Source organism: Anas acuta, chromosome 1 (assembly GCF_963932015.1).
Source record: "Anas acuta chromosome 1, bAnaAcu1.1, whole genome shotgun sequence".
Taxonomy (NCBI): domain Eukaryota; kingdom Metazoa; phylum Chordata; class Aves; order Anseriformes; family Anatidae; genus Anas; species Anas acuta.
Window position 1 is genome coordinate 124,056,539 of NC_088979.1, and position 144,179 is coordinate 124,200,717.

A 144,179-nucleotide genomic window follows, 5' to 3' on the forward strand; every position below is an offset into this window, starting at 1 on the left:
CAAGGTAGATGACATCCACTGCTCTCTCCCATCTACCCCACTGGTGATGCCATCATAGAAGGCAATGAGGTTGGTCTAGAATGACTTCCCCTTGGTGAATCCATGCTGACTACTCCTCATAACCTTCTTCTCTTCCAATTGCTTAGAGATGGCATCCAGAACAAGCTGTTCCAACACCTTTTCAGGGACAGAGGTGAGACTGACTGTCCTGTACTTTCCCGGATCCTCCTTCTTGCCCTTCTTGAAGACCGGAGTGACATTGGCTATCCTCCAGTCTTCATGCACCTCTCCTGTCCTCCAGGACCTTTCCAACATGATAGAGAGCGGTTCAGCGATCACATCTGCCAGCTCCCTTAGCACATGCGGATGCATCCCATCAGGAGCCATGGGTTTTGTGTGTTGAGCCCACTCAGACGCTCCCAAACCACTCTCACATCCACCAGTGGGGAGCCCTCCATTTCCCAGACCCTTTGTCCTATTGCCAGGGGCGAGGAGTCCCAGGGGAGTGTCCTTGAAGCAAAGAAAGCATTCAGTATCTCTACCTTCTCAGCATCCCCTGTGACCAGGACACCCCCCTCATTCAGCAAGGGACCCACATTATCCCTAGTCTTCCTCTTGCTGTTTACATACTTGAAAAAACCCTTCTTATTATCCATTATCTCTTTTGCAAGCCTCATCTCTAGGTGGGCTTTAGCCTTCCTTGTTGCGTCCCTGCAGGCCCTGACAACACATGTATACTCCTCCCAAGAGGACAGGCCCTTTTTCTACATTTCATTGACCTTCGTCTTCCTTTTGATCTTATTGATGAGCTCCTTGCTCATCCACGTGGGTTTCCTGCCCAATGAGATGAGGATCAATGTGGCTAAGTCCTGCATTTTGGCCACAAGAATCCCATGCAATGCTACAGGCTTGGGGCAGAGTGGCTCGACAGCTGTGCACAGGAAAGGGATCTGGGGTTGTTGGTCAACACTCGCCTGAACACAAGCCGGCAGTGTGCCCACTAAACCATATCACTAAGCTCTACATTTAAATGTGTTTTAAAGACCTCCAGGGATGGTGATCTCATTTGGTCTGGATCTTATTTGTGTCTGCTTACTTGCACTGTAAAAATCTCTCAATAGACAATGCTCTATACTCAAAAAAAAATATTCTGAATTTACCACACAGCATACACGTACATGTTCTTCAGGAACTATTAGTATCATTACAGAAAAGTTTAAGCAGAATTCAGTAGTCAAAATAAAGTAACCATCCAAATGAGAAATTTGACAAAGCAGCTCCAATTTTATGCCTGCATGGTGACTCTTATCCTAGAATCATCAATATGTCAATAAAAGAAATGTCATAGCATAAGATAGCACCATATGGGTTGGAAAAGTCTCCTTCAAGATCATCAAGTCCAACCATCAGCCTATCTACCAAGTCCCATCGTTAAACCATGTCACTCAGTGCCACATCCACATATCTCTTAAATACCTCCAGGGATGGGGACTCCACCACTTTCCTGGGTAGCCCATTCCAATGCTTGACCACATAACAGCATTCATTTGTCTTATATCTGAAACAGTCTAGACAATATTATAGAGAAGAAAAAAAAAAAATGGAATCACAGAAATCAGTGATGACTAGGATTACAGAATTATTATTATTTTTTTTAATGACAGATGTGATTTCTAAAATATTTTTCTTTCAACCTTCAAAGACATAAGTATCATCTCAGATTTTTAAAGTTTTATATATATATAAAATATACAAATTCATTTCTAAAAATTATTTATGCAACTATTCAGAAGATTATCGTTCACTCATGATTTTATGGTGTAAGAAAAGGGAAAAACAGGCAGCTTTTTAGACATTTGCATGTCTTTATATCTGAAGCTTTTCATGTGATCATCCAGGATACATTATATGAAGTATTTCCAGTGATAACTTGGATTTTGTATGAGGATCTCCATAACAAATGTGGTACTAATTATCCTTCCTTTCACTCAAATCCAGTCACATGCTGATCACTTACACTTGTCCCATTTTTTTCCTTTATTACATTATTTTCCACAGTAGTGAGAAAACTCAGTGATATAGAGTATAGCTTTAACAAGTTAAGCTACCACTTCCTTGGTAAGGAATAAACTGAAATAAGGCAACTGAAATAAGGCCTGGAATAATGAGGCCAACAGCATACTCACATGAAGAAGGGAGAGGCCTGAAAGTTTGTTTTTGTAATGAAAAACTCTTCTTGTATAACTTTACCAGTTTACCAGCTCTTCTTGCCCTTCCATATTGACAAGCAGCGTAATATTTTACAGAAACTATTACAGCTATTCCATGTTACTACTTCAACACCTAGCATGCTTTGTAACTTTGTATTTTATAAGATGACTAAATTTGTAAGACAAAAAACAATATTGTTTGCCTCTTAGTACCCAGTCAAAATTTGTAAAGTTAATGGTTTATGTGGAACCAGATACTTTTAATTTTCAAATAAGAAAGTTGTACCAGAGAGTGTACTGTGAAAGAACTGATGATAAGTATGGAGTTTTGGCTTGGTTCCACACTTAAGGTTCACTTCTCAAAGATGAATTACACTTCAAAATGGCTAAATAAGAAAATTAATCACTGTCCCTAAATATCATGTTTTTGCTCTTGGCTGTGTTTTTATGGAGGAAAGGGAGGGAATGAGGAAGAGGCAAAGAGTTCTCACCTAAAGTCAGCTATCTCGTGATAAAATCCTAATTGAGAGATAATTCTTGCTAGTGTTAGTGTTAAGAGGTAGTACCATATCCCACTTAGGCTTAAATTTTCCTTGTTAACTCCAGTGCAGACTGTAACATCCACAAGACTACATACTTTCTTCCCCCTACACACTGCAATAGTTCTTAACTTCAGAACAGCGAATTCATTATGTAGTTATTGATATTCTTTCTGTGCCTTACACAATAACTCTTAGCCTTTCCTAGTATCACTTGCCTACAGAGAAATTACAGATGTCAGGGTCTTAAAAGCTGTTTCCCGTAAAGGTATTTGAAATTATCATTGAAGATTGGGATCTAATTTGTCACACTAAGATGAATTCAATTTTTGTTCCTGTTTTGCATATGATGAAGTTGAGATACAGAGGTGAAGTGCCCAGGGGAATAGTATCAAATAGTTGATAGCACAGCTGTAATGTTAAACTTTATTAGTGTTAAACTTTAGTATAGTATCTGAACTGCTATAATAAATATAGTACATCGTGTAGTAAGTAAAAAAGTGATCTTTGCCTCAATACCACTCCCCCTCCCCCCCATATACACAATACATATTGTGTGGGACCAAATCAATTTTTTTTTTTCAGTTGCACTTGTTGGATTAGTGCTAAAGACACAATAAAAATTTGAGCACTTAAATCCAAACTCTGATATTAACTGGAAGTTTAGCATAATTATCTTACAGTTCTGAGATGCCCAGCTGTGAGGGGAAATGTATTTTAGATGACCAAGAATAGTACTGTATAGAGATCACAGAATCACAGAATGATAGGTCATTTCATTTCACCAGTATTTTTCAGCTTGATTTTATTTCCATCATGACTTCCCTCTCACTCCAAACACTGAAATTCTCATTAAAAAGTATGCCTCCTCACTCAGTCAAATCGATTCATTAGGCTGCTGCAAAACAGAATTTTCTAGGATGAGAAATAGATGTCAGAAAAATGCTCTACAATATGGAGGAAAAGAGCTAACTAACACACTGTAAGGACAAAAGCCTGTCTGAATTCAAATAATTAGAACATTTTTTGAAAACACTAGAAAGATATTTTAATATTCTTTATTTTTTTTCCCGCCAACTTTAGGAAAATCAGTCAAACAAATAGTCACCTAAGCATTTGCTACATAAAATTCCTGTTTGGATAAAAAATGCTTCAGCACCATCACACTCTGTGGGAGTTCAACTTTAGTATATGCACCAATGTGCTGTTTACACTATGACATCCAAACCTGTTCATATCCTTTAAGTTTGTTGTTTGTTTTGTTGGCTGTTGAACTGTGTGGAAAACAAATTTTATCTATCTGTTGTCTGATTTGACTATTCTGAGTAAAGATAATAGGCCAGCTCTTTCTAAGTACCCAAATGTCTGATAGGGAGTGAGAGAGAATTTGTCCTAAGAGGACAGTATAGAATTTTACCCCTTCTAAGCCTTTGTCCTGTCAAAAATCAAGTCCTTTATATTTAACCTCTTTTTAAAAGACTACATCTTGAAAAATTGCTGTTTGCCTGGTATCTTTAATATGTGTTCCTGAGAACAAAAGTATTACTGCTGTCCATAAGGGGAAAGCTGGTCACAGTGATCAACAGAAGTTATATGTAAAGTAAGTTTGATGGTGTTCTCATCTAGCCTGTACCCACTTGTGAGACCCTCATGTGAGAAAGATGATAGCCAACTATATAAAGTGAGTTACTTTTGTTCTCCACACCTTTAAAGCCATTCATCTGTTTGCATGAAGACAGATCACTCATCCTGAGTGTCCTTCATGCTAGGATGAAACAAAGGTTTATGTTCTCAGTCACTAAGGTTCTCACACTTGTGCATGTAGCCCCCCAACTCCTTGTAATTCCTTTTAGAGGAAAGCAGCAGTTTTAAAGCCAGCAGGGTGATGAGAATCTCTCAGTTCACTAGGGTCTATCTTCACACAACTCAGCAGACAGGCTGTACCCAGACCTAGCTCAAGCCAGCCTGACAAACCTGCAACAGATAACAATCATTCCAACCCATGCTTCATTGATCCTAACAAACTTTCTTTGATTTTGGGTGATGATTAGAGAATGAAGCTGCCTTCTATGGTTTATGGTGATGGCTAGATGACACTGTGGCTTATTTATGTCTATTTAACAAGAGACCTGTTACCTAACTCATCCTTACACTTCAGTTTTCATGCTCTTTTGGTTAAATAACATAAGGGAGAAGAAATAATTGTCTGATTCCTGGGCCTTCACTTTTTTTTTTTTTTTTTTTTTTCTCTAATATCATGAAATTTTCATTCAGGGATGGCAAATACCTGTTAAGATATATATTTTTTTTTGCTGATATACTTTTGGTTTAATGACTCACTTAGGAGAAAAGACTAGCTTAGGATAACCAAAAGGCATGGATAGCTGTTCTCTAGGGACTGGGTTTCAAGCATACGCCTGTGAGGTTGCCTGTCATGAAAAGAAATACATAAAGTTTGCCTGAAAAATAAAGCTGAAGACCTTCAAGCAAACCTTAACCATTCAGGATGCTGTCACAATCATTCTTCCTTTTACTGTAATGAGAAACAAAACATACCTGAAAGAAAAAAAAAAAAAAAAAAAAGAAAAAAAAAAAGCAAGCAATCTTCTCACAATCTTTGATATTCTCTTAAAATTCTCTACTGTTTCTCTTAAAATCTGTCCTTCAAAATACTGAAAGTCCCAAGTGGAATATAAGCAGAATACATCAGCCTTCACATATCTTTTGAACAAAGCCCTTTCTTTTTAAATGAGGAAGCACTTCAGAAGAGAAGTTGGTGGTGTCTGTCACTCAGCAACTCTGCTGCAGGTTGTCTCTGGAGTGCAGCCAAGTCACCTTCTTTAGCCAAATGTTGCAACTCTCTGCCACTCCCATATTGACCTTTTCCACAGAAGCATCAGCTTCCCTCTCAGATTGTGTATTCCAGGTGGAACAAGGAAAGTGCCATTTAGAGACATACATCAGAAGGAGAAAGATGGAAGTGGCACAGAACCATGGAGATGGTCCTGCCTGAGGATCATGGGTTGCTTCTCTGGCTCTGGAGTTCTCTTTTGCACAACTTGCAGGGTGAAAGAACCCAGGCCAGGTTCCTGGATGAAATTAACCTATTGCAGGGAAAAAAAAAATAAAAATAAAAATAAAAAATTATGGCCAGTATTTCAGTATTTCCATACTTTCCTGTCCTTTATTTCAGGTGGTTTTTTTTTTTTGTTTGTTTGTTTGTTTGTTTTTTTCCTTCTTGTCTGTTGTCCTCACCTGGTGTTTAGCTGTTTTCTGCTGTAGGTTTGGATGCAGAGAATAATTGCTGTCTCCAGCCAGCCTGGAAACATTTCTTCATTTCATATATCATTGGTTGTTAAAAAATGGGCATTCCAAAGAAGGTAAGGACAAACAAAAGGGCACTACAACAAAATAACACATATGATTTGACTTCAGCAGCTTGAAATTGTCAGGGAAAGCACAACAGACAGTAGTCGTCTTCTGACGTCATTAATAGTCTGTGGTCTTGAGGTAGGCATCCTCTAACCTTTGGCCCAATTGCAACCAAAACTTTCATGTGTCACACCCATGATTATTTCATATCCTCTCTGCTATGTCTCTTCTCTGCTGAAACATTTGTGGAGAGGGACATATTTTTAAAATGCTTGTACTTTGTTCCGACTATGGATAAGAAGATTACAGGTTAGCATTAATCTTCTACCATGAACATATAAGGTCCAAGGGAAAAAAAAAATAAATAAATCAGCCATTGTGAAATTATATAATCTCTTCAGTTAGGCTGAATTTACGTGGTCACAGTAAACTGACATTATGTGCTTTGGCTACCGCTGAAAGTAGAAATGTTCCTCTCCCTCTTTTTTCAAAACTTTGCTAACACCTTGCTTGTGTCAGCACTAATGCTAATGTGACTCTGCTGTGAGTCGGAGGACAAAAATAATGATCTTGCTGAAGACTAGAAACCTGAAGAAAAGGTCTGTTTCCAGCTGGATGGGTTCTTGATGTGTTTGCTGTGTACTGAACAAGCATTAACACATGCAAAAGAAAGTAGGAGCAGGGAGAAGGGTGGTTCAAAATGGTTATGGAGCTGCAGCCCAAGACACTGCATGCTAGTGTCTCCCTCCTCAGACACTGATGAGGTGGAGGTTAGTCAGCTAGTCACTAAAAGGGTTCCACAGGGCTCCATTTTGGGACCAGCTATCTTTATTGTTTTCATAAATAACTTGGATGCAGGACTTGAAAGAATACTAAGTAGGCTTGCAGATGAAACTAAATTGTGAGAAGCTGTTGACTCTTTTGACGGCAGAGAGGCCTTGCAGAAAGCTCTTGACAGATTAGAAGGCTGGGCAATCATAAACAATATGAAGTTTAACAAAAGCAAGTGCCAGATTCTGCATCTGGGACAGGGCAACCCAAATATATGTTAAGACTATGGGACAAGAGGCTGGAAAGCAGCCCCACAGGAAGGCATCTGGGGATTTTGGTCAACATCAATTTGAACATGAGTCAACAGCATGATCTAGCAGCCAAAATGGTTCCTGGGATACTTCAAACACAGTATTGCAAGCTGGTCGAGGGACATTAGAAATGGTCCAAAGGAGTGCTATGAAGATGGGGTCGGGTCTGGGGGGCAAGATGTATGAGGAGTGACTGCAGTCACTTGGTTTGTTCAGACTGGAGAGGAGAAAATGGAGGGTAGGCCTCATCATTGTCTACAGCTTTCTAATGAGGGGGAGCAGAGGGACAGGTGTTGATCTCTTTTTTCTGGTGACAGCGATAAGACCCGAGGAAATGGCTTGAAACTGCAACAGGAGTGGTTCAGGCTGGGTATCAGGAAAAGGTTCTTCACAAAGAGGGTGGTCAGGCATTGGAACAGGCACCCCCAGGGAACTGGTCACAACAACAAACCTGTTGGAGATCAAGAAGAATTTGGACAGTGCACTTAGACATATGGTCTAATTATTGATGGACCTGTGTGGAGCTAGGGTTTGAACTCAGTGATCCTTGGATGCCCCAACCCTGGAGGTATTCAAACCCAGGTTGAATGAGGCCTTCGGCAACCTGCTCTAGTGTCACGAGGGTTGGAACTAGATGCTTCTCAAGGTCCCTTCCAACCCAAGCTATTCTATGATTTTATGGCTCTATGATCCTTGTGGGTCCCTTGCAACTCAAGATATTCTGTGATTCTATGATTCCACAGTAGGCTGGCAAAGGTACTACCACTTCAAACCCTGGTATGTTTGCTGAATGGATAGCATTTTTTGAATTTTAACTGAGAAATACCTCAGTATTTCTTGCAGGGAGCTATAAATGACAACAAACATTGTTACAAATTTTAAGGGGCCACAGCATCAATGCTACTTAAATAATATTTAGAAGAACAGGTCATATTCAGCATGACCTGTTGCTCTGTAGGTCAAAATACAGTGAGAGAGAAAAACAAAAAACAAAAAACCTTTTGTCAGGGAAGAAATCTTTCACAATGCAAGCATAGTAGCCATGGTGGACTCTTATGAGGTATGTGACTGAAACAGAGCATTGCACTGTGGATGATAATTTCCTGTGGTTGGCCAAATAGGTAAGTCATAGGACTGGCTTGATCAGTTATTTATGGTACTAAGTCTTAGAGTACACACACTGAAATTTGGTTTGCCTTAACCATGATGGCTCGCACCTAAAGAAATTCATGATCATGAAGTCAATGGAACTCAACCTGAGAACTGAAGTATAAAGGAACAGTAATTATACAGTAACTAGAAGTAACTGCAAACCCATCCTATTCTATTACCTAACAATGTTAATCATCACCTATTTGATGAACGGTTCAAAGAAAAAAAAAAAAGTAAAAATTAATGGAACGTGTTTTAAAACAGGCAAAATATTAGATATTAGACTATTTTAATTATTATTAACTTCCCTTTAAAATTTTAGACTATGTAAAAGTAGGAATAGCATAGCAATATTCTAAAGTTTAAGGCCAGAGGCAGCAGCAGGCTGAATGAGAGGAGTGAACAGTCACAGAATAGGTGGATAGGTAGGCAGGTGTGTGCAGTGTACGTAGAGGGAAGATGTCCTAAAATAATGAAATGAATAGAGAATAATGACCCAGTCCTTCATATAATGGAAGAAATATGAGATGTTGCCAACTGAAAAGAAGTGATTTTACATAGTGTAATTCACTTCTGGAACAGGATATAGTGAATTAAAAAGTGCAGCATGATCCCCCCTTGCCCCTCCCCCCCCCCCCACAAAAAGAAAAAAGAGTAGAGAATGTAGATAGGTAGATTGAATTCATAGTTAATATCATAAACCTATTGTTTATCTGTATACAGTCAGAGATGCAGGAGACTTGTTTAATGGCATTCTTAATGTGAAACAGTACCAGGAAAGGGACAATTAAATTTGCTGCACATTCTCCCATCCTCAATACTGTTGCACTAGTTTACATGATGCCCCCCTCAACATGTACACTTAACTGCCTCATATATTTCATCGCTGGATCTGATCCTGATACTGGCCTTCAAAAAGCCTTTGGCATCTTTCTCCATCATACATATCGTTGTCAATGTTCTCTAACAGAACAATGAATTAGTCAGCTGCAATTGTGTCACAATATGGTGTTATCCTAGTTTAACACAATAAAGAAGGAAATCACTGTTAATTGTAAAGAAGTTTATGTTGCACAAGTGTCATGTAACTCTGATTTTTAATCATGATTCATGAACTTGAATAAGTTGAAATAAGAACTTTCTTCTAGTAATTCATGTCTTCCAGTAGGTCAGTGTTGATTAAAAACTGACTATAGCATAGGGAATAACATATTATAAATCTTAGTTAAATTAAAAATTGGAATGAGTTGATCTTCTAAACATCTTAATTTCTTTATAAGCCGATATACCAATTGATTATGCATTTTTAAATGATTATATATCATTAGATTATGCATATATTTTTGGAAAATACATAGCATTTTTTGACAATATGTGCATTCCTGTTATAGGTAAGGCCACGGGCTATCAGTGGTGTGTTCATGTTTCACGTTAAATCAGCTTTGTTTGGTCAGATAGTTAAAAGTGCCCAACTACCTAGCAGGAACTGGAATTTCATGTAGAACTGTCTGGGACATTCTTTTAGATGATTACATAGATAACATGCTGAGGAATGCAGTACTGCTAGCAGAGTATTAGCAACGTAGTCATTACTGTAAAAGAATGACTTTTTCTAACAGGTTTATCTAAAGGTTTATTATGTAACACAAACAGCCCAGAGCCATTGCATTTTTATGAGCTAATTCCTACTGTCAGTGACGCTGTCCAACCCCATTGACCTCAGCCAGCCTGTCCAAGTGGGCCCAAGAATGTATGACCTTTTGACCAATATTAATCTCCCTTCCATTGCCTCAGAGAACTACATAAATTGTTGAGTTTTTGTGTTTAAATTCCAGTTTGATTTTCTTATTAAATTGTATAAGGTAAATAGAAATATATAGTAAATACAGTGAATTGAAATAAATAGTGGGGGGAGGGGGGAAATCTGTTTTGTCCTCTGCTGTGTGTAAGTGGTGTCTTTAGCAGGTCTACTTTCCTAACAAAAGTTGAGGGAGAGCTTTATGAGCACCACGTAGATAGTCTGCCACAGTGATATGGAAAACATCTAATATTGTAATTCTAATATTCATTATTCTTGATTTAAAGTAGAGGTGTGTCTTTCCTTTCAGAACACTCCTTTCATTACTGAACTCTTGGATTTTTACAGATGCAATGGTTCTTCATCTTTTTACCATTTCCATATAATTAATACTCCCCCCCCCCCAAAAAAAAAAAAAAAAAAACCAAACCAAACCAAAACAAACAAACAAACAAACAAAAAAAAAACAGGAAGATTTTTCCACATGAATATTCTGAGAACAGTTAAAGATGGAATACCTAGGAGTCTGGCACAACCTTTTCCTATGACTGTGATTTAAATCCTGCTTTATGTTATGTATTATATGGATTCAAATTCAGTGTTGCCAGAGTAGGTGAATGAACTGAAAGACATAATTGAGTACTGTTTTCTTTTTCTTTTAATTTTTGCAAATCATAGTTCTGTTTGTTTTTGCCTCAGTCTGAAAAGATAAGTGATTCATACCTTTCGGTTATAAGCTAGCTGTAAAATTAGTTCCTAATTTCATTTTCCTTTAAATAAAATATTTGCCAGAAATGACAAAACCATCACCAACAAATAATACATTTCATTAGCTTAAGTGGAGTAAACCCACATATGAAATTAAGACATGTAGAGCATTTTAGTTCTGATAGATTTCAAGTATTTGATGTACCTCAGTACCATCATAGTCAAAAGTTTCTACGAAAGGATACCATGGTTAACTGCAATGATACTCTCTTAATTTGCAAAGCTGCTCCAGGTTCTTTCAGTGACATTCCACCAAATTTGCTCTAGATTACCTTGTGGCCAAAATTAAGATAAGGTTGAGTCCTGATTTTAAAAGTATTAGGTGCCAATCTTACCCTAAACTAAGGTTTACTCTTAAAAATGAATGAACTCTCCAGGATAACAAATCAAATATCTTAAGGGTGAGACTGTTTTATATGATAGTAATTTGCTCCACAGATTTTTTGTATGTTCATATGTTTTCTTTACTGAAATTAGCCTGATTATAATCTCAAATATTTCCACATCTTTGTTGCATTTGTGCATTAGAAATTCGGTACATGCAAGTACTGAACCAAAAGCTCCATCTTTTGGGGCAAAAGGCAACATTTAAAGTTATAGACACCAGCACTTTATGATGGCATGAAATCCACATTCCTTCTAATAGAACACTCTTTAGCACATTTCTCAAAGCACTCAACCCCTAAAAATTTTAAAACCAAAACATATAAGAGGTGAGATGATCTTCCAGGGGAGAGAAAATCCTTATCTCCTGAGTTACCTATACCTACAACAAAGCAGTATATATGTTTCAAGCCTATCCATACTGTATTTTGGAAAAGAACTCTAGTCTAGCAAAGAAAGAACATGTTTTATTGGAAGCTTTCCAGACTGCCAATTTTGATATCCATCATTAAGTGTTGTTAGTACCATTTGGTATTATTTCTCAAAATAGCTTTCATGAAATAGATCTGACATCATAAATATTTTAGTGGTTTTTAAACTTAGACTGTGTCTGGGGTGTTTGAAGTTAAAGAGGCAAATATTCTCTGGAAAAGAGTGGAAGCAGGTCTTAGTGGTTACATCAGGGTGCTGAATAACAGGATATCACAGAGGTAGGCATTTTTATTTTTATTTTTCACTTTTATTGGTTTTGGGAAACTTGCAGCACATTTTTTGACTCTCAACACCTTTTTTTTTTTTTTTTTTGATTATTATTACATAACAAATAGAAGAAAAAACATAGCTGTGATTTGGAAAAGCCTTGAGATACTCTGATGTAATCAGCAACATGAAAATGAAATATAAAATTTCATACCTAGAGTTGGGCTAGAAATAGAAAAATGATAGCTTTCACTGCAGTCTCACAGATAGCAGGACTTACGCTGAGATGGCATGAGTATAACTTGTTTTCAAAACTGTTTAATTTTTTTTTTGCTACTTTGCGTATGATGACAGCTATAATGGGGATAATGAAGAATGGAAGCAGCTGAGGTAAAAATACAGAAATTGGATTGTTGTAAGTACATCCACACTGACAGTACATTAGGAAAGTAAATGACCTTTCAGCCTATTTGGAAGTGTAGAAGAGTAACTATTTTCAGAATCTCTTTTATTTCCCTAATTTCTTCAAAATTGAGGCTTATTCATTTCACATTTTTTCCTTCAGCATGGATTTCACTATTGTTATCCATATGTTTGTTAGCCTTTTTCTCTCCAAATAATACGAATATTTTGTGCATGTAATTATAGGAGGGCAGATCACTTCCAGATGTACATATATATAGTCTATTGTTATGTTTTTCATTCTTTTCTAATGTCACATGAAAAAGAAAGTGACAGTAGGTCTGCATAGTAAATACATGAGACATGCCATGCTATCAGTCTGTATCCTGCCAAATAATACACAACGGTACAGCTGGACTTTTGAGAAAACTGAGGTAAGGGTTCTGATGAGAGTCTCTGCTGATACTCTGTGGTATATGGTTCTGAAGAAGGTAAAAGAGCACTCATAGTTAATACCTTGGAAAATAATCTATTCACCTCTGACTATTATTTTGAAACACAGGCTGTGCTTTCAAAGTTTACTGAAATGTCCCTAAAGAATTGCCCCAGATTTATTATTTTCAATAGAACATTGAATATAGTGTGCTAGCAATTATAGTTTCTGTAGAGGTGAAGAAGAGGATGGTAAAAATCAAGTAGATACTATCTTGCTTGGTACTTTGTTCCTTAGGAACTGAAAGGATGAAGTAACAGCTTGGTCATGTAGGGAATTTGACTAAAATAAACACTAATGGATAACTGCTCTGCACTTACTCTTGAAAGGCTCCTTTTCTTACCAAACTATGCGTACATTTCCAAAACAGAATATCTATTTACTCAAGAAAAAGACCTGTTTTAAATATAGATGCCAATAACTGAACTGAAAATAAGATTTTTGATGGGATTAGGTTGATTATTGTAGAAGTGTGTTTAAAAACTGAAACCTAATTCAAATGATTTATATTTAGTTGATGTCACGCATATATCTTCTCTAAACATAAATATGCATTTCTACAATTTAACGTGAGATTATGTGCTAGCTTTATCAAGTCAGTGCAAATAGGTATGGATAATATGATGTTCTCCCTGGCAAATGCAAGGTACTTTTCTAGAAACAGCATTAAGCCAATAAAAGAGCACATGTATAAAGGTTTCAGGATATCCAAGGCACTGTTAACATAAGCACCTAAGTGCCACTGTACAAATTAGACTGGATATCACATCGAGTTTATTTACAAATAAAAACCAGCCTACCCTAAGTGTCAGCCTGATATATTTGGACTATATTCTGAATATATCTGAGATCTCTCCCGATTTTCTGTCATTAAAACTTAGCTTTTAGATCCATTTTCCAGGCCAACTGTATGCAGACTGGCAGTTCTTAACAAGCTTATTTAGAGTCATATATGGAGCAAGTCTTCATAACTGAAAAAAAATGACTTCAAGCAGATACGAATTTTCCCAATGCCCTTTCTGTTTTCCGCTTAGATCTCTGCTGCTACCTTGTGATCATTTAGTTTCATTGCAGTAGAATACATAACAGTTTTATATTATATCCTTAACATGAAACCGTTCAGGAATCTTTTAGTAACAATGCAGATTGACAGTTTCAAGTCCAGAGAAGCATCTGAGGTAGTTAAATGAGGTAGATCTTTAGTTCTGAGTGATGCTAGGCTTTTCTTAGCTCAGCAAATTCTTTGTAGATGTTAGTGTTTAAAAATAAAATACATCAGATTAATGTTCCTGTCTCAGACCAAATACCAAATTCATGACATTTACTTCCTAAAACAAACAAACAACAAATAAACAAACAAACAAACAAAAACACACACACCACCACCACCACCACTAACAAATTCTCAAAACCTAAATCTTGTGCTAAATGTAAACTGGCATGCAGGATTTCTTTTTGGAGAGTTAGTAAAATGAGGTAGATTTATTAATATCAGATTTATTCTTATTCATCTTAATTTTTGCTTATATCTTTTAATTCTGTAAGGTGTTTCACATTCAGGCCATGAAGCCATTAAATCAGACCATATATATTTCCCTGGATGTTTTTTCTGCTTCTGTAGCATGGCATCAAATTTATCCATGCAGTCTCCCCAGACCAGTGGGATTCCTTTCTGGGAATACAGGTTTTGTGCAAATTAAGTATACTCCTGTGAAGCTCTCAAGTTAGGTTTTTGCAGTCCTGAGAAGTGCACATCCATCTACCTGCATCTGATATCTATTCCATCTGGTGTCAGATTTGCTACCATTTCAATGTTGAACTTGTTTTCTCAGGGACAATATTACGAAGTGTTTAAAGAAACCAGATTAAAGCACTGCAGTAATATGCTTGTTCATATACATATCCTGCTGCACTTCTTCTGGCAAAATCCATCCTTCTCAGCTCTGTATCCTGGACAAAATTATATGTTTAGCTTTTGCAGGCCACGTAACACACCTGTCAGAACTGTTCTTACCTAAACTGTCAGCTTAGAGTGATGACAGGCCAATCCTTCCTGGATGTCAGGAAGCAGCTGTTTGGGTGAGAGATGGGTGATTGAAGCAGCACTACTTCTGAGACTACCACTGAAGTGCTGTGTAGAAAGATGCAACATCTACCAAGGGGAGTAGATCTCCTCTGAACAAGTCAGACAAAAGCAAGGTTAGTCTGTGCAACTCTGGGGGCCTGACATTCTACCACTGTGACCTTGTGACTCTATTTTTGTCTTACAATTGTTTGTACCTGTGTTTAAAATGCTATTCTTTATTCTCAGCAAGTTTTCATAACACTAAAATGTCTAAAATGAAATTTTAAAGTCTATTATTACAATTTTGTGAAATGCAGTAAATGTAATGTGTTTTAATTAAAATGTTAATGAAACTGCTATAAAGTATATTACATACTATTTGGAAAAATTCCTAAAGCAAATTTTCCTGTTTGGGTAAGTTCATGTGGGGCTGGATAGCCATACAAATCTGTCGCATGTGTCTAACAGGACTCCATCAGAGTAACTGTACTGACCTCATCTGTAAAGAGTCCAGGAATTAAGAAATTACTTTATTTTACTAAGGAAGTAAGCTTATTGTTAGCATGCTAAAGTTTGCTCCAAAGGATTTAATCTATCCACTCAAAAATAGAAGTGAATGATTGGAAAAGGTGAAAACACAGGTTTTATTAGCTACTCTTCCTCAAGTTTTCTATTCCCACCATTATTCTAGAAGCTGCAGAACCATCTGTGAGAATCTTCACTCTTCAGTGAGAGAGAAAAATTACTTGATCAATCTTCTGACATGCAACTGAAAAGAAAATTTGTTCTGTTGATGAGAGGATTTCTTGCTGCTTCTACCTCTGACAAGAAAATGGCTTGGTTATTACTTATATATCAAATAGTCCAATTCCACAATTTTCCTTATGTTTGACATGGTGATCTAACTTTCCAGAAGGGCTAATTGGTCTAACAGCCCTAAAAACCACTGCATTTGTTGAGGTAATTTTCAAATGCAGAGAAAGAAAAACACAAGTGTTAATCAAATTCTCTGTGAGAAGACACCAGAAGTTGCCCTATGTTAGCTAAGAGACAGTTCCAGCCAGCTAAAGAAGGGACCTGCTGCTGGCCATAGCAGAGTCAGGGTGATGCTCATTGCACCTCTGTGACAGCATATTTAAGAAATGGAAAAAAATGCTGCACCATATCATCTGGGAGTGAGAAAATGTAGAGAAAGCAATCCTGCAGACACCAAGATCAGTGAAAAAGTGGGAGGAGTTGCTCCAGGTTCCGTAGCAGAAGTTTTCCTGCAGCTCATGGAGATGCCCATGGTGGAGCAGCCTGTCCCTCTGCTGCCCATGGTGTACCACAGTGGAGCAGATCTCCATGCTGCAGCCCATGGAAAAATCCACAGTGAAAGGAGGTTTCAATAAGGTTTCCAATAACGTTTCCCCCTTTATTCTCTGGCTACTGGGGGACACAAAAACCTTAACAGTCCTGTGTGGGTAAAAAAAAAAAAAATGTTTTAATAGGTCAAAGTAGAAGATCTGTTGCCTTGATAGAGAGAATATTAGCTAGAGAAGAAAGCTTTTTTTAGTATTTTTTTTTTCTTTTCATTGTCCTCTTTGCATTTTCAAAGCAAATTATATTTGATAATGTGACCTGTTTTTGAAGAGTGAGAATTCCCATTTAGGAGATGAATTGTTCTGGGACTGCATTAGTTTTGCAAATACTTTATAATGTGTTCAGAGACTTCTTAGAGTCATGTCTGGAGAGAGCCTAAAAGCAACCTAAGCAGCAAAGACAGTTGGCTCTTGGTCAGCTCTCTGTTATTTCTCACTCTCTACTTTTAGATGTATAGCAACCTAACGTGTTCGCTGAGCCAGCTTCCTTCCATGGATTTCAGCCAACAGCCTTAAGGTGTTTCATGTGCACAGTCTGAATCAGGCATTACATTTCTGGTAAAGCTTGAGTAGCTAACAGTGGTACCTAAAATGTTATGCAGTATCAGTGAATGTTAAACAAGTATTGAATCAAGAATAGCCTAGTCCTCTTCTGTACACTTCCTTTTCTTTCATCTTTGGTTTCTGCATTCCATTTTGCAGATGCTGGTCAGCAGACAGTAGTCTAATCTAGTTCTTCAACCCTGTACAGCTCTGGCGTAATACCTATTGGGAAATTATTCTCTCTTACTCTAATCTTGCCCTTCTAGCATGTTTGCCAGTTTGCCATTTGCTTTAGTACAGCCACTGCACTAAAAGCACATGAAAAGGTTTTCATTCTCTCCTTACAAAAAGCAAGATGCTGCATGTCGTTAGTACATTTCCTTAGGGTATCACTCTATTTTACTTTAAATCAAGAATCTGATGAGGATTCTTTTTTTTTTTTTTTTTTTTTTTGGCAGATTAATCTGGCTGGGTATGTACAGACAGAACCGCTGTGGCTCTTGGCATCAGAGATAATTACAATGGGCATGCAGCCAACCTTTATTTTATGCTTAAAATTATTTATATCTGTTAACAATGATGTCTTTATTTTCTAACTTTCTGGAGGAAACATTATGTATTGTATTCAGCTGAAACTCCCATGTGGAGATGGAACAAGATGAAAGGTTTTAATATTTAATTTGGATTATTTTTCTACCCAAGTTTCCTTGTTAGAACAGAGGGCTGGGAGTCAAAGATACAACGTTGTGTTCTGCTAGTGTATTTCCATCTGTCAGAAAGGCAGTGTTAAATTACTGAATTTTATATTTTGATAGGAATCTGTGAATCTGAAATGGGAACAAAAAGTCCAGAAATAATGTAGGCAATATGTGCAATTCCTGCATGGATCCCAGATGTCACCTGCAGGAAAATGCTGAAGTCTAAGGTAATCTGAAACCTTTTACAAGTTCTAGTCAAGTACAATAAACATGCAATTGCCATAGAATCATAAATTACCACCTGAGTCAGAACTGTATTTCCTTTGTGGCATTTTCATCACCTCTCTAGTAATTTAAAAGTGGAATTGTTGATCTTCTGGTTATGCAAAATAACTGATCATTAAAATGTACCACATTCATTTATGTGTCTTGACAGCTCTCAAAAGTGGCTGTTACCTTAACAAAAAACTCAAACCAGTTTTTTTCCTATGACCACTTTATTTGTTTCAAGACTATGATTGGGCATTTTTTATTGTTCTAATATCTGTGAATTTCCCCTGCTCCAGGCCTTGAATGATGATATTGTGCAAGCTATTCAGAAACTTCTTGCTTGTAAAGCCTGTGATAATCATCGGAGAGGTATCTTTGATAAGAAGAGATAGCCCCTTCATGTGCTATCCTTGGTTGAACTACTTTTGTGAAGAAAACATCTAGTCTGCATGTTTGGATTATGGGCACTGGGCTGTAGCTGTACCAGAGGATAAACTTGTCAGGGTGGAGTGCTGAATTGGGTTTACATGGCAAGGTTTTGGTAGCTGGGGGGCTGCAGAGGTGTCCTCTGTGAAAAGAGTCCAGAAGTTGCCCCATGTTAGATAAGGGCCTGTTTCAGCTGGCTCGAAAGAGACCCACCACTGGCCAGAGCCAAGACAATAAGCAATGTTTGTTGCACTTCTGTGAGAGCATATGTAAGAAAAGGAAAAAACAAACAAACAAACAAACAAAAAAAACCTGCTGCACAACAGCATTTGGGAGAGCAAGGAGTGAGAAACAACCCTGCAGACACCAGAGTCAGTGAAAAAGGAGAAAGTGCTCCAGGCACCGGAGCAGCAGTTCCCCTGAGGCCCATGGAGAGACCCCTGGTGGAGCAGGCTGTCCCTCCGCAGCCCATGGGTCCCACAGTGGAGCAGATCTCCAGAGGTGGAAAGGTCTGGATCACCACCAATATCTACAGTATTCCAACAATATCTCTTGTCTATTCCCTTTGGTGTCTTCAACAGTGATGGTTGCACACACAGCCCCCTCTGAACTGTACTATTTATAAACCAGTCCCTGCCTCCACTATGCTAATTACTTCACATGCGTAGCCTGTGTTCCAGAACCTTCTGGAAAGGGTGTGTGTGTGTGTGTGTGTGTGCGCGTGCACGTGCACGCGCACGCTAAGGTCTTCCCTTCCCCCATGACCAGACCCACAGATGCAAAGATGTCTCAGACGATTACTATGAGGTTGGTCCCACAAAAGTGTTATCCTTCCTTTGCAAGATCCTCCTTTCTGAGCCAACTTGAAATGTGGCAACCACCATTTCTGCTGAGTGTTTGAGACATCACCTTTTTTGGCTTCTCAGTCTCTTACAGTTCTTGTAATGTATCCCCTTACCAACTCTTGCTCTCTGTCTCAGAGTGCCGTTTGATTTGTATAGATTGATAATTGAGCAAGCTCACTTTCAACTTCTAAGAAATGTATCAGTGCTGCAGAAAGCAATATGGATATAGATGATGCTTTTTCAATCTGAAACTCTTTCTCACAGATGTTGCAAAACAGAGACATGGTATACTTGTGTCTCTATTGCTAAACAGAGACATGGTGTATCATTCCGGGGGAGGAGTCTCCTCCCTGACCAAACACAGTGAATGACAAAACACATCTGAAACTCCTGTACATTCAGGAAGCCGTCAGGAGCAGCAGGATTGATTTTGCTGTTTTGCCTAAATTCAGGCCAAAAATTACATTTAACCCTGGATTTTTCTTTGGAGAGGTCACATTTCTAACATTTCTAGAATGCTTTCATAGCAGTTCTGTACATTGTTTGAGAATTGCATCCTTCTATTGCAGAGAAACACTGGGGGAAAAAAAAAAAAAAAAAAGAAAGGAATATAATCTAGTGATTCATGTGGAATACCCAGATATAGTAATTTCCCTGTCCCTGAAAAGTTCATTTCCCTGTGCCTCAGTTTCTCTATCTGTAATATATTACAAATTACTTCAGAGCCACAAACAAGGGCTGATTTGGTGAATTAACAGTTGCAGTGTTTGAAGTGTTTGAGATACTCACATAGAGGCTGTTACAGAAGTGTAAAAATGTGAGTAGGAATATAACTGGAATGATCAAGGATCTGAAACACTTTAACAAGAGGTGCTGAGACTGAATGTTGCTCATTTTGAGTGACAATTCATTTCACAGTTGTAGAAACTGCCTTTAGATCAAAATAAATAAAAGTCTGCAAGGACGAGAAACTAAGATGGATCTTTCCACAGGAAAAAATCTGGAATGCTTTCTACAAAGTCACTGCCAGCATGTGAATTGTATGATAGTCTGAGTTTAGAATTTCAGGAGAATCTAAAAATATATAAATACATTTCGTGTCCTTAGTTACATGTCTATTCATTGTTGATTCCTATGGAAATCTGAAAATCCTGTGTTTTCCCAAGCATCTCTCTCAGTTTTTCACTAATAAAATATCTGTGGCTGTGCTGTGGGTGTTTAATTGTTGAACTGCTTCTGGCACCATTGGTGTGATATGATGGACATCAGGGAAATTGTGTGTGGCAGGGGAGACTGCTTTTCACATTGCTGTGGGGAAGAAAACCACCACTGGTAAAGGCAATAGTGGAAAAGGGAACTGATGTCACAAATCCCCTAGCTACTGAACACATTTTCAGATGCAACACTTAAAATCTAATCTACTTTAGTATTTACATGATGGTTAAACTCATGTGATGACTTTATCTGACATGCTAGCTGAGTGTCTTTGTATCTGTCCTTCTTCCACTTTCCATCAATAGCTCTACACAGTACTAGGTCTATGTGTCATCCATAAACCCTAACTTCAGAACTGCTGGTGGAAACAATTCTTGTCAACGTACTCTGCTCCAGAGATTTCATCATTATTAAAAACAAAGAAACAAATAAACAAACAAAAATGGAAGTAGTATTTAGTCCATTTACTAAAATTTCCTCTCTGGAATGAATTGTTAGCTATGGGAAATGCCTGCAGACAGCCTGAAATGGTACTTATAATAAGTATAATCCTAGGTAATAATTTTAATCTTCTGCAATATAATGATACTGACAAGAACCAGTAATTATTTCACTGTCACCAATTACAGCACTAATACAAATAAGCTGAAACTTCATATGATGTTTTCTCATGTGCCCAAGAGCACCAGCTCTACCCAACTATTTAGTTATCCAACTACAAAAGCTGCAACTTTTGTAGTTATCAACTCCAAAACACTTCAGCAACTTCAACTGTCATAACAAAAAGCAACTTTCATACTTGCATACATGAAATTCTGATGTGTGTGGAAAACAATACCAAACCAAAGCCAGCATAAAAACACTCTGAAGAACAAAAGCACATATTGTATAAATATATCCCTTTTGTAAAATAATATTCTAATCTCATATATAACTATTGTTATGTGTACCCACATAGATTGCATGGAAATATTTGATATCAGCCATAGCTTCACTGTTTGCCCCTTAAGATAATGTAGATGGGGCTGTTCAGCCTACAGAAGAGAAGGCTCCAGGGGGACCTCGTTGCAACCTTTCAGTACTTAAAGGGGGTTTATAAATAAGACGGGGGCAACTCTTTGCTCAGTCAAATAATTACAGGACGAGGGGGAATGGTTTTAAACTAAAAGAGGGGAGAATTAGATTAGAGATTTGCAGGAAGTTCTTCACTCAGAGGGTGGTGAGGCACTGGAACAGGTTGCCCAGAAAGGCTGTAGATTCTCCGTCCCTGGAGGTGTTCAAGGTCAGGTTATAAGATTATATGAGGTCCTGAGCAACCTGATCTAGTGAGTGGTGTCCCTAGGATCTCTGAGGTCCCTTCCAACCCAAGCTATTCTATGATTCAATGATTCAGTGACTCTATGATTCTGTGATGGCTTTGTGTCAATTATATTCATTCAAACTATACCTGTCCAAATGTATATGTATGAAATTTACAAAATTTCTTATGTGCTATTTTGAAACTGAAGATCACTCCCTCAAAGTGCACAGAGACTTACAATTTAGTAATCTGCTTTTTTTATTTCTTTCTCATGTGAATGCATTTCTGTCTCTTGTTCTCTCTCAGTGTTCATCTCATCTCATCTCATCTCATCTCATCTCATCTCATCTCATCTCATCTCATCTCATCTCATCTCATCTCAACTCATCTCATCAAATTCTTCAAAGAAGCATACAGCGGACTGGGAAACCAATTTCTCAAAAAGATCCCAGATTTTTTTGATTTTTATAAAAAACAAAAACAAAAACAAAAACTAAAGGACCAAAATTTAATAAGCAAAAGCATGGGCTGAGCATCAGGAAATATTTCTGATAATCATTAATTTGTGTTATGAAGTATTTCAGAAATTCAAAGGAAAGAAAATTCAAAGCACTAGTCACTTACAACTAGAGCAAAAGAAGTTCCAGTGTGGGTGTGTGTGTCTGTGTGTATGTGTGTGTGTAGAAAAAGAGGAATTATACATTTGGCTGACAGTCATTGAGGTTCTCTTTTGACACAAAATACTGTCTGAAATGATGAAACACCACTTCTGCCAATATCCGGCAAAATAGAGAAGATGTGGTATCAGTGTAATTGCAGGAGAGAATCATTGTACTATTAGCTGAATTACCCCTGAAGAGTGGAAAACCTCTGCAGGACAGGTGGAAAAGAATGCAAAACCAGAACTGTATTTTTTCATCTCCAAGTTCTATCAACTGCTTGACATATTTTTTTCTCTCTGTGAGTTTGGGTTTTTACTTTAAGACATAACTAGATTGGGTTGTCATTTGATAAGGACCATAATAGTGCAGTAAGTGTCATTAGTTGATGTAACACTAGACAATGACCTGTCCACTGTATTTGGAAGTTGTCCATGTTACTATCTATTAGTATAAGCAAATATGTTTATGAGAGAAATTTATTACTACTTTTTATACTGGCTCTTCATTTATTTTTCAGTCAGAGATCTCTGCTGTGTGTATATACTTTTGGTTTATATATAATGTGTGTTTTGTGATTATACATATATACATATATATTAGATATATATGTATTTATTAGGCATACACTTCCATTTCTTTCCTGATAATGTAAAAATGTACTCCTACTGAAGGCAATAGTGGTAAAGGGAGCAGATTTCAAGAATTCTCAAGCCACTGGATGTATGCGTAAAATTAGAAATTAGTACCATAGGTCTTTCCATCCTATTGATGTTTCAGTATTTGTTTGCCTCTAAAACTGCTGCTGGGCCATCATTTAAATAGATTGAGAAAGCATGGAAGCTTTAAAAAGAGGTCATTAATGTCTCCATGTTTTGCTTAATAAAAACAGCTTCTCAGAGAGTTAAATATTTTTTTCAGACAAAATCTGCTAATGAGGTTGGTCTAATCTTTTTCCTGATTTCATCACTATAGCGATATTTCATTGAAGCAAAAACATTTCAAGGGAACTAGTTTTATCGGGAAAAATCACCTTTGGGAACAGAGCCAGTATGAGGCTGATACATTTCTTTACATCATACTCACACTATAAAATAGGACTGAAGTGGGATGTAGGCACTGAATTTTTTCTTTGAGCATGATGAACTTCTCTCACATGAATGCTAAGCAGGTACATCCACTCAGGTTCTATTTTGGCCTGTTGATAGTGATCTTAAGTAGGAAAGAAGAGTATAAACAAGAGTTAAGTTTAAAACAAACCATTCTTCTTCCTTCTCTTTTATTATTCCATACCCTAAAACCCGGGGGGGGGGACGACAAATCGGTGGGAGGAGGGGGGGGGTGGGGGGAGAGGGAGGGGGTGTGGCTTCTTCTGCTTCTACACTGAAATGAAAGCTTGAAAAAACACCTGTCTTTGGCTCTGTGGCTTTGCAGAAAAGGATCCTGGGTTCTTGGTGAATGCTAAATTGGAACATGAGCCCTTATTGCTAAGAAGGCTAGTGGCACCAAGAGCTGCAATAGGCAAAGTATTGCCAGCAGGTCAAGGGAGGTGATCCTTCCCCTCTACTCAGCTCTAGCAAAGCTACAAATGGAGCACTGTCTGGTTCAGGGTTCCCCCCAGTGTAAGAAAGAACCGGAGCTTCTGGAGAGATTCTAGTAAAGGGCCATAAAGATGATCAGGGGACTAGACTTCTCTCATACAAAGAAAGGCTGAGAGAGCTCTGACTGTTCAACATGTACAAAAATACGAAGAAAGGGTGTAAAGAAGACTGAGACAGACTCTTCCCAGTGGTGTCTAGTGATAGGATGACAGGCAAGGGACACAAATTTAAACATAGGAAGTTTCCTTAAACATCAGAAAACAGTTGTGAGGGTGACTGAATCATGACACAGGTTGCTCAGAGAGGTTGCAGTTTGCCTTGTTCTTCACAACTTTGCTTCATTTTCAGTCATTTAGAGTTATGGGTCCAAATCTACTGCTTTGTTCTAAGATTCTTTGTGTATTTTCTCCACAGTGTTTCAAAATGTTTGATTCTTATGTTTTCTTTCCCAACCTAGAAGGTCCACCTTCTCTTCTGAAGAACATCTTCCATTTGTTCTGCTTTTATTCTTTACTCTGTAATCTGACCTGATTCTTATCAAAATTATATTCTCAGTTTCTCACACAAAATCTCAAGATTACTTTCCTGCTTTTACCTTCAGAAAATCCTTTGGGGATGTTGTTACTATGGGAATTTCAAATGAAGTGGTAGTGTGTAGATGTAGCCATGTTTTTGACAGATTTTCTGACTTTCTAATTACTTTTGTTTAGTTTCATGTTATTTCCTGCATTTTTTTAACTGCTCTTCAAGGTAAGATATTTTATCTTTTGCTGCCTGTACTGGGAGTGAGGAAATTGTATATTTACTCATTGAAAATGGAGCTTATACCAGAGCACAAGACTCCTACGAGAAAAACAGTTCAATAACCTCTCTCAGTTTTACTTAAATCATGTACTGTCAGTGTATTGCATTTTCCCAGACTGTCTCTGACTGCAGTCACTTTTCTTTGAGAATGGTAAAATATAAGTTTCCAACAGTCAAACAAAAAGTAGTGAAGAGAGATGAGCCTGAATTCTACACGCTATATGGCTCCTCCATGAGAATATGGTCCATGGCATAATTTATGATGATAACCTATAAGACAGTACAGGAAAGCTGATCTTTCCAGTTTCCAGAAGTCTAAGTTCTGCTGATGAACTTTGTGAACAACTAATTTCATTTCAACAAAGTCTGTCACCTATGACAAGACAAAACACTGTAGGGATGTGCATGTGAAAAATGATGTCAAAGAATGTAATTGCAAAGATATAAACAATACCAACTGAAATCCAGAGGGAGAAAATTATCTGTCCTGGAGAGGTTGTGATCCTAGAGCTACCTAGTCAGAGAAATGCTTTATTGCAGATTGACTACTCCAAAATCTAGGATCTAAGAGGCTCTTGCACAGGTAACCTTTCACACCCACTTCAGAAGCAAATTATCCTTTTTTTTTTTTTTTTTTTTTTTTTTTTTACTGAACAACTTTACCTGGACAGCTGATATCTTAGTTTTTAAAATGGTACATGAATGTGTCTGCAGTGCACTGAGGGACTTCAGGGTGTTAATAACTTGCTTTCTCTTACTGAAGCTGAGTGGGGACTACCTGAGAGCCTCTCCTATCTAGTAGATGAAGTTTATCTAATTGTTTCACAGAAGATCTCATTTTCTGTCTGATCTCTACAGGTAACACTTTTCTCCATATCTTTGTTCTTGAATCCTACAAGACCTTTGACTGTTTTGCCCGCACAATGTCATCTTTTCCTATAAAAAAAATATTATGGTGTGGGACCTAAATTAACATCCTTAGTTTGAGAACCTGATAACATCAGATTCTGATGAATCCACTTTCCCTTTGCCTACTTGCATATAATATGGAGAAGAAACAGAAGCAGGAGAGCATGGCAGCTTGGAAATCTGGGGAGACGAAGAAGACTAGTTTGAGTAAATACTTCTATTGTCTCAGCTGTTTCCATCTCAATAACTACATTCCAGCACCTCATGCAGAAAATAAAACATGTCTAGTGGACTTTTGGTCTTTAACATTCACTTTGTATGACCTCACTGAGATAGACTCAAGGAAAGATGACTATTCAGTCTTGGAATTAATCAATACCACAAGGAATAGAGAAACATATTACTTGATTTCTAACTCCTTCTTTTACTGAGAAATTTGGGATGGATGCCCAAGGATGCTCTGGTCCCAGAGTCATCTTTGCCTCCTAAGTTTCCCCTTATTCTACTGTATTCCTCTGCTGTCATCATGGCAGTGTCTATCTAGTGAATGTGCTGGGTCTTTGTCGTTAGAAAGATGCAGTGGCAGTAATGGAGTGAATAGGTCAGTGAGAAAATTTGTTCCATTTTCCATTAGTCTTTCTTTGCCTGTGGCACTTCAGTCATTTGTTTGTGTTTGATGGGAAGAAGGCAGAGGGTGTGGCAGCAACAGCAGCAGTTGTCAGGTGCTGAGAAAAGGGTAAGGCTGTCGAGGTCCCAGGGGAGTGCCTGAGGGGGCTTCTCGGTCCAGTCAAGCTGTGTGTGCTGTGTGTGTGGAGATGCTAGCCATCAGGCAACTATCTTGCTAGAGGGCTGGGAGAGAGATGGGTGGTGATGGCTATCCCGTAACCACTTTAAATCTCAGGAAGCCACATACAACCCACCGCTAGGGAGGGCCAGAGACCAGAATGTACAAAACAGGGACAGGGCAGTCTATGCAGCAGTTTGTGCGGAAGGTAGGTGAACCTACCTCTGTCAGTAGGTGAAATGCTCTGCTCACCTGCTCTGCTCAATAGCAGGAAAGAGCTGTAGCCCTGATTGCCTCCTCAGACAACATCAACATATTAAACAATATTCTCTAAGTAACAGTAGGTGCAAACATCATGACCACCTGGCAGAAAGCCATGCTGCCTTCTGCTCCTCTTGCACCTAGTAGTATTAAAACAAACACACAGAAAAATACACATTTCTTGTGACCACCCATCTTTCAGGCTGTAGCATGTGCCTGAGGATATTCCCTGAGATGTAGGGTGATAGCAAGCACACTTTTGGAAGGTGTGCCAAAGTGAATGAAATGCTCTGCTTTATGGCCAAGCTTCAGAAAGCAGAACATCTAGGAGTGTGAGAAGGTAATAGATCAATGGAGCCTTCTCTTGGATGCACATGTCAACCTATCATGGCCATTACTAAGGCAGGTCCAGTATCTGATCTGTGTAAAGATAATGGCAGCAACCTGGGTGACACAGAGGAGTGGAAGCAAGTTACTACATGGAGCTATAAGAGCTCCTGTCCTATAAGAGCTCCTGTCTGCCGCCTAGCTTCCATTAAGGAACAGATAGGAGGCTCTGGACATGGTAAACGAGGTATGTGAAAATGTGAAAGAATCACAGAACTATAGGTAATGGAAGGGACCTCAAAAGATCATCGGGTCCAACCCCCCCTGCCAAAGCAGGTTCCTCAGAGCAGGCTGGCCAGATAGGCATCCAGACAGGCCTTGAATATCTCCAAAGAAGGAGACTCCACAACCTCCCTGGGCAGCCTGTTCCAATGCTCTGTCACAATCACCCTGAAAAAGTTCTTTCACATGTCAGTGCAGAACTTCCTGTGCTCTAACTTGCAGCCTATCCCCACAAACCACTGAGAAGAGGTTAACTACATCCTTCTGTCCCCCACCCCTCAGATTTTTATATACATTGAGGAGATCCCCTCTCAGTCTTCTCTTCACAAGGCTGAACAGACCCAGGTCTCTCAGCCTTTCTTCATAGGGAAGATGCTCCAGGCCCCGTATCATCTTTGTGGCCCTCCGCTGGACTCTTTCCAGGAGTTCCCTGTCTTTCTTGTACCGGGGAGCCCAGAACTGGATGCAGTACTCCAGGTGAGGCCTGACCAGGGCAGAGTAGAGGGGGAGGATCACCTCCCTTGACCTGCTGGCCACGCTCCTTTTAATGCACGCCAGGATCCCATTAGCCCTCTTGGCCACCAGGGCACAGTGCTGGCTCATGGTCAACCTGTCGTCCACCAGGACTCCCAGGTCCTTCTCTGCAGAGCTCTTCTCCAGTAGGTCGTCCCCCAGCCTGTACTGATACTTCGGGTTGTTCCTTCCCAGGTGCAGGACTTTACACTTGCTCTTACTTAATCTCATTTGGTTTCCTCCTGCCCACCTCTCCAGCCTGTCCAGGTCTTGCTGAATGGCAGCACAGCCTTCTGGCATGCCAGCCACTCATCCCAGCTTTGTGTCATCAATGTACTTGCAGAGGGCAGATACTATTCTCTCATCAAGGTCATCGATGAAGATGTTGAAAAAGACCAGACCCAGCACCGACCCCTGGGGAACACCACTAGTCACAGGTCTCCAGACAGACTCTACTCTGCCGATCACAAGCCTCTGAGCTCGGCCAGTCAGCCAGTTCTCAACCCACCTTGCCGTCCACTCATCTATCCCACACTTTCTCAGTTTTGCTAGTAGGATGTCATGGGAGACAGTATCGAAAGCCTTGCTAAAGTCAAGGTAGATGACATCCACTGCTCTCCCCCCATCTACCCCACTGGTGATGCCATCATAGAAGGCAATGAGGTTGGTCTAGCACGACTTCCCCTTGGTGAATCCATGCTGACTACTCCTCATAACCTTCTTCTCTTCCAATTGCTTAGAGATGGCATCCAGAACAAGCTGTTCCAACACCTTTTCAGGGACAGAGGTGAGACTGACTGTCCTGTACTTTCCCGGATCCTCCTTCTTGCCCTTCTTGAAGACCGGAGTGACATTGGCTATCCTCCAGTCTTCATGCACCTCTCCTGTCCTCCAGGACCTTTCCAACATGATAGAGAGCGGTTCAGCGATCACATCTGCCAGCTCCCTTAGTACACGTGGATGCATCCCATCAGGACCCATGGTTTTGTGTGCGTTGAGCCCACTCAGATGCTCCCAAACCACTCTCACGTCCACCAGTGGGAAGCCCTCCATTTCCCAGACCCTTTGTCCTATTGCCAGGGGCGAGGAGTCCCAGGGGAGTGTCCTTGAAGCAAAGAAAGAATTCAGTATCTCTGCCTTCTCAGCATTCCCCTCTGACCAGGACACCCCCCTTATTCAGCAAGGGACCCACATTATCCCTAGTCTTCCTCTTGCTGTTTACGTACTTGAAAAAACCCTTCTTATTATCCGTTATCTCTTCTGCAAGCCTCATCTCTAGGTGGGCTTTAGCCTTCCTTGTTGCGTCCCTGCAGGCCCTGAAAACACATGTATACTCCTCCCAAGAGGACAGGCCCTTTTTCTACATTTCATAGACCTTCGTCTTCCTTTTGATCTTATTGATGAGCTCCTTGCTCATCCACGTGGGTTTCCTGCCCCCCTTTGCTGATTTCCTATTCTTTGGGATGCACCGATCCTGAGCATGGAAGAAGTGCTGCTTAAATGTAGCCCAGCTCTCACAAGCACCCTTGCTTTCTAGCAACCTATCCCTTGAGATACTGCCAAGCAGGTCCCGGAAGAGGTCAAAGTTGGCTCTCCAAAAGTCCAGGCTAGCAATCCTGCTTTTAGCCTTACTTCCTTTGCCTAGTCCCATCTGGAACTCCACCATCTCATGGTCGCTGCATCACAAGCTGCCCCCAACCTTCACATCCCTAACAAGCCCATCTCTATTGGTAAGAACAAGGTCCAGGAACACACCCGGCCTCATCGGCTCCTCTACCACCTGCATCAGAAAATTGTCCTCAATGCATTGTAGGAACCATTTGGACTGCTCGTGCCTGGCCGAGTTGCTTACCCAGCAGATGTCTGGGTAATTGAAGTCCCCCATGAGGACCAGCACTCGTGATCGTGGGGCTACTAGCAGCTCCTCATAGAAGGCCTCCTCCTGATCTGGAGAGCTGTAGTAGACCCCCACCACCGTGTCTCCCATAGCAGTCCACCCCTTAATTCTTACCCACAAGCTCTCCACTTGTCCTTCACCCTCCCTCAGCTAGAACTGGGTACACTCTAATTGTTCCCTCACATAAAGGGCAACCCCACCCCTTCGCTTCCCCAACGAGAAGTAATATCTGCTCAAGCTCTCTCACCAAGGTCAGGCCAACCAACTCCTTTTAGCAAGTGCAGCATTGAGAACAGTGCTGTGAAGAAACACTAGCAAGTTGGTGGCTCTCTCCTAAAAGGAACGGAGGCTCCAACCTGCAGATCAGAGCTTCTTTACAGAGAAATTTGCCGCCTCCCTTGGCTAGGATCAGGGGTGTTACGTGTAACCTTACAAACTCTGTACAGCCTTTGGATTATTACTCACTTCTGATCTTTCATGTGAGTACTAAAGATGTCACAACTAGAAGCCTGAGGTCTAGCAAAAGAGATTTCAAGGCCTTGGGAAGATAGCTAAGGCTGTATTTTCCTCAGTCCTCCCAGTAATGGAGAGAGACAGGGACAGAAACAGGTGAGCCCAGGTCATCAATATCTGGCTCCAAAACCAACACCCTCAGAATTTTGAGTTTTATAGTAATAGAAGAGTCTTCAAGTCAAGAGATTTGCAGTGGTCTGACAGGATGCATCTGTCTCAATGTGGGAAATGTTTCTTGGCCTATAACCTGTCCAGACTGAGAGAGCTTTAAACTAGGATCGGTGCAGGAAGGGGATACCATTAGGAATAGTTAGACCAAGGCATGCTACAGCACCATCTGAGAGTGGTAAAGCTAAGTGGCAAAGTATCTGCACTGCTCCAGGGAGCACTGAAGGTTCAGGAGTAAATCTGAAATGCATGTAGAGAAAAGCACACCATATGAGAAAAGAATGGGACAATATGGAAGCTTTGGCACTTTCCTACAGTTATGATGTTATTGATATTAGTGAAACTTGGTGGGATGAGTTCCATGACTGGACTGATGGAATGGAGTGCTCTAGGCTGTTCAGGAGGGATAAGCAGGGCAAATGAGGTGAAGGTGTTGCACTGTATATAAGGGAAAGATTAGATGGTACAGCCCTTTCAGTTAGGGATGTTGTGGTAGAGAGCCTCTGAGTAAGGATTAAGAGAATGGGTAGCAAAGCAGATGTGGATGTCTACTATCAACCACTTGTTGTGTTAAAAGTTGAAGTAACTGGGAATGATGCTCATTTCATCATTAGAAGTCTGATTCCATTCAGGGAAAAGAAATATCACAATTACAGTCTCACAAATAATGTAATGCAGCTTTAATCTAGTCACGTTCCTCATCCTGATCTGGTGGCCTGTAATTGACACCCACAATAGTATCCCCCATGCCAGCCTGCCCCTTAATTCTCACCCAAAGGCTCTCAACTTGCTCCTCATCCGACCCTGGACAGTATTCATTACAGCGTAGTTGCTCTTTCACATAAAAAGCAACTCTGCCACCTCACCTTTCTGGCCTGTATTTCCTGAGAAGGACATACCCAACCATGACCACATTCCAGTCATGTGAGCTGTCCCACTATGTCTCTGTAATTGCCACTAGATGATAGCTTCCTGACTGGACACAGATTTCTAACTCCTCCTGCTTATTCCCCAAACTACATGCATTGGTGTACAGGCACTTCAGGGAGTGAGCTGAGCATGCCGATTTCACCCCAGGGGGGAGGGAGGTCTTCCAGTCTTCATCACTGCTAGAGCACTGCCCCACTAGGGCAAGCCCAGATACAAGCCCATCCCCCTTTGGATCTAGTTTAAAGCTTTCCAAATGAGCCCTGCTAATTCCTGTCCTGGAAGCCTTTTGCCCCTGTGAGATAAACCTTTCTCACATATTAATGTCAGGCCTGCTGTCTTATAAAACCAGCTGTTATCAAAGAACCCAAAGGCCTGCCTGTAGCACCAGTCACATAGCCAACCATTTATGGACTGGATCCTTCTATTCCATCCCACATCATCACCCCAGAATGGAAGGAGGGAAGAGAAAATGACTTGTGCCCCGGACTCTTTCACCAACCATCCCAAGGCCTTTAAGTCTTTCTTCATTACCCTCAGCTACGGGATGTAGCTTCCTCCCCACCTATCTGGAAGATCAGTAGTGGGTAGTAGTCTGGTGAGCGCACCAGGCTGGGGCGCGTCCTGGTGATATCCCTGATCTGGGCTCCAGGTAGACTACAGACTTCCCTTTGACGAGGGTCAACTCTGCAAATCAGGCCCTCTGTTCCTCTTAGAAGGGAGTCTCCTACTACAATTACCCTTCTTTCTTTCTTTTCAGAGGCAGTCTTGAGGCATGGTGTCAACGGCTTCTTCCTAGGTAACCTCATAGGCAGGCCTTCCACCACATCCTCGCCTATCTTTCCTTCAAGATCCAGGGCCTACAGACTTATTGTGGAGGGGCACCTGGGGAAGTGAGGTAGGTAGAGAGGGTGGTTGCCTGCAGTGCTGAACTGGGACTCGCTTCCAACCCTCCTCATCTTTTTGGTCCCCTCCCTCTATCTGACAGCAACAGTGCAGGGGCTCCACTGCCCTCTGGGGGGGCATCCCCCCAACACCCTTCTCTCTGGCACACCAGGGAGTTATTCCACCAGTCAACCTCCTGCTCACATGCCCTGATGATCTTTAGTCTCTTTACCTCCTCCTTGAGCTCAGCCACCATGACAAGCAGACCTTCCACCTGAGAAGAGGCCATCTTCCCACTGCTCTCCTCCCCTGGCAGTGGCAGGCTCAGGCATTCCCTGCAGCCAGAGGCCTGAACAGCCACATCTCTGGGCAGTCCCTCTGTATGCGTTGCCACAGTCTTTATGGAGTGGGCTCTCTGCCTAGTGGACATCATGGTAGGTGGATGATCTCGCAGACTGCTGAGAATCGATGCAGAGGTTCCCTGGCCCTGCCACACCAGCTGCACACTGGTCCACATGTGCTGCTGGGCCCTCTCTCCTCCTGGTGGCTTCTTCTGGGCAGAGGGCGTGGGTGCAGTTGCTGTTGCCCTGGCAATGCCCGCTAGATATGTCAGCCTGGTCTCGCCACTGTCCCGGGCCTCCCCTGGCAAAGCAAGGGCCCAAAATTCCCCTGTAACTCGTGGTCAGGTGCTGTGGCTGTGCCAGCTCCGAGGTGGCCAACCTCATTTACTGAGATACACAGGTTTTTTGGATAGACGGTTATAAATTCACTGTCTACAAAGCACATACAAATACCAAAAGTACGAGTAACGCAGACTGGCTATAAACATGTTAAAAGATATAAAGCAACTCTAGAGATTTCTAAGTTTCCCAAGGCAGGCACTTGTCATAACCAAGTGTTCGAATCTTACTGAAAGGTGTCCCAATGGGGAAGGGAAGAGAGTTTCAGCCCATCCACTGATCCTAGAAGTCAAAAGGTACTTTTCCTTTTTTCCTTACATAATGGTATCTTCCATAACATTCTCTCTCCCTTAAGCTAGTTTATATATACATGTATATACATGTATATACATGTATATTATGTTGCATAGTCACTCAAGTCCATGCATAACTTTGTTACAACTGGTGCCAAATTTTCTCACTTTGCTTTTAAAGGTATGGACTAGAAAAAGTTTAAAGCACATGCTCAGTGAGGCATGGTTACATGTTGGAGGAGGGTAGCCTTTGAGATGGAGGTATGTTTTGGTATTATAATGATATTATAATGGGCAAAGTTCACCAAAAGTACAGCATTTTGTCAAAAACATGGCAAGCCATTGGCTCAGGGGGGTAGTAAACATGCAGCTTATCAGTTCCAGAGTGCACAAAAGCAACCAAGTTCCCATTTATCACAGAGCCTGGCTGTGGTGTTTCCACTCTGCTCCACGCTCTGTACTGTTCATCTTAGAGTCAGCACATGAGGTTCCCCCAGTGTGATTAACATCTAAGGTTAGAGGCCTAGGGAATTTCTTCGTCGTGCAGCTACACTTCACCCTGGAAGCTTCTTCAATGCTGTACCTTTTCTTTAAAATGTGAATATAAGTTTAATTTCAAAGTCACTTTAGACAATTATTTCACACCACCCACCCATGGTGATGGCAGGATTTAGCTATTCTATAGCCAGTTAGGGGGAGTCTCATCATCGGTTGCTCTCATCCCTACAGGAGACTTCAATTTCCAAAACATAACATAGACTTAACATACATGTATTGCCACAACAAGAAAGTCTGGAAAACTCCTAAAGTGTGTTGAAGATAATTTCTTATCACAAGTTCTTAGTGAGCCAGCTAGGAAAGGTACCCTCCTAGATATGTTATTGGAGAATAAGAAGGCCTTGTGGAAGAGGTGATAGTATGTGGCCGTCTAGGCCACAGCAATAATGAAGTAGTTGAGTTCAAAAAATTTGATACAATAAAAATGTCAGCAGAGTTGCCACCCTGGATTTTAAAGGAGCAAACTTTAAGCTACTCAGGAAGATGGTTAATCGTGTCCCTTAGGAATCTCCTGTTTAGGGAGTTTTAGAGGTCCATGAAAGCTAGTTACTTTTCAAGAACTACCTTTTAAAAGCTGCAGAGCAAGCAATCCTATTGTGCTATAAGTCAAGTACGTGTAGCAGGCCAGCTTGGCTGAACAGGGAATTCCTCCGGGAACTAGGGCACAAAAAAGAAAATATTTTCTCTCTGGATGCAAGGTCAGGCTTCACAGAGAGGCTATAGAGCTGCAGTTTGCATCTGCAGGGAGAAAGCAAGAAAAGACAAAGCTCACATTGATCTGACATTGGCCAATGTAGCATCAGACAAACAAAAAGGCTTTTTCAAGTATGTCAACTGCAATAAGAGTTCAAGGAAAACAAGGTTTTCATAGCAGGTGCTTTCTGTGATCAGAGAGATTCATTGTGCTGACTGATGGAGATCTTAACCAAAAACCCATCAATCACAGAATCATAGAATATTCCAAGCTGGAAGGGACCCACAGGGATCATCAAGTCCAACTCCTGGGTCCCAAAGTTTTAAAGAAAAAAAAAAAATAAACAAGGTCAGGGAAAACATTGGACATACATTTGGTGAAGATGGTCACCTGAAAAATAAGGATGAGGAAATGGCAGAGGCTTTTAATTAATTTTTCTTTTGCCTCAATTTTTAGTCTTGATGACAGACCTTGGGCAGCCCAATTGTCAGAGTTGGAAGACCATGGTTAGGGGATCAGTGACTTTCCATTTGTGACCACCAAAATTGGAAAGAACTGGTTTTATCTGCTGAAAGTTCTTAGGTCCATGGGTCCTGTGAGGATTCACTCCAGAATACTAAAGGAATTAGTGGATGTTATAGCTAGACCCCCCCCTCAACAAAGGCTGTGGGAGTCTAAGGAGTCCCCTGCTGACTGGAAGCTAGCCAATATTATACTGATCTACAAGAAGGGCATGAGAGAAAACCCAGGGAATCACAGATGTGCTAATTGAACTTCAGCACATGGAAAAGCTATGCAAATTAGCCTGGGTGCCATTGAAAGGCATTTAAAGAACAAAGATATTATCAGACAGTCAACATGGGTTCTTGAAGGGAAAGTCCTGTCTTAGTAATTTTATCTCCTGCTATGTTAGTCACCTGCTTAGTGGGTGAAGGGAAGGCAATGGGTGTAATCTTTCTGAATTTTAGTAACACCTTTGATAGCATCCCTCACAGCATCCTTCTGGACAAATGGTCCAACTATGAGATGAACAGGTTTTATGTTAGGCTGGGTAGTCAACTGGCTGAACAGAAGAGCTCAGAGGGTTGTAGTGAATGTGGCTGCATCTGGCTGGTGGCCAGTCACCCATGCTGTTCTTCAGGGATCAATTCTAGTGCTAGTTCTAAAACATAATTATCAACAACTTGGATGCAGGAGTTGAATGCATCCTTAGAAAATTCACTGATGATACTAAACTGGGAGATGCCGTTGACTCTCTGGAGGGGTTCTGCACCTGGGACAGTGTAATGCTTAATGCTCAGGAATAGCTTGTTGCCAGATTCTTCTGACAAGGAGGTCCAGAACAATTACAAAAACTTGTGCCTTATGAAGATGTGGCTGACACTGCTAAATTTTATTTAATTCAGGTGATTCTTGTATATGGTTTGAGATGTGGATACCAAAGCTCTCATAAAATGGAGCCTATGTGGTTCAAACATGACTTATTGACTATGGTCTATTATTTTGCAGAATAGATTGATTATACTGATTAAAGACAGACAAGCATTGTAAAATAATCTAATGCTACTCCTTGACAGCTGGAGAAAAAAAAAAAAGTGCATATTCTTTCTACCTAGAATGGATTTTCTGAAAAGCATTGACCTCACAAGGATTTAGGTTTCCTAGTGGCCAAGGAAATCAATTGTAAAAGCCTTACTGTGATCTGTGGATGGATAAAAAGGGAATAGAATCAGTGTGAGAGGCTAATTTTCTTTCCGTGTATGCTATTAGTGAGACCAGACCAATGGTGTCTGGTCTTGATATTCAATTAAAAACGACATTCAAAAAATACATCAAAGAAGTGAACCTTAATGATAGTGTGTGGGCCAAATGATCTGTGTGACAAGGAGCCATCTAAGTATTTCAATTTTTTAGAGTATAGAGAAGGAAGATGGGACCTGATAAGGGCAAGAAACACAGAAATACCATATTACAAGTAGTTCTTTATTCTAATTTGGTAGCACAAAAACAGTGCAAGGCAAATTGCAGTTAAAGATTACCGCAATAATAAAACTAAGTAGCCATGGAGAAATCAAGTCAAGGTATCTGGTAGAATTATCATTCCTGAATTAATCAGGATTAGATGCCTTTCTAGCAAATAATCCTTCAGTCAAGTATAAATTAAACTCAACAGCGGGTAAAAGGGTAAAATGTAATGTCCTGAGGAGTGAAGGAGATCTGACTAAGAGATCTGACAGTGTTCCTTGTTCTGCACAAGGTGCTCAGGGTTCTTTGTGAAATGACTTGTCCTATTGCTAGTACTTTGTCTAACCTGCAGATGATACTTGGAGATACTTCAGTTCTGCTAGCTCATGACAGGCACGATCCTTGCATATGTCAGCTAACAAGGTGCTACAAACAAGCTAGAAGGTATTAAAGGCTAACAAAATTTTCCAAGAGGTAGCATATTTTAAATATCCATCAACAGAATTCTGTGGAATATATGTCTGGAAAGGCAGTATTTTGTTCTCCAAGATATGTGTAAGTCAAGTTCGAACACATAGATGTGACTATACAGCATACATGTGTATGACTGTGCACAAATACTTTGTTCTTTCTCTCTTTTTTTTTTTTTATCACCTTTCTATCCTCCACATTTTTCCTTTTCCTTCCTTCTCATTTTTCTGTCCTTTCCTGCTCACCCAGTCCAAGAATTTATAAGTGACCTAATATAGCTGCCCACAAAGTTATTTTGACTTGGTTCCATAAAAGGAAAGATTATCTAGTGGACCTAAATTCAGGGTATGAATTCAGAGGAAGAGCAGAGGACTGCTGGAATTTGATTCAACTTCTGAAAAAGTACTGTACCCCATAGTAAGAGAGAATCTACATTCTTCTCATTCTTCTTCAGAGACAATATGAATTTACTCTGTTATTGATGTGTTCCCTAGAATTTCATAAAATATGTGAACGAATACAGCAAAGCCAGGCATTTTGATTGTCTTTCAATAAAACCTCTGAATGATGTAGCCATTAAATTTATATTGTTCCAACCAGTTTGGATAGATCAGGAAGTGACAACAGAATATTGGCCCATCAAAAACAAACATAACAGAATTTTGAACTCAGGAGCACCAAAGATCCTAAGAAGGGCTTATTGAGGTAGTTACAAGTAAATAAACTTAAACATATGCATACTGCTGTCATTTGACATGGGAGGCAGCTAATCACCACACAGCCATTCACTCACTACCCCACAGTGGGATGGGGGAGAGAATCAGAAAAAAAATAAATAAAAAAAAGTAAGTAAAACTCATGGGTTGAGACAGGACAGAAAAGGAAGGGAAAAATAACAACAACAATAACAACAACAATAATAAAGAATATACAAAACTAGTGATGCACAATACAATTGCTCACCACTTGCTGACTGATGCCAGCTTGTCCCCAGGCAGTGGCAGTCCCCTGGCCAACTCCTCCATTTTTATTGTTCAACATGATGTCATGTGGTACTGAATATCCCTTTGGCCAGATTGGGTCAACTAAAACATCAGTGTGTTATCAACATTATTCTCACTGTAAATCCAAAACATAGCACCATACCAACTACTCAGAAGAAAATTAACTCTATCCCAGCAAAAAACAGAATATTCACTCTCTTTTCTATGCCATCCACATTATGCTCAGGTCCCAGACTTTCCAATACATCCAAATTAATCACCACCACCTTTCCTGTCTTTTGATGTATAAACACAGACATCATTCCCTTTGTCTATGGGCCAGTGCTCTAAAATGTCCAATGAGTTCATTTAGTCCATGACTTTGGGTTCCATCTGTCATAAAAGTCATTCAGGGCAGGAGAGATAGTGTGTGGTGTTGGATTGTTGCTGCTGAATTCAAGTCTAGTTCCATCACTGTTGCACTTCGCCTAGTTCCATCTAAATTTATTCTTCATTAATCTAGGTGATTCTTACTTTAATATTGTTGATATGGCATATAGCCATTATAGTAGTGATTATATGCAGCATTATACAGCAATTAACATTATAAGAATCAAGTCATTGGCTATTCTCACCCCAAATCAAATCCCCCTGAACTGTACCTCAAGGTAAATCAGAATTCCCCATCCTTCTGCATTAACCCACCAAGTGCACCCAGGTCCTTGAGCAAAAGCAGTCCCAAGGATAAGTTTGCTTTTGCCTGCAGCAGAAACAACCCAAACTGTCTTCCCCATCATGTTTTTTTTGTGTGCAGTCCAGGGACTTCATACCCTTGTACAGTCTGTAAGGGTTTTGAATGAGCAGGGGCAGCTCAATTGGCAGATCCCCTAGCATTGACTAACCAGGTGACTTTTGCTAAATGTGTATCCCAATGCTTAAATGTCCCAGCACCCGTTGCTCTCAGTGTAGTCATATTATTTGATTTTCCAAGAGGCTGGTTTGTGATAAGGGATGTGATATACCCATTCAATGCCATGTCATTAGATCCCAGTGGATGTGATCAAGAAAAAAGAAAGTAAGGTATTACATAACACAGCTCTGAGAACAAGCAAACAACTCCAAAAGGAAAAAAAAAAAAAAAAAAGAAATCTTGATTGTGACCAGTTTTTGCCTGCCATTTTATTCCTAAAAACAGGATCTCCTGTGCAGGTCCTTTGTTACTTTGTTTTATGGCAAGATGTTTTTCAGATGGATTTTGACAATTTCCTTCCCTTTCTCAAAAACTTCTTTTGCTGTGTTGCCCCACACATGTTGTCAAAGTATTACAATTGTTCAGGAGCTTCACCCTGTTCCACTGCAGTCCGTAACAGTCAATCGCAAATTATAGGACTGTGTTTCCAGCCCTGGTGCAGTCAATGGGTGCAGTCAATGTACTGGTGCATCCAGTACCCTCTTGAGCAGAGGAATGTTTGCTCCTAATAGCTGATATAGTGGTTCGTACAGTTGGGAAGGAAAACATGTTCTCTGTGAGTTGCTGAACCTTTTGGAAAAATTTCTCCTCAGTTAGACACAGGCCTGCAGGGAGAGAGAGACTTTCTTCATATTGCTGGAGTTGGCCATCCAACTGCTAATGAATTGGCATACAGCAATGGTGTGCTCTGTACAAACTTCTGCCACATGGGTCACCTGCACTTGACTTCATCTGAATCTTTGGATAACAGGTTGTTGTCCAGGTCACCATAAATCACCTCCAGCATGGCTAATTCCCTCAAGTACTGGATACCTCTCTTTATGGAACTTCAGTTGCCTGAAACATATAACATCTTCCTTGAAGGGATATCTTTCCTTCACACCTGACAGGAGTCACTTCCAGTGACTCAGGGCTTGTGCCCATTTCCCTAGAAAGGGTTCCCAGACACTTGGCTTCTTTGAACTCCAGTTCCAGGCTACTGGCCCCATTATCCCAGCACCAGAACAGCCAGGTGACAAAGTGCTTGTCTGAATGACAGATTAAATCTTTTCACATATCTTTACAGCTCATTGGGATAGGGATCAGGTGGTTACTACCTCATTTATTAGTTCTGCCTCTTTCGTTCTTGTGATGGCCCTGCTTCAGAATAGGCTGCCTTGTCAACTTCTTCCTCCTTTCCATTAGTAGAAGTTTCTTCCCTTTCTAAATAAGTTGACTCGCATCTATTGTTTCTTCCTGAATATAGGGGTCAGTAATATCAGCACAAGTTGGTTCTTTGGTTCAGCTGCAGTACCTGTCACGAGGGTTGGGGTAGGTGCATTGCCTGTTGTTATGTCATAAGATTTAGAGAACTTCTCTTCCCCTTGAGGATGCTGAATACTGTTGAACAGGGCTTTGTAGGGTATGGGCCAGGCCCCAGCATGTTGCAGTGATTTGTGTCTTTCTGGAACTACCAGGGTGACAGCATAGTTTTTTACAAATATTTTACTAGTTTTTCAGGATTCTGCATTGTTCAGGGGTGATGTTTCAAAGCACTGGAAGTGTCCACTGTTCTAGGAGCCTGCCCACAGCTTCCCACACTCCCTGCCACTCCTAACTATCCTGCCTCAGGGCAGATCTCTGGGTGGCATTCTTAAATAGTATTTTAACCTTAAACAAAATCTGAAACATATTCAGGAGACATAACAATAGGACCATGCTGGCTTGAACACCCCAAGGATATTCAATATTCTCAAGAGCTATTGTAATCAGATTAGTCTCAAGACTGGTAATTTTATCATATCATAAGCTGGTGTTACACAGTACAGCAAAATTATAACCTTAAACCAGTCCCCAGAGATGATCAACAGCATGACAGGGAACATAGAGAGAAAATAAGGGATTACATAACACAGCTCTGAGAACAAGCACAACAACTCAAAAAAAAACCAAAAACAACCAACCAACCAAACAAAAAAACTATATTGTGACCAGCAACTATTTAATTTATATAATACAGATGACATTTTTGTTTTAATACACTCTGATCAGATCTGTCATTATCATAACCCTTCTTGCCACAAGTTAGGTGCCAGAAGGACTGTTTAGGTTTAACCCAGCAGGAAGCTAAGCACCTCACAGCCATTCACTCACTCCTCCACAGTCGGATGGGGGAGAGAATTAAAAAAAAAAAAAGTAAAACTCAGGGGTTGAAAGACAGTTTAATAGCAAAGGAAGGTATAATAATAATAATAAAGAATTTACAAAACAAGTGATGCACAATGTAATTGCTCACCGCCTGCTGACTGATGTCCAGCCAGACATTGAGGAGCAGTGGTCTTTCTCCCATTGCCAAGTCCCTCCCTTTTTATTTTTCAGCATGATGTCATATGGTACGCAATAGTCCTTTGGCCAGATTGGGTTAGCTGTCCTGGTTCTGTCCCCTTCCAGCTTCTTGTGCACCCCCAGCCTCCTCGCTGGCAGGGCAGCATGAGAAACTGAGAAGTCCTTGACTGAGTGTAAGCACTGCTCAGCAACAACTAAACATCAGTGTGTGATCAACATTATTCTCATTGTAAATCCAAAACATAGCACCATACCAACTACTAGGAAGAAAGCTGTCCTAGCTGAAAACAGGACACATACATAGGAGACAAGACTGACTGATCTTACTGTTTGGACTAATATCTGATGCTGTAGTTTACAAAGATGGCCAGATTATGCTGGTGAGGCCTTGATAATACTTCTCTTCTCCCTCCGTCCCCACTTTCTTCCCCCAGTTCTTCCTCTTCTCTCTTCTCTGTTAGCTTTTTACATCATCTGCAAGACCCGGGATCCTGATGAGCTGGGCCACTTCTACAACTATCCCATGGCATTTTTCAGTACCTTTGAGCTCTTCCTCAGCAACATTGACGGACCTGCCAGCTATGAAGTGGACCTACCCTTCATTTGTGGCATCAGTTATTTAGCCTTTGCCGTTATTGCCACTCTTCTTATGCTCAACTTGCTCGTTGCTACGATGGGTGGCATCCAATGGAAGATGGTCATAAGCAGGATGAACTTTGGAAAGCACAGGTAAGAAAACTTTTCAGTTACATAATTTTGAAATTTGAAGAGTGTGTTGGAAAAGACAGACTGCTTCAAGTCCTGGCAGGAGTAGAATTGGAGTCCGATTGACATGTGAGGCACATTTGGTTGATAAGAGTTGTGGATTTTCTGGCAGAGGGAAGAACTGAGTATTTATGAGCAATGGTATGAGAAGTACATTTAGATGTTTTTTGACTTCTAAGGTAATTAGAACAGGTGGATTTTATTTTTCCTACACTGGTCTTATAGCAGCTATGGAAATACTCACCTATTTCTTCTGCTTCTGCATCCCTCAATGCCTGTAAACATTTACTCATTTATTTATTTATTTATTATTTATTTATTTAATAGTTTGTTGCCACTGCTGTAATGCTGGAGAGGAAGCCTCCATGATGCTTCTGTCCTCACTCTGGAATCTGTGGTCAGAGCTATTGTCTAGAGAACAGATGTATACCTCAGATATATTCTGTTAGATTAGACAGCTAATCACAGTAAATTCATGTGTTTACACCTATCAGGAAGGACTACCTGGTTCTAAAAAGTGAGACCCAGTGAAAGAAACAACATAATGCAGAATTGGATTATTGGGATCCGGTGTGGAGTTCTGAAATCTTAGGCTGAACAAGAACCAGGAAAAAGATTGCATCAGAACATTAAAAATCAGGTTCCCACTCCCATGCCCTGAGTAGCTTATTTTTATCTACAGGTCATGATGATGCAAGGAACACAGCTTAAAGGGGTCCTAAGTAAATGTCTTTGTATAGTCACAGCTCCATAAACCTTCCTTGTTAGAAAGTGCCTCTTCATGCTTAATCTTGAATATCATCCAGTTTTTTTCCATTCATGCCCACTCCTGAATTATACTCCTTTAAATAATGTGTCCCACGTAAGTGTCAAGATGATAACCAGGTGGTATGGAAATCTCACATTGTTAGACCTTATCAAACAAAGATTAAGGATATTATTACTATCATACAAAAGGCATAGCAAAAGCATATCTGCATACTTTCTGAAGGGAAGGCATCATCTCACAAGCATAAGAAAAGGGACTACACATGAGTCCATGGTACTGAAAGCTGAACTTTCAGTTCAGCTTGCAAATTGTGCTGCACTGCCTGTGTCCAGGTAAGAGCTGTGTCATAAACTTTTCATTGATCTTTAGATAAATATTTGTAGGAAGCTACTCAACCTAATATCCTCAGCCTTATCTTAACAAACTAGTACTATTTTCCAGAGAGATCTAAAGAGCATCCTAAATTTGAAAAAATCAAACAGTCTATCAATTTAACAATAAATATTCCATTCCAACTAAGTTCTGTGTGCATGCAGTTAAACTGATGTTCGCTTGATCCTATGTCCCTACACTGACATTTATTTTGCTAATTGATAGGTTTGATTGACAGATATTTCAGTTTGCGAAAATATTTAATAAGTAAAAAAAATTGTTCTCAGCTGTTCGACTGCTGGTATTTCTACTATAGCTTTCTTCATTGGGAAAACAACACATTTGTTTATCATCATCATCATTATTATTGTTCTTTCTTGTTATGAATCTGCAGAGATGGCAGATTATAGCAGTAACAGTTTTACAACTTAGCTTATAGTAGAGACATTAGGATATATTACAAATGTTGTCCTTTTTTTAACAGGCACTAGCAGATCTATTTTAAAATAGTTTATTTTAGGTAGTGCCTTTTCATTCATATCTGTCAAATTATCTGACTTCTATGCTTTGCTTATTTTTTAATCTTCTGTTCACTTACAGAGCCCCAAATGTATGGCCAGTAATAGGTTTCTTTAAGTTTCCAAAACATAGCGAGGAAGAGTTGCTTGATTATAACTAAAATCTAGTTTTAGCCAACAATAATTTCTAGTGCCACTGCAAACTAGAAAAAAATCCAAGTTTTTGGAAGCAAACAGCTTTATCCTGGTTACGTAAGCACACTTAGTTGTGCATGAGACATAAATAACAGTCCAAACTCAATTAATTACTTGAGACATAAATGTCAAGATGCCACTTCATTGTACTTGTATTTGGGACCTGCTCTTAAAGCAGTTGACCAAAAGACCATGTTGTTCAAAGAACAAGGCCATGGCAGAAACCAGAAAGAAATTTTGATATGTCATCATGAATTTGCATGTTTCAACTGCGGATATTTCAGGAAGAGTTTTCTGTTTTCATCACGCAGAAAAGGGAGATAGGGGACACGGCTGTTTGAGGGCTGCTAAGCCTTCTTCCGTGTTTCAGGAAGCAGAACACCAGGGGGAGTAATTCCTCTCTGAACACACTACAACAGGCTGTAAAGGTGGACACACAGTGATTTCACAGCTCCCTGCAGCAGGAAGGAAAAGCCCGGAAGTGAAACAGCTCCATACAAAGAGTATGAAGATGCTGAATGTCTAAAAAAAAAAAAAAAAAAAAAAAAGTAAATTCTGAGTGAAAATGACACAGGAGTGTCGTTATTTCTTCCATACAGAGTTGAAAAGTGAAGGATTGAAGGATTAGACTGTAGTTCTTTAGTAGGACATGAGGTTTGTTTATCTGTGCTTCATTTTACCATCTAGAGATTCAAATTTGCATGCAATCTAAAATCCTTAGGCTGCTTGATAGTCATGTACAGTTGCAAGCATGACATAGATGTGAACAGCTCATTGCCTTCAATATCAGCTGGTTTCAGTGAAGAGAAAGAACCAGTTTTGTTGCACCTTCTCAGTTGCACCTGTATGCATAAAAGCTGTGTAGTGACTGCTGAGAAAGCATGCCAAAGGCTGGCTGGCTGGAAGCTGGATGCATTCATTTATACTAGCCCCAACTTAGATTAATTGGCTGAAATACCTGACCAAAGAAGATTCATCAGGAGGGATGGCCCCACCTTTGTTTGCTTATTAAAGGCAAATAGGTAAATTCCCTGGTGTTGTTCCACACTTCCCACCATATCCAGAGGTTTCACTGAGCTTAACAACATGTGAATTTTCTGGGACCAAGGAAGCTATAGCACCTTCTTTCTTTCTAGATCATCTCATCTGCTGAACATTTGTACTAAGGGACAGCCTCTTCTCGCTCTCCTTCAGTAGTATTAAGCAGCCTGTGCTCCCTCAGCTAGCCCAAGTATAGTGCTGTCAAAGTAAGCACTACACCCTTGAATTTCAAAAATCAAATAAACAAAACAAAAAGGGAGGGTGCATGCCATATCATAATGCACATACACTGAGGATACTTGGATGCCAAACACTGTCATGGAGCCTTTCCTCAATATCAAGAGGTGAGCAGAGCCCACTTTTGACATAAACAAGCCATGGCTTAGTGAGATAGGAACACACAGATATATAGCTCCTGGCTGAGAATTCCTTTACCAAAGCAGAACAGGTGGGAAATAGCTTACCTGATACCCTCTTTGCCAGGACAATACATGAACTGACATACTGGTGCTGATTGTATCTACTGTAAGACTGTCCAGCAATGGAGAACATGAAGGCAAATGCAAGGAACCTCATCAGGAATAATTATGAAACAGCTTGCACTGAAGTAAAGTTGCTTTCTGTTTCCAGATAGGAAAAAGGTGGTGTTCAAGCAGAAATTCTATTAGGCTTTGCAACATATTATCACTTCTTTTAGGTGTACCTCTCTTGAGTCCTCACAAAAGCCTAATGCCCTCATGAAGGTCTAGGCATTGATACCAGTTACTCAGTCTTCTTACGCACTCCATATTATAGATGTCATATGGAGAAATCTGGGCAATAACTCGTGTGCCTGGGGGAATTCTTAAAACCATACAGGAGTTAGTCCTGCAGAAGTTGTGCTACTCTAACCTTGACAGCTAGAAAAATATACTAAGCTGATGACTAGTTCACAGTGAACCAACAGACACGCACAGATCAGAACAGCTAGGGCAATTCCCTCTCTAGACACAAAGAAGGCATCTTTTTATTCAATGTCTTCATTGGGGTCTTGCTTAACAATGCCATTTCCATTTCCTTTCCTATGCGTTGGTGAAGTGGACAAGTGTTTAGTTTACAAGTTTTACTCTCAAGCTCCACTTTCATACTCCTGTATAGGGACAGACACAGGACAGAGTCCTAAACCCTGATGCTTTGCCCCTGCCTGAAGGCTTTCCTTAGTACCTGCTTTCCTTAAGCAGGTACTAGTCTATCTGAATGGAGAGAACCCATCTCTTCTGATCATTCTCATGCACTACCAATCAGACAGCATGGGTGATCCTGAGAAAATTCAAATTCCTGTTTTAGGGACAGAACTTACTGCTGGGACTAGTACCATGCCATGCTGACTCCTGAAAAGAACTTGTGAAAGAGTTTCATATCCCTTGATCCAATTGTCTATTTGGAGTTGACTACTGCAGGTCCACATTTTCTTCAGAAAAAAAAAAATTCAACTAATATCTGTATCAACTTTTGTAGCTGGTGAGGGTGAGGAAGGGAGCAAGCATTTTTCAACAACAAAGGACTTTGGATTTCTTTCTCTCACTCTTGTCAATATTTGTAAGGAGGTCAAAAAGCACTGAAGCTCAAATTCCAGTGCTCAGGATATCAGAATATTGCAACTTACACCTTTTCTCTCAAGAATGGTTTGGCGAGAATCAGAACCTACTTGTTTCCCTCTCCACTTGCAGATCCAGCAGTATGGATTATAGGAATCCTTATCATCTGATTCCGTTGCAGTGCCATAAATAAAGCTGCATAGCATCGAGGACTCACTGTGGATTAGTAAATTTCCCTCATGGATCATGGAATAGACCCCAGAACTGCACATGAAATGGCATAGAATTTTGAGCCCTTTACTCTCAACCTCTGTAAAAATTACCAGGTCTCATTGCTTACTACATGTTGTGCACTAAGTGGAAATTGATTTTCCCATCACAAGTGATGACCTCTCTCACATTATGATGATATTCTTTTGGAAAAACGGCATTGTTTGTAACCTTTTACTATGTCTTTGCAGCTTTGCTGGACTCCCAGCCACAGATAAAGCCTGCTAATGGCTTTGTAAAGTTATCTCATACCTTTAGTTAGCAGAGAAGAGCTAACAGGTGCTTGTGATCTGTCCAAACTATTATTCCAGCTCCCCACTACGTTATTATAACGTTCCCTCCCCCAATCTACTCCTAACGTATGATGTCAGCCACATTTAAATGCCACCAGTTATTTAGCTCTGCTTTCAAATCATGGCAAGATTCTGTTTTTGTTGATGAAATGGGACACGTAATGTCCACTCTCTGGGTGCATTAAGTCTTCAAGGAGCATCTTGCCAACTCTTTTTCTTACTGTGAAAATTCTTCTGAATTCTCCTAGAACCCTTCCAGAATTTGAGACCCATGGAGTAAGGATGGTTTAAACATCATACTTCAACTCGTTCAAGCTGATTCAAATGGACTCGCATGAGCTGAATGCTGTTCAGTATCTTTTTCTGGTGACCAACCAGGGTGATTCCAATATGCTGGATATCTCTGCAAGAGAATAGAGGGTGAAAAAGGTGTTAAAACTGGCTTCTTACTCTGCACATTCCCAGTCTCTTTCCCTGTAACTCCATATCAATATATGTGGATTTCGCCATTGTCTGAGAAGCACTTAACAAGACTTCTGCTTCTGCTTGGAAAATGTGTGTGGGCAGAAGGGGTGTGAGCTAACTCTGAAGGTTAGGATACAAAAAGAAACCTTTTCCTGGGTCCTGTCTTCTGCATAACACTTCAGCCTAGCAGGGGCATGGCTAGTTCTACAAATCCCCTGTAAGTGCTTATTACCTATGTCAGCTCTCATGAACATTCTGATGTTACAGCGTCTCTGTAACAGTGACAATATATTTTGTAGTCTACATGGGACAAGTTCTAATGCTAATAGAAACAGATTGCACATATACAGTGGTATGGAGGGCATCTAGAGGCCCTAATAAAATGCAAGAAAGAGTAGCTACTTTTCTCTGTAGTCTCTCTCCCTTTGTTACACATATATATTTTCATATAGCCCTTATTCCATACCTCTCACTTTCCACATAGTATCTCCTTCTTTCTGCCTCTATACTTACTCCAGAGTCATGCGTGATATGACATCGAATGTAATCAGACCAGCCTGGTCAAAATTTTCCTTGTAACGACCCATCTTGATGGCATCCAACCATTCATGGGCATTGCTGAGTGAAAGGAAATCTGGAGGGGAGTTGCTCAGGAGAGGCTGAGATGGTCTGCAAAAGAGGCAGATTCTAAAAACCCCAGTTACCAACATCAGTTGACAACACTTGTAAGGTCAGAGTTATGAGAGGGATAACATACAGTGGAGCAAAATTATTATATTTGTTCTTCATGACCTGATTCCTAAAGTCCCACCTTGATGGGGGAATGTTTCTAGATTATCTGTCTTCCCTATTCTGTCTAAAAGCAATCCATCCAACTTAAGCAATTGATCTTTCCTTCCCATTTTATACTCTCTCTGGCGTGAAGACTTCTTGCACCAGATATTTCCACACTTCCTGGGTCTAGACCTGTCATCTAGGTTAAGAGTTGCAGTGAGGAGGTTTCCAAGGCACAAAGATGAGACCCTGTACCTTTATCTCTGTGACTAGCTACCCCTCTCCAGAATGTGCTCTTTGGCTCTGCAGGTAACCTAGGAGACAGGGTGTCATTTGGGCTCCCATACAAACCAGGTGGAACAGAGCAGTAGAAAGCCAGATAAATCACTAGCATTTTCTACTTTTCTTGGCATCTGAATCTGCCCCAAAGCAACTCATAACTCACTTTCTGTGCTGTTTCTAGTAAACTGGGCATTACCACACACTTCTCCTTGCCCTTGGATGTAGAGTGTATTGCAGTGGGCCGAGTTTTATAACCATGGCAGAAGTCCTCCAGGCCACCAGGATTAATTCCATCATCAGTCCAACAGCTATATAATCTTGGCTCCATTTACACCTCTACCCCAAGACTTCTCCTTTGCTGACCTCCTGCCTCCATCAGGATGCAAAATGCAGATGGGAAAATGTGGGATGCAAGCTGCAGTTTTCATTAGTTTTAGCTAGAGAATTTCTTTTCTCCACAATCTAAGGTCTTCTTGTCCTTCATCACCTCTTGCAATCACAGTTTTGTGAAATCATTCATCCCCTCCACCCCAAAGCTCCCTCACCATATCAAGATCTTTCTCTCTTCACAGTCAGCACTTACAGCTCCTAATTCATCCTCATCACCCACTAAGTGAATCAGGATATACAGTTCTTCCAACCATCCCCTGCAAATTTTCCTTTCTTAATTGATCTCAATCTCAGAAGAAAGGATTGGAAAAATGTCTGATTCACTACCTTCGTTTCCTTGTGATGCCTATCCAGAGACATGTATTATTTTACACTAAATCCTCATCTCACCTGCTGCTCCCAGTGCCAGTGGCTTTGAGAGCAGATGGCTTGCGGATCATTTTATCTAGAGCACTAACTATTTGTTCAAATTTGGGTCTCTGGACCCGCTCCTTCTGCCAGCAGTCAAGCATCAGCAGGTGCAAAACAGTTGGGCAGTCCGGAGGTGGTGGCAGGCGATAGTCCTGGTCTATAGCATTAATTACCTGCAGGAAAAGAAGAACTAAGTTTTATCACAGTTGGGAAAATAAAAGACAAACAAGCTTCAGTCACTTGGCAGTGTATGACTTTCTTTCACTCAAATTGAAACAGAGCAGAAAGGTAGATGCACATTCCCACCATTTCCCAAACTTACATCCTGATTGGACATGTCCCAGTAAGGTCTCTCACCATAGGACATCACTTCCCACATGACAATGCCATAGCTCCAAACATCACTGGAGGAGGTGAACTTGCGATACTGGACAGCTTCAGGGGCAGTCCAACGGATGGGAATTTTGCAGCCCTAGAAAGCAGTCAGGGAGTAACCAGAATGTTAGTGAGATAAGAACTACCAGGGAAAAGGACATCACTGACCTGGTCAGAGGCCAGTAGCATGACACAACTCTGAAATGATGTGCCAATTCAGTAATGTTGCCTTGTAGAAATCAATAGTTAAATTTAAACTATGCCAAAGGTTTCTACCTTGTTCTACCTACACATGAAGATGAAAAACAAACAAAAAAATAAAACAACAACAACAAAAAAACACACAACCAACCAACTAACCAAAACAACAGAATCATGCCCCCTGACAACTACAAATCCTTAGCAAAAATGGAATTTGACTCTTATAGCTCTTCTTAGCAGCATTAGAGAAGTGGCAGATAGTCAAATCCTCCTGAAAGTCTCAATGATTTGGAAATCTAAAACCATGTAAAATAAAACAGAACAGAATAGAATTGAACAGTTCAGCTGGAAGGAACCTACAAAGATCAAGTCCAAGTATCAGACTATTTCAGGGCTACTCCAAAGTTAAAGTGTATCACTAAGAGCATTATCCAAATGCCTCTTGAACACTGACAGTCATGGTGCATCAAACACCTTCTTAGGAATTCTGTTCCAGTGTCTAACTACTCTCTTGGTAAAGAAGTTTTTACTAATGTCTAGTCCGAACCTCTCCTGACAGAGCTTTGAGCCATTGCCACATGTTTTGTCACTAGATACCAGGAAGAAACAATGAGCACTTCCCTTCCAGCCCTCCTCAGGAAGTTGTAAAAAGCAATGAGGTCACCTCTTAGCCTTCTTTTCTCCAAACTAGACAAACCAAATGTCCTCAGCCACTCTTCATAGGACATGCCTTCCAGAGCTTTGACCAGTTTTGTTGCCATCCTCTGGATCCATTCAAGTATCTTAACATTCTTTTAAAATTGTGTTACCCAGAACTGCATACAATATTCCAAGTGAGGCCGGACCAATGCAATATGTGGTGAGATAATCATACCACAGAATCATAGAATGACTTGGGTTGGAAGGGACCTCAAGAACCATCTAGTTCCAACCCCCCCTGCCATAGGCAGGGATGCCACTCACTAGATCTGGTTGGCCAAGGCCTCATTCAGCCTGGCCTTAACACCTCCAGGGATGGGGCATCAACAACTTCTCTTGGCAACTTGTTCCAGTGCCTCATCACCCTCTGAGTGAAGAATTTCCTCCTAACCTCTAATCTAAATCTCCCTTCTTTTAGTTTAAAGCTTTTACCCCTTGTCCTGTCAATATCTGATTGAGCAAATAGTTGCTCTCCATATTTTTAATAAGCCCCCTTCAAGTACTGAAAGGTTGCAATGAGGTCACTCCAAAGCGTTCTCTTTTCCGTAGGCTGAACAGCCCCAGGTCTCTCAGCCTTTCTTTGTAGGAGAGGTGCTCCAGCCCCTTGACCATCTTTGTGGCCCTCACATAATAATCACAGGATATCACATCTTTTGACTGTCTGGCTACGCTGTATGTAATGCAACCCAGAATACAGTTTGCCCTCTTGGCTGCCAGGGTATACTGCTGGCTCATAGTGAGCCAACTGTAAACCAGCACCCCCACATCCCCTTCTTCAGGGCTTCTCTCCAGCCACTCATTTCCCAGTCTGTGCTTATGTCTGGCATTACTCAGTCCCAAGTGCAGAATCTGGCATTTGTTCTTGACAATTTGACAAGAATCTTCCTTCTTATAGCATTCTTATAGCATCTTCTCATAGTATTGTGATGGTCCAATGTTCCAGTCTATCTAGATCCCTCTGCAAAGCTTCTTGTCACTCAAGAGAGTCTGCAGCACTTCCAAGTTTTACACTGTCAGCAGTTTTAATAAGGATGCATTCAGCTCCGGCATTGAGAACATTGATAAAAATACTGAACATAACTGGACTCAAGATTGAGCCTTGGGGAACAGTTCTAGTGACTGGCTGCCAGCCAGATATAATTCCATTCACTGCAGACATTTGAGCCCTACTGTTAAGCCAGTTCTTCACCCAACATACCATGTACTAATTCATCTCACAATTGAACAACTTGTCCAGAAGGGTACTGTGAAAGGCAGTATCAAAAGCCTTACTAAAATCCAGAAAAACTACAACTGCTGCCTTCCCTTCATCTGCTGAGCAGGTGATCTTATCACAGAAGGAGATCAAATTAGTAAGAAAGGACTTTCCTTTCATGAACCCATGTTGCCTGGGCTTGATGATTGCCCTTTTCTTTAAGTGTCTTTCATTGGAGTGCAGGATAATTTTCTCTGTAATTTTCCCAGGTACTGAAATTAAACTAACTGTACTGTAATTTTCAGGGTTTTCTTTCATGCCCTTCTTGTAAATTGGGATAATGTTGGCTAGTTTCCAGGCAGCAAGGACCTCCCCAGCTTCCCAGCATTTTTGGTAGATAATTGAGAAGGGTCCTGCTATAACATCTGCTTAAGCAGGTGTAAGTACTCCAGGATGAATCCCAGCAGGCCCAGTAGACTTAGAAACATTCAACTGATACAGCTGGTTCCTTGTAATTTTGGTGTTAACAAATGGAAAGTTGCTGCTTCCCCAGTCATGGTTGTCCTGTTTTCAGCTGGGATAGAGTTAATTTTCTTCCTAGTAGTTGGTATGGTGCTATGTTTTGCATTTACAATGAGAATAATGTTGATCACACACTGATGTTTAGTTGTTGCTGAGCAGTGCTTTCACTCAGTCAAGGACTCCTCAGTTTCTCATGCTGCCCTGCCGGCGAGGGGGCTGGGGGTGCACAAGAAGCTGGGAGGGGACAGAACCAGGAGAGCTGACTCAATCTGGCCAAAAGGCTATTCTGTACCACATGACATCATGCTGGAAAGTAAAAAGGGAGGGACTTGGCTGTGGGGGGAAGACCGCTGCTCCACGAGGTCTGGCTAGACATCAGTCAGTGGTTTGTGAGTGATCGCTTTGTGCATCACTTGCTTTGTGATCCTTGCTTGTTAAGTTACTAACTTCATCCAGTAATAGTCCAATATTTTCATTAGACATCCTCTTGCTATTTACATACTTGAAAAAGGACTTTTTTATTATCTGAAATATCTGTCTAGTTTCAACTCTGGTTGAGTTTTTCCCTTTTATGTTTTCTTCCCGCAAATGTAAATTGCTGCTTTGTAATCTTCCCATACGGCCTGACCTTGCTTTGAGAGATCATACGCTTTCTTTTTCTACTTGAATTCCAAGAGAAGTTCCTTGTTCAGTCAAGCAGGTCTTCTGCCCTGCTTACTTGACTTACAACTCAGTGGGATTGCCAGCTCCTGTGCTTTTATAAGGTGGATCTTAAGAAGTACCCATCTCATGTGGACCTCTAAGCCCTCAAAAGCAGATTCCTAGGAGACCCTGCTAAATAACTCCCTGAGCAGTTTGAAATTTGCTCACTTAAAACCAAAGGTAACAACTTTACTGACCATTTTCCTCATTTCATCAAAAATTTGGACAAGGTCCATAAGGACAAGACCTACTGTTCCAGAGATTTCTTTAATTGCCTATAAAATTACTCATCAGTACTATCATCCTGACTGAGTGAACTACAACAGAAACCTATGATAACATCTTCTTTATTGTCCATGCCCCTTACCCAGAGGCTTTCGACCACATCATTCCTAACTGAAAGGGCTGTACTATCAGACGTCTCCCTTACACACACTGCAACTCCTCTATCTCATCTGCCCTGCCTATCTCTCCTAAACAGATTATAGCCCTCTGTCTCAGTACTCCAGTAAGGGGACTCCTTCCACCAAGTGTCACTATTACCAATGACATCAGAGATCTAGGAACAGACTGAAGTTTCAAGTTCCTCCTGTTTGTTTCTCATTTCTCTTTCAGAGAGTTCTCTTTGTTCTACATGCATTGGTGTACAGGCATTTCAGATGGGCTCCCAAACCCTCAGTGCTCTCTGGACAGGCATAAATGCTCCCATTAACTGCGCCATCCCATGACTTGCCTACAGCATTCCTGGCAGTATAACTTTCCCCCATCAATCCAATTTAAAGCCCCCTCAATCAGTACTGCTAGCTTACAGGCAAATAAACATTTTCCCACCTAGATTGATGGATCCTGTCAGGTCCCAGCAGACATTGTGTCTTGGAGAATCTGCCGTGGTTACAAAAAAAAACATTTCTAGCAAAGAATTTCTAGCATAGAATTCTAGCAAAGGCACTAGTGTTGGAGACAGATATTGATATCCTGAGCTTGCTTGTTCCTTCCAGTGTCTTTCACTTTACTAGGAGGATAGAGAAAAACACTACCTGAGCACCTGAATCCTTTTAGTAATCTTCCCCTTTTGATTGACCTGAAGCTTCTTGATGCACCACAAATATGATGGTACCTACACAAAAGAGCAGGAGTGGGTAATACTCTGAAGGCTGTACTAAGTTCTTCAGTACTCTAGTGACCTCCCTGAGTGCTGGAAAGGCAGCAAAATTCTCTGAAAAGACTATCCTGTCTGCAGATGGGTGCATCATTTCCCCTCAAGAGGGAGTCTACTACAACCATAATTCATAATGTAAACAATCAAAACCTGCAACTCCAACAACAGACAAACTGAGTAGGTTTTCATTAAGTCTTTCTTCTTTCTATCTCAACCTTACCGACTTGCAGGTATAACCTGACAGATGAAATGACTGAAGTGTTAGTTCTTCAAAACATACACATCTAAAACGTGTCTCTTCTTTCACTGACTGAATTCTTCTTAATCCCCTGCATATTAAATGGTAGTTTCAACCCACCTGTTACTCTCCCTCATCTGCCCCCCACTATTCGTAGTATGTATAACAGGCACCTTAATTTCATGGGCGATAAGTTCATTTGGTGGTTTGTAGTAAGCCCATACATATTTACACTGGTTATCTTTTCTATACAACAAAAACAACCTCCCTCTTTCCTCTAAAGGTGGTAGCACAGGCTTCAGTCTCTCCTTCAGTCCTTTTAATTTCCTGTAAGAAGCCAATAAAAGGGAAAAGATAACCAGTTTATGTAGTTTGTCCTATTCACCATCATTCCATAAAGAAATGCACTGATATTCCATGCTTGCAGCCCAGTAGTCCAACTGCATTCTGGGCTGCATCAAAAGAGGTGTGACCAGCAAGTTTAGGGAGGTGACTGTCTCCCTCTACTCTGCCCTTGTGAAGCCCCACCTGGAGTGCTGTGTCCAGGCCTGGGGCCCCCAGCACAAGAAAGACATGGACCTGTTAGAGCGAGTCCAGAGGAGGGCTACAAAGATGATCAGCGGATTGGAGCACCTCTCCAGTGAAGAAAGGCTGAGAGAGCTGGGGATGTTCAGTCTGGAGAAGAGAAGACTCCAGAGAGACATCATTGCAACCTGTGAATACTTAAAGGGGTCTTACAAAAAGATGGAGTGAGTTTTTGCTCAATTAGATAATGATAGGGGAAATGATCCTAAATAAAAGAGGACAAATCTAGACTAAACCTTAGGAAGAAATTCTTCACTGTAAGGGTAGTGAAGCACTGGCATAGGCTGCCAAGAAAAGTTGTGGATGCCCCATCCCTGGAGGCGTTCAAGGCCAGGTTGGATGGGGCCTTGGACAACCACATCTACTGGGTAGCACCCCTGTCTATAGCAGAGGGTTTGGATTTAGATTGTCTTTGAGGTCCCTTCCAACCCAAGCCATTCTATGATTCTATTTCACATGGCAGAGTGGATCAGATTCTCAGTTACTGTTCTCAGTTACAGTTTGGAATAGACAGCCCACAAAGTAGAAGGCTCCATCCCACTGGTTTTTCTGGTCTCAAGATGGACTAAATAGGGTGCACCAAATCAAGGAGAAACACAGAACAAATTTATAGATGACAGCACTGCAGTAACTCACTCCACAGTAGGAACTCACCAGAGCTCCAGTATAGGTAGGATTTGAAGCATCATCCTCCAAAAAGCGGGACAAACCAAAGTCTGAAACCTTGCACACGAGGTTACTGTTGACCAAGATGTTACGTGCTGCCAGGTCACGATGCACATAGTTCATGTCTGAAAGGTAGCGCATGCCAGATGCAATCCCTCGTAGCATTCCCACCAGCTGTAACACACTGAACTGTCCCTCCTTTTGCTGAAAGTGAAGAGGTAGACACAGGCTTTCATGACCACAGGAAATGAAACCAACAGGGAAAACTAGCAAAGAGCATATTAAATAAGGTTTGTTTTATGAAGTTAGAGAACATACATCTTCAGATAAACTCTAAAGGTTCAAGAACAGCAAACAAGGAAGGAAAATGGCCTTAAGGCAATGAATTTCAAAGTCAGGCATTGGTGATCTACTTCTGAAGACAGATCTCATATTGTAGACATATCCTGCTTTAGCATCTTATGTCTAGTCTCTTATTAACTACTAAACCGGCTAAATGAAGGGGAGCAGACAAATCTGTTCTTACTTTTTTGAGATCTTTACAATGAGTTCTATTTTTTATACAATGAGTTCATGTGCTCTTCAAAATGTACCTACCAAAGTAGTTGGGTTGAATTAACATCTGAATCAATAAAGAAAGAAGTAAAGCATCTATACTACAGAAATGTTGTATTTTTGTTTCATTATTAAAAAACAAACAAACAAACAAAACAAAACAAAAAAACAAACACACTGGAGACTCTGAGTCCAAGAATAATGACAAGTTTAATTACTTGAAGTCACCCGAAAACATTCTGTGGAATTAAGCCTGAAGAGTAGACTTATTTTGGAGTATGCACATGGGAACTAGAAGGCCATGTACAAAGATAAACAGTTTAATATCAATGAGTTTGAAAGGTCAAAAATAATGCAGAGATCTTATATGATGCGTGAGTATTTGGAACATTTTCATCATTTTGGTCCAAAACCACTTAGCCTGGTAATTTGCTTTTATTTCTATTGCACCTGCAGAGGGCAATTGAGAACTTGTAGTGATAGGGGAAGAGGAAGGGCAGTCAAAACTATCAGAATCAAGAATGGCACACCGCAAGGTGAAGAGGTAACAGTTGTGGGGGAGTCTGGTTGTTGTACCCTGAGGAAGGAATCCAGAGATCCATTATCCATGAACTCTGTAACAATCATGACTGGTCGGCTCTTGGTGACCACACCCTCCAGACGGATGACGTTGGGATGCTCAAATTGCCCCATGATGCTGGCCTCACTCAGGAACTCTCGCCGCTGCTCATCTGTATAACCTGACTTCAATGTTTTAATAGCTACTGTGCATTCACGTTTCCCTGGGTGTTTTAGGCGCCCAAAGCACACCTCTCCAAACTCTCCTGTCAGGGGGGGAAGAAACACACCTCAAGTAAGGAGACAGAGCAAAATGTTTAGTCAATTGCACTAAAACATTCTAATATGGAAGGCTCCAAGCACTGCTTGGAAATATAGTTACCAGGACCATTTGGGTCAAGGTAAAGTTCTTAATAAAGGCTCTGAATTCGGTCTGGTCAGGTTCAGGTTCAAGGTTCAAAATGAGGAATTCAAATGAGTCTTTGAAGGGTGTTTTTAATTTTGATTTGGAGCCAGCATCTGAGTTTAAGCAAGTTAAGATGAATTTTGCAAAAATTAATGCTAGCTATCCTGAAACACTTGACATGTCATGGTTGGGTACACTTCAGGACAGTAATGTGTCAGGTATCAAGGAAGGCAAGAAGGTGCTTCAAAATCTGAAGATGCTCACACTACCTGATCCAATGACCTCCTCAATCTTGATGAAGGACACATCAATTTCCTTGGCAAACTCTCGAATAGCTTCATTGGGATCCTCGTAGGTTGAAGGATCAATGTAGTATTTTACTCCAAGTCCTGCAGTAGAGGAGACAGCCCAACACATCACCAGAATCAGACCCTGAGAGAAATGGGTGCTAGTGACTCCTGAAGAGATAGGCCTTTGGCATCTATTGCTCAAGAACACTTACCTCGTGTACTGATATACTGCTGCAGGCGGTCTGTATATGGAGTCTCCCGCCTTTTACTGCAGGACATAAAAGAAAGGAATGTCAAAACACATGCAAGTCTCTCTTAGGATGTTAGGGGAAGTTTCTCAGTGCAAGACTCAGAGAATCTTTGAATTCAGCAATATAAGTGTTATGATCCTGCCCATCTCTTCGTAACCAGTGCTAGCTTGTTTTCTGTCTGGTAGTTTTTACACTAATGTGTGCAACACCACTTTAGACATGACAAATGATGTGGAATTCAGAACTATCCTGAAAAAAAAATTGCAGTTTAATGTTACTGTCTTGGAAGTCTTCTTGGTATTCAGGTTAAATTTGTATTTTATTTTCATTTAATTACTACAAATTATTCTTTTCAATACTAATAGAAACTATTTCCTGTGATGTCAAGTTCTTCAGAAACATTCTAAGAGCCATGTGTTCAAATGACAACTGCATAAAGCATATAAATTCCATCCCACAAGATTACTTCTTCATTTATCTTCTTTCTCTCCTAACAGCATTTACTTTGACTATTCTTTTCTTATGGTACCCAAAACCAACCACACAAAACCAGACGGACAGAAATCTGTTCTGTGATCTATACACAAGCAACTCAGAATAGGTACAGTCTTTATTGCTGTAATATTTATTGCAAATAAGTATCTAAATTACAGTAATAATATGTGATTCTCAGCACTGGCACTTCTCAAATTTTGTTATTCCTTTAAATATGTGTTATTCAAGTCATTTTTTCCCCACACGATCTAGATGTTTTCCAACTTTCATCTTATTCTTCTTTTGCTCTTAATATTGTCTATTTTTCAGTCACTTCCTTTGTTCGCAACAATATTTATAAGCAGCTTTTTTTCTCCCTGAAGATGTACAATTCATGCTAGTTTACAATCTTTTTAAAATCATGTTAATTATACCATTGATATAATTATGCCATTGATATATATAATTCATTGTAAATCAAACCCTGTTTTCCTATAGTATTCCTGCTGTATACAAGAATTCTTGCCCATTCATATACTTTATAATTTCAGCACAAGACCTTCAATCTGATTCAATTAGCAACTGAAGTCAGAATTTCACTAAAGATAATGCTACCTGTCTTTACTAAGAGATCTAATTCTATCATTCTATAAGGAATCTGTGTATTATTCACACATGTGGAGCTTATTTCTTAAAATTCTACTAACATTCCCAAACCACAGATATTTCTATCTTCAAAGTCTGTTCTTTCTGCTGTTGAAAGAAATTGGCTTTACTGGGGACCCATACCTACAAGCTGTAACTGTGCTACTCTGTCAGGTCTACATTCAGGTTTTTATAGGTCACCTGACATGTTAATGGTTTGGTATCATAAAAACAAAATAAAACAATTAGCTAAAATAGGTGTTTCACATTGTGTATTGGCTGGACAATATGCACCAAAACTAATTTATTGTATTTGTTTCCACATATATTCTGTCTTTTCTGACATTTCATATGGACTTCTTCATTTCCTACATCATCAAACTTCCTTTTCTTGTCAAAGACAAATTTTAAGTAGAAATTTGATATATCTACCTTTTCTGAATCACTATTACATAATCCTTTGTGTATAAATTAAACTATTTTTATGACATTTCTTATTTATGTATATACATTTACAGAAACCTATTAATGTTGTCCCCCAACACAGATTTGCTAATACTAATTTGCATATTTTTTTTAGAAAATATATGCTTTATTGAGTTTATTTTTTTTTAGAAAATATATGCTTTATTGAGTTGTGCACATAATATCACATTCCCAGCTGTAAGAAATTGTATTTTAACAGCTCAAAGCTACAAAAGGAGGCAACAGTGCAAATATAACAATATTTGGTAATTTTCTCCTTTCCAGAATGAAAAATATTAACAGTAAATATACACAAATAGAGAAAACAAATTAATATCAAAAAAAAAGAAAGAAAAAAAAAAGAAGAGAACAGAAAAAGAAATTACTAAAACTAGATGTCACTTTCTGAAGTATTTATACCTTTCTTTAGTTCAACAGACAAATCTAAAATGTTCCACTTGCGCAGAGGCAGAGTAGACAAGACACAGAAATCCATTATGGACAGTCTGGGAGATTAAGTTCAAATTTCAATAAATTCATGAAGTAGGTGATGACTGCTTCTTTTCTTTCCCCTCCACCTCCTCAGCCATTGTTTACTTTTGTTCATCTAGGTATCTCTGCTAGCCACCTTTACTTCTCTTTGTTTTTAAAACTTCTGCCCTGCTCTTTCACTGTGACAGACTATTTCTACATTGACTTGTCTTTTTTTTTTTTCTTTTCTTTCCAAAATGGAAAGTGGTGTTTGATTTCTTTAACCCATATTTTATGAGTCTGTGTTCCTTGGAACCATGTAAAATGTACAGATTTTATTCTTCAGCAAATGAGCTACAGACTCTCAGTCCTTGGTTAAAGAATAGTTTGTAGTTCCTCAGCACCTTCTTAATTAATGTATCTAAATATTTACTCCACCAATCCTTCACCACATCATTTCATTCTTCACTTGCTTGATTACAATGTAATTTGCAGTCACTTCTTGACGGTGATGCATTTAAACACCTTTTGATCACCAGCTTTATAAAGCTTACATTGTGTTCTTAGTGCTACCTAGACAAATCTTAGCTAAGTACATGAGTGGTTTACCAAAGGAGAGGCTTCTGACAGGGGTGCAATGGGGCAGGATTTTTTCTTAATTAGAAAATGTCATCTCAAGGACATCTGAATAAATGTAGATTGGGCTGTTTCCCTTGGGAATGGATTATGAAGCCACGGCAAGAAAGTTCCACTGTCTAGGGTGCAGGCACTGGCACATGAGAAAATCAAGGAATTCACCTCTTGAAGATGATGGCAAGGATGGCAATGGCAGCAATTACCAAGAAGGCTAGACCACCAAGTGCTGAGCCCACGATAAGTGGCAGTCGGTCCTGCACCATCTCTGAGCGCTCACCTAGCAAGGAAGACACACACATACACACACAAATGCAGAATACAGAAACAATTAGAGTTTCCCATCTGCTCACCTAGGACTCACCCATAATTCCAACCCTACCAGCCCTTTTGCTTCCAGGCTAGTCCTAGTAATTTAGCAAATGCTTGTCTTGATTATTGCTCTGCCCTTGCAATTGTGCTTCTCCAGTGCTTTCCTTCCTATTTCTGAAAAGCTAGTACTCCATCTCAAAACACTTTTCCTTGTCCACTGACATGTGACTAGCAATTTAAGTATAAGCCAGTTCTAAGCCTGGGCTTTGATCCTGTTGTCCCCTACTTTAGCTTTACGATTACAAACAAGTACATTTGATACAGACCAAAGGGCATCACAAGGCAGTATGTAGGTCTCTGCGTGAATAGATGGTGATACTATTAGATAGATGGTAAGGTTCTGTGTATATGTTCTGTGTACTACTTGCCTTAAGACTTTCAGAGCATTCATCTGTAAGTTGTCCTGTGACAGCTGGAGACCAAACTAGAGCAGTATATATTGCTACGCACTCTAATACCCTCATAAAGAGAGTTCTACTGACACACTCTGCTTCCTGCTGATCAGAAGCATGGAGGTATATGAGAACAAGGAGTAGGGCAGGGGCATATGGAAGTAGCAGTGGCTAAGGGAATGTAAACAACGTGCTCTGACACCATGAACTTTCTTTGATAGAACAAATCCATATATGCAAATTCCTATATACAGACACACAAGTTGAGTAGTAATGTCTGGTAGCAGTCCTCCCAGAGGATATGCTAATACAATCAGTGACATACACGAGTGAAAGACGGGCATGTGCAGATCTGAGTACACTTACCTGCCATTAGAGTTTGAAAATACATCTTTCCACTGTATGGACCATAGCCCACTGCTGTTCTAGCTCGTACTTGGAAGGCATAGATCTTGCCTGGGCTCAGATTTAATATGGTGGCCATGTTAGTTTCACTAGTCAAGGTGAATGAATTATCCTCATCTTCTGCCTGTGAATGTCAGAGACCAAAAAGGAATGTGAGACTTTTGCCCATTAAGTTGGCTTTTCTCATCAAGGAATGCTAGTTTCCATGTGGGTCCAATGATATTTGAGTCCATTACAAAGTATCCCAACCCCACTTGATATTCTAGACCTGACTTCCTCACACACTATTCACTGCTTCTTACTGCTACTTCTCATTCCCTTATACCTAGGTTCATATATTTATAATCATATATTCACATATATTTATATGAGAGATCAGATATAGGGAATGGGAGCTTGTCTTAATGGTCCTATGGACCTCTTTCCCTTAAATCAATTAGGAGTCATGAAAGATGTGAATAGAGAACAACTATATATTTGTCATCCTGTAATTTCAGCACATAAACATGTAACTTGGACCTGCCATTTAGTAAATGAAAGAGTGCATTCCTCCACCCAAAATTTCTTAGAGATGTTCATCCAGGCATAAATTGGGACACAGAATTTCTCTCCACAAATAAAACACAGGATGTTGCAGTGAGTCTAATTTTAACATAGACATCTGGAAACTTGATGTCCTTCCACTATTACCTGCATCAGGTGGTACTAAACTTACCCAGTTGTTTCAACTACAGCTTTTTAGCTTAGCTACATGTGTCTTCTCCCTTTTTAACATCATCCCCAGATGGTCCCAAGCTGGGAAATGCATATGGACAGATGTTATAACAATATAACTATATATTGTGAACTTCTGTGCTTGCTATAGTTTGTTCTTCTCTCATAACTGGAGCATTTTATCTGCCTTATCCAGTCTGATCCAAGAGTTCATCTACCAGAAAGACTTCCCCTTTTTCTTTTGCATAACAGCTATATAACAATCTGCACAGCATCACTCTCTTCTCACCTTGTCAAAATAGCGTAGCTGATAATCCAGGATAACGCCATTGGGCTGGTCTGGCTGAGGCCAAGACAGTGTGATGCTACTGGTAGTACGACTCACCTGATGCATCATAGGGACTGCAGAGGGGACTGGAATGAAAGAGAAGAGAGATTGCAAAGAGAAAACGTTAACAAAGACCTGTAGTTGAATATTTATTATAATGAATTCAAAAACTTAGGTCAAACTCTCCTTTAATTTCCCTTAATTTGCATTATGAAATATTTCGTAACAACGAGAAGAAACACATCTACAATTTTACTCTACTGAGAGATACAGTCAAAGACAACTCATGGAAAAAATGAAGAAACTCACATCTAACTGATCATGATCAGGAGTTTTGATGGTATACAGTGTAGCTGGAACATTATTTTGGGCTTCAAAATTTGAAAATTTTACATGCAAGATGAATCACTGATTGACCATTCAATGCCACTGCCTTGCTCAAGGATCATACTTGAATAAACAATATGATAGAGGCAAGAACAAAAGCAGAGCACACCACTTCTTTTAAGCTTCTCCCCAAGACTATAATTCTTTCCTGGGGGGTGGGTGGGAGAGGAAGAAATATGCCTGCCTGAGCAACAGAGGTCTTTCACTTCCACATCACTGTTACAAACTAGAAGATGTCAAAGGATGAGGGGACTGACGAGTTAAGGAACAGACCTTGAAGTATTCCTCCATTCAGTGGTTCCAGTTCAGTTGCAGATCATAAAGAATGAAATCATCTAATTTTCACAGCCTGATCTAAAGGCTAGTTCACACTAGTTCCTGAATCTCATGCCAATCCCCTGCAGGGCTGTTACCTAGATGGCAAAATTACTGTTGTATTTGAGACTCTTGGTATCCCTGCAAGTCATTAAGCCACAGAAGTCCAGTCTGAACGGGCTTCTAATCAACACTATGGCCTGGAACCAACAGCTCCAGGGCCAGAGTCACTCTTAAGTGTGTATGTATAGAAGCTTCACACGCGGTTTTACCGTCTGTTCTTAAAAAGCATGGTAACTTTCTGTTTTAGTGAAAAGGCCAGCTTGATATACTACACAGATGGAACTGTCAACCTTCTTGATTCTACTAGGATATTTAGTGCATAGAGTCTGTGACAGATACTAATTATTGTAGGGAAAATTCAACTTTCCTTTTATGGTGGTTTTACTCAGCATGGCAACTGAGCTTCACCACTACTGCTCTCTTACTTCCGCTCCTCAAAGGGAAAGGTGAAGAAAATATGATAGAAGGGGCTCAGGGGTTGAGATAAAGACAGGGAGATCACTCAACAATTATCGTCAAGGCCAAAACAGACTCAGCACAGGGAGATTAATATAATTTATTAACTATTACTAACAAGCTAGAGCACTGAGAAACTAAAACTAAAAACACTTTCCCCCCACCCACCTTCTTCTGCCTCCACCCCACAAGTGGCGAAGGGGAACAGAGCAGAGAACACGGCTTGTGGTCAGTCTGTGATGCTTCGTAACTGCCGCTCCTTCACAGTCTTCCCCTGCTCCAGCATGAGGTCCCTCCCACGAGATGCTGTTCTTCCCAAACTGATCTGTATCGGGTTTGTGTGGCAAGGTTTTGGTAGTGGGGGGCTGAAGGGGTGGCCTCTGTGAGAAGAATGCAGAAGCTGCCCCATGCTAGATAACAGCCAGTTTCAGCTGGCTCCAGAGGACTGCTGGGGAACAGCAGTTGGGAAAGTAAAGAGTGTGAAACAGTCCTGCAGACACCAAGGTCAGTGCAGCAGGAGGGCAGGAGGTGCTCCAGGCAGGCAGCAGCAGTTCTTCTGCGAGGCCCCTGGTGGAGCAGGCTGTCCCCTGCAGCCCATGGGTCCCACATGGAGCAGATCTCCACGCTGCAGCCCCCCCATGGGTGGAGGAGCCCCCGGTGGAGCAGGCGGATGTGGCCTGGAGGAGGCTGCGGCCCATGGAGAGCCCCCGCAGGAGCAGGCCCCGGGCCAGAGCTGCAGCCTGTGGAGAGGAGCCCATGCAGGAGCAGGGGGCCTGGGGGGAGCCACCCACCTGTGGAGGACCCGTGCTGGAGCAGTTTGCTCCCAACAGATGGACCCCATGTTATGGACCCATAATGGAGCAGTTCTTGAAGAACTGTTTGGTGCTGCCTTATTTAACATGGGGTAGCTTCTGGATTCTTCTCACAGAGTCCACCCCTGCAGCCCCCTGCTACCAAAACCTTGCCACATAAACTCAACACACCTTTATGTACAAAGCAAGGATCTGGTCATCAAACATAAAAGAAGGCTTTGGAAGCATGAATCTAAACGAGAAAGCAAATATGAGCTTGTGTCTACTAACTTTAGAAATATTCTGATAGGTTGTTCTGAAACTCTGAAGCTCAGCTCAAGACTCTCAGATTTGCAGAACTGCCATTACTTATCACTAATTTGAAACTCATTACATTAGAGGAAGGTGTTGGGAGTAATTGGTTAAAAGTGGAACATTAGGGGGGGAGGATGGGATCAGAATGGAAGACTGGTGAGGAGGATTGTAAATATGATCAAGTGTCCTTGCAGCTGGGAATGCTTAAAGTCTAGGTAATAGTAATGTAGTAATGATTCTACCTTGTACCTGCTTCCACTGAAGTGCCAAAAGAGTATTTTCCTTTGAATGCATTAACAGTTTTGTTAATGAAACAGTGGTTTCAAAGCTTGTTTCATATATACATGCATCCAGTTCTTTGTTGATTTATCACTTTTACTAATTTTGCTATTTTCACAGTGTTTATAAATGGAGACATGCAAGGTTAATGCCTAATGACATAATCCACTGGCAGCTGAAATCATAGGGCCTGACTGAACCAACTATTCACTGAAAGCAAACATTTTTTTGAGATCAGATTTTTAAGGAAGTCTGAAAATGACTGTTTGTTTGTTTGTTTGTTTTTGGTTTGTTTGTTTGTTTGTTTGTTTTTTGTATTTTAGCATTACTATTTATGAATTAGCAAATGTATGGATAAATTCTTGCACAAGTACCACATATAACACCTAATGGAAGATATAATGCAGTCTAACCATTGGGTAAATACAGCTCCCAGATTCTATTTTTCATGGGCTGTCAAGTGTAACTCTCCTACATGTTAGAACAATATTCTTCCTGGTAACACACAATGGTGGATTTAAAATATTTAGAGCACCACGAAAATGCTACATTCTCTGAGTTACTAACGTTTGGCAGGTTTCTGCTGTTTCCTTATAATGCTGATGTCCTTGACAAGCAACATGTGCCTGCAAGCCTAAGAATTTTTCTACATCAGCAGACAAGGTAAGGAAGGAATGTGAAAGAAAGAAGGATACCTCTTCTGCTTCTCAAGTGTTACTCAAGAAGAGCCTATTGATTCAGATCTCCAAAGTCCTTCTTTGAAAAACAACAACAAACCTGTCTTCCCTTGATTTAGGAAGTGGACTGGAAGAGATCTCAGTTTGGATCGATATAACCTGTTGCCAACTAATGTTCTTGAGCCTAGTGAGGTGTCATACAACCCAAGTTTTCTTTAAAGGATGTGGTAAGCTCCCACAGCATTTTCTCTTCTATCTCCCAGAGACGCCATATAGCTGGGCTTGCAAGCACCAAGAAAGAAAATAAACCCATGGAAGAACTGATTTTTTGATGAGCAGCAAATAGGAGATTTACAAATATCAAAGGAAACTAGGTCATCACCATCACTTATTTTTTAGCTTCATACATGCAATTCACCAATAAATAGTGCTTATGATGCATTTGCTTACTTTATCAAGATATACTGAAGATACAATGGTAAAAGATTTTATGAAGAGATTCCTTATCTATCAGTACACATGATACACAAATGCTACTTGCCTGTAGGCCTGACAGACATGGCTTTTGGAAAACATGAATCAGGATATCTTTATTGCCTATGAGCTACTATAACACTGAGTCAGATCACAAAACTTAACTACTGAAAAAATAAATCCAAACAAAAGGTCAGAGGTCTACAGATTTTATAGAAATCATTAAAAAATAATTAAACTTGCCCTCAGCTATGCTTTCTTCTGTAATGCAAGCCCCAAATCTACCTTTCTCATATTGTCATTTCTCCTCCTTTACTTCTTCAGGTATCCTATTATCCTCACATTCTCAGCAAATGGCATTAAACCCAAGCTTTGTTGCACACCCCATCTTATTTATAATCTTCAAGGAAGATGTCTGAATACAGAATAGAAATCACTTTATTCATGTCTTTAACATCTTCTTTTGAAAATGCCCTATGTCTTTTCCACAGACTTGAGTTCTGACCCTTTCTTTAAAATATCTGAAAATCCTGAAAAAGTATCTCAGGTTGTCTTCTGTCATAACCTTGTACTAAAATTCCTGTGCATGAAGACTGCTTTAGAAAGGCAAATTGTTTAGTTATTTTCACCACCTGTACCTGTATTATTACTATTTCTTATAAATGTGTTCCACTCATGCCTAATATGCAGAGAATTTTCCTTTATATCACAAGGTGCCATGTGACATATGGACCTCCTATTTCTACCTTCTCAGAAAGCTTCCATCTTCATTGAAAGAGTTGCTGAAACCTGCAATGTGAAAACAAGCATATTCATTCACTGCTTTTGCTGAAGAGAATTAAATCCCAATCACACCTGGACAAATCTGCTGAAGACAACAAAGTTGAGAAATGTAAAAAAAATATTTCAAGAGTATTTTTCCTATACAACAGGAAGACAATAGAGTTGAATTCTTAGGGAACTTGAGTGCTCAAGGTTGGCAATTAGGATCATAGATAAACAACATGTTACTTTGGGAATTAGTGTAATTTATTCAGAGGATGATGAACACAGAGCTCATATATTGTTTACTTTACCTGTTTGTTTTAGCCTGGCAAAACACAATAGTATTTTTATTTACTTATTTATTTTTTGTCCACTGCACTCTTCCATATGTCTTTGGAAAAGCAGACAACTTCAAGCAAATTTTCCTGATCAACTCATCCATTTGCCCTTGTAAATTCAAAAACATACTCAGAGTTTAAGTCTTTCCTCCTCTCAACCATAAAATCTTCTGTCGGGTCCTTTGAAATTTCCTTGCATTACCCCTAACTGTCCTTTTCCCCATGCAACTTCTTACACAAACCTTCAGACTGCTTTTACTTATGCAGTTCTACACATTTTTGCCAGGTCCCACTGCTCTGAATCCAGCTCTTGCAGAAGGCTGCTACCTATTTTTTCACAGGTACAAGGCAGCCTCATCACATCACCTTTATACTCATATATCTGTTAGCTCTTATAATGTCCAGATTCCGATGAAAATTCTACTTGCTTTTAAAAGTCTGCAGGGACAACATTTGAGTCTCTGCTGTCTTTTTCCCTTATCTTCTTGCTAGAAATGCAACAACTGCCTGAATGAATAAGTTCAGAATGGTACAACTCTGGCAACAGACATTATTACATGCCTCAGTTGAAGGTATAAGAAAAAAATGGACAGGCAGTTACAACTGTGCACAGAGAATTTTTTTTCACAGTCCTTTAAATGAAAAACTTACTTCTGTTCTAAAGCATGAGATGAAGCAGTTGTTTACCATGATGAACATACTTGAAGATGTGATTTATTTTTATTTTTTTTTATTTTTGAATAATAAGGTGTTGTTTGTTTGTTTGTTTGTTTGTTTGTTTGTTTTAAGTTCTGTGGTTTCTCTTTGTCAAGTTCTCCTCTGCAAAGAGGCAATTTCAAAATAGCCTTTCTTCATGCAGTTTGTGCTATCTGGAACGGCCTCCTAACATATTTCCACATATCCTGACACTTCTGTAGCTATTCACCCTCAGCACTTCAAACATGAGCTGAAAGTAATTCCTTTTTCTCTTGTCTCACCTGTGGGATAGTTTTTTCCTTCTGGTAACTTGCCTCGGTGAATATGTCATATTATTACTATCCAAACAGTATTCAGGTAATTTTTGTTATAAAAGGTTGTCTTATTTAAAAAATGAAACCTTATATTAATGAAAGTTTTTCTATGCCAGCCCTTGTTATTCTATCTTGAAATACATAGTCACTGAAGGGTAGGAACATCATAATCAGGCCATCACCAAAAATGTGATTGTGTTAACTAGAGAATTCTATCAAACTTTGAATCAGGGTTAGCAGACTGTTAGGGATAAGGAGAGTGTTAGATCAGCAGTGTTTTGGAGATAAAAATGAAGAGCAAATAGGTAGCAGGGAAAAAAGACAAGAAAATAAGTAGTAAAGAAAATAAAGAAAAAAAGAAATAAAGAAATAGAGGGAGGGGAGGGGAGGGGAGGGGAGGGGAGGGGAGGGGAGGGGAGGGGAGGGGACGGGAGGGGAGGGGAGGGGACGGGAGGGGAGGGGACGGGACGGGACGGGACGGGACGGGACGGGAGGGGAGGGGACGGGAGGGAAGGGGACGGGAGGGGGGGGGGGGGAGGAGAGGAAGGGAGAAAATAACTATTCCAGGGCATAATATTGCCTAAGGTATCTCTAACAAAGGGGCAGAATGTGGGGAGGTATATTTTTTTAATCAGAAAAGGAAGTAACACAGAGAACTCTGACTGCTGTATGAATAAGTACAACATTCAGAAGCTGACAGCACTGAAGGGTCTTTCTTTTGCCACCTTTAATTTAATAGAAACCAAATTTATGATATAGCCATCTTTCTCCCCGAAAGAAATTTGCTTTCTTTCGCCCTCCATGCCCTCCTGTCCCCTCCTTGTTTCTTAAAGAACATTAAGAACCTGAAATGTTCATCTTGGCTTGTACAATAATAATTGTCAAAACAATAATAACAACAAAAGTAACCTAAAGCTGAAAAAAAAAAAAAAAAAAAAAAAAGATGCTGAGGGGATTGAAGGGAGGGGGCAGGGTTGAGAAAAGGCCATATGACAGAGAAAGCAGGGCCTTGTTAGTATGAGCTGTCACTGTGAATTGAGGGTGGCTCATCTCAAGCACACTCCTAGCGATTTCATGGAAGAGCAAGAAAAAAAAAAAAGCAAACACAAAAGCAAGCCTTCCATTACACATTGCTGTTTCAGAACTCTGGCCTCCTGTCATTGAAGACTGCTTCAATACACAAGAAACTCATCTTGGAGAGAAACATCCAAGAAACCTAACATGCCTAGACACACTAAGAGACGCCCGGAGGAATAGGAGTGGTCTGAAAAGTCAGACAAAACCAAAAGAGAGCAGATTGGCTGACTCTAGGCAGGAGAAGAAATAAGTTGCTCAACTGAATTACCCCAGAAATAGGTGAAGAAGGCATACATGAGAAGCATGAAGAAAATGAATTTTTCAGGGTGTTAATAGAACACTTGCCTATCTGCAGCAGGAGCCAAAGGATCTGTCTGAAATTACCATATGAATTACCAAGCCATATCTTTTACTGTAAACAAAAATTGACCACCCACTTGCAGCCAGACTCCTAAGGGGACCAGGTATCCTATCATATACATGCTAATTGTCTTTCAGGTAATGAATGGCTTGAAGGGAAGAAACAGACTTTGTTAAACCACTGGCATTTGCTAGCAGTAGGAAGTTATTGGGGTGTGTATATGCTCCCTTAATTTCCAGAGCAAAGAAGAAACAGAAATCAAAAGATGAGATTTAACCAAGATCGCAATCTCATGTCCAACCCTGCAGCATTTCTTTTGAGCTTTACTGTTTTTGCAGGGGTCTCTGCATCTTCAGTGTGGAATCTAATTAGGTTTTTATTTAACATTTACACTTGTTTAAATGTTTACAGCCATTTTCTGTCACTCAGTTCAAATTGTTCCCCCTTTTTCTCCTTACCACATAACTCCTCACTATATCCTCTTAACCAAGCTGTATACAACTCCTCTCCATACATGCTTTTACATGCTTATAAAGAAGAATGCATGCCCAGTCCTTCACTGTTAACATTTAGCAGAACCATATGCATGCAGTTCTCTCCGGATGCTTCTGTAAGTCAGTCCGTGTACAGGATATTTACAGAAATACAGAATTCACTTGATGCTATTCTTTTTTGTTTGTTTGTTTGTTTGTTTTTCCTTCCATATACAAATCTTCTGTATTCTATCAATCAGTCTGGCCTTCTCTACAACCCTTTTATCTCTCCTAACTTCAGTTAGGAGAAAACTCAGTTTCTTCTGACTTCAGTTAGGAGAAAGTCAGTTTCTTCTGACTGCCCACACATACTATTAGTACTTTAGTTCTTAGTTATCCTTCTGACTTAGGTCCTAGCTACAAGGATCACAACACGTTTGTGAAAACTGTAAGATATTTAAAAATTTATCCCATATAAAAACAAAAAAATCTTTGTTCCCCATTGACAGAAGAAAAATATTTCAAGACCATTTGTCAAAACAGCAAGGTTAAAAAGGCAAGAACAAAGTACAAGTAAACACAAAACATTCAGAAGAACCTAGAGCAGCTCAAATAAAATAGCTATGGTGATTGTTTCTGGATCCTTTGTCAAAATTCAGTTTAAAATCTCCCTAAGAACTGTAAGAACTGTAGTTTTCATATTCATTTATGACTCAGCTATATGGTTTTAACATGTGCTATCCCAGGGTCATGTGTATTTAGGTGATGAGTAAATATTATTATGTATATTCTTTCTTGTTATACAGTGCCTATCTTTATTCTTTATCTGTATCTTCATCTTTAGACAGTGCCTATCTCTCATTTTTCTACCTCCTTACTTTAATAAGCAGGAATGCAAAAGGTGAACAGATTTAATGAAACACAACACTACTTTTTGGAGTATGAAGTTGTAGAATAATTGCTGGAAGTGACATATTGAGACTAAAAGTATGTGCATATCTTAAAGGAAGGTATGGCATTGAGGAAACTCCCAGGGTGAGATATAGTAGATATACAAAGGACCTGTTCTGTGATAGTCCCCTTGGCAAAACAACCTGCAGCCTTAGATATTGGCAATAAGAGTGGAGCTTGGTTTGCTGTCTCTAAAAGAAAACGCACAGAGGGTGGAGTAGAGTGGAGACACTGTGTCCAGGCTCTGTGGTATCACCACAGGGATAAGGAACTTCATGGTACTGTGGAATTGATAAATTGCATAGCCAGCCCAGAGCCAGCTGTTTTCCATTTTTTGTCAAAATTATGTCTTCTAGGTGAACTTTGCTCATTATAATCTCATTATTATAGAATCTTAGAACCCAAAGGACCTGTGCTCCTGTTGCTTCAATAAACTTCACTGGTCATTAATCTACTCGACTATTAGTATCTATCGTACTATTTGTGCAGCCATGATCATGGTAATTCAATATATGGAATGTGACTGGACTTAGAGTGCCAAATTGGGCATCACTCAGAATCTAAGCCCAGATGCCCCCAGTCACTTTGATATCTGAGGACAAGCTGGAATGCAAGGTGGTTTAGTTCCTGCCAAGCTTCTTTACCATTTAATGAAACAGAACTGAAATGAGGGAAATGGAAGGTGGTGTACGGGAACAATAGAAGGTGGAAAAACAGAGCAACTCAGAACACAGACAAAAAAGAAAAGTGAAGAGGTGAAAAATGCTAGAAAAGCTCTATAAGATGAAATGGAGAAGAGTAGGATGTAGAGAAGGTGTAGAGAAGATGGAAAAAAAAAAAAAAGAAAAAAAAAGAAATGCTCTCTAAGAGCTGCTGTGGCAAGCTAATGCTCAGAAAATCTGCGTCAAGCCCTGATAGTGTCTCCCATCTTGCACAATGAAGATACATGCTTTCTCTGAGCCACAGAGCTACATCTCCCTTTGCTATATTCTCCAGGGCAGATTCTGCCTTGACAGCTCCTCTCCATTTACAGGTATATCAGCTGATAAACTCATTATTTTCTGCCAAGAGGAAAGAAAGGAAAGCCCATTCAACAGAAAGCAGGAAAGAGAAGGGCAGAGGTGAAATCATGGAACAGGCACGTTAAGATAAAAAGCAGGCACAACACAGAAAGATTCAGGATATAAAACATAAAAGCTAATCAAATGAGAGACAGACATGGAAATTTTGGTTCTCAGATAGAAAAAGTTCCTCACCTGACTGGCTGGTGCTAACATTGATGGTGGCATAATGGGGTGCTTCTGAACTCAACTCAGTCACCAAGTTGACAGCCTGGATCTCAAAGGTGTACTGCACACGGGCCAGCAGGTTGGAGACCTGCACACGACTTTCTGTCAGGCCCATCTGGCGTGGTTCAAATTGTACACTGTCTCCACAGCGCACACAGGGTCCTGGAGAACCTGTTGGGCATACTTTGCAAATGACATTGAAGAAAACATCCTTGCGGCCACCCAGGTCCTTGGGAAGGCGCCAGGTCAGGAGAACGTTGGAGCCAACAATTTCATAGCTAAGGTCACGGGGAGCAGAGGGAACACCTGGAAGACAGAATGAAAGGTAAAAATCCTATGAAAGAATGAAAAAGAAGTGGAGGAGGGAAGAAGACAAAGAATGGAGGGAAAACAAGTTACTTTTTCTTCGTTCTCTTCTCTAGCTGTTTCTCTGTACAAGGTTAAGAAAAACAAGTTCTTTGCTATGTCATACACACACATGCTGGAGCAGCCACACTAACACATTTTAGGGACACAAAATTGACAAGAAAGGTCTTTGTTTCAGGAGTGTGACTTTCATTTTTCCCTAAAAGAATAGCCAGTGTTCAGGAAACCTTCAAGCCTTTGAAATACCGAGTTTTGCACCTTAGTAAAGATTTGTCTCTAATGAGATCTCTAGATCTCTCCTTTGGCACCTAATACCTCTGAATTCTCTCAGACCTTAGATTGTTCCATCAGTTGTGGGAGCTGAACCCCACTTATGCTATAGTTATTCCTCCTACCAGCCAGGCATCAGGAATAAAATCTGGCAGCAGAAAAAACAGCTATGCATTCACCATTTGCCCTATTAGAGACAGTGAAGAGAAGGCAGAAAATGCAGAGGGTGAGAAGATTATGCGGAGATAAGAATGGGACAATACATTGGAAGCTAGACAGCGAAAAGCTCAGAAAGTTAGAAATAAGTCACAGAGTTGCACTGCTCAACTTAGGCATGAAGATGATGTGATCACCAAGGCAATCACCAAGGTGATCGGCTCCAGGGCAGACATGTTCTGCAATGGAGCAGGGGGTCGCAGTGTGCAGGGGGTTCCCTACATCCAGGCCCCTCGAGGTAGCCAAGAGCACCCCTCCTCTCTCATACAAAGTCGGCCGCCCCTGGGGAGTGCAAGTGACCAGGAGTGTGGCAGTGGCGTGGCTCTCTATATTACAGTGTTTCAATGTTATTGAGATCAGGGTTGGGAATGATAAGGTAGAGTCCCTTTGGCTAAGGATTAGGGGGTGGTCAACAAAGTGGACATCCTGTTAGGGGTCTGTTATAGACCGCCAAACCAAGATGAAGAAATGGATGAGGCATTCTACAAGCAACTGAAGTTGCGCAATCACCAGTGCTTGTTCTCATGGGGAACATTAACTTCCCAGACATATTCTGGAAAGAAGAGGCAGGTAACTCAGGAGGAGTACAAGGACATTGCTAGAATATGCAGAGAGAAAATCAGAAAGGCTAAAGCCCAGCACAGGTTCAACCTAGACACTATGGTTAAGGATAACAAAAAGTGTTTTTGCAAATATAATAATGGTAAGAGGACATCCACAGAGAATCTCCATCCTATACTGGACATAGGGGGAACATGACTACTGTGGATAAGGAAAAGGCTGAGGATCTTAATGCCTTCTTTATATATGTCTTTACTAGCCAGACCGCTTATCTTTGGGAGTACTTGGCCTCCCAGCCTGGAAGTCTGGAGTGGGAAGCAGAAGAGACCACCCCACAGTTCACGTGGAAACAGTTAGAGACCTGCTGCTCCACCTGGACTGTCACAAGTCCATGGGGCCAGACGGGATCCACCTAAGGGTGCTGAGGGAGCTGGCGGATGTGATTGCCAAGCCACTTTCCTTCATCTATTAGCAGTCTATCAGCAGAAAGGTCCCAGATGACTGAAGTCTTAATAATGTGATGCCCATTTATAAGAAGGGCTGTAAGGAGGAGCCGGGGAACTACAGGCCTGTCAGCCTGACCTCAGTGCCAGGAAAAGTGATGTAACAGGTAATCTTGAATGCAATCACACAGAATAAGACGGACTACTGGGGGATCAGGCCCAGTCAGCATGGGTTCGTGAAAGGCAAGTCCTGCCTCACCAACCTCATCTCCTATGACCAGGTGACCCGCCTGGTAGATGAGGGAAAGGCTGTTGACGTAGTCTACCTAGACTTCAGCAAAGCTTTTGACACGGTCTCCCATAGTATTCTTCTGGAGAAGTTGGCAGCGCATGGTTTGGATGGGTACACTCTTTGCTGGGTTAAAAACTGGCTGTACAGCCAGGTCCAGAGAGTAGTGGTGAACGGAGTGAAATCCAGCTGCTGACCGGTTGTCAGTGGTGTTCCCCTAGGATCGGTGTTGGGGCCCATCCTCTTTTATGTCTTTATTGATGATCTGGATGAGGGAATTGAGTGCACCCTCATTAAGTCTGAGGACAACACCAAGCTGGGGGGAAGTGTTGATCTGCTGGAGGATAGGGAGGTCCTGCAGAGAGACCTGGACAGGTTAGATCCATGGGCAGAGGCCAGTGGGATGAAGTTCAACATGGCTAAGTGCTGAGTCCTGCACTTTGGCCACAGCAACCCTATGCAAAGCTACAGGCTTGGTGCAGAATGGCTGAAAAACTGTGCAGAGGAAAGGGATCTGGGGGTCCTGGTCAACGCTCACCTGAACAGGAGCCAGTAGTGTGCCCAGGTGGCCAAGAAGGCCAACAGCATCCTGGCTTGTATCAGGAACAGTGTAGCCAGCATGACCAGGGAGGTGATCGTTCCTCTGTACTATGCTCTGGTGAGGCCGCACCTTGAGTACTGTGTTCAATTTTGGGCCCCTCACTACAAGAAGGACATTGAGGCCCTGGAACCTGTCCAGAGAAGGGCTATGAAGATGGAAAAGGGCCTCGAACAAAAGTGCTATGAAGAGCAGCTCAGGGAACTGGGGTTGTTTAGTGTGGAGAAGAGGAGAGCTGGGGGAGACCTTATTGCTCTCTACAACTACCTGAAAGGAAGTGGGGAGCTGAGGATTGGCCTCTTCTGACAGATAACTAGCAGTAGGACAAGAGGGAATGACCTGTAGTTGTGCCAGGGGAGGTTCAGGTTGGAAATGAGGAGAAATTTCTTCTCAGAAAGTGTAGCTTAGCATTGGAATAGGTTGCTCAGGGAGGTGGAAAAATCACCATCCCTGGGGGTGTTTCAGGAAAGGTTGGATGTGGTGCTTAGGGACACGGTTTAGTGGGTGACATTGGTGGTAGGGTTATGGTTGGACCAGATGATCTTGGAGGTCTTTTCCAGCCCTAATGATTCTATGGAGACAAAGACAGAAAAGGCAGGGATGTAGATATTGAGCTCTGTAGCAGGGAGGGGTAGGGGAAATGTGATTTACAGGACACTTCCCTCCAAAGACTTCAATGAAATCCACGAATCCTCATTCTCACTATACTCTTATTAACAGCAAACATCTATGAAACCTACAGACTAAGACTTTTGTCTGTTTACTATTGATCAATGGAAGGATTATACTTTTTGTATATTTCCACTAGCTGTATCTTCCTGTGGACTCTTATTCCCCAAAAATATCCCAGAAAATTGCACACAAAAGGCTGGTTAAAATATGTATTCGTGACAAGATGAAGCAATTTGTATTGTGGTATAGTATAATCACATACTAGTTTTCCCCGAGGGTTCTTATTGTGACCAATGCAAAGGATATACAACTGCTCAGGAAAAAAAAAAGCCTTTGAAGTTAAGATTGCTTGATGTTGCTGAGGATGGATTCTGTGCAGTATACAAGCAAGGGATTACACAAAACAAAACAAAACACATTTCCTAATTTCTGAGTGTTTAACTTCACAGATGTAGAGTGACTGTAAGTTGCTTTAGGACGTAAATTCATTCCCTGTCACTTCGACAAAATTCATGAGTGATTCTTGATGTATTATTTAAATTAGATTTTGAGTGCTCATCATTAACCCTACTTAATTTTCTGGGATTAATTACTTGCTTGACCTATTAATGTTCATAATCATTGACTGTGAAAAGTTATAACCGATAAGCCAATGAAAAAATTAATAATTTCCATAAGTACAATTTGATTTCTACATAGTAAATATGGTCTTCACATCTCCAGTGTGGTCTATTGGTCATGAAAAGAGATGATTTGGAACTTCCCTGAATCATTCAGGCAAATTCTGCCTCATTAACAGCCCTTCTCCCTGTGTTCAAACGCTCCATTCAAATACTTACCAGTGCAGGGAGCATCAGAATTGTCAGAAGCAGATCGGTAGTAGTGGTTCTGACACACACATTCACTGGAACCCGGCAGTGGAGCATGACTGTGGGCAGGGCAGAGATGGCAAGGGTCGTCTCCCACAGACATTTTAAAGGAACCAAGGAGGCAGGCTAAGGGGAGGAAAATGAGACAGTCAAGAGCAGGAAACACATTTTTTCAGATTTCAAAAACAATGCAATCTTATTTACATTTAACTCATGCTGCTGCTGTTGAAAGAATTTGTTACACAGATTATCTACTGCAGGTTTCCTTGCTGCATGGCTATACAGACAATACCAGCTCTGGGATGGAGCATGCACTGTTAAAGTTGCAATTTCAAACTAGTTTATTTTATTCTACACAATAGGTACTTAAACTGATTCACTGTCAGATGAAAGAGAATCAGTCCAGAGACAGCTTTGGCCATCTGAAATAATTGTCTTCTCCTTACTCACTCAAAGAGCATTAGCATTGGAGAAGCCAAAGTGCACAGTTGTGTGATCTGTCTGGAAATAGCCATAACCATCCACATCTCCTTTAGCCCACCCAACACAGCCACAAAAATGGATTTTTTTTATGCTGCCTTAGACAGTTTAATTGCTTAAAGTAATGTAAGATGCCATGGCGTTTTTTTTTGATTTTGCATCAAAATGAAGAGCCAGAATGAAGATATGCAGTCCTAATTGTTTTTCTGTAGGTCTGGACACTTTCCAGTAGTGGACAGAAGCTTCTTAAAATAGTCAAGTTTAATCTGCAAATGCATAGGACCACGCCTGTGGAAAAAGCTGAAACAAGGGGGGAAATCCAACATTTGGGGAAAGAAAATTAAAAAAAAAAAAAAAAAGGGTTAACAGTAAAGGAGTATAATACATTCGAGGGTCAGCAAAGATGCTGTGCTGAATAACATAGCAGAAAGTGCTTGGATCTTGCACTGAAATAGTAGGATAGAGGTTTTATAATCTTAATGCAGGTTTTAAATAAGTTTTCTATAGCTGCTTTTCTATATAAATAGACACAGAATTTTTACATGCTATGGACTAACTAGCTCTGGTCAATGTTCTTTCATGGATTGACATTTGTTTAGTTAGTTTCACAGTAAAACACATTTCCAGGGAAGGGGAAGCTTTCAGATAGATCCCAAGTGAATGTTTGATTTCAGAAGACACATGGTAATGCTGCTTTCTCCTTTCAAGAGAAGAACCGTCCTAGTGCTTGCCATAAGGAGAAGAATCCAAAGGATCATGAATAGCAAAAAAATGTATATTTCAAAGAGAACTGTGTAAAAGAAGAACATTGCGTGCAGATGTTAACATGAAGTTAGGATGTCTTAATGAATATTTTGAAATGGAACACCACACCAGAAGCTGAAGAATTAATCCATCTGGTAATTACTTACTATGACAAAGGAAAGCAGACTTCCACCTCCTATACTAATTATTTGGAAATTATTTCTAACACATATGTGTTGAGTTGCCCTTTATGAATCTTCCTTAACAAATAAACAACTTCAGAAAAACAAAGCAGCTTACTTATCTGTCCTTCTCATTTGTGTCCAATTCCCTTTGCTATGGGTTCTCCAAGTCTGTTTGGGAATTTCTGATGTATACTTTAGGCCTGTGGGGATGCAAACCTTAACAAAGCTGAAAAGGTTTCAGACACATTCTGGACATAACAGCCAATAAACAATATCTATGGAGTCCTGTTCGCTTTAAGACTCATACTACTTCACCTTCTCTGTTGGAAGTCTTCTGGCTGCAGAGTAACGTCCATGTGTATTGTGACAGAATGTTAAGTCCTGGAACAGTCAGACCATAACAGGGACTTCAATAATGCTGAATGATAGCACTGGGGTAGGAGGACACTGAATCTTCCCAACACAGTGAAAATGACAACATTCAGTGTGTAATACATTGCCACATAGAATGAAAGGGAGAAGAGATTGCAATTTTGCATAAGATGGTAAGTCTGCTCAGCCCTGCTACCTGGAGTACTGTGTCCAGTTCTGAGCTCCCCAGTGCAAAAGAGGCATAGAACTACTGGAGTGAGCTCAAAGGAAGGCTGCTAAGGTGATTAGAGGACTGGAGCATCTGTCATACGAGGACATGCTGAAAGAACTGGGCCAATTTAGCCTGGAAGAGAGAAGCCTGAGGGGGACACCTCATTCATGTATAAAAATATCTTGGGGGGAGGGTGTTGAGAGGATGGAGCCAGTCTCTCTTCAGTTGTGCCCAGCTACAGGACGAGAGGCAAGGGGCACAAACTGAAGCACAGGAGGTTCTGGCTCAATATGAGGGGGCACTGCTTTACTGTGAGGGTGACAGAGCACTGGGACAGGTTGCCCAGAGAGGTTGTGGAGTCTTCTTCTCTGGAGCTATTCAAAACCTGCCTGGATGCCATTTTGCGCAACGTGCTCTAGGTGATCCTGCTCTGCTGGGGGGATTGGGCTTTATGGTCTTCAGAAGTCCCTTGCAACCTTGGCCATTCTGTGATTCTGTGAAAAGAGCAAGTGCCTTTGCCTTCAGACCTTTATCCAGCAGAAAGTCAAATTATTTTCATACAGAAAGTTCTGTCCCTATCCTCCTATGAGAAAAAATACAAAGGAAATAAGATTTTTCCACTTTATGAAGCATATCCCCTTCATTCGTTCATTTGTTCGTTCGTTCGTTCATTCATTCATTCATTCATTCATTCATTCAGTTTAAGACTCTGCTAACAGTTACAGATGCAGAATACAATTTTCACATTTCTTGGCAAGTACATCTATACTGACACTATGAGCATTACCAATGGGCGGTTCTCATCCAACATTTGTGAATAAATGGTAAATAAAAATTTACCATTTTATTGGGTCTTCTGTATTTATTTCAAATTTGAGAATGCTAAACTGAACATGATTTTTTTTTTTTCTTACAAGTAATTCTCATCCATATTTTCTTGCAACAAACTGCTTGTGCAGAAACTGCTTGTGCAGGGGGGTTAGATATGATGACCTCCAGAGGCCTTTTCTAAGCTCAGCCATTCCATGATTCTGTGATTTCTCTTGAACACAGGCAAATCAAAATGTCTGGTCAGATCACTCTGGTCCCAGCTGCCCCACTGTCAGAGTTTTCACAACATATACATGATTATCAGAGGATGGGGAACAGTGAAAGGGAAAATTCTTGCCACTAGGAAACATCTCATTTTAGATGTTCAGAAGGAAAATGAGAATAGGATTGACAGGACCCCTCTGAGGAGGAATCTGAAAAAATATGTTCAAACAAGATAAACAAAAAAGCGTAAAAAAATCAGTAGGGAAGAGACTCACATGGTCAGTTCAACCCATATAACAGAAATGGCAGCTGGAGAGCTATTAAGAGGAGTACAGAACAACTTTGGAGGAGAGATCTCTCTGAAGTGGTTATATTGTCTGGTGAAACAAATTAATCACTACACTGCTCTACATGAACCTATGATTCTATGATCTCATGCTGGTCTTTCCAGGAGAGAGGGCAGATACTGAGAAAGGATCATGCTCTGAAAACCTTTTTTGTGTTCCCAGGGATTTCTACTGTCTACAGTCAAGAACAAAACAAAACAAACAAACCCCACAGAAAATGAAATCGTATAGCATAATTGAAGCTAAGTTGATTTCTAAAGATCAAACATGATTCACATTTCCCCTGCATTCCTAATGCAAAGATAATTAGGGGAAAAAAAATAAAAAATAAAAAAATAAAAAAAAAGCAAACAAACTATGACCTAAAATTTCTAGTTACTTACATTTTGGCCAATATGGCAGAGACTAACTTGTCTCCATGGTCTCCATGTAGCTAAAGAACAGCCTCCCATGGTCAGGGACTACAGCTGTCACACACCTGCTTCCATCTGAACTCAGACCCCTGCCTCTGTACCCAATCAGGGAAATAGTTAAGTTTGTGAGCATCTTCATCCCTTTCCAAAATTGCCTAAGATATACTGTCTCACTTCATTCAGCTCACAGATAGCAACAACAGTCATTCCCATGATATGTAGCATTTCCTGGCACTGCCTCAGTCCAGTCATTCTATAAATAAGATATAAAAGGTTCAGGGGAGGGGAGGGGAGGGGAGGGGAGGGGAGGGGAGGGGAGGGGAGGGGAGGGGAGGGGAAGGGAAGGGAAGGGAAGGGAAGGGAAGGGAAGGGAAGGGAAGGGAAGGGAAGGGAAGGAAGGGAAGGGAAGGGAAGGGAAGGGAAGGGAAGGGAAGGGAAGGGAAGGGAAGGAAGGGAAGGGAAGGGAAGGGAAGGGAAGGGAAGGGAAGGGAAGGGAAGGGAAGGGAAGGGAAGGGAAGGGAAGGGAAGGAAGGGAAGGGAAGGGAAGGGAAGGGAGGGAAGGGAAGGGAGGGGAAGGGAGGGAAGGGAAGGAGGGGAAGGGAAGGGAGGGGAAGGGAAGGGAGGGGAAGGGAAGGGAAGGGAAGGGAAGGGAAGGGAAGGGAAGGGAAGGGAAGGGAAGGAAGGGAAGGGAAGGGAAGGGAAGGGAAGGGAAGGGAAGGGAAGGGAAGGGAAGGGAAGGGAAGGGAAGGAAGGGAAGGGAAGGGAAGGGAAGGGAAGGGAAGGGAAGGGAAGGGAAGGGAAGGGAAGGAAGGGAAGGGAAGGGAAGGGAAGGGAAGGGAAGGGAAGGGAAGGGAAGGAAGGGAAGGGAAGGGAAGGGAAGGGAAGGGAAGGGAAGGGAAGGGAAGGGAAGGGAAGGGAAGGGAAGGGAAGAAATCCCTGGCAATCTAAATAGGTAAAAGACACCTTCTTTTAGTCCAGCAGTTATCGTGAGCCTAGGGCTGTCTTTCCACAGTGTTTGGCTCTATTTTGTTTCTGCAGGATTCCATTCTTCACACCATGAGGTTTTTCACTTTTCATGCACCTTACACTCCCCCCTTAATTGCAGATTATGACATCACATTCATTTCCTGCGGTCCTACAATCTCTGCAGACAACTACTGTGCTCACTGGAGGCAGTCATAATGAATACCCAAGTTGAAGTGAACCCACCATCACTAAGACTGACATGCATTGCTTTAACGAACATCACCTTCTTAGGACCATCCCAGAGAAAGCCTGAAGAAGAGCAGCTTCTCCTGAAACCCCTCCACTGTGTGCCTGTGGAAAAACTTCACAAAAAACACAGGCCTTGTCACTGTGCCATCCCAAAGGCACCAGTACTTTCCAGGAAAACAGAGATTTAGTACTAATTTATTGACAGTGTCTAATGTAAGGACAGAGGGTAGCAGAGCTAGCACCTCAAGGGATAGAAAAAGCTGTCACTTCCCATTAAGTCAAGGCTACTATGAAAGGTGAAGGCAGAGTTTGGACTATGCAAGAGCTTTTCTCTCAGTTTGTCTGAGCTATTTTTCACATCTTGGCACTGTGTCAGAATACCACAACAGTTTAGTTGGTCACAGCTTGTCTCAGAGATGTTGACCCAATTTCCCTCAGCTCCACCCTAGAGCACTCTCTTCTGCTTTGTCTGCATTTGCCTGAGTGCTCCATGGGGAAATGTTCCACCTGGGAGGCTGGAGAAGCAGTTTCTGACAGACTTCTAACATCAAAACAGCAGAGAAAAGCTCTGGGATCATGGGGTATGTGTAGGAGGGGATAGAACAAGAACCAAAGAAGACGAAAGAAGAAAAGGCATAAAGAAAAGCTCACTTGGACAATAAGAGCTGACAGTAAACCTTCTGAGAGCATAAAATGATACAGCAAGGAGAAGGACCAAGGACAGAAAGAAACTTCAACAGAGCTATATGTACCCCCAGTACAATTTTTTAGGGCACGGGATAGACATTAGGGTAACACTTTGACTTTTTGCACCCAGACCTGATTTGAAAATGAGATTTAGGAGAACATTTAGAAGAGCATAAAATCACTCTCCTTTTGACTGAGGCAGTCAAACAAGAGTTCTGTGGAGAAGATCTTTTGTCTACTCCTTAGGAGAAATTCTCCATTCTCCTTAGGAGAAGGTCTCCATTTTAAAATGCGTCATTTTTTTTGACTGTTCTAAAGCAAAACAGACATGTCTGGGAAAGACTGGCTTTGACTACAGTGCAGAAAGAGGATTTGTCCAGGTACTAGATTAACAAAGCTTTTTGGTCCATGAGAGGAGAGAAAGTCAATATATAAAAGTAAAGAGCAAGGCTAAAGGGTCATGCATCCAGAGTGTTGTTGCTGGTCCAGAAAACAAGATATACAGGAAAAGCTGCCCAACTTTTTCACACATATACATAATTCCCACAGCCACCTTTTCAGAACTGACATAGCACAAGACGTTTGTGTTGCAGAGTAAGGTAAAGTCAAAGAAACATTATTGCATGGGATTTACCAGTTTTAATCAGATCATTCTCTCTAAGTCGCCAATTTGCTTCTTGTTGCTGCCATACTATGAAAGAGAGCACAACAGTATTACAAGACAACCCCTTGGGGAGGTCAGGTGAAAGGAACTCTTCTAAGGCCAGAAGGGATCTATTGGCTTTGATACTGGCTTTTGATACTGTCAATAATCTGAAAATATTTGTCATTTAAATTGCACTTGTAGGACTGAATGAAAGAAGACAGGCCCCTAGAGTTATGGGAATATCTAGCAGAGATGCAGTTTTTAGGATTGCATTGAAATTACTGTATCTGGTTTTGGATCCCTCAATGTTGTTGAAAAACTGGAGCAAGCTCAGCAAAGGGCCACTGAAATAGTTACACAGCTGGAGTACTTGCCCTGTGAAGGACCTGGAGAACATGAAATCCAGAAGTAGGCTTCCAAAATCTACAAAGATTTTATTAGAAAGATAGAGCCAGGTTCTTCACATCCATGCACAGTAGAAAGATGAGAGACAACAGGCACAAATTGAAACACAAAATGTTCTGACTGGATATAAGGAAGTCTTTACTACCATGAGGACCATCAAGCGCTAGGAAAATTTACTTGGAGAGGTTATGCAGTTTCTATTCCTGGAGATTTTCAAGACCATATTGAAAAAATGCTCTTGAGCAATCTGTCTGACCTTTTTTTTGAGCCTGTTTTGAGCAAGAGGTTGGAAAAGAGATATACATTTGTACCTGCCCAGATGCTACTTTCTTCTCTAATCACTTGGAATATTTACACAAACATTTTATGACTGTCCTGTTACTTCAGTTTGAAACGGCGTTAGTGAGCCTTAGGACATGGTTTTGTTATCCGAAGGTTTGTTCCCAATACACCTGTCCAATAGGCACTGAGAGTTGGAATCTACATGAAAGTCTATTAAATAATGAATTTTGCAGAATCAGGTGCTTGGCAATGTTTTGCGAAGAAAGCACATTTCTTACTTAAGTGCCATTATTTATACACACCTAACTTGTGAAATCATCTCTCTAGCTACTTCTGATTGGTTGTTTTAGTTCACCTAACTTATCTCTATTGAGCATGTGTGTTACAGAGAACCGGAGGGGGCGAACACCAAATCCCATATTTCTATACATTTCCATTTTGGTGGGTGTGGATTTAAATATACTGATGACCTTTAATGAGCAAAAGGTCAGTCTGGAATCTTCTTTCAGCTGCTTTCTTAATTCTTGTTTTCTTGCTTTCATCCCTCATCTGCTTTGCTTTTGCTAGCTCAAGACTACTAGTCTCCTTGTTTTCTTCAAGGTCTTGTTTTCTTCAGCTCAGGACTACAGTTTCACATTGCTAACTTATCTAATAATGACTAATCCTTGAAAAATCAGACCCTCACCCCTTTACTTGCATTGGATCTATATTGACTGTGTGGTTTCAAAGTAAGTCAATTCACCTGTCTGATCTGTTGGTAAAGTAGTCTAACAGATAAACAGAGGAAAAGAAAAAACATTATTTGGCAATTGTTTATGCTGTCACCCTCTGAGGTTGTGCAGTCACTAGATTCTGAGAGAAGGGGTGATGGGAAGCCCTAAAGATAAGCAAAATGTCAGCATGGAATGGACATTCAGAAGATTATAACACCATAATAATCACAGAAAATCATTACATATTGTTAGGGTTTAGACATATAAACTGTGTTTTACACTAGTATGTCATCAAACCAATGATACACTGTGTGTGCTTGGCTACTATCAGTAAACATAAACTATTTTGCAGTACACTGAATTAAAGCATAATATGCCTATTAATAATAAAAGGTAGGCATCTTTAAAAACATTAACAATATAATAGATTTTAGATTTTGTTTTTTAATTTTCACTAATAGTAACCTCATGTCAGTAAGACAAATGCCAAGGAACAAAAGAACACTCAAAAACATTGTTTTTTTTTTTTTTTTTGCAAGTAAACAAAGGGACAGCCAACCGCCTCTTATGACAGTACACAAAGTATCTTAGGAAAAAAAAAAAAAGCACAAATAAGCAGGTTTCCCAAGAAGCTCAGAATTCAATCAAGACACAAAGAGAAGAGTAACAAGATTAAAAAAGAACAATGGGAAAAATTTAAGTATGGTCAAGAATACACATATCAGAAAGACGATTCCTTTCAGTTTATTTAGAAACAGTTCACACGCTCACATTTACTTTTAACAGCATAGAATAATTAGATTTCAGGAGAGATTTACATTAGGAATTATCTGTTTCTACAGCAAGAATGAATACTAGATGTGAGAATATGAAAAATGAACAGAGCATCAAATCTGGCACTGGAGCCAAACTTGGAGGAATAAATGCATATAGGAGTATTTGAGGCATAGTATAGTAATAGCCCCCTAGGTTGATCTAGAGATTTATAGTTTCTACAGCTGGTTAGGTGGGGAACAGACAATGGGAAGTGAAAGAAACATAAGGAGAGAAGAGTGTGGGTTGTTTTGGTTTTGCTTTATTAAAAAAAAAAATGGGGAAATAAAATCAACTGTTTTCCTAATGAACTGCTGGGATGAAGTAGTTATACGTTGTGAAGACCATTAGGAAATGGACTGTGTGAAGCAAAAAAGGTGAAATGAAAGGAAAACTTGGGCTGGGAAAGAAGGGAATATGAGTACAGAGCAATCACTGGACAGAAGGAAAAGCACATGAAAAGAACCAAAATGTGTGCATGTAGCAGAATAAACTTCAGAAGCTGAAGAAAGAAGCAATAAAGAAAAATAATATATAAATACATAATCTAGCACAAGATGCCAAGCTGTATTACCAAACATGAGTTTACTTCAATGAAGTTTTCTCACTCAGGAGAGACTAAGAGCACTGGGTTTGTTAATTTCAAAGAAGAAAAGGCTGCTGGGGGAATGCTACTGCTGGGGGAATCTTACTGCTGGCATTAGCCACCTAATGTGAGTATATAAAGACAGTGTAGGTGATACCAGTCAATAGCTAACTCTGTTTTGTATGAAAGAGATAAAATACGTTCTTTGAGGAAAGGGAAAGATGACCCAGGCCTTGGAGATGTCTAAAGGATGATTAACTGAGGAACTGCTAATCGGGAAGACTATTATCACAGAATCACAGAATTGTCTAAGTTGGAAGAGACCTCAAGATCACCGAGTCCAACCTCTGACCTAACACTAACAAGTTCTCCACTAAACCATATCGCTAAGTTCAACATCTAAACGTCTTTTAAAGACCTCCAGGGATGGTGACTTCACCACTTCCCTGGGCAGCCCATTCCAATGCCTCACAACCCTCTCAGTAAAGAAGTTCTTCCTAATATCCAACCTAAAACACCCCTGGTGCAACTTAAGCCCATTCCCCCTCACCCTGTCACCAGGCATGTGGGAGAATAGACCAACCCCCACCTCACTACAGCCTCCTTTAATGTACTTATAAAGATAATAAGGTCGCCCTGAGCCTCCTCTTCTCCAGGCTGAACAAGCCCAGCTCCCTCAACCGCTCCTCGTAGGACTTGTTCTCCAGACCCTTCACCAGCTTCGTCACCCTTCTTTGGACTCTTTCGAGCACCTCGATGTCCTTCTTGTAGTGAGGGGCCCAAAACTGAACACAGTACTCGAGGTGCGGCCTCACCAGAGCCGAGTACAGGGGGACAATCGCTTCCCTAGCCCTGCTGGCCACACTGCTTCTTATGCAAGCCAGGATGCTGTTGGCCTTCTTGGCCACCTGAGCACACTGCTGGCTCATATTCAGCCGACTATCAACCAATACTCAATAGGACATGATGCCACAGACACAAGTTGCAATAATCTCTTATTACATCTTATTACAATCTCCTGCTATGTAGGAAAAAGAAATTTCACCATGTCACAAAACATTGGGAACAGTTGCTAAAGGATGTTGTGGAATCTTCATCTTTAGGAGTAATGACAACTAGACTAGAATAGACCTTGTGTGACCTAACACACTTTGGTCCTGCTGTGAGAGTAGGGTTGGAGCAGAGGATTTCCACAGGTCCCTGCAACCTAAATTATTCTTTGGTTTTGTAGAAAGCATCTTTTAAGTTACTAAGATTTGAAAAAGGTTTATTGTATATATTTTATACTAGCAGCACATGCAAATTTCTTAGATTATTGAAGTTTATGCTTTAACATAAATCTTAACATTTATTTAGGATCTCATATTTACAAAAAATAAAAATAAAAATTAACCAAGCTGGTAAGGAAGGACATCTTTTCATCACACACAAAATAATCATTCAATATTCTTCCTATACCAGCCCTCAAACAACTCTGCACAGTTATTTGCTCCTCCAATTATCAGTAATACAGTTGTGATTCCTTCTGCAATCAGAAGGGTCTGCATGTGGTCACAAGAGACTGTCAATTTTATCCTCTCCAGCTGACATGTTCATATACTCCTGCATCCTATGAAAGAAGAGCCTATAGCTAGTACAGAAGCCAGGCAGATTTATTTCTTCCCTAATACTTCTAGAAACATACAGGGAAAGAAGAGAGGAGGTAACTGTGTGTGGTGGGTTAATCTTGGCAAACAGACAAATGCTCACCCAGCCACTCCCCTTCTTCAGCAAGACATGGGGAGAAAATAGGATGTGAATGCTTATGGATTGAGGTAAGACAGAGAATTGCTTACTGATTACAATCACAGGCAAAACTGACTTGGCTTGGGGAAAATTAATTTAAAGCCTATTAAAAGAAATTTGGGTAGTGAGAAAAAAGAAAAAAAAAAAAAAGGAAAAGAAAACAAACAAACAAACAAAAAACACCAAACCAAACCAAAACACATTAAAATGACACCTTTCCACTGCCAAGCTTAACTTAACTTCCTCACTCTTCTACCCCACCTAACCAGCACAGAGGATGTGCAGTCAGTGCATAGCAGTTTCTCTCTGCAGCTTCTTTCCTCACACACTTTTTCCCTGCCCCAGCATGGACTCTCCACAGGCTGCAGTTCTGTCAAAAAATACCTATCTGCTCCATCACGGAGTCTCCCAAAGGCTGCGGTGTGGGTATCTGCTCTGGCATGGATTCTTCCACAGGCTGCAGAGAGTATCTGCTATGGTGCCTGGACTACCTATCTCCTCTTCCTCCTCCTCTGACCTTGGTGTTCCCTCTGCTATTTCTCTCTTTCTAGTCCCTCCTCCTCTCTCTGTCTGATGTTTTCTGACCTTAAATATTGTTTGCCCAGAAGTGCCATACATATCTGATCAGCTCAGCTCTGTCCTGCAGTTGGGCATTGCAGAACCAACTGGAAACAGTTGTCTGGCGAGGGAAATCCCCTAGCCTTTTCCAACAGAAGATACCCCTTCAGTCTCTACCACTACTAAAACCTTGCCACAAAAAGTCCCATACATTATGATACCCAACAAGGATATTTAGATCTCATGATCTACATAGCTCCCTCCACTCCATCCCTTTCAAAATATGGTTCAACCTGTGTTCCTTCCTGTACTCCAACAATCTTTCCCTCAGACATCAAAACTGGATAAAGGGATAAAAGTCAATCCCCTGAGCTACAGAAACAGCAAGTGGATAGTTGGTTGGTAATTACAGATGTAGGGGTACACACATAGCAATAGCACATTTTCAGTGATACGGGGCAGACATCATATTGGATACTACTATGGGACAGGAAAAAACAAACAAACAAACAAACAAACAAAAAACAGACATAGAGCTTGACTGACAGAACTGCACTGGAATTAATTTGTATTTTGGACATGAAAAGGAAAAAAGAGAAATTCCATATTATTAAACTAATAGTTTTATTTCACTGACCTCAAGCTCACTTTACTTCTTTTAAAAGTGTCAGCTTAGCACTGTTATCAAGTAGTCATTTCTCTTTTTTCCCCACATTCTCATTTCTGAAATATTTTAAAAAGAATGTTTTAGTTGTGAATTCTGAGCACTATTTGCAAAAGCATCTGGTAACTTAAACACCACGTGACTTTTAGCTAGAAGACCTGGATAAGCAGTGGGTACTGAATACCAAGAAATGTATCACATTGTAAACAGGTTTGTGAGGATGGAATCCAGGAACAACCATTTTCATTAATGAATCTGTCAATTTGAAAGAAGCCAATCAGTCCAGAATTTTGGGAACCAGTAACCTAGGGTGGCCCAATCACCTAGAACTTTCCATACTAGGCCCTCTGTATGGAAAAGCCCTTAGAGTTGCAGGAAACCCTGCAAGGTTATAAACCCTGTTTATATACACCTACAGGAAGAAAATAAACCAGGATTCGAACCTTCATTTTCCTTCTGTAAACTGCCATTCCTTTCTCTGGCTGTTGAGCATGAGAAGAGGTTTACTTTGATATAGTGAAAAGCGAATCGCCAACACACACTATATCCTGTATCACCTGGAGGGTTAACTGCTCATGGATGTTATTTCACTTTTCTGATTAGCTGGATAAATTTGCCATATAGTAAGAACCAACAGACAGTCTTATTAAACGAAAGAAAGAATATCTTAAGTTGTGGTAGGGGTCAGGAAAGACAAAGTTATCTTGGAAAGGTAGCAGGAGAGACAAAGATATCTACTTTGAATGCTTCTTGTCAGATTCTTTGTACTAAATAAAGAGGTAACAGCTGGTCCAGAAAGGACTCCGCAGGCTTCCATATGGTGAGGAGGAGGGAAATGCCCACACACTCCTCTACTACAGCATAAGAGAACTTGCTTCGCCTTTCTATCCTATAGTTCACTCTTTAGTCTTGATAAAAAGAGGTCTGTGCAGGATGTTCAGCAGAGATCTGCTCTTAGGCTACTGCTTTTGCTATGTATTTCATAAAGAATACTATATATATCCCAGTGTCCTTTTGTTCACAGGAAGAACTGAATATACACAGAGAAGTACTGGAAAGGACTCTGTGCAAAGATAATATGCAAGCAAGAGTACAAAGTACACTAGCAGAACGTGGCTCCATTCAGACAAGACAGCAACATATTTTTAGCAGAAGAGGAGATGAGGAATGGCCGTCAAGCCAGAAAATTTTGCGAAAACCATGAGGAGTAAAATTATCTTCTAACATTCAAGTTGACTAGTTGGTTGTTATTTCTAATTTTTGCCTGTTTTAAGCTGAGGAAATGACTAATGGGTGTAGCGTTCTGTAGTTTGATAGACTGTCATTATTTCAGTTGTAATCCTTAAAATATTTGTTCATTCTTATCTATGTTCAGCTCCTGCAATAATAGGCTGAAGAGGAGTATCAGCATTCATTGAAGACTAGAAAAAATGGAACCTTCAAGAATATAGAAAAAAAATCCTCATTTTTATTTGCCAAGCCTAATTTCAATATTTTTGGAGTACTTATGACTACTGTCTGATACTGAATTATTGACTTGCAGTTTACCTGGATTTTGGAATAGTCACACTATCGATAAAGACAACAGTGCTAGAGCCATATAGAGCTGCTATATGACTGGCTGAGCTTTCTGTCACAGGAGCAGCGCTGTATGAATGTAGTGTCATTTCTTTCAGGATGAGCAAAATCAAAAGGCACACATTTTAATTGTTCTCAAAGAATAAACAATAAAAAGTACTAACCAACTTCCTTTCATAAGTGTCCAACATTCCTTTCATAAGTGTCTAGCACAATTAACTGTGTTTTAATAATGTTATTTTGCATAATCCCAATCACTTAATGAAACAGGAATTAGGTAACACACTGACAACCATTAACTACCCACTGCATTTGAACTCAGTGTTAACCAAAATGTTTGTATTCTCAATGTCCTAGACAAATTCTTGAATAAGTTACAATCCAACATTAAAATTGTGTCTGCAGCTGAAGCTGGGTTCCACATCAGATATAATTTTTAGAATACTAACTGTGGTGCAGCAACATTTTACATTATTAAGAACCCGAATATCAAAAACAAGGAAGCTCCACAATAACATTATACAAACAATTATATAAGTAACATAAGCAGCATTTTGGTTTAATAGATTGTCTTAAGGTTGAGATGGGAAGACATTCATGACAATCGTGACTTTCAGATTCATGTCGTGGTTTTGGCTGGGATAGAGTTAATTGTCTTTGTAGGAACTCAGACAATGCTGCGTTTTGGATTTTTCATGAAAAGTGGTGATAACACACTGATGTTCTTAGTTGTTGCAGATCAGTGCTTACACAGAGACAAGGACTTTTCTGAATCTTATGCTGCCCTGCCAGCTAGGAGACTGGAGGTGTGCAAGAAGTTGGAAAGGACACAGCCAGGACAGCTGACCCAAACTGAATAGAGATATTCCATACCATATGACATCGAGCTCAACAATAAAAGCTGGAGTAAAGAAGGAGGAGGAGTGGTAATGGTGTTTGGAGTAATGGCATTTTTCTTCCCAATAAACCATTATGCATGATGAGCCCTGCCTTCCTGGGCATGGCTGAACACCTGCCTGCCAATGGGAAGTGGCAAATGAATTCCTTCTTTTGTTTTGTTTGCATGCATGGCTTTTCCTTTACCTAGTCAACTACCTTTATCTCAATCTACAAATTCTTGCACTTCTACCTTTCTGTTTATCTCCCCCATCCCACCTGGAGACAGTGAATGAGTGGTTGTGTGGTACTTAGCTGCCTGCCAGGGTAAAAACACAACAGTCCTTTTTGATGCCCAATGTAGAACCCAAAGGTTCCGAGATGATGACAGGTTTGATTACAGTATGCAAGAGCAAATTTTAGATATTACAGCTGTTTAGCTTCTAATTGGCAGGTTCCTATAATTGCCACAGAGCTTGCTTGCTGTATGTCAGAGTCCAGCGTTTGTTAGTGGCTGCTTTTGCTTCTTTCACATGCTCTACTCCTTATTATCTTGTTTTGCTGTACCTGGGAGCATTTTGATAAGAACTGTGGACATGTGCCTGGGCTAGCAGATGGCCAGGGCATCACTGCTGTTCCTGTGCTCCTGTACTGAACAGGCTGGAACTCCAGACTGAACTTGAGTCAGAGGGATTTGTGGATGAATCCACATGGGAGCACGTACATCCCAAAGCACCTCTGGCCACAGATAAGTCCACTCTGGAGCAAAGTACACTTTGAAGCATCTGTGGCCACAGAGAAATCCGTGCCACAGCAGGTACATCTTACAGTGTCTCTGTCCATGGAGAAGGCCATGCCAGAATACCTCAGAGTGCCTGTGGCCGTGGATAATACCACAACACAGCAGGTGTCTGTCTGAAGGGACCTCTGGTGTAAAGGGACAAGCAGTGAAGATTGTGATGGATATACCTTTAAATTGTTGTAAACCATGATCTGAGTTGCATGTTATAAGGAGTCCTATAGAAGGAAACACTCAAAACAATGGAGGACAAGCCTTACAAGACAGTACAAGTACAGCAGTGACCCAACCTGAGCTGGCTTTGGCATCCAGTAACTTCACACAACACACCATCTCTCCTGTCCCGAGTGACCATCATAACAGACAGAAGCTAAGTCAAGGAGTAAAAGATCTCAGTGGACGTTTTATTAACATTTTATGGACATTCCATATGTGGTGACTAATGAGGATGTCTTGGAAAGTGTGGGACCTGAGCATGACACAAGTGGTATGGAATTAAATGTCATGACAGTTTGGCAAGACTTTGGCCAAATACCTTTACTGGGTGATAGGCAATTTATTTTACTTCCTCCTACAAGTATTTCACACAAAGTAGCATTGGCCTCAAGACAGAGAGCACATTAGAAGTCTAATGATAATACCATTATCACTGTTCCTTACTGAATCAGATTCACAGACCCCTGCTCCATGCTCCCTGTTCCATGACCAGGTTGCTGCTATTTCCCCTTTCCTTTCTGACCGCTATTTTCAGTAGCACTAGCAAGAGGGCCCAAGCTAGTTAAGATGGTAGAGTGTATTAGATCTGGTGTCAGCTCTGCTCCATGTGGCATCTCTCCTTCAATACTGTTACACATCGGTAAAGAAGTGGAACTACATTTTAGTTGGTTAGTTACAACTTCTCATTTTGCAGACAGAACCCAATAGGCAGCTTGAACAAAGGCCTGAATGGAATTTCCAGACATGTTCTTAGCACCAACAAGTGGTCCCTCCAATACTAGTCTGAGAAACTGGAAGCATAAAGAGAAGAGACTGCTAGTAAGCACTTTCTTAGAAATTATTGATGAGAATTATGTCATCTCATAGCTCTGTGAACTTCCAAATATGCAAACAAACTCCCAGGCAAATGCCAAATATGCAAACACAGGACCAACAAAGTGGCCAACAAAGTGGGGTAGAAGAAAAGGCCTCTCACCTTGGCAGGCTCGTTCATCATCAACAGGTTGGTAGCCAGCCTTGCAGGTGCATCGTCCAATGGCCACCATCCACTCCCCTTCTCCATTGCAGTGCAATCGAACACCTGAAGACCCAGTTGTGTTTGTCTCTTCAGCATTTGCTACACATTTCCCTGGTGACTCCACCAGTGAGGTTCTTTCCCCTCCAGCAAAAGTTTCAGGGAAAGAGGCAAATCCTTTCACTACAGCTGGGCACTTATAGAAAAAGACCTGGACTGCCACCAAGGACATGCAGGCTCCTGAGTCCTGGAAGGCCAGGTAAAAGCCATGCTTAGTGAGTGGCCCAAAGCTGCGTACTTTAATATTCATCTTTACCACCTTCCCAGTGCTGTCCACCTGGGAAAAGCTTTCATCAGCTGCAATAGTATCCACCTTGGTCCAGGGGCCTTCACGCCATTCTGGCAGTTCCTGAGAGGCAATGTCGGCATCTGACTGGTGGTAATAGAGTGTGAAAGTCTCCTTGCAAGAAGAGGCCACAGTGCGCATGCTGGCACAGTCCCTCACTGAAAAACGGAGGCGGACATGGACTCGGTGAGCTCCACGTCGTTCTATGAAACGAGTACGCAACCAGTTATTCTGACCTGGTTCACCCACATTACAGACTTCAAAGGTTCGGATCGGGCGCTTCTTGTCATCCAGGACACTTACTTCATCCCACTATAATGGATGTATGGGAGAGAAAAAGAAGAAGAAATAGTATAAAAAATAGGGATTCAGTGTTCAACTGTGCCAGAAACACAGGACGGTCTTTCTTCCCTTCCTTTTTTCATTTGTTATGTTTATGACAAGATTTGAGCCTGCTGCTGTCATCTGCAGCACAGCACTACAGACAGAACAAAGTATTACCTTGTAAAGAAAAGCTTCTAAAGACTATAAGAAAGAACTGTGGCAAGACATAACTCATACAAAACTCATACAGCACTGCGTATCTTTAAGTCACAAAGTCACACCTTTCCACACTACTTTCCTATCTCTTATGTCCACAGACATGCACAACACAAGTAAGACAGAGGAACAAGAGACCACTTTTTGAAGAGAACATTAAAGCAGAAGTCCCTCCTACACAACTCCACCACAGTTAGTCTGTGTAGAGGGTTGGCTAGAGACCTTATAAATATTTTTGAAGGAGCGGGTAAGGAAGAAAGTAAGGAAGAGGCAATACTATTATATCAACTATCCTCTTCTCTTCTCTTCTGGTTCTGAGCAACAGACTATGTTCAAATTGTTCTTATGTCCAAAAATATAAACCGAGCCTCACTGGCTCCAGTCTCCTTTTCTTTATCAACTGCATGCACATAATCCCAGCAGAGGTAAGGTCAAGGAATGGACAAGAGAAATGCTTACCCCATCAGAAGGGTGAGTGGTCCAGCCAATCTCTGAGGTTTCTCCAGTTGTATCCAGAAGTATTTCTGTTTATATTTAAAAAGATTAAATAAAAAAGTACTTTGTGCTCTTCTGAGTCAGGCAAAAATCTTATCTGTCCCTCACAAGATTGTCTTTGAAAAAAAACAAAAACAAAAAAAAACAACTTTTGTAGAGGGCTTCCACACACCCAGAATATACATTCATATTTTGAGATTAAATACAATAGGCTATATCTATACTAGGAAACTAAGCAAGACCAAGACAGAGGCGCAGGGAATATGATCATGCTTATGCCATCATTAGTAAGTTGTTCTGAAATATTCTTGCCAGACAAAATCTCTCCCAGGCAAAGTTTAAGTATACTCACAGCACTAAACAATTATCATAATGAGCAGTAATGGTGAGGGCACCCTGACGTCAAGCCATTGACTACAACTCCAGCAAATTATCCACCTAGTGGTCCATCCATCAAGTCATGTCTCTCCAATTTAGAGACAAGGATGTTGTGTAGTACAGTGTCAAATGCTTTGCACAAGTCCAGGTAGATGACATCAGTTGCTCTTACTTTATCCATGAACACTGCAACCCCATTGCAGAAGGCCACCAAACTGTCAAGCAAAATTTTCCCTTAGAGAAGCTATGGTGGCTGTCACCAATCACCTCTTTGTTTTCCATATGCTTTGACAAAATTTCCCAGCACATCTGATTCACAATCTTGCCAGGCACAGAGGTGAGACTGGCTGGCCTGTAGTTCCCCAGATTTTCATTTTTTTCCCTTTTTAAAAATGGGAATTATGTTTCCCCTTTTCCAGTCTGTGGGAACTTTACCAAACTGCCACGACTTCTCAAATATAAAGGACAGTGGCTTAGCAACTTCATCCACCAGATCTCTCAAGATCCGTGGATGCATTCATCAGGTCCTACTCTACCACATAGGTCCTATTCTACCACACACTTCCCTGAAGAAGACGAAGTATGCTCTCCTGAAGTCCAGTTCAGTGAGCTTGCTGGGCACCCTCCTTGCTGCCCTAAGGATCTTGAAGCCTACCACTTCATGGTCACTGCAGCCAAGGCTGTCTTGAACTTCACATTCCTCACAAGCCCCTCCTTGTTGGTGAGAATGAGGTCCAGAATAGCACCTCTCCTCCTTGGCTCCTTTATCACCTGGAGAAGGAAGTTATCATCAACATATTCCAGGAATGTCCTGGATTGCTTATGTCCTGCTTTGTTGTCCCTCCAACAAATATCATGGTTGCTGAAGTCTTCCACGAGGACCAGGGCTTGTAAATGTGAGGCTGCTCCTATTTGTCTATAAAGGGACTCATCTGGTTGGTCATCCTGTTTGAGTGACCTGTTAGAGACCCCCACCAAAATATCACCTGTCCCTGTCCTCCCTTTAATCCTGACCCATAACCTCTTGTTCACCTTCTCATCCATCCTTCGGCGCAGCTCCATGCACTCGAGCTGCTCCCTGACATAGAGGGTGACACCCCCTCCTCATCTCCCCCGCCTGTCATTCCTAAAGAACCTGTATCCTTCTATTCCAACACTCCATTCCAACAGTTGGAGCCATCCCACCATGTCTCTGTGATACCAGTAAGATCATAGTCTTGCAGGCATTTGTATGTCTGTAACTCCTCATTTATTCCCTGTGTTATGTGCCTTTACATAGAGGCATTTGAGTTGGGCCCCTGATGAAGCTGACTTACTGGTTGGGGTGGCTGAAATTCCTTCATGCTGCTCTTTGGGTGCTGTCCTGCTGATCTGTGATCCTTCTCTAGGCTCTGGGCATCTATTGCTGGCACTAGCATCAAACTGGTAGGAGTTGGATGGATTGAGGTTATCCTTCTCTAGCGACTTTAGTTTAAAGCCCTCTTCGCCAGCTTGGCAAGCCTGTGACTGAAGATCTTTTCCCCTCCTGTTGCAGATAGACCCCATCATCCCCCAGTAAATGAGGTTTCTCAAAGTGAGTCCCATGGTCTGAGTAGATGAACCTGTGGCTGCGGTACCAGAAGCCCTGTAACTGTTTTTTGATTTGCCAGATTTGACTGGCTCTCTCAAATCCCCTTCTTTTGACCAGGAGGATTGATGAAAAAATACCTGTGCTCCAGAGTCCTTTACCGCTGCCACAAGTGCTCTGTTATCCCTCTTGGTACTTATCAGACTTCTGGTTGTTACCACTGGTGCCCATGTGAAACAACAGCTGTATCAGGGGGCTGTATGAGGTTTGGTAGTCTCTCAGTGACATTCCTGTTAAAAGCCTGTGAAGCAACACACCTCTCTAGAGAATGCATCAGGTTGGCAAACGGGTGCCTCTGTACCTCTCAGAAAAGAGTGACTTACTGCTATCACCCTTTGTCTTTTCTTAGTTGCTTTGGTTGTTATTCAGGAGCAGATTGGGCTGGTTTAGTCAGTTCCAGCATTTCTCCTGATGTGACAGGTTTTCCTCATCAGTCTGCAGACTGGTGAAGCGGTTCTGCAACAGCACACCTTGCTTCAGGGGAAGTCTCTTCCTCCTGCTGCTCCTTGCTATTGCAAGCTTCAATTTTGCTGTGTTTTTGGCCTTACTCCCTTCAGTGTGTGCTGGTGGGGGAGTATTTGGCTCTTTGGCCATGGGCTGTGGGTCCACTGTAGACTGTGTTCAATCTAACTCCATCTCAGCCTTCCTAATGTTATGCAGTCTTCTCACTGCCTCCTGCAGTTCAGCCACCTACTGCAGGAGGTCCTCCACCTTGGCACACCTTCTGCATGCAGGTCTGCTCCCTGTCCCTGCCCCAGGAAAAAGGTCTAAGCACTTACTGCAGTCTGAGCACCAGACAGAGCTGCAGTCTTTGCTCTCCAACAAAGTCCACCACTGTACTTTGAAAGTCTGGTAGGATGAGTGCCCTTGACCAGTGCAGATTTGCTATAGAACAGTCCTAGTCGCTGGGTTATGTGTACTCCAAGTACCCCACTTAGCCAGTGGAACAGCCCTTCTTTCAAAGGGAAGAAAACATCAGAAAGGGCAGAGTAAACCCATCCTAAGGTAAACATGATCAAGTGATCATGGTTAATCAGGCCTCAGGTTTCAGCATGGGCCAGAACTTATGTTTCCTATATTCCTACGTGAGATAATATATTTCTTAGGCTTTCCTGAGGAGCAGCTGCAGTTCCCAGCTTCAAAAGCAATGCAAAACATCCCAGACAGATTGCCAGAAATAGGAAGACCAGTTGCCAGTGGTGTTCCCCAGGGTTCGGTGTTGGGGCCCATCCTCTTTAATATCTTTATTGATGATGGCCTCCAACTAGACTTTGCACTCCTGATCACCATGCTCTGGGAACAGCTAGCTGTTCAGCCAGTTTTCAGTCTACCTCACTGTCATCCCATAGAGCCCATATGCTCACAGCTTGTCTATGAGGATCATATAGGAGACAGTCCAGGAAGACAACAACCATGACTTCCCTAATCTACCAGGCCAGTCTTTTCAATGCAGAAACTTGTTGGTCAAGCATGACTTCCTCTTGCTGAAGACATGCTGACTACTCCAGATGACTTTCTTCTCCTTCATTAGCCTGGAAATGGCTTCCAGAATTAGCAGCTCCATTGCCTTCCTCAGGATCAAAGTGAGGCTGGCCAACCTGAAGTTCTCTAAGTCCTTCTTCTTGCCCTTCTTGAACACAGGAGCGACATTTGCTTTCTTACAGTCTTTGAGCACTTCTCCCAGTTACCATGATTGATCAAATATTACTGAGAGCGGCCTTGCAATGATATCTGCTATGTCCCTCAGCACTCATAGGTACATCCCATCAGAGCCAATAGACTTCTGAAGGTCCAGTTTGCCTAAGTACTCCCTGATCTGATTCTCCTACACCAAGGGTACATCTTCCTTGCTCCAGCCTTTCCCCAGGCTCTTTGGGACTCCTGAAGGCTGGTCTTGCTGGTAAAGACTGAGTCAAAGAATGCATTCAGTACATCAGCTTTTTCCACATCCTGTGTTACCAGGTCCTTCATCTCATTCACCCACATATTTCCTAGTCTTCATGTTGTCACCAATGTACTTATGGAAGCTTTTCATATTGTCTTTGGTGTCCCTGACCAGATTCAATTCCATTTGGGCTTTAGCTTTTTTAATTTAATTCCTTGGACAATGTCTCTGTATTCCTTCCACTCCACCTTTCTTCCATCCTCTACAGGCTTTCTACTTCTGTTAGAGTTTCTCCAAGAGCTCCTTGTTCATCCATACAGGCTTTTTTGCCTGACTTCCTGTTCATTGGGAAGGAGTACCCTTGAGCTTGGAGGAGGTGATCCTTAAATATTAACCAAATTTCTTGGGCCCCTCTTCTCTCCATGGCATTATCCAACTGGACTCTTCAAAGAATATCCTTGAAGAGTGTGGTAGTTTTACTCAGCTCGGAAGCTGAGCTCCACTACAAATGCTCTCTCACTCCCCCTGCTCAAAGGGACAGAGGGAAAAAGTACAATGGAAGGGGCTCAGGGGTTGAGATAAAGACAGGGAGATCACTCAACAATTATCGAAAAGGCCAAAACAGACTCAGCACAGGGAGATTAATATAATTTATTAACTATTACTAACAAGCTAGAGCACTGAGAAACTAAAAACAAACTAAAAACACTTTCCCCCCACCCACCTTCTTCTGCCTCCACCCCACAAGTGGCGAAGGGGAACAGAGCAGAGAACAGGGCTTGTGGTCAGTCTATGATGCTTCGTAACTGCCGCTCCTTCACAGTCTTCCCCTGCTCCAGCATGAGGTCCCTCCCACGAGATGCTGTTCTTCCCAAACTGATCTGTATCGGGTTTGTGTGGCAAGGTTTTGGTAGTGGGGGGCTGAAGGGGTGGCCTCTGTGAGAAGAATCCAGAAGCTGCCCCACGCTAGGTAACAGCTAGTTTCAGCTGGCTCCAGAGGAACCTGCTGCTGGCCAGAGCTAAGCCAAGAAGTGATATTTGTGCCTCTGTGAGAGCAGATTTAAGAAAGGGAAAAAAACTGCTGGGGGACAGCAGCTGGGAGAGTAAAGAGTGTGAAACAGTCCTGCAGACACCAAGGTCAGTGCAGCAGGAGGGCAGGAGGTGCTCCAGGCAGGCAGCAGCAGTTCTTCTGCGGCCTGTGGAGAGGCCCCTGGTGGAGCAGGCTGTCCCCCTGCAGCCCATGGGTCCCACATGGAGCAGATCTCCACGCTGCAGCCCCCCCATGGGTGGAGGAGCCCCCGGTGGAGCAGGTGGATGTGGCCTGGAGGAGGCTGCGGCCCATGGAGAGCCCCCCCAGGAGCAGGCCCTGGGCCAGAGCTGCAGCCTGTGGAGAGGAGCCCACGCAGGAGCAGGGGGCCTGGGGGGAGCCACCCACCTGTGGAGGACCCGTGCTGGAGCAGTTTGCTCCCAACAGATGGACCCCATGTTATGGACCCATAATGGAGCAGTTCTTGAAGAACTGTTTGGTGCTGCCTTATTTAACATGGGGTAGCTTCTGGACTCTTCTCACAGAGTCCACCCCTGCAGCCCCCTGCTACCAAAACCTTGCCACATAAACTCAACACACCTTTATGTACAAAGCAAGGATCTGGTCATCAAACATAAAAGAAGGCTTTGGAAGCATGAATCTAAACGAGAAAGCAAATATGAGCTTGTGTCTAACTTTAGAAAAATTCTGATAGGTTGTTCTGAAAGTCTGAAGCTCAGCTCAAGACTCTCAGATTTGCAGAACTGCCATTACTTATCACTAATTTGAAACTGCAACACTCCAGTCATGGGAGCCATCCACCACTTCTCCAATTCCATTAAGATCATAGCCCTGCAACTGTGCACACATCTCTAACTCATAATTTATTCTACATACTGTATGCCTTGGTACACAGGCACTTAAGAGAGGCACCCCAATGTGTTGCATTCTTGAAAAGGGTCTGAGGGATTTCTGCAAAATGTTCCTTATAGGGACTTTCTTGCCTACAAGCAAGTGCTGGAGGTGACCCCACATAAGACTTATTTTTTTGATTTTGTGATTCCTTCCCTGTCATACCACTGCATGCCCTTTGTTCACTGCCTCACAGGGCTGCTGATTGCTCTCTCCCTCCCATGTGATTCCTTGTTTAATGCCTTCCTTTTGAGATCAGCCATCATTTGTTTCAGAAAATATCTTTGCTCAGTTTAGTGAGGTTGATCCTATCTCTGCCAAGCATTTCTTACTCCAAAGATTACCTTTGAGGAAAAAAAAAATGTTTTCCTTCCCTTCATGTCAAGTCATTTTGAGCAATCTAAGCTATTTTCAATAAACCAAGTTATCAACCAGTTAATAGAAAAGGTAGGGGAAAAATTAAATAAGAATACCTGACCCCACAACTTTTTGTGACCATATTCCCTTCTGCTAAGGAGGTACACTAATGTGAAAAGTTGTTAGCAAAGCAGCACAATTAACCTCTCTCTGTCTTGAACTTCCAGAAAACATTTAGAAAGACTGTCCAGCCATTCCACAGGCTGGACCACTTGCTGTAAAACAGACATAGTCATTCATATGCAGAACACACCATTCTTTTTGCACATATTTAATGAGTTCTGCAAAATGAGCTACACTTGTGTTTATAGCTGTACGCATTTATAAGTCTGTTGAAAAAAAAGTAACATTCCACAGAAAATTTAACTCTATCTTAGTAAGAGCTATTTAATTAGAAAGTTTTGACTTGCTCTCCTACATTTTGACTGTAGCCCATCAGGCGTTCTGAAATTCTATGCTACCCTACCTTTTATGATTAATAAAGTTAACTTGCCAAAAATCTTACATGACAAACTGTAAACAATAATAACATACATACATAGCTACTGACAGAAATATAATTTCTGTGCATTTTTAGTTAAGGATTTTTCAAAAACAAGGAAAAAATCTTTTTATCATCCAGTGTGTAGCTTAAAAATAATGCTTCCCAAAGTAAAACCTCAAAAACTTTTGAAGTGCTATAAACATTGGTAAACACAATCTTAATGAGAACCATTGTGCAATCTTGTTTCCTTTTAAAAAGTTGAAACAATAAGTTTACAAATACCTTCTGTTTCCAAAACAGTTTTGCCTTATGCTTCCCATGCAGATTGTTCTCTACTCTAAAAATCATGTCTGGAAAATTTTGGACAGATGTTATATTCTATAAGTGTATCAAATGAATTCAGCCTGATAATTCCTTTTTATGCATTAAAAAAAAGAAACCACCACCACCAAGAATAAAATCATTTTAAATTGCATATAAGAACTTCTTAAAGTTCCATTAGGTCTTGTAAAAGGGTACTGCCTTCATTATACTTCAAAAGCATTTTGCCTAAAAAGTGTTTGCTCTCTTTAGGATGTATAGAAAAACAGTGTGAATAATTTGGCTATTTTTCTATTCCACTCTCCAGCTTCTCCTTTTATTTCTTAACCATTTATACCAAGGTTTTAACGATATTGTTTTTCCACTTATAGAAAATTTTAAACATTTAGTTTGAAACAAAAATGCCTGATAAAAACTTGAAGAAAAAATATCTTAATTGATTTTACTTACTCAGGCAATCCTCTTTTGCTAGTGCTGAGTCATATTTTAGTTATGATTTAAAACTTTTCTTTTTCTTTTTTTCCTTTTTTTTTTTTTTTTTTTTTTTTGTAAGGTTTCTTAAAGACAAAAGGGGCTTTTTCAACTTAAACCTCTAATCTGAAGTTTCAGGTTTCTACTATATATAATCACAAGTTAACAAAATGGCCATGGCTCTTTTTCCTTTCTTATGGATAACCACAGCAAAACTTTTTACATGTCACTCATCACTTACTGTCCTTCCCCTAATGTATAATAATTCTTTGTGTTTTGACCAAAATTACTTACAAAATTACTTACATCTAAAAACAAAATTTACATCTACATAAAAACAAAATTACTTACATCTGTGATACTAATTAGCTTTGGGGAGCAATCCTAGTTCTAAATAACACTGTCACAACACAAGGTCCTGTCTCCCCTGACTGAACTGAGTTGCATTTCAGCTCCTGAGCAGCTGTACTTCTCCATAGGCAGAATTTTGCTGTCTTATTCTGATAAAGACATTTAAATCATGTGATCTGTGTGGTTGTATCAAAGAGCATTTTCAAAATTCTTTCATGACTAGAAACTTTCAGGGAGATCACTGAATTCTGAAAATGTTTCTACAGGCGTCACTGAATTACTTCATATTTGGGGAAGAAGGACATTTTCCCCACCTTCTCTATCTCATTTACACAAGGGAATAACAACTCTTAAAGTACTTAATTTAAATATCATTAATGAACGGTTTCAGAGACTTAGGTATTAGTGTATAATCAATTATTTTCCTTCTGAACTTCCCTCACTCAATTCCACTCTGCTCTTCTCCCCTCCTATTAAGTGAAAGAATGCTTTCCTCTTCACTATTACATAGAAAAATCTTTTTTTTTTTTCTTTCCATTCTCCACTCACTTTTTCTTGCATCTCCCACAGTTCTTTTTTTCCCTCGCTCCAGGTCTTTCCTGTCCTGTCTCCCTTTGATTCCCCTTCTCTCCTCTCCTTTTTCAGAGGCTTTCAAGTATGCGAGATGAACATTCAGCACAATGCTGTGCAGTTCAGTGAACAAGTGTAGCTGCAAGGATATTTCTTTGAACAAACAAGAGGATGGTTTACAATACCTTTGCCCTTCTCCAAAACACTCTCATAGCTTCCATCTCATCTCCTGTTCTCATTATCCTCCCTCCTATCACCTGTTCTTTCTTATCCTCTTTTCTTGGCCTTTCTTCTCCCCTTCCTGTCTTTATCATCTCATCACTGCCCTCTCTCCTTGCCTCCTCCTCTGCTGGCTCAATCCAAACTGCCTCTTCTCGTTAATGCAAAGTATTCTCTCCGTATCTATTACATGGGACAAGTTGTTCAGATGGTGGAGGCAAAAATTCCTGTAGCCCACTGGATGCTGCCTTGTAAGACAGCATAAACCTTTAGAGACTTTCTCAAAACAAACATGGTGCAAAAACGTTAACATAGGAATCAAATACATGCAAAGCATAAACAAGCTTATTCATGGGGCACAAAGTTTAGTATTTGAGAGTGTCACTCCTGAAACAGACAGTAAAAGTATCCATTAATGGGACTAGTTCTTCATATGAGGTGTTGTTGCCTGTTACACTAGAAACAATATTAGTATCTTTTATATCTCAGGAGACAGTGTAACCATCAAAAAACACAAAAGTATTTGCTTAATGCTTATCTTTACTGTGATAAGCATGCTGGAGAACACACTTTTTTTTTTTTTTTCCTCTGGATAAAAACCTGTTAAATTCTTGCATTTCATAAAATCTACTCTTACCTTCCAGAGAGGTGACTAGATGAAAGAAGCAGACCATCCAGAGCCAACCCATTCCCAACAATCTTCTTGCATTGATGCCAGCATTAGAATCCATGAAGATTCTCTGTAGTTCCCACCATCTCTAATAGATACTCGCTACTCTCTTGAAATGTTCAGAGGTTGCTTGAAGTGTTTCAGTATCAAAGCATAGCTCTTCACACAGTAATGCTGGTTAAGGACAGAGAGAAGGTAGAAACAGAAATGAGGTCACAATAATATAGACCTGGCAGTTTTTATACACCTACTCATTTACTACTTCAGAGCTATAGGCGAAGAGAGTAGCAAAGACACAATATGTACCATGTATGGTACAATATGTACTCAGCCTTCAGTCCCAGTTGTTTTGTACACTGCTAGTGAACACAGATTCTGAGACATTTATGGCATCAGTGAGAGTGGGGTTCCCAGATCAATGTTAATTTCTCACGCAGTATAGGCTGCATTAAGTCCTGACCCTTTGCATCTTTGGCAACATCTTTTGGAAGGTCTCTATTCCAATTCCCTTGCATTGTTTCCAAATTCTGTCTCATAATTACATTTCACTTTTGACAGTAGCCATGACAGGAGTTTTCACCATTTGTGACAATACAAATCTGCACTGCTGACACACTTTGATGCTAAAAGTAGCTACATTTCAGATGCAGACAATTGTCCATGTAAAGATTTTGCTGCACCACACTACAGAAGCTGGACAGTACTATTCCCACAAATGTGTTGCAGGTGAGGAAGCAAACACTGTGATTTTTAAGGTCAAACAGGGAGTCTGCATTGCTGCCAAAAAAATGAACAAAATTGCAAATTTATTATCTAAGGAAAAAAGCAAACAAAAAAAAATAAAAAAAAAAATTAAAAAAAAAAAAAACAAAACACACCACTACTAAGAACCTGACATCAAGGCAGCAAGGCCATTGTCACAGTTTGGAAACAGCACGGAGCCTAATCCAGCACTACATTAAATCAACCCAGTACAATAATTTTGCTAAGGAAGGTGTTTCTGGCCTCATCTGCCCAGTTCTTGTACCACAAAAGAAACCTCATGGTACTATGTAGGTTACATGCAAAGAACAGTATGTTTTTTTTTTCTTTATGTGCTCTTTGTGCAGAGCACTGAAAACACTTCAGGGAGACACTGAAGCATGGCTAAGGAGGAAAAAAAATGTCTCAGGCAATATAGAGAAGAAATGGCTCAGTAACTTGGCTGAAGTAGGGGACAGAAGAGCTGTAATTTAAAGGGACAGCCTCAATGCAATTATCTGAAAACCCAGAAAAGGGAAAATTGAGCAATTTTAGAGTAGCATAGAACAAGCAGCCTGGGAAGCATGAGATGAAGCAATGGAGTGGAATTTCATTTGCTTTGCTAAAGAGGGGCAGAAATTACTGGACAAAGTGGGATTGTTCTGTCTTACACTGTCCCTGATGAGAAACTTAAAAAAATAAAATAAATAAATAAAAGACAGTAAAATGTGACTGAGGAAAAACGAAGATTAAAAAAAAAGAGGATATCAGTAATACAGGAATCAGTTTAGGAAAGATGTAGACAGCACAGAAGAAAAACACCACACATGAAACTGAAAAGGAGAAAATTTCAGGTTGAATGATGAGCATACCCTTTCTTACAGAAAGAAGCATATAGCATTCTCCAGGTAAAGGGCTGAAGACTATTGCTTGAGACAAGAAGGGATCTGGGGGTGCTAATCAACAGATGGTTCAACACAAGTCAGCAGTGTGCCCTGGCAGCCAAGAGGGCAAAACATTTTGTGGTGCCTTTAACATAGCATAGCCAGCCCGTCTACAACAGGCATCTTCTTTATTTAGTGCTGGTGCATCCTCACCTAGAACATTGTGTGCAGTTCTGAGCTCCATAATACAAAAAGGATATTAAGATACTTGAAAGCATTCAGAAGAGGTCAACAAAGCAGGTAAAACGATGGGAAAGCATGTCCTATGAGGAGAAGCTGAGCGCACTTGTGTTGTCTAGTTTGGATTAAAGGAAGCTAAGAGGTGACCCTATTGCTCTCTACAACTGCCTGAGCAGGGGAAGTAGAGATGGAGGTGCCAATCTCTTCTCCTTGATAACCAATAATAGGGCATGCAAGAATGACACACAGCTGAGCCAGGGGAGGTTCCAACTGGATATTAGGAAAATTTTCTTTACCATAAAGGTGGTCAAATACTGGAACAGGCTTCTTAGTGAGTTATTGATGCCCCATGGATGTCAGTGTTCAAGAAGCATTAAGATAACACCTTCAATAACAAGCTTTAACTTTTGGTTAGCCCTCAAAGTGTCATGCAGTTATAGATGATCTTTGTAGGTCCCTTCCAGCTGAACTATTCTATTCTACCCAATTTCTTGGAAGTTCTGAAAATCATAAAACATTTGAAGAGTATTACAGCTCCTGAGGATCCAAATGCCTTTTAATGATTCAGCGCTATAAAACACTGAAGATTTCAAGCAGTAAAAAAAGACCAGCTATATGTTGTCCATCCTGTACTTAAATGGTGCCAAGTGTGAAGTATTTCATGCAACCAGTATCCCTGCAGCACTTTCTTTATGAAGATAAAGGATTCCCACAAAATTCAAGGACTGTCAATGATGACACCTGAAAAGCCACAGGGGACTTAGTGTTGCTGAACGGGCTAGCATTGATTACAAATTCTCTTCCATCATTGCATGTTTTTCTCTGAGGGGAAGTGGATTTGTGCAGTCACTTATCCTGCAGTACCCCAATGACATACGCCTTTAGTCTTGATGACGTGGTCATGCAAATGGCCCATCTAGGAGGGATTTCCTCAGAAACGACTGTTTTTTCTTCTGGGTTTATCTGACCCTCTGAGACTTAAGAAGAACAGTTACAACTAGAGATACTGTACTGTTTCAGCACTGGCCACAGGATCTACTGAACCTAAGCTTTGAAGAAAAACCCGCACTTTCTAATCCTTTTGATTAAACCCATAAATCACAGACCTTCATTGAAGTATAGTCCAGCTTAGTAGGTGGACAGCTTGTAACCAAATATCAGTAAACAGTACACATTACCACTCTAACTGACACCACCTGCAAAACCTGCATAAGAATGGCAGTCAAATATGCACCTGAAACATGCTTCTACAGAATGAATTTGGACATGCCTTTAGTATTAAGAAAAAGGCAAGATTATTCAACCATTTCAAAAGCCCTCTAAAGAAGAGATGAGGGCCTGATAGGTTCTTCCTCTCCAGAAATGGAATGTATCTGTTTCTTTGAGCTCTTTCTTTCACAAAAAGTAAGAGACCAAAACAGAGGCAGCAGGGAGAATTGCCAGTCCTATAGTCCCCAATTACTACAGGAGACCGAAGGGTCAGTTCCATTATTCCATTTTATGAAAGCTGACAGGAGTTTGATCCACTACTCTGAAGAGGTTATCATCCGGCATTACTTTGCAGAAATCCCACCTCTAATATTGGTCCAAGTAGCTTATTCACTGGAGTCAAATGTAAACAATGGGCCTGTCCACACAATGAAGGAACTGTCCATTCTTAATCTAGAGTTATTTTCTTGATGGTCTTCCTTACTGGAAGAACACTTATGTGTTCAGATAAGCAGTCAGCAGAATAACTATTCTTCATGATTTAGTGCAAACCATGTTTCAGAACACAAGAATGAACACTGAAGCAGATCAACAGTCTGTCTAACACAGTTTTCTATGTGCCTCGAGTGGCAGGAAGAGATTTAGAGCCAGCTTGCAAGCTTGGCCTCTCTCCGTTGCATTCAGTTACTACTTCTCCAGCATCCACAAAACTACAGTTGCTAAACGGTAGACACCAAACCATTCCTTCTAATATATCTTTATGAATTTATCTAATCCCAATTTTGAAAAATTGCTGATACTCTGTACATGCTTCTATGGCAACAGATTTGAAAATGTATCTATCCCTTCGCAACAAACTACTTTTATGTGTTTTAAATTGATCTACCAATAGGAGCTGAGAACCTAACAAGCGAGATTTTATTTATTTATTTATTTTTACTGTTCCCATTCTTCCTAACTGTCCCAAGAGCTTTTCTAGATCATCTTGTTTTGTCCCACTGGAAAAATGCTTCTTCCTTGTTTATGATTAACTGACTCCCCTAAGCCGGTATCACAGTAGAAATATTTATATAGGCATAACTTCCCTCTGCTACACTTTATTCAACAAATGTCTCTCACATTTGTCATACTTCTACATAAAAATCATCTAGATGCAAAGGAAATGCAACTTCAAAAATTCTTCAGGGTAAAGCAAATACCTTAAAAATTTTGGTAGCAGTCTTTTTCTTTTATCCTTTTGCGCATTTTGCACTGTGACTCATAACAGCATAATATTATCTCTCAGTGAGGAGATAAATGAACACAATCATGGAGAGTCAATAAACTACTGCATCAATTAATTTATAGTACACACACTGATTCATCATGTTTAGGTAGAGAAGAGTACAAGAAGTGAAGCTAACACTTCTTCCCATTCATGTAAAATGGGAAATCATGATAATGTCATACATCAAGTCAAAGGCCTATCCCTCTACCCCCAGATCTCTCCTACTACAACTACTTCTTTAACAATGAGATGCCCTTGTGTCTATGGTCATGCACCTCACTATGAAAAACTTATCCATCCAGCTCACAATGCTGTTGTGAAAAGCTGTCAGTTCTTCACAACTGTGTTGCCTGTGCAACACTTTGTGCATGACGTAATACTGCTTACCTTCATTCTTTGACCATAATTACAGTAACTGCTATTCATGGAAATCTTTCTACATCTCAAACAGGAAGTGAATAGGGGTACAGCAACACATTATTTGTCACCCAGGGTTTTAGTATTTTGAAATTAATGTGATTTTCTACAAAAGTCATCACTGGTGCACACATAGCAGCACAGAGGATGTTTAATTCAATTTATAAATCATTACAATAGTTCTTATATATCATTTTATCCTCTTACTTTTTGAGATTATTTTGATGACAACAAAGAATTTTTAAGATATCTGAGAGAAGAATGGAATTTGTTACAGACTCTTGTGGGGTTTTAATCATACATGCAATTTATTAATTTACATTAGAGATAAAAGTTCTAGGTGTTAATGTATAACTAGTCTTGAAATTATTTCTCATATTTCTCATATCAATGAAATATTTCCTCTTGCTGGTTTGATCAAGCCTATAAAACCAGCTAGAAGGTTTCACCTTGATCTGCAATGGAATGGGGATGTGTCTACATCTTTTGGGATTCTTTAGTTTTCAAGAAGCCAAAGGTTGATATTGAATGCTATCCAAAGACAGCAATTTAATTCCTTGTTTACCATTGAAATATCAGTAGTCTTGAAGCTGCACTTCTGTGCTCTGACTATACATTTCCTATGGGGATCCAATCCAAGAACTTTCATAGGCCTTAAAGTAAATGGATTTTATTATTATTATTATTTTTATTAAGCCCCTGAGGCTTGGATTTACCCCATCAAATTGGATGCACAAATTACGAGCATCATTCCTCAAACAATACCTAGAGTAAGCGGACTGAGCTCAAAGATCTCTATCAGGTATCTAATATGTCCACTAAATAAAAAGCGAGCTATGTATAGCTCAACTCTCCCCAGCAGGCTTCTCAAACTAAAGTTATCTGGGGAGTTATCTGTGAAGTCTTGCAACCTGTCCCATACACAGAATTGACATATTACATATTTCTTTAGCTAACCACAGTGCTTTCCTTCAAATCTCTCTTCTTTGCTTACCTGGCTAGGCATATGCATCACAGCTTTGCTTGCCACCCTTCTTTTTCTTCCTGACCAAAGTTCATTCACCTCTGTCCTGTCTTTCCTCAAATTCTCACAATGCCTCCCCATTATGTTTTTACCATGCTTTACAAGATGGACACTGACCTCTTGATATTATTGCAATTAAAAAAAAAAAAAAGCAATAAAAAGCAATAAGGTTTCCCTAATTAAAGATACAAAAGCAGCTCCTTTCTTTGCTTACTAGGTACTTGAATTATACGCATACTAAATACCACAAAACATATTTTAAAGCTCCTGAATAAATTTCTTGCCACCTCACAGGATCTGATTTGATTTTTATAGTGATTCATGAGTGCCTTGTGCCATTCATGGGCTTTTAAAAAAACACTGGTAATCATACTCAAGTTTCTAACACTAACACCTGGAAGCAAAGCTTCAGCTTTGGTCTTTTAAACACATTATAGAGTGAAAATTAACAAACACTTTCTTGTGCACATTACCTATCACTTGTCTGATATAAACTTTCCTAAGAATAACAGGAATTGCAAAAGCATAGAGGTTATTCCATTTAATTTTTACTCAGTAAATGAAGGAGACTGTAGAAAGAAGAGAGATACCAGATCAATAAATAATTATAATTTTGCTCTGCTTGTCTCAAATTTTACCTTGCTTTTCTGGAAAGTTCTTGCAGTACAACTATGCACAGACCCTTGCAATACACTTCTATCTATGTGGAAATAAACATGATTTTTTTTTTTAATTTCAGGTGTGGTTTACCTTTTATAGGTTTTATCTGTATAAAACCAGGATGATCTTCAGTTTTTAAATAATAGAATTAAACCTTTCTCAAGCAGTGTGTAAAATGTTGTATTTCCAAGAACTTAAACAAAGCATTTTATGTTTAAGGGATTTGACTTAATTATCCCTGAGGGTGGCCATATGTACTGGCTCTGGCTGGGATGGAGTTAACTTTCCCTGCAGTGGCCCATATATATTGCAGTGCTCTGCACCTGTAGCTAGAATAGCACTGGTATCACACTAGTTTCGTACAATTTCGTAGTGTTTCTCAGGGTACTGAGAGAACTGGCAGAGGAGCTGGCCAAGCCGCTTAGCATCATTTATCAACAGTCCTGGCTATCGGGGGAGTTCCCAGTTGACTGGCAGCTAGCAAATGTGACGCCCATCTACAAGAAGGGCCGGAGGGCAGACCCAGGGAACTACAGGCCTGTCAGTGTGACCTCAGTGCCAGGGAAGCTCATGGAGCAGATCCTCTTGGGAGTCATCATGCGGCACTTGAAGGGCAAGCAGGCGATCAGGCCCAGTCAGCATGGGTTTATGAAAGGCAGATCCTGCTTGACGAACCTGATCTCCTTCTATGACAAAGTGACGCGCTGGGTGGATGAAGGAAAGGCTGTGGATGTTGTCTACCTTGACTTCAGCAAGGCTTTTGACACTGTTTCCCACAGCATTCTCCTCAAGAAACTGGCTGCTCTTGGCTTGGACTGGCACACGCTTCGTTGGGTTAGAAACTGGCTGGATAGCCGGGCCCAAAGAGTCATGGTAAATGAAGTCAATTCCAGTTGGAGGCCGGTCACTAGTGGCGTCCCCCAGGGCTCGGTGCTGGGGCTGGTCCTCTTTCATATCTTCATCGATGATCTGGACGAGGGCATTGAGTGCACCCTCAGTAAGTTTGCAGATGACACCGAGTTAGGTGCGTGTGTCGATCTGCTCGAGGGTAGGAAAGCTCTGCAGGAGGATCTGGATAGGCTGCACCGATGGGCTGAGGTCAACTGCATGAAGTTCAACAAGGCCAAGTGCCGGGTCCTGAACCTGGGGCGCAATAACCTCAAGCAGAGCTACAGGCTGGGAGATGAGTGGTTGGAGAGCTGCCAGGCAGAGAAAGACCTGGGAGTGATGGTTGATAGTTGGCTGAATATGAGCCAGCAGTGTGCTCAGGTGGCCAAGAAGGCCAACAGCATCCTGGCTTGCATAAGAAACAGTGTGGCCAGCAGGGCTAGGGAGGTGATCGTCCCCCTGTACTCTTATAAGGTGGTCTTATAAAAGTAAGATATGAACAATGAAAGCTTACAAGCCTAAGAAAAGGAATTTTTTATACTAAAGTTCTCTTCCATTTTAAGTTAAGAGTATTTCCAGCCATGTAAGGCTACACATGAACCAAGATATATGTATAAACACTTAAACATTGCAATGGGGAGGGAGAAAAAAAAAAAAGAGAGAATATCTTTCTTTTTAAGAAAACTTCTAACTTTAACTTTTTAACTGTTAAACTGTTTAATTCTTTTTAACCATTATTTGTGGACAAAAGTTTGCAAAGCCCTTTATAAGGATTAAGATATTTTTTTTTTTATCTGCAGTAAATACTTTTTAAAAATATATTTACTGTCTTCATCTCTGATTCTGCTTTTGACTTTTTTTAGGGTTTTACAGCAAGGAGAATTTGGCATAAGCAGAAAATGCATGCTATTCACAGTATTCAAATGTATGTTGTTCATTAGGAGACAGCAGCAGCACTGACAGCTGGTAAAATAAAAAAAAAATAATTAAAAAAAATCATTAGTCTTCTATGGGAATTCCTTCCATTTGAAATTGCCTTTCATTCCATGAGAGAACCTAACATTTCAAATTGACTACAGAAAGAACTAATAATATTAAAACATCCTCATTTAATTGCTGCTGTCACCCTAAAAAACCTCTCCTTTCTTGCTCAAAGTATGCAATTTTGGGTTTTCAGATAACATGCTTAATGATTTGAGCGTTGATTATAACTACTTTTTCCATTTTAATCAGCCTTGTTCTGTCATATATCTTGGCTCTCAAAGTGTTGGCTGCAAGCATTTTCAGATAGAGGCTACTTTTAAAAACTATTTAATTATTAACACTATTTATCACTGGTTTTATTCATCTTAAGAGAAGCAAGCACAGAATGGTTCTCTGCAAAACACAAGACAACAGAAGCACTGAAACATAATCACATCACTCATTTTTTTTTTGTTGCCCTGATCTTGCCATCCAAACCTTAGTACCCAGCCCCACTCCATGCGATCGTTTACCAGCTAGCTTCCATCCAGTTATACCCCCCATATCTCCTATTGCAAAGATCAGTTTTCTACTTCTAGGATATGGAACTGGGGATTAAAAATTATCTTCAGTCATGCTGATTCACTTAAATGTTGCTGACTGCACCAACAGGCTGTACAATATACAGGCTTTAGTTGCAGCATTTCAATTAGAGTGTTGGATATGGAAAACATATGCACAAAACTATGGGGGAGAGGGAAAACAGCTCAAAGAAGAGTTAGTTCCACGATGCATCTTCCATGCTTATTTGACCATCATTTTTCAAGATAGGAGTTTGGTCTATTCTACCACTAGTATGAGCCTCACATTCCCATCAGGCAGTAAAGCGCCACAAAATCCTACACTGCACTGATCACACTCGACAGTACTATACACAAAAACTAACTTTAATCTATGTCTAACCATTTTTGGATTAGGTGCATGGCACTTTGCAGTAACATGCAAACAGAGACTATCTTGGTAGCAATCCCCCAAGGATTGGTAAGAGCACAGAGCCAGGGATTGTGAAAACTAGAACTTATTCTGGGAATAAGAAAATTGCTGATTTCTCCATTTTTAGCTCTCTCCAGTTCCAGCTTCTAAATCCAGAATCTTCAGACTCAGTCTCTTTCTCTCATGGTATGTTGGTCTTACTATTAAAGTGACTGAAACCAGCAGCAAGAACGGAGAATGTAACAGTCCCATTCAACTTCAAAAACATCTTACTTTTACACTATTTTTTTAAATCTTTATCAATTATATGTAGATATTTATTTAGAGGACAACAGTAATGATTTATTCAAGTTCAGAGCTCAGACTAGAGCTCAGACTAGGCCCCTACTTTGATTTTGTCAGTCTGGTTACTCAAACTTGGCTCTTGTTTAGGAGACAGCAGAGGCAGTGAGGCAGACGGCAGTTCAGAGAGCATTGAGGCAGAAACAGCAGCTTGAAGAGATCTAGGTTGTAAAGAAGAGACAGATGACCTGGAAGGGAATGACTGGGTGGAATGATTAGATGAGTTGAATGCAGCATTCCAGGAAGCCCATGCGCAGTGAAGGCAGGTTAGAAAGCCCCACCAAAAACATGAACTTGCCACTGGCCAAGCCTGAAGAGCAACTAAGTCCATTGCCAGATCCTTCCCTCGTCTTCCTCCATCCTGCATTTCCAGCTCATTGTTTCCATACTCAGGAAATGGGAACATTATGTGTTCCCACTAATACTTAACGAAAATAGAAAAGTCTTAAGAGGAAAAGGGAAGGCCAAGTGGATTATGGTAGAAAGATATTTCAGACTCATAAGATTTCTTTCTAATTACATGTGTACTATTTTTAGTGCCAGAGATGAACGCAATCACATATAAGCCTCAGATCTCATCCTGCCTCCTCTGTGTCTTAAAGGCTTACTTGTATTTCACTGTGGATGTTGGGGCTCATTATTCTTATTAACAATCATGTTCAATAACAAAAGCAAAGGACAACACTCAAAGTGAAGCAAGGACAACACACCACTTCCTTTCCTTCGATTCTGGTCTCAACTGTAACACAGCAGATCCAAGACACATTTTCTGACATGAAGGTTGTCTCCCTCCCCAGTTACCAGAGAGAGTGTAATAATAAGAACTAAATAGGTAGTTAGTCACTATTTTGGTTCCCTGAGTTGCAGGAACCTTCAGCTGTCTGACTATCCAGAGCCACTTCTAATTAAGGATGGGTAAATTTATCCATGAGGAACAGACAATTTTTAACATGATTCTTCTAGTCAACATTAGGATGACTTCTGACTGAAACAAGGAACGCAAGTCATGTATCACTCCTATTACGTTATTTCACCAAATTTGTTTCTAGTGCATAGCCCAGGGCCCTGAGCAAATGGGTGCTATAGTAAAGCACCAAAAGAAAACTAATTACTCCTCAGCATCTGACTCCCAGATCTGTGTGTCACAGAAGAACACAACACCAAGATGCATGCAAACTACAGAAAACTCCCTCTATCAAGTCTCTGTTTAGCTGCTAGATCTGAACAGACCACTGACTTATACCCAGGTCAGCAGAATTTGTTGTCAAATCACGTTGTAGTACCAGGTCTCTGGCAATTCCCAATGCAGAAGTATGCTTAGCGAAGTATATGAGAAGGCCACTGAGAAGCTCTCTGTGCTAGTAATTAAATGATCATTCCTCAAGAGAATTATTCCAGTCCTGATATTACAGTGATGGCAGTGATAACTGCTGGTGTGACTGCCCCTTTATAAGCACCACATGCTTCAAATGGGATTAGCAAAGTCACTGAAAAGTGAAAATGCATTCCCATTGCTACTGGCACTAGCTCAAAGCCTACTGACATTAGAATGGGAAGGAGCTGTCTCAGAGAAAATTGCAAGCATCCCAGTCCAGCTGTGTTTCCATCAGCAATTCTTCCTGGTTCAAAGCCAGGAAGGAATAAATCCAAATATTTTCCCTGGTGCAGAAGGTATTTCTGATCCTGCTTACTGGGATCAAATTGAGCCAAGCTGTGTGTAAAGCAACATTTGGAAGTTCAATTTTTATAAACAGTTCAAACTCTGAATTTCCAAATTGAAGTTATTCAAACCCTATCCAGAGGTCTCCACAGCAAGATCTCCTTTGTGATATTCCATACACTTCTTAAATAATTGTTAGGAAGATGAAATAGCTCTGCCAAGGAACCCTAGTTCCATGTGTAGACATCCTCAGGATCTGCGGAAACCTGCTGTAAGCATGATGCTAAGAGCCCCCACACAGGCGTCTCCATCCCACACAGTGCCTCTGAAGTGGTCAGCTGGGCCAAATACATTCATATCGTGTGTGTGTTTTATATTAAGTGGGAGAGAGATTGGGTAATTTAAGGAAGCTTTGAAAGCTTTATAGAACTTGGTGGAACATCAGTGTGCCCCATTTTACCTTTCAAAATCAAAAGCTTGCTAAAACAGAAATAAACTAGACAGAGCTAGTCGTTCTCAGTTGCTACCTTCTAGGGTTTAATTACATGATTTAGACACACAGAATGTTTTCCGGAGACATGACACAGAGAAAAGCTGCATTTGGAAACTCCAGAATCAGCAGAGGATTCATTTACATGGCAAGCCTAGGGGGGAAAAAAAAGTCTGTCTGAAAATGAAGTCATGGATATTTCAATCCACAGGTCTGGACAGGACAGAATTTCCATCCTGAGGTGAACCAAGACCTTAAGGATCTAGCCTTCACACGACTAGTTTTCAGACTGGATAGGCTGTATTCTGACACTATCCACCATCTTGTCTAGCCCCAGAAAAGCACTTTTATTCTCCTCTTTTATTCTCTTCTTGTGTGCATGTGTGCGTGTATGTGAACACAGATGCATGTGTGCACGTGTGCATGTGAAATATCTGAATACAAATTTCCTTGACAAACAAGCCCTGAGTAGCAGAATGCAGAGGGGCTTCTGGAAACATGGCAAACTGAAAACAGTGACTAGACAAGATTGATTCCCAAAGTTGCCTCTTATCTCAGAAGTGGTCTCTAGAACAATCAGGTATCACCTTCCTGACAGGAACATCAGCCTACTCCAAGGTGACCTTTTTTAAGAAAAAAGACAGCATTTTCCATAAAAATAATGTGTCAGTACTTCCACAAAATATACACTTAAATAAAAACAGGGTATGTATCAATAACACACACAAAATTCTGTTACTGATGGCAGAGGAATATTTCCTGAAAGCAAAACATATGCTTCTGAGCAGAAAGTGTTAGTGTAGTTCTTCTCTTTGTTAAATATGGAACTCCTTGTTTAAACTGAATGTAATAAGAGTGATGATATAAAATGGCATCTTCTTACTCAGCAGGTTTACTCCTCACATGTCAGAGCACAGTGGCTGACATGGGAAATTAGGGAGTTTTCATCCTTTTAGGGGTCTGCATGCCTAGTACAATTGTCAACAGAGAGATAGTTTTCTGCTATACAACAACTACAGAATTACACGCTAAATCTCCAGAAGTTATCCTTGTATACATCCCCTAAAGTCCACGACATTGCCTGATTGCCACAGAGAGCAAATATGGAAGAAGAGGAATGTCTGGCACAAATCTCAATAGACAGATACTTAATGATAAAGTTGCAAAAATGTGGAAACTTGCTGAATTTGTTAGTAGCTGGAATTAGTAGCTGAGTTAGTAGCAGGAAAAAGTATGTTAGCTGTATTGCTGTAAGATGATATACAGCTTTCTTATAAAACATACTTTCCTTTTTTAGACAGTAAGACATAGTAGTAACATAAAATTAAAGACTTTTTTTTTTTTTTTTTTAAAAAAAAAAGACAAAATTATAGCAGGATCATCAGTTTTCTCCTAAAGCTTTAACCATCTTTTCTCTTCACATAAAAGAGTCTTTTGGCTTTTTGAAAAACAAAACAAAACAAAACATTGTATCATTGTATGTTTATGAAAGAAAGCACTCTAACTGACACATTCTTCACAAACACTCTCCCACAATAGCACCCTTTATGGTGATACTGCCAACCTTTTTGGTTGTTAAACTACATTATATAGGTCTAGCTTGACCATACGTACCAGTTTCTACTTCTTCCATCTTCTATTGCTTGTGTATGCATTGACCATATATAAACATGGCCACAAAAATGAGTAATAAACTGTGAAACCTTAACAGTGCACTAAATGTACTTTACACTAATTTTCAGGGACTTTTTCCCACAGAAGCTACTAAGGCATAATGCATGCATAACACGGAAAAGGAGGTTATGGGGGAAGCAGACATAGATGGGAAGCATTCCTGATGCCAGAGAAAGAGCACGCACAAATCTCAACAATGCAGGGGAAGGATGAGTCGGCCACAAAGCAATTCTGTATTAATGGTGGTACACAAAATAAGGGTTGAGAAACCATAGTGATCTCTTATATGATTCTCTGCTTATGGCATATGCTGTACTACTGGGGGAAAGGGGAAAAACACCTTGACCTGGTCACAAAAAGGACTGTACACAGTGAATTTGTATAGGCATAAAGAAGACAATTCTCAGTTGAGTGAGGTATCAGCTCTCTTGTCAAACACATAGCCTACAGGAGCAAGCCATCCTGGAGAATAAGCAGCTGTCTCCTTGGGACAACTTGCTGCCTCTCCCCAAATTAGCATTTACACCATGTCAGTGGGTCAGCCTGCAAGTGAAATACAGAAGGTGAAGTCAGTACTAGCCTTGGTCAAAAGAAAAGAGACATTTCTTGCCCAATCCCCTCTAAAAACAGTGTCTATAACCCAAGCTGTTCTTGCCACAGTTAATAGCGTGGAAGAGCTGAGAACCTCAGAACAAAGCAAGAAAACAAGTCTTTCTGCATGGTTTCAGTGATTATAGAGGATAAAATCTTACTTCATACAAGCTCCAATGCCCCAAAGCAATGGTCTTTTCTAGTATCAAAATATATGGCCATACCTAGTATTCTGTGTAGCTCAGTCAAGGAATTCAAATAAGGGTGAACTCAGAAGGCACCGTAAATACATTTAAAGATTGGAGGGGCACCAGTCCTTGACAATGAACTAAAAACTGCATATATATAATTCAGCTAAGAGCACATACATGCAAAAGTCAGTACAGGAGAGAATCAATTACCTCCAGCTATATGAGGTTTGCAAAATAACCTTAAGTGGCACAAAGAGTTGAATATAGGGAATGAAGTTCTAAAGAAAAAACAGTTGTTTTTTTTTGTTTGTTTGTTTCTTTGTTTTGTTTTTCAGTATAGAGATCAGGTAACATGTAAGAAACAGGATTATTAGATTGTGCAGCATCTCTTCCTTCACTGTTCAGCTGTACGTTTACTTTAAAGCACCTCAGCACTGAAGTAATCTCAAACTGGGAATGAAGAAAGCCCTAAAAACAGTCACTGCAATCCTGTATTAGTAGGTGAAGGTAGGCATATAAGTTGTGACTAAAGAAGAGGTGCTCCCTCATCCAGTCTCCATGTTTCTGATTAGGATCTGTGTAGCAAGGAAAAGGGGAACCTCCCTTGCTCATCCCAGCTGAGGCAGCAGATCTGTCTCTGTAACAAATGTGCCTAGTAGCAGCTAATCATTCCCCCATCTTAACTTTGTTCTTTTCATTTGCCCTCTCACTCTCCTTCCTCATCAGTTGATGAGCTGATATCATTCCTAAATGAGGGATGCCCCTTGGGAGATTTGCTTCACTATCTTGACTTTATTTATGTAACTTGTGAGGGAAGCAGGTGAAATTCACTGCTCTCTTCAACCAAACAAGTGGGGTAATAGCCAAAGAGACTTCAGACTAAATAAAATTATCTCAGTGGGTCACAAAAGGCAAATTTAAAATACCCAACACAGCAACAGTCGTATCATAATTTAATGAGTTGAACTAACTATTCTCCATCTTGAAAAATACAGTAGCACAGCTTTCCTCTGCCACACTTATACAGATTTCTGTCCCCTGCAGGAGCATTCAACAACCCTATCCACAGAAAAGGCCACAAAGCCTTCCTTATATTGGTCCACCAGAATCAGGAATCAGCACCAATATCAAGCTACCTTTGCCTCCCTGCTTCAGAGACTTCTAAGGCAAGATTCAATCATAGCTCTTAAAGATGGGGGGGGAGGGGGGAAAGACAATAACGACAACAAAAGCACATAGGATCAGACCACACCAACCATGCATGTGTTAAAAGTATCTGATTTTGATACTGATTTCCATGAGAAGAGAAACTGTGACATGATTTCATACCGCTTTTCTCTCCTTGCCCGCACACGGCATCTGACATAAGTGAGCTTGGGGGTCTCTGGACCCTCCCAAGTCCCAGTAATGCAGACTTCCATACAGCAAACACTAGGATATGGAGGGATAAAACAAAACCAACCAATGAACCACCACCAACAATAAAAAAAACAACACAATTTTTTGGAGTCTTAATCACATTCTGAAGTAGTACTTCATTTGTCATCTTTCTTCCCCGCCCCACCCCCACCCCCAATAGCAGAGACCCAATGATATCTTAGAAGATGGCTCTCTTCCTCCGGTCTCTTTGGACAGGTTCACAACATCCTTTCCCGCCAGCCTGCTCGCCCGCCACAATACCTTTTGTAGGACTCCAGCAACACCCCCTTCACTTCCCAGAATTACTCAAGAGGAGGCCTTCCCACCAAAGCTGTAAAGAGCTGTCTCGTGGCATCAGAAAAGTTGGACAAAGGCTGTTTTCACCGTGTAAATTACACCATCTTGGTGGGCCAGTGCTGGGTCATTCCCGCTCTGCGCCCACTATCTCTTTGTCCCCCAGCCCAAGGCACAGCCAATGGATGTCTTCAAGAAGCCTGACGTTTGTGACCAGTCCCAGTTCTCGCACTCCTCTCCTGGCCCTTCTCTGGTAATGTTTTTTCTCTACCCACCCGGGTTCTCTCTCCCATAGACGCCTCTCTTCCTCCCGCTTACCAGGATCTTTCTCTTTCTCTCTCCCTCCCGCTCTCTCCGCCCTCCCCCTCCCCCCTTTTCCCTTTCCCCCTCCCTCTCTTTCTCCCCCTTCCCCCTCCCTCTCTCTCTCCCCTCTGCTCCTCCTTCCTTCCTTCCTCGCTTGCTTGCATCCTTCCTTCCTTACTTCCTTCCTTCCCTCACCTCACCCCCCCGTACCCCTCCTCCTCTCTCTGTGCTTTACCCCCTCAACCTCTCTTCCTCTCCAGAGGCCCAGCCTAGTGCAGCACTCGAGAGTACATGGGGATGGGGAGCTGCGCGACTGAGACGGCACGCTGCGAGTCAGTGGCCACTGCTGTCACCACCCCTCTCTCCCATTGCCTCGGCCCACCCCCTTCGCCCCCCTCCAGCATAACGGACTGTCCCATGCAGGATCGTGTAGCCCAAGCTCACTGCAAGGTGCAGACCCCACCCCCTCCGCCTTACACCGGCACCGCTGGGCGACACCGGCTTCGATCCTCGGTTAAAATCACGGCTGTTCCCTCCCGCAGCTCTCAGACAGTGAGTGCCTCTCAGAGGGAGAGCCTCCGGGTGGGCTTCCCCCGCTGCCCTGTATTCCTGCGGCATGCCCGAGTAGGACTACAGCGCCGGTAGGTCTGCCCCTGCCGCCTCACGTGGCAGCCAGCTTCATGCTAGAAGTCAAGAGTTGCAGCAATACGGGACTAAGACTACGAATTAGTGATTCTTGGCTGGTCTCTCGTTGAAATTAGTGTTGCTGTACGGCATCTGCTATTGTTCTGTGGAAAACTAGCTTCAGGCTAGCACAGGCTTGCATGCTTGCACTCCGCTTCCAAATGTTGAAGGTAAAATGTCACAGAGGCTGTGTGCTTCCTTAATTCTACTTACTAGCAGACCACCATTCTGCTTTAATTCCCAGCAGTGGCCTAAATAATCCAACGCGGGGGAGGGTGGGGGGAGGGGGGAGGGGGGGAAGGAGGAGGGAGATCATCAGTAAAGAGCGGATCCCAAAGAGAATGTCAACATCAGATATGGAAAAAATGGACTGGAAGCATCTTTCTGGTTCACTCTTTTCTCCTAGTGCAAGAACATAAATAAGAGTCTGCCTACTCAAACTGGAAATGTAACTGGCTGAATTTGGAAAACGCTAGAGGACTAGGCATGCTGCACAGCCCTCAGATTTTATCTACCATCCACCTGAGTTACATTCACAGCAAGTTACAGAGACAAGCGGCAGAATATTAGGATGCCATCAGCTACGGTGCAAACAATGCGCACTCATTAGGACTGAATGGAAAATATGACAAAAAACAGTGGCTTACAATTTCACAAATACTTGTGTGATAATAGAGTGGAATATTGTGCTTCTGCTCCCAAAGTAAATTCCTTTTGGTCTGAAATATAAGCCTCACATTACATGCAATACGAAGTGACACAATACAAGGAAATCATATGAATGATTCCCTTAAACACCGGGAAACATATAAAAGCAAATATGCACATTAGACACCCTATTTCAGGGAAAAAAGTATAGGTTTCTTCTTAAAAGAAGTACTGTCTGAAGTTAGTGCTACATCTCTGAGTTCAGAAAGCTAGGGCTAGTTTCCACACATTGCAGTCTTCTCTAGCAGTTCCATATATAGATGGAATAGCACAAGTACCTACATCCTCATAGGCAGTATAGGTTCTTTCTTAATTCTCTCTGTGGGGGTTTCTAGACATGAGCTAGTGTAGACCTCTTTCCTTCTGACTCTTTTCCCCTCCCCCAGCCTGATTCTAAAAGAAATTGACTTCAGGAGGAATTGCAGGTACTCAGTTTCTCTCAGAATCTGGCCCTTACTTGGTTCAGCGGTAAATTTTTGCACATTTTTGATGTCTAGAACAAATGCTCGGCTTTATCTCCATAGTGCTTGAGACCACCAATACATTTAACAGGGCATGCCCAAAAAGGGGCGGACACTAAGTAAATGATTTGGGGTAAAGTATTCAATATATATATATATGTGCATTATGGGAAGACTTTGGCATATGTAATGCCTACAGTGTACATAAACTGAACAGGTTTTTTGAACCAGTTATGCACAATAGGAGGAACTATCCCCTGTGCATCCAGTGCTGCAATAAAAAGGATGCTTGCTTTCTCAAACTCCATAATTGAGTCTTAGAGAGTTTCTTTCACTGGCTTGTACAGTAACATTTTCCTTCTTTTTTAATTGTAGTAATATACGGAACATCTGGCCCCTAGAAAGGAGCAGTGAGACTCTACCATTGTATTGGGGTCAGGAAACTGGGTAACTGGAAATTTTGTTCAATAGCTGAACTAACACTTCCTCCCCTTTTTGATAATGGAATATTCCAGAGAGTGAGAGACAGAGATCCACCCACACCCCCACATCCCCTCACACACACACCCACCACTCCCCAAACCTCCTCCTTCCTGTGAAATGAAAGCCAAGCATGAAAAGTGCTGCCTTTCTGAATGAAATCTAGGCAAAGTTCCCACGTTCCTGTGATACAGGGACACACACATGTACACAATGTCCACACCCTCTATTTTAAGATAATCATTTACTGGAAGGGAAGATGACAGTCAGTTCTTTACTAGGGGTTAACTTTAAGGTATTGTTAAAATATTCTTTCTTTGATGCTACATCATTTTGCAATATATACATTTATATCTTTAAAAACACTTCTACTTCATGAAACCTTCCAGTACTAGGCAGATTATCACATGTCAACAAACAAACAAACAAAAAAACAACAAACAAAGTCCCACTCCTCTCTAAAATGTAAACAGTCACAGCCCAGATGTGTCAGGAATGGAGAGACAAAAGCTCTCCATCCCAAACTACCACAGGTGGATCAGATTCTTAGGACGGTCTTTAAATGTAGCAAAAAAACTTTAAACTAGGTAAGAAGAGGGATGGGGCCAAAACAAGGATTGTTGGAGCTGTGCCAGGGGGAACAATGGCAAGGCCGGGGGATAAGCTAATGGTCCAGCTGAAGTGCATCTACACCAATGCACGCAGCATGGGTAACAAACAGGAGGAGCTGGAAGCCATCGTGCAGCAGGCAGGCTATGACTTGGTTGCCATCACGTGGTGGGACCACTCTCATGACTGGAGTGCTGCAATGACTGGCTATAAGCTCTTCAGAAGGGACAGGCAGCACAGAAGGGGTGGTGGTGTGGCTCTCTATATTAGAGCATCTTTCGATGTTGTAGAACTCAAGGCTGGGAATGACAAGGTCGAGTCCCTTTGGGTTAAAATCAGTGGGAAGGCCAACAAGGCTAGCGTCCTGGTCGGGGTCTGTTATAGACTGCCGAACCAGGATGAGGAGACGGATGAGGAGTTCTACAGGCAGCTGACAGAAGTTGCGAAATCGTCGGCGCTTGTTCTCGTGGGGGACTTCAACTTCCCTGACATATCCTGGAAGCACAACACAGCCCAGAGAAAGCAGTCTAGGAGGTTTCTGGAGAGCGTGGAAGATAGCATCCTGACACAGATGGTTAGTGAGCTGTGGTGGTTTTACTCAGGTAGGCAGCCGAGCTCCACCACAACCGCTCTCTCACTCCTCCTCTCCTCAAAGAGAAAGGAGGAGAAAATACAACACAGAGAACTCGAGGTTTGAGATGAGAAAGGTTTAATTAAAGGGAAAGGGAATGGGGAAGAAAAACAGAAACAAAAGAAACAATCAGTCCGCGCGGAAGCACAGAGAGAGAAAAAAATATTCTCTACTTCCCATCAGCGAGCGGTGTTCGGCCACGTCTTGGGAAGCAGGGCCTCAAACACGTAGTGGTTGTTCAGGAGGAACAGCCCCCTCCCCCACCAGAGCCCCCCCTTTTATTGCTGAGTGTGACATCAGGTGTTATGGAATATCCCTTTGGTTGGTTTAGGTCAGCTGCCCCGGCAATGACCCCTCCCCATCACTTGCCCACCCCCAGCCTGCTGGCTCTTGGGGGCTTGGAAGGAGTCCTGATGCTGTGCCAGCCCTACACAGCAATAGACACAACACTGGAGTGCTCTCAGTGCTGTTCCAGCTATGAGTACAGAGTACAGCACTGTGCGGGCTGCTGCAGGGAAAAGGTGACTCCAGCTCAGACAGACCCAACACATGAGCCTACCAGGGGTGGTGCCCCGCTAGACCTTCTCTTCACAGACAGAGAAGGACTGGTGGAGGATGTGGTTGTCGGGTGCTGTCTTGGGCAGAGTGACCACGAAATGGTGGAGTTCTCTGTTCTTGGCGAGGCCAGGAAGGGGACCAGTAAAACCACTGTATTGGACTTCCAGAGGGCTGACTTTGTGCTGCTGAGGACACTGGTTGGTAGAGTCCCTTGGGAGGCGGTTCTGAAGGGCAGAGGAGTCCAGGAAGGCTGAGCACTCTTCAAGAGGGAAATCTTAATGGTGCAGGAGCGGTCTGTCCCCACGTGCCCAAAGACAAGCTGGCGGGGAAGAAGACCAGCCTGGCTGAACAGAGAAATGTGGCTTGAGCTTAGGAGAAAAAAGAGGGTTTATAATCTTTGGAAAAGTGGGCAGGCCACTCGGGAGGACTATAATGATATTGCGAGGCTGTGCAGGGACAAAATTAGAAAGGCCAAAGCTCATCTGGAGCTCAATCTGTCTACTGCCGTTAAAGATAAAAAAAATGTTTTTATAAATGCATCAACACAAAAAGGAGGACTAAGGAGAATCTCCATCCTTTACTGGATGCAGGGTGAAACTTAGTTACAAGACATGAGGAAAAGGTGGAGGTGTTTAATGCCTTCTTTGCCTCAGTCTTTAGAGGCAATACCAGTTGTTCTCTGGATACCCAGTACCCTGAGCTGGTGGAAGGGGATGGGGAGCAGGGTGTGGCCCTCAATGTCCACAAAGAAATGTTTGGTGACCTGGTACAGCACTTGGATGTGCACAAGTTGATGGGGCCGGATGGGATCCCCCCGAGTGTACTGAGAGAACTGGCAGAGGAGCTGGCCAAGCCGCTTTCCATCATTTATCAACAGTCCTGGCTATCGGGGGAGTTCCCAGTTGACTGGCGGCTAGCAAATGTGACGCCCATCTACAAGAAGGGCCGGAGGGCAGACCCGGGGAACTACAGGCCTGTCAGTTTGACCTCAGTGCCAGGGAAGCTCATGGAGCAGATTATCTTGAGAGTCATCATGCAGCACTTGCAGGGCAAGCAGGCCCAGTCAGCATGGGTTTATGAAAGGCAGGTCCTGCTTGACGAACCTGATCTCCTTCTATGACAAAGTGACACGCTGGGTGGATGAGGGAAAGGCTGTGGATGTTGTCTACCTTGACTTCAGCAAGGCTTTTGACACCATTTCCCACAGCATTCTCCTCAAGAAACTGGCTGCTCTTGGCTTGGACTGGCACACGCTTTGTTGGGTTAGAAACTGGCTGGATAGCCAGGCCCAAAGAGTCGTGGTAAACAGAGTCAAATCCAGTTGGAGGCCGGTCACTAGTGGCGTTCCCAGGGCTCGGTGCTGGGGCCAGTCCTCTTTCATATCTTCATCGATGATCTGGACGAGGGCATTGAGTGCACCCTCAGTAAGTTTGCAGATGACACCGAGTTAGGTACATGTGTCGATCTGCTCGAGGGTAGGAAAGCTCTGCAGGAGGATCTGGATAGGCTGCACCGGTGGGCTGAGGTCAACTGCATGAAGTTCAACAAGGCCAAGTGCCGGGTCCTGCACCTGGGGCGCAATAACCCCAAGCAGAGCTACAGGCTGGGAGATGAGTGGTTGGAGAGCTGCCAGGTAGAGAAGGACCTGGGAGTGATGGTGGACAGTCGGCTGAATATGAGCCAGCAGTGTGCTCAGGTGGCCAAGAAGGCCAACGGCATCCTGGCTTGTATCAGAAACAGTGTGACCAGCAGGGCTAGGGAGGTGATCGTCCCCCTGTACTCGGCTCTGGTGAGGCCGCACCTCGAGTACTGTGTTCAGTTTTGGGCCCCTCGCTACAAGAAGGACATCGAGGTGCTTGAGCGGGTCCAGAGAAGGCCGACGAAGCTGGTGAGGGGCCTGGAGAAAAAGTCCTACGAGGAGCGGCTGAGGTAGCTGGGTTTGTTCAGCCTGGAGAAAAGGAGGCTCAGGGGCGACCTTATTGCTCTCTACAGGTACCTTAAAGGAGGCTGTAGTGAGGTGGGGGTTGGTCTGTTATCCCACATGTCTGGTGATAAGACGAGGGAGAATGGGCTTAAGTTGCACCAGGGGAGTTTTAGGTTGGATATTAGGAAGAACTTCTTTACTGAGAGGGTTGTGAGGCATTGGAATGGGCTGCCCAGGGAAGTGGTGGAGTCACCATCCCTGGAAGTCTTTAAAAGACGTTTAGATGTAGAGCTTAGGGATATGGTTTAGTGGGGACTGTTAGTGTTAGGTCAGAGATTGGACTCAATGATCTTGAGGTCTTTTCCAACCTAGAAATTCTGTGATTCTGTGATTCTGTAAAAAATAGCATAACTTATGCAACTGTGAGGTCCCATGATATGGATCTGTGGTCTCCAAAGTGGGGTGCATGCATCCCTGGGAGTGCATGAGATGACCCACTGGGGTGTAGGAAGAAAATATTAGAGTTTCCGTAATACACGTTATAAATAAATATTGGAGGTGCATGCTCAAAATGTTTTTAGTGATAGGGGTACATCAAAAAAGTTTGGAGAGTACCGATACAGACAATCATGTGAATGGTCACATATGCAATTTATGGACACAGAATTACACCCAACAGCACAACACAAATGTCCTGACAAACAAACAAAAGTGCAAAAGAAGATGCACTTCTTAAAACAAAGGTCAGAATAACAAAGCATAATCCATTTCAAAGTAATCTCTGTACTGTGTGGAACATGTTGGGTCCTGAAGAGAAAAGATGTGGAATGTACAGGGGAGACCACACAATGAGAGAAGAAAAAAACAAACATCCATGAAAATGGCTGAGGAGGATAAAAGGGAAGACTGTGTCTAAGACATGGGGAATAGAGTTTCAAAAGAAAAAGAAAAGGGAGGGTGAAAGTGAGAGAGGTAAGAGACAGCCAGAGAAAACAAGACATACACAGAGTAACCATAAAAGGGAAGGAAAGGGAAGCAATAAAGAAAGGGGAATAGCAAATAGAATAGCAGGCAGAGGAAAGAGTATGAAGGGTAGTAGTTAAACATAAAAATAAAAACAAACAAACATTTTACAAGCTGTTTTGAAGCAGAACTATTTTTAGTGGATAAATTCTTCTTCAAGAAGATTGTTTTCAAGATCAGATTTATCAGAAGTTTAAAATAACACAATTTTCCTAACAATATTTCTAAAAAATATCATAAAAATGAAGTTATTAGGTGTAAATTGAAACCTTGCAATACTCTTCTGGATATAATGTATTTGTGGCCTTGTTTTGTCTGTTACTGTGTCTGGTGACAAGAAGGTATTTTCTCTCTAAGAAAGCCTAGTGTTTAAAAGAAGAAACTTAAAGAAAATTAACAGGAGTTAATTAAATAGGATTTAGAGAAGCTTGGAAATACAAAAGGACTACAAGGCAAGATCAAGTGTGAAAGACCAGAAGCTACAGAGTTGCAGTCTCTACACTGGCTCTTGGTAGCCATGAATATCTGGTCATAAATTTGTTTTTTTTTTTTTTTTTTTTTATCTTTATAACAAATAATGAGCTTTTCCACAAACAAGAAGACTTCTGAAGGGTTTCATTTTCCCCTTGAAAGAAGCAACATGTTTCTGCTTCCAGAGCAAACGTTGTCAACTTTGATCCTTTTATTCTGTCACTCACTTCTGCTTAGAGCACTGTTTCCTGAGGTTTAATGGAAGTAAAGTCAAACCAGAAATGGAAAAAAAAATAATATATATATATATATATATATTAGCTGAATATGTACACATTTGTAAAGTATGTGTATCAGTCTCAAAGGTGAAGAGTTAGACTCATGCCTTTGCAGTGGAGCCTATAATGTAAATGCTTGTACTATCTATCCATTTTATAGAAATCTTCCTATATAATACAACATTTTGACATATTTATCACACAGGTTAAACACTGGCATTCATAATGCTAATACCAAAAATAAAACCAACTATCTAAGCTGTATACCAGGATCTCCTGGAAAAATTGTACAAGGAGAAGCAGATGTCTGGGAATCCATGCCTGGTTTTATAGTAATTCTGGTTCCATGCTGGGACTGGACTCTTTGGGTGTATTGAGTCAGTTTTGTATAGACTTGCAGTCCAGTTGGGTGAGTTCAATACTAGCTGCTGGCTTTTTACCTGAATACCTAGACCTAGTAAATTAATTTGAAGTTAATTGGGACATAAGACACAACAGGGATTCTGAAGCTTCAAAAAAATAGTAATTTTTTTTTTTTTTGAAATAAATTTAAAAGCCCCATAGCTATCACTCGGGAACAGAAATGTACAGTTATATGACAAATAAATGTATATTTATCTTGTGCATGTTGTTAATAAAGCCTTATGAACTCCCAAGAAAGTATGAACGTGTATCTCTTAAAAGGCACATATTGCTCCTGTAATCTCTGTCTACTCTTGTACTCTTCATTGTCTTCTATCAAGCACCTGAGACTAGCCTTTTTTATATGCTGATCCATGTTGATGTACATTCCAAAGTTCCCTAGTAGTTTCTGGTTTTGTTTTGCCTTTGGAAGTGTGTAGTGTCCCTGATTATTGTCCTAGTGTGAGATTTTTAATTTCTGCTGGATTTCTGAAAAACAGGAACTCCAAACTCCAGTTGGAATAGGGTAGACAAAGTACCACCGTACTTTTGTCACTATTGTCTGTTTGACTTGGAAAGAAGAGGGGCTCAGGCAAACTGCAATTATCCCAGTGTGGTTTTGCCTCAAAAAGATTGTTTGGAAGTATTCTTGGTATACTTGGTGTTTAAGCAAAATTATTCTGCTAAAAAGTTTCCAAAACATACAACCTTTTTTTCTTGGAAGCCCAATAGGAAACAAGGAAAATATATGACTGGAGTTGAAAGGCAGATCAGAGGAAAAGTATGGGGAAAGTTACGCTTAAAATAATTCATTTTGTTTAGTATGAAACACTCCATTTAGCTTATTTATTTTGGGGTCTCTGGAGAGACGGAAATGATTGGCTAAACACATAAAGCTGCTGGCAGAAAAAATATTTTGTGAACAGAACAAGTCTGTAGCCTGGTAGTTGGCTACCTGCATCTCAGTCCCAGTCTTTTCCTCAAGGAATGCCTAATTACCTGTAAGGCACGGAAACATCTCAACAGGAAGCATTATGAATTTCTCCCTTCACACATCCCATCTCACATGCACTTACTGGCATGCTCAGAAGCTTAGTGGTGATGTTTTTGTAGAAAGTTAAGTCACCAAAGTGCAAAAAGGGGAACTGCTTCCAAAGCTGTGGTCCCCAAAACATTTCAACTCCACAAGGGTACAAGCTTTTTCTGAGATAAACAACATTTCTCTCTCCCTTTTCTGTCCTGTTTCATATGTCCTCATCACCTTCCTTGTGCTGGCAGCAAAGGTTTGTGTAGTGTCTGGAGCAAGTAATTCATCTAGCTGAAAACTAATTAAAAAAAAAAAAAAGAGAGAAAAATTTTGGAGCAGGTGTAGGAGGCTTTATGGAGTCTGCTATAGCTGGAAGATGGAAGTCAAAGGATGTGCAAGCAGGAGAGAGATTGGCAAGATTGCTCCCTTTAGCAGCAACCCAACTGATTTATGGTTAAAGTGTATTTATGCCAGTCACCAGAATATGAGTTCTGTAATAAAGAGAGAACTAAGAACTGTGAAAAAGTTAGGAAAAAAGAATTAAAGAATAAAGGAGAATACTCTGTAGCTGGAGCTCAGGGAAACCAGTGCGCATCCGGGGGGGGGGGAGCGGTTTAGAATGAGTAATATTTTTGTTTGTTTGTTTGTGCTAAAGTCTATAGTTCAGAGGGACTAAATATTTGGAAGGTCTAGCATTCTCCAGTTCTTTAAAGAGAGCATGGACTTCTAGTTCACTGTAGGTTTAAAATCACACAAATCATGTAATTTACTAGTGTGTCTTTCAAAAATCACGTGTTCAGTCAAGAGGATTGTCTACGTTGTGTCTGTGTAATCGAACAGTTCCACTGAGTGGACAAAAGCGGTATTGCTAGCTAAGAGAACAGCATGCTCTTTAACATGCAAGCATGACAAAGCACACCAAAACCTGAGATACGGGTATCAACTTCCAGTGTACTTTTTTTTTTTTTTTTTTTTTTTTTAAATTCCACAGAAAAACAAAGCTCAGAAAAGTGCTAACCTAACCTGCTTATTTCCTTTGACCAACTGAGCTTGGTGGAGAAAGCATTTTGAAAATACCTATCATGTCACTCAGGAACTCTGTGTGGCTATTTTTAACGACTACCCTACTCAGCTTCTCTGTGTGGCGGAAAGTGTCTTTAGGAAATGGGTAAAATGGGTATTCTCTGTTTTAAGTCAGCACTGTTTTAGTGACACAGTGTAATGGTACAATATAAAGAATTAAGTTCATTTATAAAGTGTTTTTATTTTATTTATTTATTTATTTATTCTGTGAGTCTAGGATTTCTTCTGTGATGCTACTAGAAGTTGTACTGTTTTAACCAGGATAGTCATGGTCCCAAGTGTGCCAATAAGCCTTAATTGTCCAAACAACCTCACCTGTGCCCTACAACACTGCAGTTTCAGTCCAGTGACCATGGAGCCGTATGTAAACTAAAACCTAGGCATCCACTCCCTAAGTTCTGCTGAAGGTAGTCCTGTGCATACTCTTAACCTCTGTGGTTTCTGGCTTGTTGATTGTGTTCATGAACTGAACATGAACTTGACTTTTTACTTTGTATTTATCTGATTGATATTTATCATTGATGGAACATGTCATTGTCACCAACTTTGACTGGCTACTCTAGGATTTTACCAGTGAGGATGCTGTTTCTGCCTGTCTTGTGATCTGGCACTTCTTCCCCTGTTCTTACTACATGCTTCCTGACAAACTCAATACCAGTAACCTCACTACAAAGTTTTTAAAGTTATCTGTCACGTTTTTTCTTAAATCCAAAGTTGGCAATAAATTATGTAGATAATTGAAATTTTTCAGCAAGTGAAATTCCTTTCCTGGGATATCTTTGTGGATGTTACTCATTGTGTAAAATAGCAGTGGCAACTGGTGAAACACAAATAAATAACCTCAGAACATTAAAACACAACAGACAGTTCTTATTCATTGTATGAAATTGCTGCAAAGAAATGTTATCCTGATTAATTTCATTTGGTACTATATATGGTGAATGAAGTAACGTTAAGACAATCAGGATGGCCTAGCATAGATTCCACCCTTCCCTCTAGAAGACATATTAGTAAGTGGTCTTTCTGCTCTCTGCCTGTGATTTTAGAGTAAGAAATTTTCACTCAATCACTTGGGGAGGCAGTAGAGAAAACTAAAGTTTTCAAGTGGCATACTCACCATTGCCACTTTACAGTTGTGGCCATTTATTTGGGGAAAACAAACAAACAAACAGAAACTTTTAATAGAGAGAGCTGGGAATTTACAGATGAGATTCTTTCATGTACAGAGCCAGAAAAGTCTTGCTCTGCAAGTCTGTGACCTGTGAGATTCATATTGCTTGATCTCTTTATTGGGCTTTCCTAGTTGCTTCAGAAGCAGAAACATTCAAGCATGGGCAAACATGTTAGGACCTGGGAATGTTGTCTTGCTCCTGGGACTGAGTGTATGCTGACTGTATCCTAACATTATGTGCAAATGAGATCTGTGTTTCTACTATGCGTCTCATTCAGATCTGGTTTCCACATGAAGGAAATGAACAGTAAGACCTAGACAGGATGAGAGCTGGACAGAAAGAAATCAAGTGAGGTTTTAAAAAGCAGGTGTAGAGTCCTGCACATGGGAAGAAACAATCGCATGTATCAGTACAGGCCGGGGGATGACCTGCTGGAGAGGAGCTCTGCAGAGAAGGACCTGGGGGTCCTGGTGGATGACAGGTTGACCATGAGACAGCAATGTGCCCTGGCTCCTGTGCCACTACCAGCATGTGAGGAACCCAAGGATCCAGGTCTAGCTCCTAGACAAACAGAAAATCTAAGGCCAGCCACTGGAGGGATCCATACTGTATATCCCTCCTGATCAGACTTTTATCCTGATCAGCCAGAGGGGAAAAGAATGAGGCTGCAAGCACATCATTGTTTGTGCTTGTATGAGTGCTGAGTGTTTCTGTCTTTGTAGATTTGTGGCTGGCTCTGTGGATGCGTATATTTGTATTTTGCATGTGTTTGTTTATATGCCTGTTGGGAATATACACTCAGCCTTGCTAGTGGATGGATATGGGGACAAGGAGCTGCAGCAGCCTTCTGGGCCACTTGATTTTTCAGCTTCTAACAGGTACCTCCGTAAGTGGCTATATAGGTCTCTACATTTTTTCTTGTACTGTGATTTAATGTACATTAAGATAATCTCATGTCTTGTGCTATATGAAGCAATATTCAATGCTTAATTTGATAGGGATAAGTTTTGTGTAAGTTGTAATAGTGTTTGATTATATATATCCATGACTAAAGCATTTGTCTGCCCACATTTTTCCTGTAGCTAAAAAAAAAAAAAAAAAAAAAAAGAAATTAAATAATAGTCTCTATTTTGTAGGTATTAAAAGCACTTTGAGACCTTGCAGCAACAGAAAGAGAGATCAAGCCTATATGATTTCACAAGGAACCTTAATGTGAATAACTCAGGCCCTTATATATAGCAATGATTTGGACTTTGGTTATTTGGCATTAAGCCTGGAACATAATTTTGCTTCATAAGATACAGAGTGAGAGAAAAATGTATAACAATAGTGTGTGTTAATTTGCCTATTCCTTTTGAATATAATAATGTGTATATATCTTATATGAGTGTATATTTTTGTTTGCCCATACACATATATATATGGTTATATATATGGATATATATTTACACAGAATGGAGAAAGTTTCCAAATTTACAGTCACTTATTAAAAAACAATCACAATTAGTTATCAAACTCTCTGAGTACTCCTACTCCTCTGTCATGCCTAGGAGAACCACCACTCTAGGCTTAGTAGGGTACACTACTCCTCTCCTGTCAGTGTGTGTCACACTTGTGCCATTAATTGTTCACCTTCAGCCTTCTTAGGTTGAAAGCAGCTTCAATGAACAAGTTTGTTCAGGGGGAGCCTGAGCTAAAATGCAGCAGACCTAAAGCTTCCACTGCTAATAGCACGATTCTGTGAATGTTCACATCCATTCATTGCTACACTTTCATTGCTCTTCCATGCAATGCATTATTGTTAAAATCCCTAGGGATGTTAACGTCAGAAACACCTTAACTGCCAGCTCAGAATGGCTTATAGGGATACACTGTGTCAGTATAAGTGCAGCACCTTGCCTTTGAGGACTTGTGAAATCAGCCAACAGGAAGGTCTTTGTTCACCTCCCCATTTTGCAGATGAACATAAGATTCTGGCTTCTCTGTGCTTCCATTTCTTCATCTGTAGAGCAGATAAATCTTCAAATGTCTTCTGTGAGAATTGCAGCTCCCTCTTGGTGCTGCTGTGGTTCAAAGCAGTAGCCATTACCTGAAAAAGGAGTGAAAACATGTTTGCAACAAAACCACGGAAGTGGTTACTTAAAAATGGGTAATTTCATGATCCTTATTTCAAGATGTGTTGCTCTGGTAAGAAGATCCTGACAAACAAGTTTTTGCCAATATCTGTGTTCAAAACAGTCTAAGCCTTGAGAGTAGTATGCAGCTTGTTAAGACTTAGCTGGATTTGTCTTGTAGGTGTTTACAAGTCCAGTTGCTTGGATGTATACAAGAGGTTCAATCTCCCTCAAACACTGCCTGAATTACGTGATGAGATCTCTCCCTCCAAATGACCACACTTATTGTCAGTAGTCCAAGAAGTAAAATGCACACCTCAGAATTAGCAGACCGGTTTTGATTCCTCTGTTTGCTTACTTTGGACTTGATGTACTCACTGTTGTGTAACAGGATACTGTGAATCAGATTTTCCTCTTGAAATCCTTTCACTTCATATTAAATACTTAAATATGTATTAAAAAGACATAGAACCTGGCTTTCTGTGCAAAAAGTCCAGGCTATAAGTTTCTGTATTTTTTTATAGAGTAGAAAAACATTTGTCATTAATCACTTTGAGATACCCTACAACACAGTATGCTCTGGAGAGCTGGGTTTTCTTGCTTCCGATCCTGGCTTGAAGCAATAACTATGGGGGATTTGAATCTAGATATTCTGCTTGAGTTTCATGTGTTATATTTCTGTAAACTGCCCCTCTAGCCCCAGTTCCACATAAACCCAGAAGAACATTCTGACTATGTGTTCTGAATAAAAGGAGAGTTCTCTTTCCAGGCCAGGTGCCTGTATCTTAAGATAAGTTTTACATCTTATCTACCTCACTAGGTATATATTTTTTCAGCTATTCCACACACTATCTCCCTCAGCTGTTTTATATTGGCTTTGTGAACTCATATTCTTAATATAAGCTCTGAGATCTTTCTCCTATAGAGAAAAAGAGCGTGTGTATTTCTGAGTCAGCACTTCCAATGCAGAATTTCACAGTCACAAGTGTAATGACAAGCATACACTTGTTACATTAGTTCCAGCATCTTTTTCATGCAGTTCTGCCAATGTAAAAATAGAGAAATGGGGGAAATACAGCCCAAAATGTTCACTGTAAACATCCATTCTTTCACATAAATAAGAAAGAATATTTTCAGTAGCACAGCTGTTAGGTTGTTTGATTTTGGTGTATTTGTCTCTGATATTAATTTCTGGCACCTAATTTTTCAACTATAGATCACAAATATGATGGTTGCAATGGCTCTCAGTATGCATCAAAAATACCAAGGTGTGACAATAATCAGTCTTCTTAAAACAAGTTAAAAGATTGTTTTAGCAACTGCTGTGCCACTCAGTCCTGCTGAGATACTGCTAGGACACCTAAGGGAAAAGAAGTTGTAAGATGTTTGCTTCAGGAGCAACCTAGGTTTCTTTATTATTATTATTTTTTTTTATTATTATTTTTTATTTTGGTGTGTGCTTAGGATACAACAAGGTCCCATTTAAAGTGATCCCCCCAAAAAGATCATGAATGCTGGCCTTGATAGGTGTAGAAGGAAGAAAAATAATTAAGGAGCATATGTGTTTGATTTGCTCATAAAATAACTATTTTCTTGTTGTGCTATGCCAAGAAGACCCACCATGCTCTGTGGACCTTGAAAATATATTTTTTGTTCTTCTCATTCTGTTTATCTGTTTAGGTTCCACTGCATGTGTAGGAAGTCAGAAATCTGCAGCCATAGGAGTACAGAGTGACCAGAAATGGCTGAAGTTTTCCAGAAAGAAAAAATCCATCATTCACCAATATATAAAAAAACCTCTTTACTTCGTTATACTAAAGTCTTTTGGTTTCATTCTGGAAGAAAATCATCAAAAGCCAAAAATAAGATATACAACATTAAATAAAAAGACAATTGTTGTGTATGATACTATCCTGTCTGATAGAAAAACTACTAGAGCCAGTCTGAAAGCTTCTGTATGTTTTCAACAGATACACTTAAAACAATACATTTGCTTGAGATTTCATACAGGAAGAGGCTTGGTTTTCAGCATGAATGTAACTGCTACAGACGTCTTTGCTATTGGTTTAAGAGAAGCATGTGAAACAGACCTACAGAAGTCCCTTATTAGATCATGCTCTCTGCCTACTGAGGCAGAAATGGGTATGTGGACAGCCTGGTGTGTGGCCACGTTCTTCTTTGGAGCAAGTAAGGCATCAGCTGTGCCATGATACCTCTTCTGCTGTGGGGAGAACATAGTTTACTTTTCTTACCGTGTTTATTTTTTTGTTGTTATTTTGTCTTATAGGAGCTAAAATAACCCAAACATCAAGTCTGGTACTGAAAGAAGATGGAGAAGCTACCCTGAAATGCAGTCAAAATGATAATCACAATTATATGTCCTGGTATCTGCAACAGCCAGGGAAGGGGCTGCAATTACTCTACTATTCCATCGGTGCAGATCAGGAAGCTGTGGGTGATACTCACCCTGGATACAAAGCTACGCGGTTAAATCTCTCAGACTTCCATTTAGTTATTAAACCTGTGAAGATGAACCACTCAGCTGACTATTTCTGTGCCAGCAGTTTGGACACAACACTTCAAAGTCACTTGCTTTCTTTACATAAACTCTTCTCTCCCTCACCTTCCCTCAGGAGGGAGCAGCTCTCAGCACAGGAAAATGGCATGTAGGCAAATAGCCTATTCAAAAACCATATGTTGCTGAGGACTTGGACTAAAACAGGTAAAGTAGGTGCAGTTTAATTGCTGAACTCTTTCTGGATCACCTGTTGATTCTCTATCACATTAGATCATTAAATATTGTTAATCAAATCCAGACATAAAATGAAGGAAATGGAAACTGCCATCTTCACATAGACAAATTATTGTCCCACAGACTATTTTCTTCCTGATGTAGAACAGTTAATTGAAATATCCATACTTACATACAAGTCAGAAATACTTCGGAGACAATGATTTGTATGAACATTCTAACGCCACTCTGGATATTATCATGCAGTGAGAGTCACAGTGATTTTCACTGTGCTTGGTAAGGTTACCCTAAACAGAATAAATTAATAAAATTAAGACTGTCAAAAGTAACGAGGACAGCTCTGAACAAAATATGATATAAGAAATGAAAAAATATGATATAAGAAAAGAAGCTAAGTAGAACTAACATGCTACAGATTGGCCTAAAATGGCAAAACAACCATTACAGCATTTGATAGGTGTAGACACATTCCTGATAAGTTACAGGTGCATGGAGGCCATAAAGAAAGAGATGGCATAAAGTAGTATGCAACTTAGAATGAATTCACATTCAAGAGAAATTCAGATTTCTGTTTATTCAGTTTACTGCCAGCAATATTCTGAAGTACATGCTTTACGTGTGTTACATCTGTCCCTTTATTCCTCATATTTATGTTTTGTTACAAGATACAAGACAATCTATGTTGATTTGGTTTACTCCTTATTTGTGGATGAGTTGTGAGTTATTGTTTTTTTTTCCCCTCCCAGGCAACTTTGTGATTTCCCGTGTTCAAAGACCCTAAGTTGTTTTGAAATTGAGCTAAGCCCTAAGCATCCATATTTTGAAGAAAAAAAAAAAAAAAAAAGTAGAAGGATGAAGAAGCAGAATGTGAATGTAATTTTATCTACTGCAAGATTTCTCCCTGATGAAATATTTCATACCTGCCACAAAGAGTCTTATGGCTCCCACACACAAAGACTTACCAATGTATTTCCAGTTAAAACACATAAAGCAGCACCCCTCTCCCAGGTACTGGTGTTAATGTTTTTTTGAATGGATTGATCATAGCATGAGGTACACTATGGTCTAAGCATTAAATTATGATGTTATAACAACATATCCTAAATTCTTAGCATAAGAAGAATAATCTGTTTCCACTCAGAGTTTTTATTTATTTATTTATTTATTTTAAAAAGCTGGAAAATCTTAAAGAAAGGACATAGAATGCAACTATTAAATAAATACAGACTCGGCATACACATTCTGACATTATTCTTATCCCAAATTAACATAATTTGAATTATGTTAAATTATATTGTAAGTGCTTTAGGGCAAAGGAATATTTATCAACTGTCATAACGCGTTGAACATAAATAAACACAACTTTCACACAGTTTTACCAAACTTGTTGAACCTTTATGACAAATTTTGTTATTGATGACTAGGTCGCATTTCTTCATTGGGAAAGGAACTATTGTATTACATGTACATCCCCTGGTGAAAAGGTGAAAGGACCTTTATCTGAGTCATTTAAACACCAACTGACTGAGTAGGGAGCAGCTTTGTGGGAAAGCAATTCAACATGAGTAAGCTGTGAGACTTTCAGCTAATTGAGTGCTAATTACATTTTTGGTTGCATTAGCAAGAATGCAGTTAGTATGTTGAAACACTTGCAGGGTTGTATTTGGAATACTACCTCTACTGTCCATACACCCCAACTCACCCTGTCCCAGCCCCCGTGCAACAGAGGTACCAACAAACTGGAGAAAGTCCAACCAAGGATCACTAAAATGGTCAGAAGGTTGGAAAAGAAAGATAAGAAGAGAGGCTCAGAAAATCAATTTTGTTCAGCTTGGAGACAAGGAGACTAAAGGATAGCTAATTGCATATCTCCTCCTCCCTCCCCCCCCCCCGGAGTTTTGGTGTCTTAGCCTGAGTTGGTGTCTTAGAGGGGCACAGTGAAAGGATAGTTAAAAAAAAAAAAAAAAAAAAAAAAAACCTCAGTAAGGGAAATTGATTAGACATAAGGAGCAAATGTTTTTCTTCTATGGTACTTCAGCACTCAGTTTCTCAGAGAGCGTATTAAATCTATTTCCTTGAGGATATCTAGAATTCAGCTGGACAAGCCCTTGTACAACATGACCTAGTTTTCAAATTAGCTCTATTTTGAACAGGAATTCATATTGAGAAACCTACTGATGTCCTTTTCCATCATTTTTTCTACAAGTCAATGTTTTTTATCATCTTGTTTTGTTGTTTTGAGACACCTAGCAAACACCTGATTTTTTTATGTTGCTTTTTTTATTGTAGGTTGTTTATTGTTGTTGTAATTGTTCTAAATTTTAAAAGCAGGTCAGCAACCCTCCCCCATAAACCCACAAGTCTTTATTTTTTTGGCATCGAACAACAGAAACTGCAGCTGCACATGCAAAACCATCTACAGACTTCAGTAGCAAGAAGATTGTGTGAGATAATGAGACAAAAAACCACAAAACAACAACAACAAAAAAAACCCACAGCTTTCATAAGACCCATATATGTCACTATATCTGTCCAACTGTAACTTGGTGAACAGACAGCTGTGCCCAATGCCTCATCCTGAGAGGCTGGGGGGGGTGTTGCGGTAAGACGCTGGTGAGTTAATGAAACGGTTCTTTTCTGAGTAAATGTCAAACCGCATCCTGTTTTGGCTAAAACTCAACTGCTGTTCCCTTAAAGAGATTTTCAAACACATTTAGTCACTTAATCTCTGAGGAGAAGGACTTGGGGGTGTTGGTTGGTGAAAAACTCAACGTGAGACGGCAACGTGTGTTTGCAGCCTAGAAATCATAGAATGGCTTGAGTTGGAAGGGACCTTAGAACTTCTGGTTCCAATCCCCCTGCCGTTGGCAGGGACATCTTCCACTGGATCAGGTTGCCCAAAGACCCATCCAACCTGGCCTTGAACACTTCCAGGAATGGAGCATCAACAGCTTCTCTGGGAAATCTGTTCCAGTGTCTAACCAAAGTTATAGTGAAGAATTTCTTCATGACATATTCTACCCTCTTTTCAGTTTAAAACCATTACCACCTTCCTATCACTACAGTTCCTTATAAAAAAATCCCTCTTCAGTTTTCTTGTGGCACCCTTTGTTACTGGAAGGCTGCTATAAGGTCTCCCTGGAGTCTTCTCTTTCTAGACTGAACAACTCCAGATCTCTCCTGTCTTCATAGGAGAGGTGCTCCAGCCCTCTGATCTTCTTCATGGCCCTCCTCTGGACTCACTCCAACAGATCCACGTTGGGGACCTCAGACTGGAATGTAGTACTCTAGGTGGAGTATCACAAGAGCAGAGTAGAGAGGGAGAATCATCTCTTGACCTGCTAGCTATACTTCTTGTGATGCAGCCCAGGATGCAGTTGACTTTCTGGGCTGCAAGTACACATCTCTGTGTCATGTTGAGTTTTTTATCAGCCAGCACCCCAAAGTACTTCCACACAAGTCTGCTCTAAATACATTCATCCCCCAGTCTGTAGTAATGTCTGGGATTGTGTTTTCTCTCTTGCCCTGCAAACCCTTCCTCCCCTCTCCCCCCACTCTCTCCTCTCCCTCACTCTCCTCTCTCCTTCTCTCTTCCTCTGTCCCCATCCCAACTCGTCCCCTCTCCCTCTCCCTCTCCCTCTCCCTCTCCCTCTCCCTCTCCCTCTCCCTCTCCCTCTCCCTCTCCCTCTCCCACTCCCTCTCCCTCTCCCTCTCCCTCTTCCCTCCCTCTCCTTCCTTCCTTCCTTCCTTCCTTCCTTCCTTCCTTCCTTCCTTCCTTCCTTCCTTCCTTCCTTCCTTCCTTCCTTCCTTCCTTCCTTCCTTCCTTCCTTCCTTCCTTCCTTCCTTCCTTCCTTCCTTCCTTCCTTCCTTCCTTCCTTCCTTCCTTCCTTCCTTCCTTCCTCCTGAGATATGGAGACTTCCTTTTATGCCCTATGTAATTTAAATATACCATAAGAACATGATCTAGAGTACCACATTACTCCAATAAGTAGAAGTCATCTTTGTTCACTTCTATATTCTCCCTAGAGCTAATTGTATCCATTCAGTTCTTTGAGAACAGTAGAAATCAAACAGTTGTGTCATCCTATCATAGCTTATAAAGAAAATTACAGAGAAGTTTATTAAAGATAGACTTTTATAAAAAGATAATTTTGAAAACAAGCAATAATAGAATTATATTGTCAAATCGCTGTTCTCCTGCTTTTGTTAGTACAGAAGGCTGGTTTCTGAAGCAAATGAGGACTTGTGTTCAAAGATTTGAAGCTTGCATCATATGTCCATCTTCCTCTTCAGGACAAAGCACATCTAGAATATTTACTGCATAAAGAAGGAAAAGAGCAAGAGATTAAGGATGTGCCACTGAAATTACTGAAGTCCAAGCAATGTTTCTTACGTAAATTGTTTCTCTGAGTGAGAAAGGAAGAATGGGAATAATCAAGTTTTCCACAGTTCAGTCTATAAATATTTAAATTCTTGCAATGGATAAAAGAACTAGATGGTTTTGTTTACAACAACAAAAGGATTTAGAATACATTATGTATCTAGATGGAAAGTGATTATTTGTGTTTAAGTAATAAAGTTGATAGGAAGAAAGGAACAGGGAAGGAGGAGGGAAGAGATAATGGGTAGAAGGAAGGAAGGAAGGAAGGAAGGAAGGAAGGAAGGAAGGAAGGAAGGAAGGAAGGAAGGAAGGAAGGAAGGAAGGTAGGAAGGAAGGAAGGAAGGAAGGAAGGAAGGAAGGAAGGAAGGAAGGAAGGAAGGAAGGAAGGAAGGAAGGAAGGAAGGAGAAAGTTTTCAACAACAAATCAATGGTGCCTACAAACATGGCTTTAAAGAACCATTACTTTTTCCCCTTCCCATTCCCCCATAGGTTAAATTCTCTTCCATTTTTTCTTGGAGTGGTAGGTTTTTGTTTGTTTGTTTTCCTCCTTTGCTTTTCTTTGTCTATCTTACTTTTCTCTGTATTGTTTCACACTTTAATTGTTCTTTATTCTTTTATTTAAAGACACTATAGATTTTGGTAATTTTGAATTCATTGCCTACATCCCTGTCACCTTTCCCTCTTTTTGTCTGGAGATCTTCCTTCTATCGTCACTATTTTTTTCTCTTGAAAATGATGAAACACACAATATAATTTAAGAGAGGTGGGTTTGTATAAATATCAACTGTATGACTTTATTTTGCCCAGATGGGTCTCCCGTAGAATGAATTAAGACAAATGCGTACAGAGTAAAAAAACTCTGTTCCTTACCTTGGACCTAAGCATCATCCCCATTACAAATATCCCATACAAAATGCTCTTCAAAATGAGCATGATGTACAAAAACTTCCCAGCTGTAGCACTTCTTTGATAGTTTTCTGAAAAGTAGGGGGAAAAGAAGAAAATAAAAATCAACAGAGAAAACATTTTTTTTAACAAAATTTTCCTGGGCAAGGACATTACTTTTCAACCTGCTGATTAAGAAAACTTGTACAACGCTCATTTGCACAAGTTATAACTTGGCTGCCCTTAGCTTAAATATCATCTTAATTGTTAATTTTATTAGATTTCTCACGTTCACAGTGGTGGGACTGATGAGGAGCTGATCTGAAAAATCAGAATTTGGAAGCATCAAATGAAATTGTATTTGGAGTCTTTCAGATGGGAATATAATTTATTTTAATTCTGCATTGTATTTAAGGAGACAACATGCTGCAGAATGTCTTTGCTGTCAGTGACCTACCAAGTGTTCTGACTTCTCACTAGAAAATCAGCATCCAGCTTTGCGCTATGAGCAGCTGTGCCACAGTGAGAGATATTTTTACGCCAAAATGCTGAGTTTTAGCAGCCAGTCTCATGGAATGTTTGATGAGAACAGACAGAAGTTGGATGTTCACACATATACAGTAGAACATGAATGTATATGTCCACACATACTTGCATCTATGTACACAGGCATAAACTGCCATGCCTGACAGAAAAAACAATCACAGGACACACTGAGACACTTTTACACAGGACACATCTCTCATTGCACACGTAAGTGCTGCACAAAGTAACAGATACTTTGTCAAGAGAAGAAAAAAACAGTGATTTAGCTTACCTTTGAAGATAATACAGCCTAAAAGCAGAAGGAAAGAAATAGGAGTTATTATTTGAGCAGTGATATGTATCAGCTCACCTTTTCCTGTGTTTGTGCAATTATTTGTATAATGGAGGGTTGATGTAAAAATGAGAATGATATAGTTTTTAGCCAGTTTGAAATAAAACAGAATTGAATGGATTCCTTTGACTGGTTTCAGTTTTCTGGGTACTGACAGATCTGAGTTAAGTGTACTAGAACTGCCAAGAAACATGCTTGCAGTGATGACTACTTGCCCTAGACAAAGGAGCCTACAGAGGATGACACCCACACCCACATAAGTCTTACTCACCAGCATCACCATAGATGAACTTGTGTATTGATTCCTGTGTTCCATTCTTAAAAAAATTGGCAACACACTCAAAACGATTCAAAGGGTTGAACCATTCTTGGGATGAGATTCTCAGTCGACTGGTCAGTGAATAAGTATTCCTATATGATGTGGAAGTCTCATCTGTCCCCACCCCTTCTGTCCTCTCAGCACCATTCACCTTCCAGACTAAATTGAGGGTGTCGGGGTAGAAACCAGAGGCCAGGCATACCAGTGTGGCTTTGCTCTTCTCTTGGATCTCTTGCTTTGATGGGGAAAAGATGGCCACAGCTGGTGATATGATATCATCGTTTTTCTCTGAAACAGAAAGGAATACAGCCCAGAGCCTCCATCAATGACTTTACCATCACACATGCAGATATCAAAGTATGGGTGTTTTTTGTTGATTTTGTTTGTTTGATTGGTTGGTTTTGTTTTGTTTTGTTTGTTTGTAGAAATCTGTGTATGGGAAGCTGTATAGTGAATTCACAATTCATTTTGACTTAAAGCACTGAGTATGCAGGACCATGATCTTTGGGCTAAAAGACAAGTATGTATACATTAGCTTATAATTGTCTTTCCAGGGTAGTATGTACTACATATGTCATGCTATATATGCCATTTGAGTCAAAGTCAATAGGATATTTGAACAGGATCTGGTATGAGGATTTTAAATGTAAATGTGCAGAGCAAGTACAAAATATTTTTTCTTATTCTTGACCAAATAGCCAAAATAATAAACATTAAATGCTAATTGAATACTCCTCCTCCTCCTCCTTTAATTCTCTGTGCTAAGTTAGAGAATGAGCAGGGGTCAAAGTGATCCTCTGCATTCACCTTCTGTCGGGTCTTTATGTCTCTGTGTATGCTTGTTTCCTCACTCTCTGAATCAAGACTTTTCTGAAATATCTTGGCTTATTTCACCTCAAGTCCTCTTTCTCTTTGTCTTACAGTTTTAAAAAG

The 144,179-nt window shown here is 40.8% G+C and overlaps 1 protein-coding gene and 1 gene segment (V, D, J or C); both read right to left on the bottom strand.

Annotated features, from left to right (window-relative positions):
• Positions 1-36,963: 36,963 nt before the first annotated feature.
• On the bottom strand, positions 36,964-121,023 carry EPHB6 (EPH receptor B6). Of its 5 annotated transcripts, none has more exons than XM_068700271.1 (17): positions 120,885-121,023; positions 104,125-104,331; positions 94,790-94,854; positions 93,406-94,102; positions 76,790-76,945; positions 72,503-72,841; positions 62,476-62,600; positions 61,434-61,596; positions 60,469-60,583; positions 57,577-57,632; positions 57,344-57,463; positions 56,687-56,934; positions 55,544-55,759; positions 49,536-49,685; positions 49,193-49,386; positions 47,870-48,025; positions 36,964-47,294 (listed from the first exon to the last, which is right to left on the bottom strand). In XM_068700271.1, exons 2-17 carry the CDS (start codon positions 104,216-104,218, stop codon positions 47,186-47,188), a joined length of 3,003 nt encoding a protein of 1,000 aa, XP_068556372.1. In that variant the 5' UTR covers positions 104,219-104,331; positions 120,885-121,023; the 3' UTR covers positions 36,964-47,185. The 5 variants fall into 5 exon arrangements, with proteins under 5 accessions (XP_068556372.1, XP_068556363.1, XP_068556344.1 ...); XM_068700262.1 differs by lacking the exon at positions 120,885-121,023 and adding an exon at positions 120,423-120,467; XM_068700243.1 differs by lacking the exon at positions 120,885-121,023 and adding an exon at positions 120,072-120,457.
• A 19,851-nt stretch (positions 121,024-140,874) lies between these two features.
• Positions 140,875-144,179, bottom strand: part of LOC137865324 (T-cell receptor beta-2 chain C region-like) — a 76,136-nt gene continuing 72,831 nt past the window's right edge. The window contains 4 exon segments of the C gene segment in view: positions 140,875-141,101; positions 142,036-142,142; positions 142,868-142,885; positions 143,199-143,534. Coding sequence covers positions 141,099-141,101; positions 142,036-142,142; positions 142,868-142,885; positions 143,199-143,534 — 464 coding nt within the window.

What these genes read in the sequence shown, in the direction of transcription:
- EPHB6 (XM_068700271.1), bottom strand. Translation starts at nt 104,218, where the DNA reads ATGGATTCTAATGCTGGCATCAATGCAAGAAGATTGTTGGGAATGGGT. An exon ending in TGTTAGCACCAGCCAGTCAG is followed by an intron (nt 62,601 to 72,502) that starts GTGAGGAACTTT and finishes CTTTCATTCCAG; the next exon opens with TCCCCTCTGCAGTCCCTATG. An exon ending in CTCTGGATTCCTTCCTCAGG is followed by an intron (nt 55,760 to 56,686) that starts GTACAACAACCA and finishes CTTCACTTTCAG; the next exon opens with CAAAAGGAGGGACAGTTCAG.